This window comes from Thermobia domestica, chromosome 15 (assembly GCF_964235325.1).
Source record: "Thermobia domestica chromosome 15, izTheDome1.hap1.1, whole genome shotgun sequence".
Taxonomy (NCBI): Eukaryota; Metazoa; Arthropoda; class Insecta; order Zygentoma; family Lepismatidae; genus Thermobia; species Thermobia domestica.
The window spans coordinates 111,585,336-111,725,012 of record NC_137468.1 but is presented as its reverse complement, the minus strand read 5'-3'; the positions used below and the strand labels follow the sequence as shown (position 1 = coordinate 111,725,012).

Here is a 139,677-nt window from a genome sequence, read left to right as displayed (position 1 = left end):
GTCCTCTCAATCGCAGTCAACAGATGGATGTATGAAGTCTCTCAGGGCCTATTCGCAGCCAATAGTAAAGAATAAGTGTCTCACAGTGTCCAAACGCAGACAAGAGAAGGTGGATAAAGTGACCTGTCCCAGAACAAACTGATGCCTTCTACCTAAACCTGAAACTCGTATTGGCGATTCTTGTTTGTTGCATAGAATTCTCACGTATAGTATCTAAACGTTGACTGTAACGTAGTTTTCAACCGTAACAAAACAAGTTTTTATAAAATAATATCAGCAATAAATTTTCAAATTCTTCAAACAATCCAATATATAATTAATGTATTATAAGTTTTTTCTTCATTTCCAACTTTAGTTACTAATTTGTTGAATATAAAAAGTTTTTCTTGCTCAATTAGTATTTATAAATTATGTATCTTAACAACAACCACAATTTCAAATATATATCTTTAAAAAATCCGAACTTCATTTAATATTCTTTAAATTTTCACCTCATTCACAATATGTATACAAGGCTTTGATAAAGACTCATTTTATTTATGCTAATTGATATAACAATTACTAACATATAAATTTATAACATTCACATTAAAATTCAAACAATACAAATACTACAAGATATCACAAATTTCGAGCGTAAGTGGCTTTCTAATCTCTGTGACATATGATGCTCCGCTCTCCTCCCTATCTGACATCAACAATATTTCTTGTCCAAAACTTAGAGACAATAGAAAGACCAATCCACTTATTACGGTACTTAATGACTTAATAATCTTATCCTGGAGGAAAGACTTAGTATGCGATTTAATGAGTATGGTGTTATGTTAGTATTGCAGTTTATCCAGTGTATTTCCAATGGAGTTGATAGCGGGTGTCCTAAAAGCGATTCTCCTTTCATTGATTTCAGTACAGCGTGTTTGCATATGTTAAGATTATATTGCACCTCTCACAAAGACTTTGACCACTCGCTTTGTTTTTTCGAAAAATAAGTATGAAGGAAATTTTTCAATGTTTTCATCAATCTTTCAGTAATGTTTGCTTCTTCAGCATGATAACAGCTGGTATGGTTAATACCCGATCTGAAAACAAACGACTTTTAAATGTTGAAAAATAAATATGAAGGATTGTTTGTAGGTAAAGACTCCGGAGATCCAAGCCTACAGAAGATGCCGTGTGTCTTGCTACTGATAGTTTGAGAATTAAGCTTGTGTACCTTCTACAGAAACCCATAACGTGAGGCGTTATGTACACCAAATAGAATGTACTCCCATGCGCAAAAAAATTGCGCGTATACAGTAACTGAAGATTTTTGGTATTTATTCCATTTTCCTTACGTTTATAGGTAAAATTCAGTTATTAGTATGTGGAGATAATAGAAAGCAATCCATCTAAGGAGATATTTCCAGAAAATATAATAAAATAATAAAAATATAAGCAAAAAACAAAATTATGCTCGGTTTTGTGTATACTGGCAACGATGATTTCTAGGGATTTTTTCAGTAGCAGAGCATGATTGCGGAGGGAATTCAGTAGGGGAGTCGAGGAGTTGGATCAAGGAACTGGATAGTGGACTAAAATGTTGCATTTATTGGTTAAAACCTGGTGTGTAGATTGCCTGCCAAATATAAATTAGCTTCTGTAACTAAGATGTCGTACGAAAATATAGAATTAAACAGAAAAACTCTTATCTTAAGGTTCGAAGCGATACAGACCATGGTTATGAAGATTATTTCTTTAAAAAAAAAAAAAAAAGAGCCACCACCACGTAACCTCCGTGGTTAGGTGATTTTGACACCACATCGAATCCCATCCCATCCCATCCCATTTTGTTTTCACAAAACATTATAGGAAGTGTATAATTTTGATGTTAATAAGAACCGAAACAATATAATAAGGAAATAATTTATTGATAGTATCCTTTAATCGACGTATTTATTCTGTATTAGAATACGTGTACTATTGGAAACAGTTATTGTTTTCAGTTTATAGTCTTGTATGTTACTTCCCGTTCTTGAACAGTAGACAACTCACTTCGGGTTTGTGTGTCTGGAACAGGAAAAAGAACATACGCGACCTTGACAGCCTATCCAGTCTTATCCCTTGTTACATCGACCTGATGTTAAATTATCGTTTATGTGTGTGTGTGCTTGTGTTTTTTGCTTTTTAGAGTATTGACTTTCTCTATCTCTTTTTTTCATATCCACAAGTGCAAGAATGCTTTCGTTGAACGTAACTAAATTATACAGATCTATGTATGCGGAACACGAATATTTCCAAAAGATAGCATGAATATGAAAGATAATCATACCATATTTCTACATTATATAGTAGCGTGAAAAACTGATATTAAAATGATATAACAAACAGGCATAAGCTTTTTTCTAGCATGGCAACACAATTAATTTTGGGAATTACAAATTATCACCTTACGTGTCGTTGTATTCCTATTCTTTTTCACGTTCAAGCGACGAAAGAAGAAATTGTAGTAATAGTGATAAAAATCGAATTCGAGATTTCAATGACTTCAAGTTTCACGTCCCCACATATCGAAAAAGTTATTTTGATGTCTGTCCATCTGTTCGTTTGTCGGTTCGTCACGCTTTTACATGCATTCAAATAGAGGCCATACTGTTCGACGTATCTGGACCGAATTCTAGACGAATTTTTTATAACACTTTATCGTTGCGAATTCTATATCCTCCGACACCTAAAAATAAGGGTAGTTTACTTATGAATGATAATTTAAAATAATTAAATTGTTTCAAAAACAGCTGTAAAGATTTTGCTTATTTTTTTTACAAGTATAGTATGAATCATTGCTCTGAAAAAAATACATAAGGTGTAATTTACTGTATGGGATGCGTTTTTTCGAACAATTTTCTCAATCACATTTCATAAATAATTGTATCATTAATAACCTAACAATATGACACAACTCGTTCGTCCTGTAAACATTCAGAAGGGGTAGTTTACTCTTCTCCGACGATTTTCCCATTAACGCCTGACGCAATTTTGTTCACATTTCATAAATAAATGTTACATAAATAACCTAACGATATGGTGTAATTCCATCATCCTAAAAAGCTAGAAGTGGTATATTACTTTTCGGAGCAAGTAATTACCCTACGATTACCCTACGATTTTGTCGAGAATGACTCTGGCAATTTTGTTCGTATTTCATAAATAGCATAACTCGTTTGTCCTGAAAAGATACACAAGGGATATTTTATTCTTCGGGATGACTTTTTTGACGATTTCGCAGAAAGTACTCAGACGCTTTTGCTCATAGTTCACATACAATTATTTCCTTAATAATCTAATATATGGCATATGTTATTTCTAACAGAAATATGACCAATGGGTACTTTACTTTTGGACATAAGTTGCTTTGAACAACGTTTTCCAAAACACATTATTTTATTCACATTTCTCAAATAAATGTTTCAGTAATAGCTGCAGCCTAACACGAGTCAGTTTAAGAAATTCGAGCAAGAAAAATCAGTGCGTTTCATCCGTATCCATTCTTAAATATGGGGGGCGCGGTGGCTCAGTGGTAGCCGGTGGGTGTAGCCGAACGGTCTGAGGCGTTAGGCTGATGATCGTAAGGTGAAGCCCATTGGGGGTTCGAGTCTCTCTGAAGAGCAAGGGTGGAATTTTAACTGTCCTCGATGTTTCTGTGTTCGTGTCCCTGTCGTGTCCAGTAGTCCTGAGAAGTGGTTAAAATAGAAAAAAATAGTCAGGAAGTTTTAAAAAAAAGTGGTAGAGTGTTCATCTCTGGTGCTTGGGGTCCCGGGTTCAATCCCACCCCCCGCCAATTGAACTTTGTGGTGGACAAACACCGTGCTCGTGGGTTTTCTCGGGGTTCTTCCACTTTCTTCATTCCACCATTTCACTCATCTCTCATTATCACCGTCTCCTTTAGCCTAATCGGCATAACCGTGGGACGTAAAACTCAAAGATTTCATTTCATTTTCATTCTTAAATATATTTTTAAATGTTACACCTAATCACAATTTTCCTAACAAAATCGAAACTTCTATTTAAATGTGCCTTGTTGTGGCCAAATGGTTCAAGTGCATTGGTTCTGGATTTGATTCCCGGTGAGAGTTAGTGTATTTTTATACAACGTTAAGGTATAGGTAATAAGTAGGTGCAAAGAGAAAAGTGTTTAAACAAGCTTAACCAAGCTAATGAATAATACAAAGAAATAATACAATATTACGAAATTATAGAAGAAACGTTGTTAATATTAGATATTTGCGTGTGAGATATCCAAACGATGACTGTCAACTCCAAAGGTTAAAAAGTGAAACATCCAATACCAGGTTAATCAGTGGTCTCTAGGTAAAGCTATCCTACTAGGAAGTGATTGAGATACCAAAAAATGTTGTAATCGCTGAGAGACATGTTAGGAGCATACATTGGGTGAGAGACTTTAACTCATGAATAGTCTGCACCTTCTGTTGGTGTATTGAAGTGCGTAGGTGGTGTGTGTTTGGCACATCGGGTTCCTTTGTTGCTAGTTGCAGCTTTCTAGACCGGATGCAGTTATTCCCGGTAGAAAATACAAGAAAATATACATTTCTATTACTATTAAAGCAAATAATTACACTCATTCCCTCAATGTGACACTTGTTTGTTTAACTGTATACAGACAGGTGATCCGTGGAAGAATCGTTCATAATAATAAATAAAATAAACTCGACAAATATTCTTGTAAAAGTTTGCGTCACACTGTTCATTTTGCTGGGCACGCCAGTGTGCCCCGTTATCCGGTTGTGGCACACTGGAATGTAGGGTATGGCTTTCTAATTTTTCCCAACTATTTTAACTGCTTCAATTGAAATGAATTTATAATAATAAGAGAGTGAATTTAATCTTCTTACCCTTCGATTTAGAAATAAGGTCCGCTAGAATTGTATATATAAAAAATAATAATACTCAGTATTTTATAGAGTAGTTTGTTTTATTCGAAATGACATACTTCCTGCAACTGTTTGGGTTGGGATTATTTGAAGTCAAATCTTTAAGTTTTACGACCCACGGTTATACCGGCTAGGCTAAAGGACACGGTGATGAGAAATGAATGCAATGGTGGAATGAAAAAAGTGGGAGAAAACGGGAGAACCCCGAGAAAACCCATGCACATGGTGTTCTCCACCACAAAATTCACTTGGTGCGAGCTGGGGTCGAACCAAGGATCCCATGCACCAAAGGTGAACGCTTTATCACTGAGCTACCGCGGCCCCTCTGAAATTATTTATAGGAGAGAGTGACTACTTTATGAAAACTTGATATCGAACACATTTGTTTAAAAATACCAGCTTTTTGAGAAATATTGCTTAATATTCAGAAAAACCTGTCAATAAAATAATAATAATAATAATAATAATAATAATAATAATAATAATAATAATTATTATTATTATTATTATTATTATTATTATTAATTAGCTTAAATTAAAAACTCTCTGGACCTAGTGCATTGGCACAATTCCACGAATTAAAACGAATGTGTTTACTTCTCATGTAAGTGTAGAAGGACTTAATTACTGTTGCTTTCAATATACGAAGAAAGTGTCCAACTTTCAAATGATATGCTACATAAAATGCCCTATGCAACATAATGTAGTATAGAGTCATCATTTCAGGTTGCCTAAAGAACACTTTCGTTTTAGCAAGAAAGGAAGAAAATAGAAAATACTGAGTTTTAACCTAATAGAAAGTTTGCAGATTTAAGGGAAAATGCACAGAGTTGTTGGATATAAAATGTAGTTCGGATTAATGGAGTAAGACACCGTAAATAGTTTATTGTTTGAAATATACTGGGAGTGACCAAGCCATTACATATAGAAATATCGAAAGAGATACATTAATGGTGTTAGTTGCAAACTGTTTTAGAAATGAAAAATTTAAGGAAATCTCTAAAACTCTTATATCGCAGATCCAAGTTGACTGACTTTTAAGTAAAACTGCTAAATCTGAGTAAAGCAAAAAAAAAAAAAAAAAGTATTAATGACCTGTGTTACAGTTTCAGACATATCATTCTCATATCAAAACTACGATAGAAATAAATTATGAATAAAGGTGAATTCACAGTTCTGGAATACCAACAAATGATTTTGCTAGATGTAAATTTTCGGAAAACTTTTTTTATAAGGCTTTAGATTTATTTTTTGTTTGTTTATTAGCTTCCCCATGCCGTAAACGTCGCCAACTCCTAGTGGCCCACTTGCCGGTAAATGACGATCGTCGATATAGCGACGCGTCGAAGGATTGCCGCTAGTGTGCCACTAGTGGCAGGGTTTCGTCGAGTCAAAGCAGATATCTAGAATCGGGGATATCGGGAAGAAAATATTTGCAACCCATCGCATTGACAGCAGAGGAAGATATCGAACTAACGGATAACGAGGAAGTTGAAACAATAATTAAGAAACTAAAAACTAAAAAAGCTCCAGGATTGGATGGTATAGTAAATGAGATCTACAAAAATAAAAAGGATATTTGGACTCCATATCTAACAAAATTGTTCAACACCCTACTTAAGAAGCAGATATTTCCCTCGTTGTGGAAAGAATCGAAATTGCTAATTTTGTTAAAAAGTCAGGATAAAGATTTAACAGAAGTGAGTTCTTACCGTCCAATCTGCCTTTTGAGAAACATCTCAAAATTATTAGAAAGGATAATAGCAAATAGAATTCGACGAAAGCATAGAAATATCGAAGATGATAGTTTACAATATGGTTTCAGAAAGGGCAAATCTACGGAAGATGCCTTAAATGCATTTGTGTATCAAGTTAAGGAAAGTAGCATGGAAAGAAAATATGCACTAACCCTGTTTTTTGACATAGAGGGAGCGTTTGATAACTTATGGACACCATCTCTCATTGAAAAGTTAAAAGAGCTAAATTTATCACAATATTTAGTAAATATAGTTAGGGATTACTTCTTGAATAGACAGATCATCATCCATGAAAACCTGGGAAATATCAAAGTTACTGCACAAAAGGGATGTCCGCAAGGATCGATCTTAGGACCATTGATGTGGGATTTGGAATACCAGCCGTGTTTAGAAAGGCTAAACCAATTAGAGGAAACTGAACGAGTAATTGCTTTTGCTGATGATTTGGCTGTAATAATCTCAGCAAACTCTCTAGAATAGAATTGGAAAGAAAATCAGCACGAATTATAAACGAATTACTTGATTGGTGTGGAAAGTCTAGGCTAAAAATCTCTGAGAGGAAAACGAAATACATGATTTTTGGAAGTAAATTATTAAGAGGACCAATAATTAAAATAGGCAACAGTAAGATCGAGAGGGTATCAGTATTTAAATATTTAGGGATTATGATAGACGACAAACTGAATTTTGGAGAGCATATTAATTATGTTACTCAAAAGGGTCATAAAGTAACTAATAAACTCATTTCATTGGCTCAAACAAATTATAGGCTACCGAGAAAATTAATTAAGACTTATCAGGAGGTAATCCTAAGCGCCTCGATGAACTATGCTTCCAGCGTATGGGCACATTGATTATTAGAGAATAACTCCTTAAAAGCAAAAATAAATCGCCCACAAAGAAACCTTTTAATTCGGCTCATTGGTGCCTTCAGCACGACACCGCACAGCGCTTTGTGTATTTTGATGGGTTTCAAACCAATGTATTTAACAGTAATCCAGAGAGCGGCAACATATTGGTATAAAAAAGGAAATTTAAATAAGACGAAAGAACTTTTAGGGACCAAAGCACAAAAACTCGATGAAATAGAAAGACAAATTCAACAAAAATGGATACAGGACTGGCAAGTAGACAAAACATCAAGAAGATTATTCACGTTTATTCCAGACGTTGGAACGCGACTCAAATGGAATTACTTCAATCCCAACAAAGGACTAATTCATTTCCTAACAGGACATGGTCCCTTTCCAACCCATCTTTATAGAATCAACAAAAAAGAACATGATATCTGTGAATGTGGAGAACAAAGGACACCTGAACACAGTGTTCTGTGGTGCCCGTTCCTGGAGGAGTACTTGCGAATTCGTGACCAAATTAGACAGAAAGATATAAAAGCTATCTTGGAAGATGAAGAGGATTATAGAATCCTGGCACATGTATCAGAGGAATACTCAAAACTATGCAGAAAACATTTTACATAGAAAACACAAACTAAATGAACATAAAATATGGAAAACAGAATGAATGAGGATTCCTCCCTCCTGGACCGAAGGAAACTTCTGGAAGCGCTGAATCTCCGCGCCCCCAGGAAGGAGGTTGACTGACTGACTGATTTTGAGTTTTACGTCCCGTTCAGCAGCGAGGCTATATGAGACGTGGACCTACTGATTAACGTGGAATCCGAACCACATGAGCTCCCGCCGGGAATCGAACCCGGGTCTCCCACGCCAAAGGCGCGTACGCTAACCGCTTAGCCACGGAGGAGCTCTAGGAAGGAGGTTGAGTGATGGTGTGTGAGTGCCTAGAGCATTCTCGGTCTTTGACTGGTAAGGAACTCTGGATGCTCTGGGAGCGTATGTGTGATGCGATGGTGACGGAATGAGTGTTAAATCTAGAGCCGTGGGAATAAATATACACTAATATGAAATAGAAACAATCATATAAAAAATCCCAATTTTGACATGAAGACTCGGAAATAGAGCATCATCTCGAAGCCGCTTCGCAATTCGGTTACGATAGCGTGCGACTTTCGGTCCGTGGGTACGCGGCGGCGGGACACAACTGACCAGGGCCCGCACTAAGTGCTCCGAGTGTGTCCTGGGCCTCATGTCGATACTCACGGTCCGTTTCTGATGTGTAGGATGAACCGAGATCAATGAATAATACAGCTACATCAACAAATACAGCCATAATCAAAATTTTTAAAAAATCAGTGAACCAACTTTATCGATATGACACTTAAATGCATTATAGAAAAGTGGTGTGTTAGTGAAGTGATGTGTAGTGTAGTGTTTAGTGAAGTGATGTGTATATAGTGATTATTAACCACACAGGGGAAACCGTGACACAGGAGAGGAACGCACATACAGGTGAAAATCATTTAGGTGAGAAACCAAGATTAGGAAGAGTATCAGCAGTCAGCAGTAAGCAGACACCGAAGTTATCAGAGTGTGATAACAGGAATTTTTCGTGTTATTTAATAAACTCTTAAAATCAATAAGACGAAAATAGAAAATGTATGTTTTGGAAATATTAAACAAATGTCAACTTACTATTTATGACAATTTAGGTAGTAGCTAGATAGCAATCAAATTTGTTACGTAATACGATAATAAAATTAGGTAGGAATTAGATAGTAATTTAATTCTTGTTTAGTTAGTTAATATTGATTAGATAGCTCAAGTCCTTTTGTTTTTCTTTTCGTTTTTCTTTTTGTTTTTAAAATTTTGTTTTGTTTTATTTGTTGTTCATTGTTGTTGGATGTTGAGTGTTGTGGTCTCGTCCTTCCCACCGTTTTCCTTGTTCCCTGTCTTCTTTCCAATTATTGCAAATAAAGGATGATGAAAAAGGCTAAAGAAAAACAAAATGCGATGATGATAGCCCGTTTCGGTTAAAGTCTTCAGATGCCGAAACTGAAGAGGCAGATCTGAGCATTAAGAAAAAAAGAAAAAAAATCGGGGGTATTGAAGTTACCACCACGTAAGAACGAGGACTTCATTTTGGTCCGCGCTCGTTTGATTTGTCACGGAGAATCGTAAAGGGGCCAACATGAACTATCACCAGTCATGTGCATGCGGTTATTATTATATATTATTTTTCGCTGACGAATTGTTATTATAAGGAGAATACTTGAACTCCGGGGGTCAAGAGTAACTCCTGCCTTTACATCATGAAGTGAAAACTCTTGAGATGGGTGCGTATAATTGTATGAATTTAGTTGGCAACTGTCGCCGATCACTAGCAAGTGAATATGGGAGAACTATGAAAAAAGTAAATAGACGCTTGCCATTTTGTTATAAAATTACATGACAAGTGCATTTGATCTGATTCCAAACAGTTATCTTCAAATATACACGGTTAAAGGAGCACTCTGATTAGAAATATTAATAAGACTTCAACGATTTATCACTCTACAAGCTGTGTCTTCATAGTCGCTTCCGTGGCGAGTTCGGAAGATTACGCAACTAGTAACCCTAAGGTTGATGGTTCACGCCCAGCTCACGGCACTTTTGTTTTATTTTTTAAATAATGTTTTTAGACACCTTGATGCAAAGAAATTACGCATATAGGCGATTTAACGTATTTTAGGGGAATAATTTTGTGGTTCGTTGGCGTCCCGTCGCTTCTCTGCCGGTGGTGGTATAATTTTCAAAATAGAAGTGTTACCAATTTTTGGCTGCGGGACCGCCAATTTTTGGGGACATGTCACTAGTTGCCTATCGGTGGTCCACCGACGCTTACGGCATGGGATTTTCCCCTCACGAGTGAGGCAGATTGTAATCGACAAGAGTGTTTTGGAAAAATGGGAAACATCTTCCGACTTCGACTTCTGAATAATACGTTTAGGATCAAGTCGAATCAAGGCTGCTCCACGGGAAGGTAGAACAAGTGAGGCAATCGTTCCAAGCACTACGCCCGAGAGCTTCCGTCTCATTCAAGACTTAGACTCTTCAGGAAAAGTAACAAGTTTATTACTTGTAATTCATTCTTTGAGTCAAAGTATTTTACAATAAACCATCGTTTTGTAAGATATTTTTACGATTGTATACTATTAATTTCGAAAATTGTACTCATAATATAATTTCCCATCATGGATTTCAAAAAATCAAAGTTGGAACAAAGAAAGATCTTCGATCCACATGTCTCTTCATGTTTGATATGGAAGTCTCATCTTCATTATTGACCCTTAATTTATTTTAGTCCTAGGCAACGCGAATCGACGGGATGGCTCTAAGTGAAAACATTCATTTAGATGGTTAAGTAATCAGGAAATTCCTGCTGTTATTTCACGAAACACAACAGATCTTGAGGGAAAAAAAAAAAAAAACAATTTTGCTTACCAGGGGGAGGGAGTAAATCATCTGCATATGTTTTCTTAACTAGGAAGAAGGCAAGGGCGCCGTTCCTGGGGGGCCGGGCCCGCCCAAAGCTCGTGTAGGCCACCTTTGTATTTATGAATATATAATATTTGGCATAATTTGAGTGTAATTTGTATTAAAATCCTCATATATATATATATATATATATATATATATATATATATATATATATATATATATATATCTTCTGCATTTGAATGCCCCCCCCCCAAATTTACAGAGAAATTGGCGTCCTTGGAAGGTCTAGTGAAATGAATAAAAATGTGATAACGTAATACTTGAATAACTCTATCTAATGGAGGAAAGTAAATTAGTGTTCAACACTTCTTTCAATTTTAAGCATTTCAAAGATTCTCGTAATTTAGTAGCGTCCCGGATTTGCATTTTTGAAGTACGGGAACTTTATCTATACCTTAACGTGGGAATCGGTTTCGGACCATGCACTTAAGCCGCTTTGCCATAGAGGCACATAGGAGTTTTTCTTTCGATTTCCTTAGGAATATTGCGAATGGTATGACTTAAAACAATGTTTAAAAAAGAATACACATCAATACCTAGGAAATATATTCAATTGTTTTTAATTTGTTCTCACGCTACCAAAACAGTACTTACGCTTTTATTTTATTCCAGCCTTTTAATATAAGCATTTCACACTATTGTCTGTTCTAGGATGATACAATTCTAGTTCATGTATATGCTAGCTTTGGAAATACAGTAGAGTTTCGCTTATCCGACATAAACAGGCAGTCAGAACGCTGGATAATATGGATGTGTTAAGAAAAGACCTATTAAAAGTAAAACTTATGATATAATTTTACATATTACGCATCTAATAATAATGTTTTAAAGAACAGTTTTAAATAGGATTAACATTTCTTTTCCGTTCTGTTTTTAATATATTAGAACGATACACTCAATGTCTTCTTGCTATTTTTGTTATGCGATATACGTAGCAGACAGTTTTCTTTAGTTACATTTTTCTCGAAAATATGTTTCATTTTGTTTGTGCTATAATGCAGTTTACAAAGTAAATGTAAAGTAAATGCGGTTTATAAATGAAAAGTAGGAAAAAGTTTAAGAGAAGTACAGAACTGTTGCATTATTATTATTATTATTACTATTATTATTATTATTATTATTATTATTATTATTATTATTATTATTATTATTATTATTATTATTATTATTATTATTATTGATATTTTTAAAACATTAGAATTACGTGCTTACGAGGACGTAATTCTACGTAATTAGAATCATACGTGTTGGGCCCACTCCGAATAGAAAACCTGGATACGTGTCTGCACTGAATGATAGACGTATGAGTCAAGGTGTAGAGGGCGCGCTAGGCGATAGACTCCAGAGCATGAAAAATAGATTAAGACCACAACTTGCAGTTCTTCTTGCCGATTGGTGCTATTTGCAATGATATATCGGATCATACGGTATGTGGAACAAAGGATGGTCGGATAAGCGAGACCATGGTGTATTGGTGTTTCACGCACCTAACCCTGTAAAATGTTTGTATAAACAATTATCTTTCACTCCCTAGCTAAATTTGTGGGTATGATCACACACCTTGCCTCATAAAGTATAGTCTTATAAAGAAAAAATATTTTTTTTAGCTAAAACCTAAAGAAAAGCCAACTTCAATAATTTAGTTTTTTTTTTGTTTTTTTTTAATAATAATGGCAAACTACTTCATTTCATCACGATAAATCACTTTTGGTACTAAGATGTCTTTTTCTGTCCGTATATATCCTTCACGCTTTGTTGGAGACAAAATTGTTCTTTCCCCAAGAAGACAGGATGAGAGAAGCTATACAACAGCATGAACAGAAAACAATAGCTAATAACAAAAGTTCTCTAATCCTGGATAAATACGTCATTACAGCAAAATATCAGTAAGTTTTCCTTATTATATTGCTTCGGTTGTTATTAACATGAAAATTATAATGTTTTGTAAAAAAAAAGAAAAAAAAGAACGGGATGGGATGGGATTCGATGTGGTGTCAAAATAATAAAAGAAACTATAAGTCCGCCACTCTATCCACCTAATCCACCTAACCACTGAGGTTACGTTGTATTGGCTCTTTTTTAAAAAAAATAATCTTCATAGCCATGGTGCGTATTGCTTCGAACCTTAAGATAAGAGTTTTTCTGTTTAATTCTATATTTTCGTACGACATCTTAGTTACAGAAGCTAATTTATATTTGGCAGGCAATCTACTCACTAAGTTTTAACCAATAAATGCAACATTTTAGTCTACTATCCAGTTCCTTGATCCAGCTCCTCGACTCCCCTACTGAATTCCCTCCGCAATCATGCTCTGCTACTGAAAAAATCCCTAGAAATCATCGTTGCCATTGCCAGTATACACAAAACCGAGCATAATTTTGTTTTTTGCTTATATTTTTATTATTTTATTATATTTTTTGGAAATATCTCCTTAGATGAATTGCTTTCTATTATCTCCACATACTTATAACTGAATTTTACCTATAAACGTAAGGAAAAGGGAATAAATACGAAAAATCTTCAGTTACTGTATACGCGCAATTTTTTTTGCGCATGGGAGTACTTATGGCATTTTAATTTCTTATTGGGCTAATTATATCTCAAGAAGTTCTTACACACTCTTAGTACTGAAACTAGAGATTAAGTGCCCTGATTTTTATTGCTCTCATTTGCTTTCTGGCTAATCTCTCATGTCCCCTCGTATTCCTTTAGTTTCTCTACAATAGCATTCCACGTATGCCTTCCTATGTATAAATTTTCTCAACGTTTTATGAGCAACTTTGTGCCCACCAGTGTCCAATCTTTCATCATGGCACTTTGTAAATCAAGCAATATTAATACCTTGAAGGGAAATGTTATTTTTCTACTCTTTTTCAAAAGAATGTTCTTATTTACAATTTAATCCCCAACCTTTTCTCTAGATTCAATCCTTTCCATTATGGTCCCTAATCATTCGTTTTTTTTTTTTTTTTTTTTTTTTGCAATTTTCCTATAGATTCCTTAACTGTAGGCAATTTCCAGGTATTGGTAACTTCTAGATTTCTTCTCGTAATTGCCATTCCTTCAGGTGCACCTACGTCTGATTGAACTCATATGAGCCATAAAGACGTGTCAAAAAATCTCCAAATATATTTTCATCGGTACTTATCTATTTGACTTTAGATGAAAATTGACACAGCACTTCAACAAACGGTACAAGGATACCACCTTAAGAGTACCTCTCAATGTTATATATATATATATATATATATATATATATATATATATATATATATATATATATATATATACACAAATTCCTTTCTTTCTTACTTACCTTCTTACTTCTGCAGAGTTCACTCGCTTATTAGCAAGAGAAATTGACAATAAAAATCAAGTTGACATAATTTATACAGACTTCAGTAAGGCGTTCGATGTTATTAATCACGATACTCTTCTTAGCAAGCTGGTAACATTTAATTTTTCTCATACCTTACGTAAATTTTTACCGTCATATCTCCGTGAACGCAGACATCGTATTCGCTACAAAAATGTAATGACCACTGAATTTTTAGTTCATTCAGGTGTTCCGCAGGGCTCGAACTTAGGACCTTTGCTGTTCCTCTTATATATTAATGATTTACGTGAAGTAATAAAGTCACAAAATGTGTTATGTGCAGACGATCTAAAAATTTACCGTGTCATACATTCGGAAAGAGACTGCATTGATTTACAGAATGACATCAGTGCACTTCATGAGTGGTGTGAAATTAAGAAGTTACCACTAAACATTGAGAAGTGCAGTGTAATATCTTATACGAGAAAAAGAAATTACATGGAATTTGAGTATCATATTAATTACATACCACTGCAAAGAGTTGACTAAATAACTGATCTTGGCGTATCAATAAGATCAAATCTCCCGTTTGATATTCATCTAAATTGAATTGTAAATGAGGCTTAGAGAAATCTCGGATTTGTAATGAGACTTGGAAGTGAATTCAAGAACACTAATGTTCTTAAAATTCTATATGATGCATATGTACGTACCAAACTGGAATACACGTCCATAACGTGGAATCCTAGTGCACAAAAATATACACACTAATTAGTAGCAATTCAATCAAAATTTGTTCTCTATTTAATATATAAAGACACGGGGATCTATTCTCGATACGAAAAATATCTTGAAGTCTTACCAAGCTATTCAATGCATTCTCTTGAAGCAAGAAGAGCTAATTTCCTTCTGTGTTTTCTGGATAAACTTACACATAATGAGATAGAATTGCCAACATCGCCTATTAGGAGAATGTGCACAATATATAAAAGTGTCCAAATAAAGTGCCCTACAATAGATATGTATAATATTCATATAAAAAATACTTTGACTACATAGTTCAGTATGTAGAACAAATACGTATTATGTAATGTAATCATTTATTAGAGGGCCTACTACTGAACACTGTCAATGATCACTGCCTACTACTGAATACCTGTTGTGTTCAATATACAATAAATAAATAAATAAAATAAATAAATTTTGTACATGTGTTGGACTTCCGGCACGTAGTGCGTCTTCAAGTGTTTCGTCACCTTCCTTAAACTTGTTAAACTACTGCTGCACTGTCCGTGTAATCACGACACCCTCATCAAAGGCCTGGCATATCTTCCGGCCCGCTACAGCGGCGTTTGACCCCAGTTTGAACTCGTACAGCATACACGACCTTATGACGCTCTGTGGAGGTCCCATGTTCACTCTGTCCTTACGCATGTTCCCGGTGTAACTGAACTATCACAACCGGTAGTATGTTGGATATACCCACACCAAAACTTACCTTCACCTTATCTCCATTTGCATTCAACTCATGGTGTGAGGGCAAATTGAACACAGACCTACACAAAAAGTGACAGAACTTTCTTCGTTACCTTGATACTTGGAGACTCAAATCCAAAGGACGTGGTATATCATTACATCTTAACTAATCCTAAACATGTGTCCTGAAGGAAAGTTTACCTAAAGGGTCAGTACTTGGCAAAGGGAAAACATATGTACAGCACGTTGTCATCGGCTTTCAAGTTGCTATTGAACTTTGTATGATACCTACAAAGGCCGGCTATGACCCTTTATCATGCCATCAATAAAAGTCATTCCGATCCCCAAACATTGCAATGATACAAGTCGCATTTTTGTCAACTTCACTTATGTTAGAGTAAATCCTTGTCGGCCCCTTGATTTGCATGTGGTTAGCCCAAAAATATCAAAGCATCAACATTCCTTTCTTCACCTGTTTCAGGTGGAAAGATTTAGAAGAAAGATAACTATAATATAACCTGGTTGAAAGTTAAGACAAATTCCATTGACTACTTCTGATGAACTAGAGAGCTCCAAATATCCACTGGGATCAAAAGTTTGAATGGATTTATTTTTTATCCTAATCGTAACACGAAAAGGTTCTCATTCCAATTATTTGAGAGAGTTGTTTACCCATATCCCAGACTAAAAAAGTAATCTATGTTTCTAGTGAATTAGTAGCTAACGAGGGTCTCCTCAGGAGATTACGAGCACGATGATTCCCAGTAGTGCTAACTAATTCGAATCTAAATTTCATTTAGCAGCAAGGATCCTATCTCGATTTATTAATTGGTCTGAACGGGTTTTAGAGTTCCGCTCAATATCCAGGCTATATGAGAAGTGGATTTGTAGCTTAATAGGATCCGAACTATATTAGCTTCCACCGCGAATAGAACCCACATTTCCTGTGCAGAAGGTGATTACGTTAACCACACAGACACGGGAGAGAGCTCAGGATCTATGTCGAGCAGGGTGGCTGCTGAAGAAGAAATTTAATCAATAATCATAAGTATAACCTATGTTTTCCCCAATATTTATTCTAATCACTAAGTGTGCATATATATTCCATTTTTTTAAAAAGATAAAATGTGCGAGAAATCGAATACCGTTTAAAGTGTGAATTTTTTTGTAGTTCGGGCTTGTGTTTTGCTGTTTTTTTTTCAACAATGGCATTTGACAATAGCTAAGAAGAATGATTAGTGAATAGAAAGGTTTAGGAAACTCGTTAATTAGTTCTGAAAATGTAGGAACATTTTACTTCTATTATAATCTAAGTCTGACTTTGAGGTAGTTGGATCCCGTTTTGCAGCAATGTATCTGCTTCAAAAGATGGTTACAAGGAAAATATATCGAAATACCACATATACCTTGCCATAGATATATTTACTTGGAACAGCATCAAAAACAATTACTGGTTTCTAGAATATTCCCAACAATGTGTTTTCGATAACAAAAAGAAAAGTCGGAAGTCTTATAGATGGCCTTTATCTGTCCGTCCGTCTGTTGCAGTGTTGGGCAAAATCAATTGAAATCAATTGCAATTGATCAATCAATTGAAAGTAATTGCTCTGAAAATCAATTGCAATTGATTTCAATTGCAATTGATTTCAATTTGTAATTGACAATTAATTTCAATTGCAATTGAATTCAATCATAAAATTTGCAATTAAATTTTCGTCAATTGTTAATTGTTAATTGGTCACCAGGCAATTGAAACTTTTAATTGTTAATTGTCAATTGCAAAGGGTGCAATTGAAACATTTAATTGTTAATTGCAATTGACAATTGAAACTTGTAATTGTTAATTGTAATTGTTAATTGCAATTGAAATCAGCAATTAAAACTGAAGATAAGAAGATGTGTGTGTATTGTGTTGTCCACTTGTTACTGTTTTACATATTTCAAATAAGGTACTTATAAGAAATGCTGGATACCTATCATCCCTTCCCCCCCCCCATGGGAAGAAAGCCGGGAAACTAAGTATTTTTTAAAATATATTATGTTTGTGGTTCTATCCCCCTCGAAAGAACTCTATATGCCCGTCATGCATACAATAGGAATGGGTACCAACGAGTTCGAGCGAGTTTTTTTTAAAAACTCGACTCGACTTGAAGCAGACATCTTTGAGCTCGACTTGAGATCTCGGCTCGAAAAATTTCCCCCAACTCGACTCGAATTCGGATCGAGTTTCCAGTCGAGTCGAGCCAATTCGAGCTAAATTCTTTGTGTAGTTCCAAGTACTACTATCTTCAAGTATCCTACATAGACAATATAATTATCAATGATACTACTACTACTACTATAATTAATTATCATTATAACACCGTGTACCTGTATAAACATGGAATATAGGCGGTTTGTATCGGAATACTAAAAATTAGTTGACTGTCGATCTCGGTCGTCAAGAAATCTTCAGGAGGCAAGGACATCGGTCACGAGGTTCTTGGTTTGAGTTCAGGAGGAGCAAGTATTCGGGCTCGAGCCAAAAATTATTAAAAGTTATGGGACTCCAGCCAAACATGTTCAAAACTGCTCGACCCGGGTTTAGGGTTGTCAACAGCTCAAGCGGCTCGCTCACGGCTCATTCACTTATCGAGCCGAACCGAGAAGTGAGCCGAGCCAACAGCTCATCCAACCGAGCCAGCTCGAGCCGATAGCTCACACGAGCCGAGCCGAACCGAGCTGATTGCTTACCCCAACCGAGCCGGTTCGAGCCATCGGCTCAGTTAAGCTGACTCGAATCCAGCCTATGGACTCGTTTCAACGGAGCCGGTTCAAGCCATTGGCTCAATTGAACTCAGTCGATGGGTAATCCCAACCAAGCCAGTTCAAGCTGTAGTACGCTCAGTTGAACCGATCCGAGTCGGTTGACATCACTATTCCGGTTGGGCTTCTACTTTGGCTAAAAAATTGGACCGTGCAGTTCTCAGTCTTGATGGTAAGAATTACAAAAAATGATATGAAATCTTTAGTTTTACGTCCCACGATTATGCTGGTTAGGCTAAAGGAGACGGTGATGATAGGAAATGAATGAAATGAAGAAAGTGGGAGGAAACGGGAGAACCCCGAGAAAATCCACGAGCACGGTGTTTGTCCACCACAAAGTACAAACTGTGCGAGCTGGGATCGAACCAGGGACCTCAAGCACCGAAGGTGAACGCTCTACCACTGACCCACCGCGCCAACTATTAAGAACTACAGTATATACTTATATTGGTGCTCACGGCGTCATTAACTTGTTCCGCCACCAACGAATTTCAAGATACTTTGTTTTGCATCTTTTGTGCGTGTTTTGTGTCGCTTTATGCGCCTATTCCCACATTTTGTGGATCACCGGAAGTGGGTCAAAATGGGCCTACAAATATGGCGGAACAAGTTATTGCTCTTCCGCCACCAATGAATTTCGAGATCGTTTCCTTCACATCGTTTTGTGCCGTTTTGTGCGTCTACTTCCGTTTTGTACGTCGTGGGATGTGGGTTAAAATGAGTCCCCAAGGTGGGACGAAAACGATCAAGAGTTCCGCCACTATTAAATCTCGAGGTTAATTTCACATCGCGTATCCTTTTGTACGTCTATTTCGACGTTTTGTGCGTCACTGGAAGACGGTCAAAATGGGCCTCAAAGGTGGGACGAAAATGGCCCACTGCTCCGCCACTACCGAATTTCGAGGTTCTTCCTTTCGCATCAACTAGTGAATGTTTCGTGCCGTTTCGTGCCCTTATTTCCACGTTTAGTGCGTCACCGGAAGTGGGTCAAAATGGGCTTCCAAGATGGGACGAAAATGACCGAGAATTCCGCTACTTTCGAATTTCGAGGTCGTTAATTTCACATCGCGTACCCTTTTGTGCGCCTATTTCGATGTTTTGTGCGTCACTGGAAGATGGTCAAAATGGGCCTCGAAGGTGGGACGAAAATGACCGACTGCTCCGCCACTACCGAATTTCGAGGTCCTTCCTTTCGTATCGACTACTGAATTTTCGTGGTGCTGTTTCGTGCCCCCATTTCCACGTTTCGTGCGTCGCCAGAAGTGGGTCAAAATGGGCTTCCAAGATAGGACGAAAATGACCCACTGTTCCGCCACTATCGAATTTCGAGGTCGTTAATTTCACATCGCGTACCCTTTTGTGCGCCTATTTCGACGTTTTGTGCGTCACTGGAAGACGGTCAAAATGGGCCTCGAAGGTGGGATGAAAATGACCAAGAGTTCCGCCACTACTGAATTTCGATATCCTTCCTTTGGCATCGACTAGTGGATTTTCCTGCCGTTTCGTGCCCTTATTTCCACGTTTTATGCGTCACCTGAAGTGGGTCAAAATGGGCTTCCAAGATGGGACGAAAATGACCAAGAGTTCCGCTACTATCGAATTTCGAGGTCGTTAATTTCACATTGCATAACCTTTTGTGCGCGTATTTCGACGTTTTGTGCGTCACTGGAAGACGGTCAAAATGGGCCTCGAAGGTGGGACGAAAATGACCCACTGCTCCGCCACTATACCTACCGAATTTCGTGGTCCTTCCTTTCGCGTCGACTAGTGAATGTTTCGTGCCGTTTCGTGCCCTTATTTTTACGTTTTGCGCGTCACCAGAAGTGTGTGAAAATGGACCTCCAAAGTGTGACCAAAATGACCCATTGTTCCGACACTGTCGAATTTCTAGGTCGTTTCTTTCGCATCGTTTAGTGATTATTTTTTAAAAAGTTTTCTGTGCCTACTTCCTCGTCTTGTGCGTCACCGGAAGTGAGTTAAACGGGCCTTTAAAGTGGGAGTTAAATGGCTCACTATTCCGCCACTATCGAATTTCGGGGTTGGTTCTTTCGCATCATTTAGTGTGTATTTTGTACCGTTCTGTTCGCCTACTTCCACGTTTTGAGCATCACCAGAAATGCGTCAAAATGGTCCATCAATGTGTGAGAAAATAGAGCCATTGTTCCGCCACTATCGAATTTGGGGGGTCGTTTCTTTCGCATCGTACAGTGCCAGCTTTGTACCGTTTTGTGCTCCTATTTCCACTTTAGTGCGACAACAAAAATGGGTCAAAATGGCCTACAAGTATAGCGGAATAACTTAATGCTGTTCCGTCACCATCAAATGAGGTCGTTTCCTTCACATTTTTTATACATGATTTGTGTCGCTTTGTGCATCAGTGGGAGAGGTCAAAATGAACCTTGAAAGTGGAATGAATATGTCTTTCTCTGCCATATTTGTAGGTCACCTTTGACCCACTTTCGTTGGCCTACAAAACGTGAAAGTATGCGCAGAAACGGTATAAATATGCACTAAACAATGCGAAAAAAGCGACCTTGAAATTCGATACTGGTGGGAGAGTGGATCAGTTTTCTTCCCACATTGAATGCCCATTTTGACCCACTACCATTGAATCACAAAACGTGGAAATAGGCTTACAAAACGGTAGAAAACACGCACAAGACGATGTGAAGGAAACGACCTCGAAATCGTTCCTGACGGAACAGCATTAACTTGTTCCGCCATATTTGTAGGATAACATTGACCCATTTCCGGTGACGCAGAAAACGAGGAAATAGGCGCACAAAACGACACAAAAATGGAAATTTAGCTTAATTACATGGAAATTTTAAGTTTGTAAGCTTAATTATATGGAAAATTTTATACATTTTTCCTTTACGTTGATTTGGGACTTTTAAATTTAATCATTTTTCCACTGAAAAGTATGTATAATTCAACAAGTTGATTTGATTTTGAGTTGATTTTGGGGTTTAACGTCCCGGTCAGCAGCGAGGCTATATGAGACATGGACCTACTGATTAACGTGGAATCCGAACCACATGAGCTCCCGCCGGGAATCGAACCCAGGTCTTCCACGCCAAAGGCGCGTACGCTAACCGCTTAGCCACGGAGGAGCTCTATAATTCAACAACGAAATAATTATTAGTTATAATTATAATAATTATCTATATAATTGAATTCATTGTAATTTGGTCCATAACAAACACTTTACCATTTCATACTAGCTGTTATGCCCGTTCTTCGAACGGATCAGATAAAATATCAATGTAAACAAACTGAACAACGGGAGAACAATTAAGAAACATTTCTAACATTGGATATATTTTGTGTGAATATATATCCAACAACGTATATGTGTTTTCATTGGGAAGGCCGATGGGGGCTGAATTTGAACGTAAACACTATCGGGGGTGTCACTATACGTCTGAGCAACCCCAATAAATATGGATTCGACACAAATTCTACTACTTTTACATGTCCCGGTGAACCACCCCTCAGACCCCCTTGGTTCGTATTGTGAAAAAATCTCCTCTGGCCCCACCAACCTTCAACCAATACCGCGAAAACTATGAATGTGATACTAACATCTGGCATTTTCTACTACTTTTTACATATGCCGGTAAAAGTCCCTATAATCCTCTGGTTCCAATTTTGAAAAAAAAAACAATGCCTCTGGCCCACAGCCGATGGGGGCTGTATTTGGAAGTCAACGCCTGTGGAAGTATCACCATTCATCTGAGCGACAGCGAAAACTATGGATTTGACACTAATATCGGTCACTTTCCATTATTTTTACATGTCTCGCAATTCCCCACCCCCGGTGACTCCCGGCCCGCATACAATAGTGGCTAAATTTGAAAATCATCGCTAATGAAAGTATCATCATTGATCTCAGCCACCGCGAAAAGTACGGATTTGACATCGGTCATTGTGGATTATTTTTACATGTCTCGTGATCCCCTTTATAATGCCCCCTTTCTTAGCTGATGGGGGCTAAATATGAAAGTAAACGCGGTCTTGAGTTTCACCATTGAGCTCAGCTATCCCGAAAACTATGGATTTGACATTAATATCGGTCATTTTCGATTATTTTTACATGTCTCGGAATTCCCCCCTCTGGTGACCCAAGGCCCGCATACAACGGTAGATGAATTTGGAAGTCATCGCTAATGGTAGTGTCGCCATTGATATGAGCAACCGCGATAACCATGGATTTGACACTAATATCGGTCATTTTGGATTACTTTTACGTTTCGGTATCCCCTTCCCGTTGACCCACGGCCCGCAGCCGAATACGGTGAATTTGGAAGTTAATGCGATCGGAGTTTCACCATTGATCTCAGCGACCGCGAAAACTATGAAATCGACACTGATATCGTTCTACTTTTACATGTCCCGGTAAACGCCCCCCTGAGACCCCCTGGTTCGAATTTTGTTGAAAACGCTTTGCCTTGGTGTGGGACCTGGACCAAAGTATCTTTGACCAAAATTTGGTAACTCTCGGTCGACTTTTCTGGTCCCCAGGCCGGTCCCGATAAACGTCCCCTGGAGACCCCCTAGTAAGGAATTAAAAAAAACTCTTCGTCTTGGTCTGGGGCCTAGACCAAGCTACCCGTGACCAAATTTTGAAAAGTTTCGGTCCACTCGTCTCGTCCACAGGCCGCACAAAGATAGACAGACAGACACACGAACAAACTCTATTTTATTTATATTAGAAAGGTCAGATCCGCCGTTATTGTATTAGTGCGGTGCTTGAGCGATTGACCGTAGAAATTCAAACTCCGATGAGTGATAATTTTATAGGCTTGTTTTATTACAAGTTTAAACTCTTTAGTCAGTAGAGAAGAGGGCGTGAATCATGGGTCAGAGTTGATGACAATGGGTTTTGGTGGGTCTGTGGGTCACAGTGGGTAAGAGTGGTTTATGGTGGGTGGTGGGTCAGAGTGGGTCACGGTGGGTCGTGGGTCACGACGGGTGGTGAGTCAATTGGTCGTGGCTAAAGTTTTCATTGCCCCATGCCCTCTCTGAACTACAGTGTTGAAAATTAATCAGTGAAAATCAATTGCAATTGATCAATCAATTGAAAGTTATTGCTGTGGAAATCAATTGCAATTGAATCAATTGCCAATTAATTTCAATTGCAATTGAATTACAGAATTCAATTGCAATTACTTTCCACTGCAATTACTTTCAATCAATTGATCAATTGCAATTGATTCTCCTTTTTTAATGGCCAACTGCAATTAACAATTAACCATTACTTATTTCAATTGTTAATTGCAATTAACAATTAAATTTACAGATTAATTGTTAATTGTTAATTCAATTGATATTTGCCCAACACTGGTCTGTTGACAGGTATCAGAGAAAAAAAAAGTAAGAGATGTCAAGATATGGTTTCTTGCAATCGATTCAGCGTCCCAAGAATACGCTCCATATTCTCCATTACTCTATTCAAACCGGAAGTGGTTTAAATTAGCCATTTGTGGTTTCACAATGTTTATTGCCACAGATGAAAAGCGGTAACAGATATCGAGAATCTGTTTTCAGAAAACGTATTATGAGCGGGTTAAGTGAAGGTTCCATGATTATCCCGAATAATCTACCATAACCAGGAATGATTCAAATTTAAAATTATTTTCGGTTTCAATACTGATTTCCACAAAGTAAAACCAATAAGAGGTATCGAGATTCGTTTTTTGCAAGTGATTAATTGCCCCAACCTTGTAATGATTCCACCTTCTTTGTTAATTCTATATTTTAACCGGAAGTGGTTCACATTAGCCATATCCAGTTCTATCACTTATCGCAATAGACCAAAAATGGTGATACCGACAAGCGATTTTCTACGATCGATTCAATTTCTCAATTTCTCATCGTCACAACCCTCAGCACTCTAACAAAACCGGAAGTGGCTCTAATTTTCTATTACCTCGGTTCCAATATTGATTTTCATAGAGCAAAACCGGTAAGAGCTATGGAGATGCAGTTTTTTGTAATTGATTTAGTGTCTCAATGATGCGTTCCATCTCCTCCGTTAACCCTCTATTCAAACCGGAAGTGATTCAAATTAACAATTTCCAGTTTCACCCTTTATAACCATAGAACAAGCATGATAATAAATAGCTACAAGCGGTTTTCTGCAAACGATTCAAAATTTAGAGACCATACCATAACAAAATCAGAAGTGGTTCAAATTTTCTAGTACTCCCGGTTTCAATACCAGTTTCCGTAGAGAAAAAAAAACGGTACGAATATCGAAGTGCTGTTTATTACAATCGATTCAGCTTCCCAAGAGTAGGTCTATTTCCTCCCTAAACTATTTACTCAATCCGGAAGTGGTTCAAATTAACTATTTCTGGTTTCCACCTTTATTGCCATAGGACAAAAACAAGGCATAGTGAGTACTGGGCTTTTGATATAAATTCAGTGTCTCAGAAACAAGTTCTATCTTTGATCTTAATCTATTGCAACTAGTAGTTACACTACTGTACTTCAAGTTTGAGTATCAAATTCATATAGTTTGGTTGTCTACTGTAGTTTCACATTGGGAAACGAAGCTCCCTTGTCTTTTACTATAAACTAAGTCTGACTTTCAGATAGTTGTCTCCCGTTTCGCAACAATGTATTTGCTTCCAACAATGGTACAAGGAAAATGTTGAAATTCCACATATACCGGTAGATAACCTTGTTGGGTATGCTACTATAAACAATTACCGCTTTATGGGATAAAATGGGCAAGAAATCAAATCCCATTTAAAATGTAAATTTGTAGTTGTCCAGCGGCGCAAATCTGTCTTCAATACTGGATGGGATGGGTAAGACCGTTTTCATAATCTTTTCTTTCTTTCTTTTTTTAAACGATGTTCAAAATATTTATGAAGTTGAAAAACAATGCTGTGGAGGATCAGGGGAGTAGAGTTGTCTTCAACTTGGGAAGCGGGCAGATTTGAGGCTTATTATGGGGGGACATCAATTTCATCTTACTTTCCTACATTTCTCCCCCAAAAACACATTTCAAATCGGATTATTAGGAGACAATCCTCCCACTTCCAAGATTAGAGGGGACATGTCCCCCTCATCACCCCGGGATTTGCGCAGTGCGTTTTTCAAATGTTTTGCATTAATGGCTTTTTATAATAGCTAGGAAGAATATTTAGTGAATAGAAAGACTTTGGAAACCCGTCAATTAGTCGTTCTGAAAATGTTGAAAACTATTTTTTTTTTTTAGTATAAACTGATTTTGACGTCGAGGTATTTATATGTCGTTTCACAACAATGTACCTGCTTCCAACAACGGTTGCAAGAAAAATGTCGAATTTCCACAAATACAGTTCCCTAGATATCTGGACCTGAAATAATATCAAAAACGATTACTGCTTTCTAGAATAAAATGGGCGAGAAATCGTATCCCGTCTAAAATGTAAATATGTAGTTCAGTCATATAGTTTGCATTGGCAACAATAGCTTTCTGATAATAGCTAGGAAAAGAGTTTAGTGGAAACAAAGTTTTTGAAAATTCATGAATTGCTCGTTCTGAAGATGTTGGAATTTTTTCTTTTATTATAAACTAAATTTGAATTTGAGGTAGTTGCACTCCTTTTTATAACATTGTATTTGCTTCCAACAATGGTTACAAAGAAAATATTGAAATCTTACAAATAGAGTTCTCTAGATATCTTGATTTGGAATACTACTAAAAATAATTATCTCTTTCGAGAATAAAATCGGCGAGAAATCGAATCTTGTTTAAAATGTAAATTTGTAGTTCAGTCTTGTGTTTCGCAATTCTTTTCTAACAATACCTTTTCGATAATGGCTAGGAAGAATGTTTAGTGAAAAGGAAAACTTTGGAAACTCGAGAATTAGTCTTTCTGAAAATGTCGGAAACTTTTTCTTTCATTATTAACTTAAGTCTAAGTTTGAAATCTAGACTTCTGCTCCCAACAATGGTTACATGGAATCATCGAATTTCCACAAATCCAGTTCCCTAGATGTCCTTCTAACGAGTGGCAAAACGAGTTTAGTTGTCTTCTGATCGAGAATAATTGAATTATTTTTGGTTGTTTCCTGAAGAATTGTTGCCTCTTACAATGAGAGGAACAATAATATGGAAAATTTATATATGCCTGCCCATTTTTCTTAGTTACTTTGATTCTATATAACTCTTTGATTTATATTTTTATGGTTATATTTATGTATATCTTTACATACAATAACATAGGTGACGAGGCATCATCTCTTGAGCTAGAATCAAACTATTTGAAGGTCAAAAAAAAAAAAATTAACTTCCAGTAATTATCATACATGCCTTTGCTATCATTAAACATACAAATCTACATTCTACAAAAACGAAGGAACAAAACATTGACTGAAATACAGGACACTACACCAGTAAACATAATCCTCAAATTGAGTGCTTATAGATAAGTATGTAACTTTAAAGTTGAATTCATGAAATATTACTTTCTATTTCAAAAACTTTTAAAATTATTTTCAGGTCTACCTATAATTAATTTATATAAACTTGAAACACGTAGTCGATATTCTGAGTTAAGTTATAAATTTAGAGATATGAAAATAAGTCCAGCAATTATTAAAATCATTATTTCTGGAGTGCAGGTTTTGCTTTGTGTGCTTGATTGATGTGGTCCAATATCCGCAGCGTAGCTTATCACGTGAGCAACGTAACTTTGTTCGTGAACAGAGTGGAATAGATGAGCCATTGGACCTGAAAACATAATAATCATCATCATGTTAACATTGTGCGTTGTATCTGCTTCAACATAATTTTATCTAAATAACTACTATAATAACTCTATGTGAAAGTTTTGTACCTCATTTTACACAATTTCATGTAAATGATTAACAATACTGTGATGCTTATTTTAATGATCATAGTACATTTTACATAAAACTTACTAGATAAGAAATCTTTGTACGTCTGAAGACTTCGTGATATAACGCTTATCTCCTATGCGAAAAGTGCTTTGATTCAATCCCAGGTCATGTAATTTTATAGTGAATAATATCATTTCATGACATGGTTACAAAGGTTAAATCATACGAAAACAATTCATCTTTAATGTATTCTAGTATTCTTTGTAATTAAATTTTTAAAGTATTCTTTGTTGTTTCTTTTAACTGTTGCATGCATTATTTTAAATCTCCATATTGGGTCATGTAGCGAGCAAATGGGCTGAGTCATTTTGGATATCAGGCTTAAAGATACATTCAACTATTTCTGTTCATATCGCTATATGTATAATTTCCCCTGACTATTGATCATTTTAGAAGAGAGAGTTCAGGCTGATTTTCTTGCCCATCATCGTAAAAAATGCATATTTCATTAAGGTCCAATGGATGTACAGAGTATTACCTGCAGGGTGAAATTCTCAAACATGCCATGGACCGAATTTTGAGATATGCTCTGACTTTATGATTGGTCCAAAATAGGCAAACGATAAGGCTTGATAGCAGTGAACACGGAATCCTTTAACGCGATGTCGAAAGTTAAGGATCGTCAGCAGCACGGTCTCTTGTATTCGGGAAAACAAATGCTACGATGTTTTCTTTCACGCTTATAAGTGAGGAAAACGTGAAATATACCGTGACGAAATACATCGCATCACATGTTATTCCGAACACAAAAAACATGGAGCTGCCGGTTCTTAACATTTCCGATTTCCCTCCGAAGCATTGCATGTCCATTGTTGTCAAGGCCTAACTAGTGATGGGTAAATTCCCGGGAAGATATTTTTCGGGAATATTCCCTGGGAATATTCCCGGGAAGATTCCCAAAATGGGAATTTATCCGGGAATTTATGTACAAACAGAAAGAAAATTGCATTCTATTACTATATTGTGATTTCAAAGTGGAATTAATTTTTATATCAAAGCATATTACTACTGTTGTTCACAGAGGATTCTTTAAAATGTATATTCTGAACGGTACTATGTTACTTTATTAACCCTTTATTATATTTAGAGAGTACGCATAAATGTATATTTATTTACAACATGTTATATCAATTAAATATGTGTGAGAAAATTATAAAGTAACAGTTTAAATTTATATGTAAGTGGATTTGCTCAACTTGACTCTATTACTGATATTATAAACATATTAAATTTATAAATGTTCTAAACCAATTAGATTGGGTAAATGCTAGAAAATACATGTCTCACCAATTTAACAACATTTGCGCATACATATTTATAGTCTATAAGAAAAAGTTATATGATTGGTTAGTAACGAATCCATTTTACTCGATTCAAGAGTTTAGTGAATGTCAAGACATTGTGTCCTAATTTGCAGTGGCAGTTTATTTCAAATATTAGTAGGTTGTTCATTATAAAATTAACCAATAACTGATTGTCTGTATGCAATGATTTATATATATATCTGTATCTATATGTAGGTATATCTCATTCGGACGTTATCTATTGCTTGTAAAGCTCAATGACAATAAAATATTCTATTCTATGTTTACAAAATTTGCAAGATACTTACTTATCTTTATATTTTAGCACGTAACATTGCCATACAGGGCCTTTCATTCTCCCTTTTTGTCGAAATTCTATACGTTAATTCACATGTAAAAGAAGTCCGAGTACCTCTTCAGAAATTCGAGTCAGAGAGATGAGACAGACCGACGTCTATTACTAATGGTGGTTCAGGGTTTATTAATAGCACTTCATCTCTATTTCTACATAATTCTAAATTACTTTACAAAATGGTTCCTTTTCATCATTTGTAAATTAGTACTTTGCTAATTTTGGCTGTTCTTTAGCATTGGGGGCCAGCTTTTGCACCTACTTTTTAGCGATATTCCATTCCGATTCGGTTGTTTTATTTTTTCATACGTTAAATTACGTTACCAACATTAAATTGAGACAGCATTGCAGAGCGAGCGTTAGCGAATGTAGGCGGGTTAGAGCCTTCCATGGCACGTTGTTTTATATCCAAATTCTTTATAACCTAGAAGTAAATCATAATATATGTTAAAATAAAGTAATTAGTCATATCGTTTCTATAATTTTGAAGATAAGGTAAAGAAATGGAAATAAATTCCTTCCCGGGAATTTATAGGCCAGGGAAAAAACCCGGGAATATTCCCATTTTTAAATTCCTTCCCACCGGGAATATTCCCACTGCCCATCACTAGTCCTAACTCCTGCCTACTTTAGACCCTCCTTGAAATCAGGGTATATTTGAAAACTCTATTGAGAGCATATCTGAGGATTACACTCTGTAGGTAATACACTGTATACCTATTGAAAATCGATGAAATATGCACCTTTGGATTGTGTATGTGTGGGTTCCTTTATGCTGATAAGGACCACCATCGACAATTTCTGGAATTCGAAATAGAGCCTGTTAAAAATTAGCTTGTTCGCGATTTTGGACAGCTCTAGCTCTAAAATTGTGCACTTTTCGCCATAGTTCCATATGAACTTTTTCTCTTATTTTAGTGTGAGGAATCACCTCTTACAGTTTGTCGTTACAGTTCATTAACATCCTACATATATATATATAGTATGGTGTTTTGCAAAATAAGTGTTACAACTCTTGGGAGGTGAATCCTGCCACTGAGACAAGAAAAAAAGTTCTCTTGAACTTTCGGCTATCGGACATAGTTTCAGATCTACAAGGTGCCGAAAGCGTGAGAAAATGACTTTCGGACGCCAATAGTTCGGAAACTATCCAACGTAAAGAGGGCGGGTAAAAAATTCACTGAAGAAGTCATACCTGCTGTGTTGAATTTTGCATGTTTCACAATCCTACCATGCACGCGCAAGGGATTCCCCAAAGGAACGTAGGGAGTCCCGGATAATGTGCTAAATGAAAGTTGGTCTAAATGGATACGAATTGATGGGGTTTCTACTAGGTAACAATAATTCGTTTGTATTAAGTCGATATCTGGAACAAATACAAAATGGTGGACACATTCATGCTCGTTGCGTGTGGTTGCATAATCGCCAGGTACGGATGATGGGCAACAGTGAAGTTCTGGGTATTAAGTGTTGCCAATTTGTACTCAAATGCTCTAGAAAGACATCTGGAGTGTCGGTAGAGCACAACAGATGGAGCAGGGTGTTTCAAATGTGTGGAACACGTAACGAAAAATGCCCAGAAATGCACTCATACTCAGTAAACGTGAGTTCAAAGCGTCGGAAATGTAAGGATTAGCGTCAAGAACATGAAAGTCAATTCACCAATAATATTCCCTCAAACCGACGCAATATGATGTGCACGATTGCATACCAATAAGGATGCAGCAACTGAGGCCAAGTTGAAATTGTGCAAAGAGACTCACTAAGAAACTGGGTAACCTAAATGAATGTCTCTAGTGGGATCGCATGATCGATATTGAAATGTGGCCAATGTGTGTGTTGATATCGACATGTAGCTAATGGACAAATGTTAACATGTGCCACTACTGCTGGGACACCGTCTCACATGCGAAAACTAGGAAAATAATGTTGTACATTCTGCTATTACATCTGGTGCACTTTTTGGTAGAACGTAACTAGAACAAGATTGTATCAATGTCCCACTTTGTTTGGGACATTGTCCCACAGTCGACACATATGGAAAGAAATCTCTTAATCCATGATTCAAATTGTGATAGAGCGTGAAAATAACAAACTTGTATCATGTCTCACGTCTTCTGGACAAAATACCTCCAGAAATATGTATCTTACACACAGTACACATGCCAAGAGAAAGACGAAAATTAACCAATTTGGCACATGTAACACTACAGCTGGAACACCATACACATGGAAAATAAAACGACATGAGAAATAGGAAGAAACGTCTTAAAGCTCTGATTATTTACAACTGTGCAGTAGGAGTAACAAAATGTAACACACAAGCATGTCGGGAGGATGTACAAGAGCGCTTGCCAAACAAAGTGGGTACTCCTCAAAGAAATGTATGCAGAGAAAGTCAGGCTCCCTCGAGCCTCAGGGCTAGAGCGCTCGCTTTCGCTCGCGTGATCGCAGTTTCCAATCCTACTGGCAACCCACGGCCTCAGACTCAAGACCTGAGTAGTTATTTTCCTATTTTTCCCACGTGGGACGGTGTCCCAGCAGTAGTGGCACATGTTAACATTTCTCCACTAGCTACATATCGATATCAACACACAAATTGTCCGCATTTCAATATCGATTATGTGATCCCACTAGAGACATTCATTTAGTTTACCCAGTTTCTTAGTGAGTCCCCTTGCACAATTTCAACTTATCCTCAGTTGTTGCATCCTTATTGGTATGCAACCGTGCACATGATATTGCGTCGGTTTGAGGGAATATTATTGGTGAATTGACTTTCATGTTATTGACGCTAATCCTTACATTTCCGACGCTTTGAACTCACGTTTACTGAGTATGAGTGCATTTCTGGGCATCTTTCGTTACGTGTTTCCACTAGAGATGCAAAAAAGCCGGCTTTTTTGAATCGATGGTTTTTTTCACATAAAAAGCCGGCTTTTTTGGAAAAAAACCGAGAATTTTGGAAATTTTGGCTTTTTTCATTTTCATGATTTTTCTATCCAAATAGCTTTCTTATAGTATATCCTATAGTTAGATAAGATTTCCACGACCTGAATGCCATATTTAGCTCTGTAATTCACCATCAAGATGGATGGAGCACATATTTTACGAATTAAAGCTAACATGAAGAATGTAGTATTTGAGGGCAATTTTACAGGCTATTTAACTTTATTTTAACTTTTGAGTTATCGACATTTTTTCCTTCCCTAGGTCATTTTAGTTTGTCATCTGTGTTTCATTTCTAAGAGCTTAGTACTCCAGCTTCTAGCACGAAAGTTAAACTTACGATTTTCTATATATCCGTCAAAGCATACGTTTTTCAATATGTCCGTCAAACCGTATTTCCACATTTCTGTTATACTGTAGTTGTGCAATGATTTAGCAATAATTTTTCAGATACAACCTTGAATACCAATTTATACAAATAATTAATAGCGGATTTAGAAAAGTACTTTGGGAGGGGTTTCTCTGATTGTTTCGTTTTCTAAAACGTCCTAATTTTATTTGGGAAGTGCTCGAAGTTTATGAGTACAGGCATAACTAATATTTCGTTTCGTTTATATGTTTAGCAATAATCTTCCGGATACAACCTTGAAGATCATTTTATACTGAGAATCAGTGGCGAATTTTAAAAGAGTGTTTTGGGAGGGGTTTTCTTACTACTAATGTTTAGTTTTTCTAAACATTCGTAATTTTTATTTGACGGGAGCTTAAAGTTTATGAGTAAAGGCATAACTAATAAATATTTCGTTCGTTTTAGACATTCCATAACTTTGGAGAACAGGCTTCAGTCCAAAAGACAGATCCTCTAACCTTCGCAAAACCGTCACTACTGGTAATTAGTAATAATGACGATTTAAAAACAATAAGAAAGGAAGTCGGCCAACTCCTACACTCCTTGTCGGCCAGTACACGCACTATTTCTACATTCTCAGATGGAATGAAGGAAGGCTTTGTCAGAATGGTCGAATGCTGGGTTCAATCCCGGACTTCCCGATAGAAGCGCAAAAGCCAACCACTCAGTCACGTTTGTTGTGCAGTTGTATTTAGCTTAACTTAAATATATTCCGTAGTCTTTTTTTTTTTTTTTTTTTTTTTTTTTTTGAAGTTCCGTAATGATATGTTGAATCCCTCTTGTTAAAAATTCAGAAAACTTGAGGACTGGGTAAACCGTGATGGTGGTCAAGGGCCCCATGTTGTGGTTTCCAAGGAGGGGCAAGTATAAGCGACGTTTCAAAAATAGTTTCAAATTTTGCTGTAACTAATGTAAAAATCCTATTGGATTTTCAATATTCTGAAGTACATTTTCCTCTAGGGGGGCAAGCGCCCTCTTAACCCCCCTGATGGGCGCCCTTGATGGTAGTTATAAAAAACTTGACTGTAGAATTTCAAGAATATACAGAACCAAAAGTTCCAGATGTGCAGCCTTTAATTGTATCATATAAATCTAAGTATTTCTCTTATGTTTTATTTTAATTTTATTTTGTTTCAAAAAGAGGGTATGGAATATTTTGAAGTAAAAATAGTACATACAATTTTGCTAGTTATTTGTGTATTTTTTAAAAGAAGTTTTTACTCTTAGGGTTGGCTTGTTTACACCAGCTGTTTTTTTTAATAACTGGTTTAAACTAAAAAAATTAAAAGAACAAAAATGCGAATCGTGTGAACTTCATGGTGACGTTTCACATGTCAAACCATCTGCATTAGTCTTATTTCCTTTTCACCTTTTAATCAAGGTGTCCCATGTTCAATTCTCGGTTGAACCACAGCCCTTCTTTCACGTGTAAACCAAGTACTCTTTCGGATGTCACTTTAAGCGAAAGTCTTCTCCTTGATAACCTCGGTATTACGTAAGGATGTTAAGCCTAGACATACGAAACGAAACCAAATTATATATTGCTGCATGCCTGTTGTTTTATAAAGAAGCGAAGGTTGCTTAAATATATTGATTAAAATTGGTAAAATTTATCGATTGCCTACTTAGCTTCCAACATTAGCTTGGATTGGACTTTCAATGATATCTACATACTGAATTTGTAATTTAATACCTCAGTTTTAGCGTACTGATTATAATACGTTGACCTTTAAATTTTACCTGCAAATTAAATTTTACAGGATTTTCCCGTTATTGTTTTACATTTAAAAGAATGACGGGATTTTCCCGATGGCTAGGGCGGGAGTTTCTCAATTTAAGAAATTTACTGACCGGACTTCTTTAACCTTATGGGACCTCTTCCAGCATAACCCCGTTGTTGAATAATAACACCAAGGCGAAACAAACTTATTTCTGTGAATATGTAATATAAATACATAAAGCAAAATATCTAAATCAAAAAACCTGGTTTAAACCCCAAAAAAGCCTGGTTTAAACTGCCCCCCAAAAACGGGTTTTTGGCATTTTGAGAAACAACCATGGTTCTTGCCAACTCTGCTTACTTTTGTATATAGGAGGTTAAAATGTCTTTATTATATACATTGGTTAATCCTTTGGAATTCCTAATGTAAAAATGTTGAAGTAAAATTGTTTAAAATATCTTTTCGAAATTCATGGTTTACTTTCGAGGTTTTATATTATTATCGGCATCAACCACTAATTAAATGACTTTCTGGGTTATAGAGAAGCGAAACAAAGTCTGCTTTATCGATTTAAAGCAGAATTTTGAAAAAAGCCCAAAATTTCCCAAGCAAAAAAGCGAAGCAGAAAAAACCGAGTTTTTTTCCAAAAAAAGCCGGTTTTTTTCCGAGCCCTTGCATCTCTAGTTTCCACACATGTGAAACACCCTGCTCCATGTGTTGTGCTCTACCGACACTCCAGATGTCTTTCTAGAGCATTTGAGTACAAATTCGCTACACTTAATACTCAGAACTTGACTGTTGCCCATCATCCGTACCTGGCGATTATGCAACCACACACAACGAGCATGAATGTGTCCACCATTTTGTATTTGTTCCAGATATCGACTTAATACAAACGAATTATTGTTACCTAGTAGAAACCCCATCAATTCATATCCATTTAGACCAACTTTCATTTAGCACATTATCCGGGACTCCCTACGTTCCTTTGGGGAATCCCTTGCGCGTGCATGGTAGGATTGTGAAACATGCAAAATTCAACACAGCAGGTATGACTTCTTCAGTGAATTTTTTACCCGCCCTCTTTACGTTGGATAGTTTCCGAACTATTGGCGTCCGAAAGTCATTTTCTCACGCTTTCGGCACCTTGTAGATCTGAAACTATGTCCGATAGCCGAAAGTTCAAGAGAACTTTTTTTCTTGTCTCAGTGGCAGGATTCACCTCCCAAGAGTTGTAACACTTATTTTGCAACACCCGATATATATATATATATATATATATATATATATATATATATATATATATATATATATATATATATATATATATATAGTATGGTGTTCCTTATACAAAGTAATTTCGTGTTACAACACGCACACCCGTGAAATGTGCTCTACGTGAGCGTGAACACGCGTTAGTGAAATAGCAGCTCCATACGAGAATGTTAACCGGTGCCGACGTGACGACGAAGTCATGAAATGACGTTTCCACATTATAATATAATTTAGACTATCCAACCGTAATAACGGAGAAACCAAAAGAGACAGAGAAACGAAACTTTGCGCGAAGCAACTAGACAAAGAAGGACACCTGCTCGTATATTGACAAACATCACCGAATGTACAATGTTGCCAATCTAAGACAAAGCTATGTTTGTAAAACGAATGACCTAAAATGGATATCATCATTGGAAATAGCAATGAAAATAACGACAAAATAGATGGTAAACGCATACGTTCCCTGCAAATTGATGCAATTGCACAATGAATAAATGTATACATGAGAGTGTCTCTTGTATAAGGTAATTTCGTGTTACGATACGCACACCCACGAAATTTACTCTACATGACCATTAAAACGCATTAGTGAAATAGCAGCTTCATACGAGAACGTTAACCAGGGATAAAAGTGTTAGATTTCATACATCCTGTAACGGTATGATGTAACATCTAAACGAAAAAAAAGTGTGCAACTACGCTCCGCACTGACTTCCTTGAGCTTCTTCGTGGCTAAGCGGTTAACGTACGCGCCTTTGGCGTGGGAGACCAGGGTTGGATTCCCGGCGGGAGTTCATGTAGTCTGAATTCCAAGTTAATCAGTAGGTCCCGTCTCACAGCCTCATTAATGCTCGTGAAAGGATTTCTTATCGTTCAAATCATTTTGAAACACCTGTATTGTGTACCGTAAAGGCTACAAACAAATATTACTGTTAGTGTTCAGTATTTTGTCATATATATTAACACTTGACTTGAAACTAAAATCCTGATTAAAGCAATAAAATGTTTTCCGGATTACTTTATATCTAGGTATATTGTGGCTTTTCTTCAGAAATGGCCGTATAATTTATTCTGCAAAGAAGGGAGTCCTGTACGTCGAACATTTCAGCTTTTCTAAATGAGTTGTTAATGGTGCTTGACTCTGTGTAGTGAGTGAACTTTCGATTAGCAGTTCATATATTCGTTACAGTCAAATTACTATAAATACATTTGTGTTTTTGTGTTCGACAATCCATTCTTGTAAAGTCCTATGGTCAATTCTAAAACATTTGTTGCATTCCTATGGTCACTAGTGTTGCATCTGTTTTTATTCAGCAGTAGAGCCTATAGTGTAGTGAAGTATTGTGCTAACTTTTCTTAAATTATAAAAGTATGTCGTGAAATATACTTTTTTCCTTTTCCCTTCAAATCTTACCAATAGCATAAACAGCAACATCTCCCCCTCCATGAGTTTCTTCATCCTGTGGAACTGCAGCGAGTTGCTGATAGTTAAAGCTTGTAGAATCTTGATCTCGTGGGTCGGGTCTCATCACTGTACTTCCATTTACGTAATATTGGAATCCAGTTCCTGTTGCATACATTAATGTTGTGTATGATTTGTTATCGACCTTCGATGTTTCAGCTAAACCTGTAGTGGATCAATAGTGTATATTAGTTACCAGGGGAAAAATATAATCAGTGGTTGAAATGTGTTGGAAAAGAATATTATCATTTGCATTTGAGTTTACTTTCAAGGTACTAAATTTCATTAGATTTGATTGGGCTCATAAAAAAAAGTGTTATCTGCTACACAATGTTTCTATGTTCTTATTGTACAGGTAATCTGCATTGCAAATGTTAAGAATTGAAATAAATTTAGCTAAACACCACTCTGTTGCTCAGTACTTTAAACTACACACTCATGCATGGCAACTACACATTCCAAGTTTTTGCTGGATAACAACTGACATTATTGGCGAGAGAATAACAATCAGAAGTCTATTAAATTAGCATATCCCATTCATGCAAGCGAATTTTTGAATTCTGTTTTTTGCTATAGCTAGAGCTATTGATTCGGCCGAAGAGCAATTAACTGGACTGAGTACGTTAAAGGAGTCAGTCCATTAATATCTTAATGGATAACGGTAACTTACGTTCGTTCGTTACTCCATACTATTACTCTTAAACACAAGTTATTTTTTAAATTGATTTTTTTTTTATTATTTGCAATACATAGAGCAACTACTTCGACTGAGTATGTTAATGGAGTCAATCCATCAGTGTCTTAACGGGTAACGGTAGACTTGCCAGACTTTTGAAGCTCCAAATTAGGACATTGTTGACGACAATATTTCACCAAAAATTCTCGTGATAAATTCTCAACTTAGAAGACATACGCACAATGAAAATTTCAAAATTCTAATATAAGAGTTAGTCTTACACACCACTCAGAATTCAAACAAATTTACACTGCATAAATATTAGTATTCACAAACACACTATTTTGATTGTAGTACCAAATAATAATAATAATAATAATAATAATAATAATAATAATAATAATAATAATAATAATAATAATAATGCAGCTTATACTTTTCACTTGAATAAACCTTTCTCAAAAAGCACTTATTGTTCTTTATTCTATCAAAGAATTCACTGTAAATCATTGTGAAGTTCATTTTGCAGAGCATTAGTCCTTCCATTTTTGACTTTTCCGTTAAACTTCTCTATAGAAAAAGAGCTGGAAATTTTTAAATAACTTTGCGACTAGAAACAAAATTTCTTCGTCTGACCGGGACTAAACCCAAAACCGGCCGGGACTCTGGGATGACCCTTTAACCCTAGAACGGTCGGGCTGGGTCTGTGAGACCCATCTACTTATATTTTAAATAAAATTTTCAACTTAAAGTTAGTGGTTTGAGTTGTAACTTCCTATACCTTCCTAAAACGACCGATAAGAGACGCTAGCGTTGCAAATCAGTTTGATTTATTGTTAGTTTGCTTTTAATAGAACTCTAAACCTCGCGTGGGTCTGTCAGACCCAGCCCGACCGTTCACGTAAGTTTTTTTTTTTTTTTTTTTTTTTTGCCAGTGTTAAGAATCTTGTAGGAAGTTTACTTTTTTATTAAGACTACCTATTCGACATTTTTTGAGTGTGTATATACGAACAACATTTCAGTTGGTATTTTGAGCAACCTTAGAACATAATCGGACGAGAAACAGTTTCTGCGAGTAAAATTCATAGAATTTTATATGATGATGTAAGTGAACTGGATGATTTTGATTCAGATCCTGATTATGAATTATTTATTGACCTGATAGAAACAGTGAGTGTTGTGAAGAAGAGGATGAGAGTGAAGACTTTTTATCTACTGCCACTGCTAAGAAAACTCCATCCACTCCGCTATTAGATAACAATCTTGCCAACAATAAAAACTAAAAAACTTTACCCTCTGACATTCAGTACGTTTCAACATGGGCGGTCCCTTAGGTTATGTTAAATAAACTTATAAGTTTCTTTTATAATGTTGCTTATCTATAGCAACATGTAACCAAGTATTCCTTTTTATATAATTTTCTAAAAAAGCTCATATAATTTACTAACAAAAATGTGTAAACAATTAGAAATATGTTTCTAAAAATAAGCCAAAACACCAGTTTTGAGCTGAAATGCTTTTTTCTGCTTTAAAAATACTTGTAATTACATAAAAGTATATTTCTATTAAAAAATATTGATTACAAATTAATTATGCAGTTTTTTTTTTTGGGGGGGGGGGGCTCTCAGACCCAGCCCGACCGTTTATGAAACTTTTTTCCGTCCGACCGTTGTAGGGTTAAAGCCAGGACGTATGGCAAGCTTCGTAACGGTGATTTACATTCGTCCGTTGGCTCACACGATCCCTAATGAATAAATGCAAATTTTTTAATTCTATTTTTTTTTTCAATAGACAGTTAGAGTGAATATCTCGCTTGAGTTCGTTAATGGCATTAATCCTCTAACATCTTGATGAGTAACAGCCACATGAACGGAATTATCTCTATCCCATTTCTACTATTGTAGCAAATGTAGTAGAAGTTAAACACCTCGTCGTTAGATGGCAGTAAACATCCTCCAGCGATTGGCATCTACCGGATGAAATTGAAATTTTTAATGCATGATTCTTTGTACTGTCTAGCAGAAGCTATCTTCAATACTTTCGTGTTTCCAAGCGGTTAGTCCTTTTATCAAAAGCTAATGTACTCTATGTGGAGGCTATCCCAGCGACTTTGTCAGCGCTACCTATTGGTCCGAAGAAAATTCTCAGCTGTGTATGTCTAGACAATTGTACGGTTTAAATTTACCGCGAATAACTCCAAAATTTGACAAATGCATCCCTCTGCAGTCTTCATCCTCGGTGGCCCAGTTTATATTTCTTCCAACCTGGAAGAGTGCGTTTACGTCTCTGGTCTTTTTAACATCTTCATGCCCTTTGTATATACACAGCCAAAGTTACAACCCTCTTAAAATTTGACTTGATTCCTGACAAAGATACTTCCTTACAATTGTTCTTTCTTAGGCTTGTGCATTTATACTTGTTATAGGATATATAGGTTTTAATTGACACATTTAAGTTTGGCATTACCCCTCCTTTACACTTGACAAGTTAGCCTACCTCTAAAATTGTTCCCTTTTGTACATTGTAATTTTGACAATTTGTTTGCCTGTAATACTATTACTTGTTCATTTGTTGTTGTTTGTCTCCAAATTCAATTGGTCTTCCCGGCACTCCTCCCATACTGGATTCGAGTACACAGACCCACAGCAAATTTCGCCAGTTTTATTGTTTGTACTATTTTATTAGCATTCGGCGTACGCATATAAGAATGAAAAAGTCTTGAATAAAAATGCAATTCTATTTTTTCATTCAGTGACTTCAAAATTACAGTATTGATAAAATTCTTCAAACAAGCTTTGTTCCGTTGCACCAGCAAATTAATATCAACGGAACAAGTACAGTTTAATGGATACTTTTATTTAAAATGATTCTTAGCTGGTGTTTACAAGAGTGATTATCACAAATATTTAAAGAGAAATTATCACAATATATTTCTATTTTGATTCTGGTACAGATACATGGTTAGTGGTCCACAAAAGATGATTAAATTGTGTTTTGATAATATTTGGGTTCAATTATAAGTAATGAAATGTGAATTATAGATCACAAATGGTACTTGGTATGTTATAGGAGTAGTGTGTAGAAGGCATGCAAGGCTCTATTATTGTAATTTGGATTCGATATGTATCTTGATATTGCATGTATGAAAAAATAACAATTTAGTATTTCATAAACTAAGCATGTAAACACATCAAAACTCAAAACTCGTAGAAAATGTGAAATGTATAAATATTTTGTTTAAAATTTGAGGATTTCATAGCTATTGAAAACCGGCTAGAGTGACGACTACTAAGAAAATTCTGAAATTATTCAGATCAGCTGTCACGAGATTTTCATTGCAGAGTATTTTTCCTTTTTTCAAAAATCATTCAAATACAATTTACTGTGAATGAAAGTTAATCTAATCAATACACATTTTATTTCAGTATTTAGCTAGATAATTTCATTGCATTTTGGAAGTTATTTCCCAAGAATTCGTCAGTATACTTCCAATTATGAGAACTTATGTTCTTTCAATTAGCAATAGCAATAGGGTTCCCAAGCATTCAAAGACAAGCGTGGAATATATCTTCTGAATTATAATTTTGACAGATTGTGATAACTTTGATTGCCATCGATAAGGAATAATAAATATCGATTGTTTAAGTAAAATTTCGTTTTTAGCATTTGTAAAAATATTCCTAACAGCTGCTAAAATGGATACCCAATTTATATGAATTATTACAGTTTGCTGTTATTATCAATACATATACATTTTGCACAGTAAATAGTAAATACAAGTAAGATGTTATCATATTTCAAGATTTAATTTTTAGTTTATGAACGACTCATGTTTAAATGTCCTAGGTGAACACACCCACAAAAAGAAACATCTTAATATAATGAATTTGATATAGTACACTAGCACACGTGTTTATTATACTTCCAAAATTGGATCCAAATTTAAATGAAGTGAAAATGAAATGTGTAAGTTTTCCGTCCCACGGTTTCCGTCCCATCTACGTTAAAGGAGATGGTGATGACGAAAGACGAGTGAAATGATGGAATGAAGAAAGTAGGAGGAAACGGAGAATCACGAGAAAACCCACGCACACGGTGTTTGTCCACCACATAGTTAACTTGGCTTGAACGAGGATCGAACTAGGGACCCCACGCACCAGAGGTGAACGCTCTACCACTGATTCACCAAATTTAGACGTTGAAATATCGAGCTATAGTATAAAGGGTCTTTCCTAGTAAGATAGTGAAATCGGCTCTTAATCCAAATTGGGTTGCTATTGATCCAAAAGGTTACCCTTGACCTAAAACTACCTCAAAAAAATGTTGACCCCTACCCCCTCCCCTTACCGAATTATCGTATCACACATGCTCAAAATTGAATATTTTTTTAAATTTTGGTGGGGGTGGTCGAAAAAATTTGAAAGTTTCACAGATTGTAGATACTATCTAGATGTAAATGGACATTCTTTTCAAAACCATCGATGCGTATTTTCATTTTTTTTGCGTGTTGAAAATTTCAAAAAATTGTAGAAATTTTTTTTGGGGGGGGGACGTCGCTGATTTTTTGGTTGAAAACTTTGTTATACTTTAAATACAACATATATTTTTTGGGAGGGGCATGAAAGTGATGGCAACATTGTCAAAAAGAAATAAAACTAAAAACAAACGTGTTTTTCGCACAGTTTTTCCACCATTTTAGGGCCCTCAAGGTGAGGGCCCCTTCAAACAATCCTTTGCCAGAGTTCATAATTTTCCTTTCTTTTGCGTCCCTTCTGCTTCTGTCGTTTTTCGGCTGCTTCCACTGTGTCCGTTTCGGAATAGAAACACCAAATATATTTCCGTAACAGTATTTCCACTTCAACCAACTTATGCACAACGAAGTTACACACACCTCGCGTCGCCTTCTCGTATCTATCAGTGCTTGCTTCACTGGCTGCACACAGTGGCGCTCTCTACAGCGAGCTGTGAAAACTTCGTTGTGCAAGAGTCGGTTGAAGTGGAAGCACTGTTACGGAGATATATTTGATGTTTCTATTCCGAAATTGACACAATCGAAGCAGCTGAAGAACGACAGAAGCGGAAGGGACGCAAGAGAAATGAAAATTGTGAACTTTGCCAAGAATTGTTTGAAGAGGCTCTCACCTTGAGGGCCCTAAAATGGTGGAAAAACTGTGAGAAAAACACGTTTGTTTTCAGTTTTATTTCTTTTTGACAATGTTGCCATCACTTTCAGGCCCCGAAAAAATATATGTTGTATAAAAAGGGTATAAAAAAATTTTTAACCAAAAAAATCAGCGACGTGCCCTCCCCCCAAAAAAAATTTTCTACAAATTTTTGCAATTTTCAACACGCAAAAAAAAAAATAAAGAAAATACGCATCGATGGTTTTGAAAAAATTGCACATTTATATCTAGATAGTATCTTCAATCTGTAGAACTTACAAAATTTTTCGACCACCCCCACCAAAATTTAAAAATATTCAATTTTGAGCATGTATGATACGATAATTCGGTAAGGGCAGGGGTTAGGGGGTAAAAAATTTTTTGAGGTAGTTTTAGGTCAAGGGTAACCTTTTGGGTCGATAGCGACCCAATTTGGATCAAGGGCCGATTTCACTATCTTAGTAGGAAAGACCCTTTGAAAATTTCTGGAAACTACTTTTTACAATTAAGGTTCGAAATTAAAATTTTAAGTCCAAAAACTCTATCTTGTTTAAAAGTTATTATTTGAAATATTAAAAACATCTATTTATTGGTCTCAGTTTTATTATTATTATTGGAAAGAACTTAGTGTTTTGTTTGTCCAAAGAACTGTCCTACAATTTATGAAATTTTAACTTCACGTAACGTATGTGTAGATAAGATAAAAGAAAACGCTAATATTGAAGACTTATGTAGCGGAATCTTATCTTTACATAGTTGTATATGTGAGCGTTTGAATTTTTACAATCCACGATTCCATAACACTAAATTTTAAGAACTCAATCTCACATGTATAAATTATAAAATTTTTTGGTCAAAAATCCAAAAGCGAAAACGAAGAAATAGTAAGTTTAAATAATTCTCATCCCAACAAATATTAAAAGTTTACTGTATATCTTAGGTCTAATCATCTAGAACTTCTATCCACAGTATAGTAGTTAGCCAATACTAACAAACACTAGTGAACCTATAACAAGTTAAATCACTACAAAATAACAAATCCCTAAAATAGGCTAATACCATCAAAGTGTATTCTAAAGACTTAGTCCGCCAAACCACAAAAGCAATATTCTCATTAAACTTAGTATGCACAGGTCAGTGTTATGCTATATGTAGTATGTCATTCTATTTTTAATCAGTGTCTTTAGTAACATCCATAGTACACAGACACGACATGTTATTCACGACATGTTATTCTAAATAGCATTAAAACGACACTCTTAAAGCTGTGTTTAAATTCACTTGTTCTTCGCATATAACGTGTTAAAACATTACGAATATTCAGCCGATTATGTAAGCTGCGTAAATAGTACAACCTCTCGCATTTGAGTATGCTACATTCCTTTAAAAAGTATCACAAAATGGTGCCTCAGATATTAAAGATTTCTAAATCTAAACTGTTGTTACTTGAAAGTGAAAATTTCGAAACCTAAATTTTATTTTGTTAAATGTTGTAGAAGTAAACAAAATTCAATTTTGTTTTCATGAAAGAGTACTTAAATTCATTTTAATGAAAAATATTAGATGTTTCATGAAGGATTTTAGATTTCGTTTGATAATATAATTTAGATTAAATTTTTAAAGTGCATTTTATAAACTTCTAGAATTTGCTTCATGAACAAAATTAGAATTGGTTTGAGTTTTAAATATTACAATAAAATTACAATAAAGTACAAATTACAAAAATAACTTCTGCAATATTTTAACTATTATAACGATGCATTTTATTGAAATAATTACGATAAGTTTCCAAGATGAAAGTTGAAGAAAAATCACATAACACACACAAATCACTTGAAGTGCAAAAAATCAAAATACTTTTTACCAAACTACGAAAGCAATATTCTCATTGAACTTAGTATTAAATAAATCACATTTTTAAAACATTCGTTATGATGGAAATTTTAAACCTAGTTCGATGATTTTTTAAACAAATGATTTTAAAACTAAATTATTGGAAAATGTTTCTTCGTTACAAAGATTTTAAAAATATTTACATGAAAATTTGTCCAGATGAAAATTTTCAATGTTAATCTTTATTTTGAATCTTGTTTAAATACTGTTAGATATTAGACTAGGTTTTAAGAAGTATTTGATTGACGAAGCTGTTTAAATATATTCGCTTAATAATTAGGAGACTTGGAAAATATTTGGTAAACGAAATTCCGGTTTACAAACTATTCAATTAAATTTTAAAAGTATTCGATTACGACTTACAAACAATTTGATTTCGATCTTAAAATTTTCCAGTTACGCCTAGCAATTTTGCCGAGATAAAATTGAAAATTTGGTGTACGAAAAATTCCAACAAAAATTTTGGAAGCAAAAAACGTGTGTTATGTGTATATTAAGCCAAAGTCGCTGCATCTACTTTTCTCTCTAACATTTATTTATGTTGATTCGAAACTTTTAAAACATGAGTAGATCATAAAACTTTAAAGATCAAATCTTGAAGTATACACACATTTTTGCAAAACTTTTACTATTTTAGGATAAACTGAGTATCTCAAATTTTTATTTACTACCAAACTTTGGAACTTGCAAATAATTTGACCAGACGTCTTTTAGGGTAATGATGTGATATCGACTTCCATAGTTAAGTACTCGCTACTGTCAAATATTTCACGATAACACTTTCATCTCTGTTTCTTCTAATTTCAGTTTTTTAGTCCGATCATATGTAAGCTTTACAAATCTAGATATTATTTCAAATCCAACATTAATCTATATACATTCAAAATCAATGAGTCTAGAAACAAAGTACATAACGTTATATTTTATATTGTCTAAATACAAACGTAAAGAGGTGTTTGTAACGTAATACACGTAGAGATAAGATTTTAGATTATGAGTATGTTACTTTTGTATCATAAAAAGACGACCCGCTCGGGAGAGTAATACTCCCGGAACATTTTTTTTTCACGTGCTACCCTAGCCAGCTGTTTTAAGTTGGTCACAAAATGTATATCATGGGGGTCAAGATGGAACAAAACGAGCCTTGCAGGGCTTCCTACCCGCTCCTAGTACTCTACTACTCCTACTCCTCTTCCTCCTACTCCTGCTACTGCTACTACTACTAATACGAGTACTACTACTACTATTACTACTTATCTGCACAAAAATAAGTAAGTAACGTTTTTGAGCATTATTTTCATTTTATTTTAATGAAAACAGTTTTCTGAAAATTTAAAAACTATAAAAAACTTTCCCTGGGCCGTGTTTGAACCCAACCCAAAAGCGATTTCCATTAGCTAGCACGCTCGGCCACGCAGAAAGTGTTCGATTTCTGCTATATGTATACTACGTGGCAAGAAACGGATAACGCCAACCAATCAGAACCGTATATTTAGTTCCTACTTTCAGGAGTTTTACTCTCCCGAGCTAATCGTTAAAAAGGTCTTTGTTAATAAATCACAGTTTACTTGAAACGTCATTCAGCAATCTTGATCCCATCCATTTTACATTGATGACTTGTTTGTCTTGATGATACAAAGTGTTAACGAGGTAACTGAAAGACCTTATAGTCTAGATAGTGTTGGTCTACTGTCATCCATTTTGCTACTTCATCTGTTCCCGTTTCTTCTTCATACATTTCGTGAGAGGGCAACAGGTTTTCCAGGGTAAGTAGCTGAGGTATTTTTATTAGTAAACAGAGGCTTGCAAAAGTTCTTAAATTCATCATCAGCTACCATTATTATTGCTAAAAGCAGTGTAAACAATTTCTTGGCTTGAAACACATTGTGGGTTTCTTGTAACTGTTCAAAATACTCTAAGTATGATTATATGCAACTAGCTTCACAGTCATTGCAAAAGCAAAAATGTGTGCTATTGGTCTTCAATATGTGGAGCACTACTCCAGAGATAAATGTAAGATTTCCTCCAGATAATACAAATAACTTATCATGATATTCTGCTCTGAATGACTTCAATATTTCTGTGGTGTTAGAAGTTTTGGCTCAATGCCGAAGAAGCCTACAAATTAATGGAAGATTTCTTTCACCATCTGTATTTACATATTATTCTCGTTTTTTCAATAATTGAAAGTTACTTATTATTCTCTTCTACTCTGTCTCTAAAACTTACTATATTTCTTTCTTTAAAAATATGCACTACTTCTGGCGTATTTTCTCTGTTTTGTTCAACAGCTTTTATGTATTGTAGTGCTCTTAAAAATAAACAAGTTACTGCATACTATTGTCACCAATCGTATTTAGTTCTCAATGTCTATGTTTATCATTGGCATTTATTACTGAATTATTCATCCATCATATTGTCATTATTATCTTACGTTTCCAATCTTTCATTGACATCATAATTCTATACATCATTCTACTCTTTTATCTCTATTCACATTTATTACTCATTTACTCATACTTCATTGTATATTTAGTTTTCCATCTTTACAAATCTAAGACCTAAAGTACACAAACCACTTTTCTCTTCAATCGTACAACCACATGGTAATTAATTTAGGTACTAATTATCAACCTAAATTAACCCATTAACATACCCCAACATGTATCCCAACCAATTTAATTTTATAGTTACTATTAAATTGTATTAGTACAGTCTACAATAAATTAGATTTCGTATATTATTTGCTCCCTTAATATACTAACGAATCCCTTTTTAACCTTACATAATTTCATCTGCTCACACACTTCTTCAAATGTTAAATTACAGCTGGATCTACAAAATAATACTATCTTAAAACGCACACAGACACAGCACAATTGAGTCGTTGGATGATAAAGCAGCGTAAGTACCTTTTGGATATTTTGTGATCTTATATACAGAAAACTTCCACAAATATTACAAAGTTCTGTTACAATTCAGTTACTTTGCCAAGGTACCTTGTCAACACATCATTACACATCATTTTGCAATCAAATAAAGTATGGTTTCAATTTCACGGAAATCCACTTGGTCTCATTCCAGGAAAAGTGACTTAGATCGCTTCGCCACCCAACCCCTCAATTATCAACTATAACTACAATTGTTCTTCCCTAATCTAAACAAGAATGCACTGATGTTTACACAAAAGAAGCAGTGTTCTGATAACGTACTCGATTTCAAATTAGCGTTGCAAACTATGGGTCATTCCGAGAATTTCCCAATAGCTTTCATACATACATATCTCCTTCGATTGCAGTCTTTGATCTTCCACATGGAATTCCAAGAAAAGTCTTGCAACTGAAAAACAGACGTAACAAATCGTGAACATTATGAAATGTTTACAAGAGTTATGCAGGCACGTACCTAGAATGTTAGTTCCTCGCGGCGGATATCCACTAATAGTAAGGGTATGTGTATGGTCACTTGTTACAATAATCAAGGTATTTGAGTTGTTGGTCATTTGCACTGCTGTTTCAACAGCTGCATCGAATGCTAATGTTTCATCAAGCGCTCTCCTTGCATATCCTCTGTGATGAGCATCATCGATACGACCACCTTCTACCTGTAACAACAGAAATATGATCCCGAGTAATCTTTAGAATAAAACAATTAATTCCACATTAAATCAAGAATACAGATTAAGTATTTTAGTCTTCTTTTTTCTTTGTTTTAAAAAAAAACTTCGTGATCTGAAGACGAGTTGCAATTGTCCAATTATTTAGCAGAAATTAATGCCAAAAGTTAATTATAACTTAACAATATTTTGAACTTAAATAATCACTACAATGTAAATATTGAATATTAAGGTTAACAATGAATACCTTATGAAAAGTTATAAGCAATAGATGCAGTCACTATTCTTCTTCTTCTACTACTACTACTATATTATTATTATTATTCCAAGACGGTACCTGGAGAACATCGTTGTGCTCTTGCTCCAATCCAATTAATGGGAAACAAAGTCTTATATCTTGCTGTGAGTGCAATAATCGGATCCATGTGAAAAACTACTTAAAATTTAGAAAAGTTGAATATGAAGCATGCATACTGAATGGTATTTCGACATATAGTGCGATAAATCTGTAAGAAGTCATATGAACTGACACCCATAGCTGTCTTTCAGCCAGTGAAACAACAGTTCCAAGGTGAGAGTTCTAAATTTACTTATAATGACTGTTCATCCACTGCTAGTGATGGTCATCACCAGTGAAATTAATTTAGAATACAAGAATAAAAATAAAATTTTCCACTGTACTAAATGTCATTCAATAACAAACCTAGTAAATCTTATGGCCGATAAAACAAATAGGCTTTTACAGGAAGCACAAAGCTTATGTGGTGAAATAGTTGAAGTTAAAAGCAAACAGTATAATTCACACAAATTTATTTAAAATTACTTTGTAAATAAGTCATATGCAAATGTAGTGAAAACCATCCCAAGTGCAACTAGTGACTGGGAGGCAAGCCAAGTCGGAACATAAACAAAAGAGCTTTAGTTCAAAGTCAAGATCAAGACATTACTAATCTAAATTAAGGTTGTAATAAAAAAAGTGAAGGTGGTGATATCGTATCTACGGTTTGTCAGGACAGTGACGCAAGTGGAAGTCATCGTTTTGTGTTGATAAAGGTAGCCAATTCTGCCGTGTGTTTACGCCCGTAGCGCATTTGCGTAAACTCACGTCGTTAGTTTATGCATATAAAAGCACTGTTTATAACACGGCTAGAATCTCAGGTTAAGAACGAAGAAATAATTCTCTTCGTACAAGACAAAATGGAAAAATTAAAAACTAAATTTAACACGTATTCATCTTTCTTTATCTGTAGACGAAAAAGATTACATTACACTTATTAATCCGGAACATTGGCTTACAGGCATTCCCACAACTCGATTTTATGGCTGTTTCGATAGTGACAAAACAGTGCAAGAGAGCATCTAATATAATTATTGTAACGAAATACATGGCGAAGCCGGCAACAATAATAATGAACACTAAATGGCTAACATAATTATTAAAATGTTTGAGATGTGAATGGAAAAACTTGATCATTTCAAATATCACGTAATGCCTTGAATTTAATTTGTATTTCTGAAAGTTGATTCAAAAGTGAGGGTAGATATCTAAGTCATTTAGAATGTGATTATTCAACAGTTAGGAAAGATACAGGGTGCGGCACGTAAAACCGGCCCGTAAAGTGAACACATAAAATGAAATATAATGTATTGAATATGATTAACTACAACACATATATGAAATGTAATGTATTGAATATGACTACTCACCTTCACAGCAGCCTTCACAGCAGGTGCTGAAAGTGTCCTCCGCCCACTTCAACACACATGTGAGCACGATTGAGGAGATTCATATATACCCTTGTCAGTTCTTGTGTTGTAATGCTATTGGTGACATCCTGGTCTTGAGTTCTTCAATTGTGTGGGGATTTGTTTCGTATACTCTTCCCTTTAACAGTCCCCATAAGTAAAAGTCACACGTGTACAAGTCTGGTGACCGAGGAGGCCACAAACCTTTGCTGATTGTCCTCTCTGGTGTAAACATCTCATACACAAGGGACAATGATGCAGCTGATGTGTGGCATGTTGCACCGTCCTGCTGAAAGTAACATAACTGACGCTCCTCTTCGGTCAAGTGTGTATAAAACTCCTCCAGGATTCCCATATACACGTCACTGTTCACTGTCGACTCAAAGAATATGGGCCCAATAACGCGTGTGGCGGAAATGGCACATCAAACACTAATCTTCTCATCATGCAAGGGTACCTGGTGGATTGCGTGTGGATTTTCTGTCGACCAATACCGGTTGTTTTGGGAATTTACGTACCCAGACAGGTGGAACCACGCCTCGTCACTCACGATGAGCATTAGTGGATCCAAGAAACCACTGGCAACATTGCTCAACAGCCATGAACAGAAATGCACCCTCTTCTGCAGGTCAGGCTCCTTCAGTTCTTGCACAACACTTATCCGGTACGGTTTTAACTTCAGTCCCCTTAAAACACGTCTACAACTTCTCTCACTCGCATGAACCTGTTGACTCAATCTCCTGGTTGACTTTCGAGGACTTCTTGTCATTATCTCCTCCACCTGCATCTTTAATTCAGGTGTGCAGACAGATGGTCGTCTGTTCCTGGGAGCATTTTGAACCGATCCTGTACGCCGCCATTTTTCAATCAATTCCTGAATGGTGCTTTTTGCTGGCACAGAACGTCCTGGAAACTTCTCCCGAAACAAATTCTTTGTTTTCACAAAAGATCCAGCGAGAATGAACCCTTCAACAATGGCAACACGCTCGGGTATCGAATACGGCATTATCACACAGTGACACTCACCCGGCTTAACACAACGAGGCCTTTTTCTCAACTGGGACAAGTTTCACTGGCTGCGGCTGCACGTGACTGCTGCAGGTCACGTAAGTCGACCCGACCTCGACACGCCATCTCTTGGTAGGAAGGTAGATTATTTAAGTGTTGCCAAAAACACAATATACCAGAATATTACGACGGGCCGGTTTTACGTGCCGCACCCACCAAACAGGGAAATCAAAGGGAGGTGATATTGTTTTTTAATTAAATAGATCATCAGATACAAAGTGTTAAATCTGGCTCCGCATGATCTCGATATGTTAGGATTAAACTTAAATCACACTGTAAAGACTTAATAATAGGTCGACAATATATACCTCCAAACACTAATGTTAGTGATTTCAGTGCTTATACAGGGTGTTTCAAAACAACACCGACAACGTTTGGGAGGTGATTCCTGACACTAAGATAAGACAAAAAGTACAGACCAACTTGGGTGCACAATGCTTTCTTTCGGAGTTATAGGCTGCCGAAATCATGAAAAATTGAACTTTAAGTATCCATAGCTCCAAAGCTATGGGAGCTTCTGCAGTCGGGTCAAGACTTCACTTAGGAACTACTATGTGCCCTATCCAAATATCCATGTTTCAGAATCCTGCGGTACTTCCGCAACAATTTTTATAGAGGTAGTTGGTAAGTACTTCAATTTATATATCTGTAGCCAAACTCCCTCTATAAAAACTGTTGTGGAAGTACCGCAGGATTTTGAAACATGGATTTTTGGATAGGGCACATAGTAGTTCCTAAGTGAAGTCTTGACCCCATTACGGCAGGTTCCATAGTTTTGGGCCTATGGACCTTTAAAGTTCAATTTTTCATGATTTCGGCAGCTCATAACTCCGAAAGGAAGCATTTGTGCACCCAAGTTGGTCTATACTTTTTGTCTTATCTTGGTATCAGGAATCACCTCCGAAACATTGTCGGTGTTGTTTTGAAACATCCTGTATAAACACACTTGTAATGAACATGACACTTACTGTTAGTATTTAGCAGTAAAACAGTTATGTTAGGCAATTTTAAAGTTTTAAATTTTTAGATCTTTTCCTAACAAATCTAGATGAAATTGTGTTATTTACCAACTTTCCGACTTTAGCAGAGGTTGATAAATGTTATCTACAATTTATTGTTGAAATATCTACTAGTGTAACGACTTCTAATATAATTAGGGACAGTACTTTAAATTATGACTACAAAAGGACCAACTTTACAGCAATTTACCACGATCTGATTAACTTTACAGCTGAAATCTCATGTAATGATGTGAATAAAGTTAGTCTAGTTAGCAAGTATATACAAAAGTTACCATTAGTTTCAAAAGAAGACTTCAAAGAAAAATGGAAGTAAAGTTTCATCATAATGTTTCTGGGTAAACAGAAAGTTACAAAATTTAAGAAAGATGAACAGAAGATAACATAGAATGTACTGAAGAACGAAAATGCTAAAATGATATATAAAATTTTCAAACTGTAGAAAAACGGCAAAAAATTACCTATTAAGCAATTATAATACGAATAACTTTCTGCGATTAGAAACAAACTTGTTTACAAAGCAACAAATATTTTGAAAAAAAAATATCAAAAAGAGAAATATTATTACCAGTAATGGATTATGAAGGAGTAACATATCAGGATATACAGTCATTGTTAAAAGTCTCAGCACACAACTAATTTTTCAAATCCCTCCCCCCCCCCAAAAAAAAAAGAAATACAAGTGTCCATACAAAACTTAGTTTGTATGAATTGTTCTGTAAAATAAACATCACTATTCATATAAAAAAAATCAAAACATACAAGCACGATTCTGATGTTTGCGTTCAATGAAATACCGACCCTTAGCCTTCATAAGAGCTTTACAAATTCCAGGCATTCGTTTGATTAATTTATCCAACTTTTGCGAAGCTATGCGAATTCAGTAGCCCTGAAGAGTCTTGCAAGGACCTTCAGTATTCGTTGGCATCTATTTACGGACTGTCCTGTCAAGTTCATCGTGCAAGATCTCGATATGCAACAAATCGATTGACTATGGCAACTGTCCGAGTTCCTGATGGAATTCCATGTCTCACTTAAACGCTGTGAAACACGGTTTTGTCCATTATATCATTAATTCGAACTATCATTTTGGTAGTCCACAAAGCATCCCTAAATAGTGATAATACCTTCTCCGTGCCTTACTGTAGGTATTACAGGGTCGGAATGACGACGTACAAACTTCTAGCATTGGAAGATTTTGTTTGACCTTTCCTATTGATAATAACAATATGTTTTAGTGCTAAATACTAGATCAACAAATCTGCAGTACGTCAGATCATATTCTTTAGAACACCCAAACATTAAACAATACCTGTATTGAAGTTTACTTACGACCAACAAAAATCCTTTCGAAGATTTCTGTAGAAGTTGAATGGCAACTTTTGTCATTTGAGAAAGAGAGGGTTGTCCTGAACCACTTTTGTCTCTTTGGTATTCATATGCCATGTGTCCATTAGAGAAAATACCTTTTAAAAAATAAGGAACATTCATTGAAATAAATAGGTGAATATTGTCTAAAACTGAAGTCTACTTCACTAAACAATAGAAATCGCTTAAAATTAAAAAATGTGAGTGATAACTAAATATCGGACTCTTTATTTCTAGGTTGTATACTTTCAGATATGATAACATCAGAAATTGATGCAGAATTTTGATAATGAAGATGCAGATTGGGGGTGGATTAGACAGAGTAGAACGAAAACACTAACATGTACATAATAAGTAACTTTGTCATATTTAAAGAAACTACATGTATGGATGCATCATAATATTGTTGCCAGAACGATCTGCTATTAAGCGTTAAGAACTAAAATTAAGTTCTTCAATTTCAGTAAACAAAATAAAGTATTGTAATAACAAGCAATCAAGGACTTACTCAAACATAGACAAACACACAAAAATAATAGGTGTCAAAAAATTGAATGAATTATTATAGGGAAAATGAAGACCTAAGTTGAATCGATAATTTATGAAACAGAGTAACTTCGGGGACAAATTTTTCAGGAGAGAAAAAAAATAGGAAATATGAAGATAGAATGAAATGTTGTTTATTTATATTATAAGAACATTGTCATGTAAATATTTTAAGTCTTAAGTAATTGAGATAAAATTGTTCGTGCTTAGGTGTGGTTGGCAAGATACATTTTGCATGTAATGGAGTCAGAACTGTAAGGTCCTCCTTTCCTTATTAAGATTTATGAATTCTTGAAGTTGATTGTAAAACTTCTTGGTCCTTCTTGACTTCTTAATCATTAAACATTTTAGTCATTTTTATTTCTCACGTTTCTTTTGCATTTTTCTCTTTATGATTTTCAGTTATTGTTTCATTCATATTAATTTCAATTGGAACTTTATTTCTGGCCGAATCCTGCTTGTTGACATTCCTACACCAATATAGGAGATAAGTACAGCTTATAACTCAAACAGTTGCTTCATTGTTTAATTGAGGTTATTACCTATACAATTTTGTCAGTTGTACATAATGTCACATAACTACAAAGCTGTAAGTGCTAAACAGAACCGATAGAACCGTAGAAAGAGCAACGTCGTATCTGCAGTGAACTGAAACTTGACACTATGTTTTCTGACGTGTCAGTGTGTGAGAGTTACGTGATTTCAACCTAAAATGATGCAACTATTATGATGGAATATTTCAGCACTAATAACTCATTTTCTGCAAAAAGTGGAGTTACTTTGTTCCATAAATTACGGAAGGGACCGCAGTGGCTTCGTGGCAGAACGTTCATCTCTGCTGCATGGGGTCCTTGGTTCGATCCCCGGTCACACCAACGAGCTTTTTGATGGACAAACACTGTGTGCGTGGGTTTCTTCGGGGTTCTCCCGTTTCCTCCCACTTTCTTCATTCCACCATTTCATTCATTTCTCATCATCACTCTCCTTTAGCCTAGCCAGCATAACCGTGGGACGTAAAACTCAAAAATTTAATTCATTTCATTTTCATAAATTACCGATTCAGTTAATGTTGCTGAAGCTTCACCCAATGCTCCCACTATGTGGCTGTCTATGTAATACATGAAATATAGTTGTTCTTGAATTAAGGTCTAGTATCTATGACACAAACAAAACATAAAATCCCATAAAATTGTATAAATTATACAGTAATTACACAGTATAAATTATACAGTAATTAAAACAGTATACAAAGGAATACAGACTTCAACTACGAGAAATAATAACTTGGAATACATTAGCAAGAGAGTCATGCAGAGAGTCACAGTCTCATTGCAACCCCTTGGTACACAAAGCTGTCGACAGGCTATTAAAGACAAATTTTCTTGCAATTTAGTCAAAATATTTACTTTCTATTTAATAAGCGCATTCCAAGCTAATGTATGTATCCTATATGCAATACTTAGGAAAAAAGAGATAAAAGTAAACAGATCTCTTGTCATCATCTTCATATATCCTAACTCTTGTTTTATGCTTAAAATTTCGAAGAGTAAATTCTGAGGAAGATAAACAAATTTACAAGGAATTCTGGTTCACATCAAGTTTAGAGGTTAAACGATCATTTTCAATTTTATAAAAATAATATTTTCTTTCATGTTATCTCTGAAATAAAAGAGGTCATATCCTTCTTTGAATTGAATGCGTTAATTCTGCGGTCCTGGGGTAGAGGTTACTCAAAACATGTTATGTTTAATTGAAAACTGTCATTGTAATAGATACTAATATATTAATTGTGATAGATGATGAGTAATTAATTGCCACAAATAATTTCTTATACTGCGAATGCTTTCTGAATTAATCATATGTATAAGCTGCCTTCAAATGCTGTTCACACATGGTTCATTGCACATTTTATTTATTTTGGATATATGTCTTTTTACGTTGGACAAGAGTTTTTGAAGACAATAATGTAATTCATTATGAAAGATATTCAGGTATTTTCTCTTTTAAATTGTCTTCATTTGTCGCAACCTGGGACCTATCGCAAAAAGTGCTGAACACAAGTAAAGAATTTTAACCTCCATGAAAGTTTTTTTTTTTTTTTTTTTTTGATAATGTGTGTATAATTATACTTACGAAGTAATATCATTACATTAAAAGGAATTACGATAACCAAAGCCACAACGTCATCTAATAATATATCCCAATTTCTTATTAATATTGTTTTGTACAAATCACCAAAATATGTGAAATCTTTTGTGATTGTATGGTGATTCCACTTTGGCGCGGAAGACCCGGATTCCATTCCTAGTGGAAGTTCATGTGGTTCGAGTTCGATTAAGCTATAGGATTAAGTCTCATACAACCACAGTGATAAACGGGACGCTAAACTCCAAGTCAACCAACTAATACATGAAATATAGATTATGCACATATAGAGTTTGATGCAAAATCAGATTTCCTTATATAAATATTTTCATTAATTAATTATAATTTAACTTGTTACATAAATATATAACGCATTCTTGTCTAATTCTGCATGTGAAATCTCACATTTCTTATATGTAAAAAGAATCGGCTAGACATTGTTTTATTACTTTGACTTGCCATGAATTTAGTTTCATGTGTTAAATGGATACTAAGGTAGCATTCTGGGGTTTGCTTGAATCAGTGTGTGATATATACGTATGTAGTACACAGTTTTCATTACTGTACGTCTGTTTTAAACTGTTATCTCTATTTCGTAAATTTGAAAAGTCTTTCATGGTCCTTCTTGTGGTATCTCCGAGAAAACAATCTTTTGTAATTTGCCTTGATCTCCCTTCCCTTTCTCCCTTTTACTTAAGATATGGACGGTTGTGGAAAACTATATACGTTGTTTTTAGTACCATTATTTGTTTGAATGCATAACCTTTTCACAGGCAACAGATTTGTAACTCTGCTTAGGGCCTACACTCATTACATGGATTTTCTAGTATCTCATTACATAGATTTTTTTTTTTTTAAAAATAGACATGCCGATATGTTTTTCTCCGAGGGAGAACATACACCTTGTTGGGTTGCATTATATCGAATTGATTTTCTTTAATTAGATGAATTAACTTTTGAAAAAATGTTGCTTGGTGAGGCCGTTTTCGTACCTCATGAAATGAAAAAGAAATCTTTCAATTTTACGTCCCACGGTTATGCCGGTTAGGCTAAAGGAGACGGTGATTATGAGAGATGAGTGAAATGGTGGAATGAAGAAAGTGGTATAACATTTCAACCAAACATAAATAAGATTTTAATATATTTCGGCAATGTTTGAAAAGTTAAGGTAAGTATTATTGTATTGGTAGTTTTTTTTTACGTGTATAACTTTCTTAATGTCTTATTACAACCGAACATAAACAAAAAAATCAAAATAAACTTGTAACAATCATATTTTCTCAGCAATCTCCCGCTTACATACAACTTACACAAGTAATTCTAAATAATAACCAACAAAAACGATGTTTCAAAAATTTTTATTTAATATTGGTTGACAAATTTTAGTGTCAAGAAATATATAATTTTAGTGAGTCAAAAAATTTGAAATTTTAGTGAGTTTGCCACAATCCCTGAGTACAGACTTACCCTTGAGTGTTATTTTAAAACCAAACTTTGAGAAATATGCATCTGAAGCCCATCCTAAAATTAACAAGTCAAATAACGTTACAAACTCTCTAATAGATATAACATTCATAACAAGAGCCTATCTTTCCTAGATTGTTCAGGAAGAGAACAATGCATCACTCTTCCTGGATCCATGTCTCCATTTAGTACCGTCTTATCCGGAGTGCCTCAAGGGAGTGTGCTGGGTCCACTTTTGTTTTTATTGTATACTAACGACTTACTACTTTTGTACGACTTACCTAACATCTTCGCGACATCTTCATCTAATATATTGCTCTTCGCTGATGACTGTAAACTCTTCAGAATCATTAACACTGTAGAAAATGATTCTTCACTACAAGCTGACATAGATATGTTATGTAATTGGTGCTCTATCTGGAATCTATCTCTAAACCCCAATAAATGTACTACAATCTCCTTTTCCTTAGAAAAGAATTCTTCGACAGATATATATAATGTTAACAATGTACCTATCAAACGAGTTTTATCTCAAAAAGATTTAGAAGTTTCTTTGATGAAAAACTCTCCGTTAGAATCATATCGGTTCAATCTCATCCAAAGCTAAGAAAATATTTAGTCCACTCTTTAGATATCTAGAAATACAAAGTTTCCCTGCACTTACGATGCTCTCTAAGGCTTTTATTTCTCCGATCACTGTATGGAACAGGGCAATACCTACTAATCTATGCCGCATTGACTCAGTATTAAACTTCTTTCTTACCATAGATTTAGAATTCATGGCTTATGTAATTACTCGAAACAAGAACTAATGTCTTTAATAAACTTATGTTCCCCTGACAAACGACGCCGCGAAGCTGATTTACTTTACCTGTATAAGATTATCAATAGCAAAATTGATTCTAAATTTTTACTATCGCAGATTACCTTTCGTGTTCCTTGACGGCGAACTTGCTCTCTCAATTTGCTAACTTGTTATGAGACACCTAGTTACCGATTGTAAAGCGCTTCTTTTTCACAGACTAGTGCACGATTGCAATATATTGTCATCAGGATGTAGCACTTTTACCTCTAGGCGAAACTTTAGAACTCAATTCATGAGAACATTGTATATTGAAAGATGGACCTTTTTTCTGTATTTTATCATTTTTGTTTTAGTTTTTTCTTGTGTATTTATGTTGTACAGTTTCAGCTAATTGACGTAGTGCTGTATTAAACTTTGTGAATAAATAAATAATATGAAATACTCATGTTTTCATTTTATTCTTACCCATTACATAATCCGTTTTATTTATTTCAAGATTTTCCAGGTCTGAAGTGGAATTTAGGAGACGATATTTGACATTTCTCTGCTTCTTGTCCTTCTCCCATAGTTCCAAAAGATCTCGACCGTCTTTTCGTCTGCATGCCCATGTGTCTATAGGATCGGAAGAGCTGTTGGTATATTTGGAAGTAAGACACTGTCTACCACCTCCCATTATGACCTGCAGAAAAATATCATATTTAAAAATAGAATTCCTGTTATATAGCTCCTGTCTGAATATGACGAACTAGGTGCTAAATCCTCTATTTATAATTGATATTGAGTCGAGTCGGATGATAATTAGCACTGCTTCAAACAGAATCCTTCAAGATTATTCTAAAGTTACCGAATACATATAAACAAAATAGAGGGTAACCGTTTATACAAAGATTCTGTTACATGTAAAGATGACTTGTATTTCTTTTTCAAGATGTTAGCTTAATACTTAACTAAATTTGATGACAATTTTATTTCCTCTTACTAGCACTGGTTTCCTATCGCCCACTTCGTCACAAAAAAAATTTAAGATGGCCCTTGGATCAAGACCCATGGTTCCTGGTTTGGAGGCTATGCCTCAGGAGTGCATAGGACAATCTCCTCTAAATTTTGGCAGTGGGTACTTTCCTCTAACCCTCAGTTTTGGGGAAGGGTGCATAGGACCACTTTTTAAATTTTGTAAAGTGACAAAACTAAAAATTCTGTATGGCAGTATAAGACCATGGTATGTACGACCTCTGTTAACTTGGGTGATCCATCTCATTCCCTTCTATGTATAAAAATTGTCAAGAGTACATTGATTCATTTCTTTTAAATTGTTGAAGGTATACAATGACCCAACAATTAAATTTGTGAATTGTCAAAAAATAAAAAGTTATAACTATTCTATGAGACTTCAATATTTCCCTGTAAATTGGATGCATTATATTTTTCCTTTCAAGGGTAAAAATTTGCCAAAAATAATATTTGAAAGGGATTCACTCATTACAGAGTAATTTAGAACTGCATTATAGTTCATGGCACATTGAATGTGAGATCTATGGAAGGTAGGAGTGGAAATGCATTTGGATGAGATGATATCTGGTCTATAGTACCACTTTTCAACATTTTGAAACCAAATGACCCCTTGACACAAAGAGCTCAAAATTGAAATGTCGATTTCTTGCAAAACTCTGGTGCTATCAGGAAGGTATAGGGCTGGTACATCATGAAAAAAATATATTTTGCGAAGTAAATAATTATCATGGTAGATGGAGGTCAAATATCAAAATATTTTACAATGGAGTATATGGGAGACTACATGTGACGAATGAATTTTTTTTTTAGATACCTTGGGTTCAGCCTAAGGAGCTGGACTTTGGGCAGCGTGTAAAGCATAAACACAGGCAAATAATAATTACAAACCACGATGGAAATTTTTATAGTTTTCGACTACTGCGCCGGACAAAAAGTGTGAAATGGAATATTGTAGCAGGAACATCCATGTAGCAGGAACATTGTGTGAAATGGAACATCCATGGATATGCGTAGCAGTTGACATAAATTAAAATGAATATTTTCTTCGGGTTCTACTCGTTCACATAAAATGTAACTAATTGACAGCAAACCAAACGAAAAAAAGAGAACATTTCATAATCCGTATGACACATGGGTGAAACTAAATTACACTGACTCCATAAATGCATATAGTTTACACTAACTAAAATTAGTATTTTCTTTGAGGTCTTGTCGTACACATCCGACTAATTGAACTTAAACCAATTAAAAGGAAAACATTGTATAATTCTTATGACACATGGATAAAACAAAATGAGACTGACTGCAAAGATGTGGAACATTTCATACCAACTCGGTATTGTCAAACTCACAAGTCTTTGGTGTCAACACCTGCCTATTGCCAAGTACCATAAAACACAAGCGATATGGAAATAACAAAAAAGAACCCTTGCTCCACTTCGGCACTTACAATACCAACCAGTTATGGATTTTGATCTAACTTGGGTGTTATCAAATTCTACAAAAAGAAAGTAACGTAAAGATTGCACATGTTGGGATTGTATTTTAAACCTCAAAATGTTGAGAGCAGTGTTTCTTCCAGACATGTTTTTGGGAGACACCGCTCCTCCCCTGAGCTCTGAGAGTACCTCCCGGACACTAGCGGATCCAGAAGGGTCGTTTGGGAGGGGGGGGGGAACAGTTCGCTTCCTGGAAGATGATTGTAGTCTCAAGGTGACCAGAATTTTACTTTGCAAGAATCGGACGCATATGAATGAGGGACTGGAGGGGTGTAAACCTGATTCCCAGATTTCATTTTGTGACCCGAATTTGTAAGTTTTTTTCTTTCTTTTAAATGAAAGTAGATTTAAATTGAATACGCACTTTCGTTTCGGAGACATGGCGGTGTCATGATTCACTAGTCATCGCAATATTTGAGATGCACTGTCTTGCACAGTACTTGCATAAAAGAAAATACTGTATTGACGATGGCATTCATTTTAACGAAAGAATGTACAATTTGCTCTAATTATTTACTTTGAATAACAATTACGGAACAACAGTTGAAAAAAAAGACTTGGTCTACGCAAAAATAAATAACAAAAGTATACATACATAAAGAATAACACAAAATGTCAATAAATAACAAAAGACATTATGATATTTCTATGTACATTTCTTAGTAGCTTAAAAAATAATACAATAATTAATTATAAAGTGATGTTTAATAGGATGGCACACAGTGTTCCAGAAAGGCCAAGATATAGGAGAGTAATCTTTATATATTGCTTTCATTTGTGTTTGTATCAAATATAATTCAGCAAATTGAAAATTGAAAAGAAAACAATATAATATTCAAACTGAACTGAAAGGATGTTTAGTGTCTCCGTGAATATTCCCCGTAGTAATGACTGCCCGAACATGAATTTCGTGGCTTTCCCCCGAAATAAGAATGTTATGGTTTTTACCTTAAAAGAACTGGCTGCGCATTCAAGGGCACAGATCAAATACAGGAGAATGAAATGGATACACTTTCTAATACATAATACTAATCATCACTGCATTTAAACCTTGTACTGTACTACTAACAGGAACCCAGAGCGACGGTTTGAAGTTAAATTACAGCAGAAAAATATAAAGAAATGAATTGTGAATATAAATCCTACATAAATATAATATATTGCAGTACTCCTTAACCAAATAAATAACTATGAAGGAAAATGCACAATTTATTCAATAAAATACTGCAAATAATGTAATAACAAAAAAAACAATATTAAACTTTCTTTTATACAAACTCAACAGAAATTTTGTCGAATCTAAAACATGAGTTAAAATTACATATAGAATCACAATATAAGCCATTATAATGTATAACTAGTAAAAAAAAAAAAAAAAAAAAAAAAAAAAAAAAAAAAAAAAAAAAACCTCTGAAAGATTAGCAAAGCCTACAACAAAATGAACGAAAGAAGATTAGAAATGTAAAACCAAAGTGATGTTTCCGTTCATTACTGCACACAAACTATATTTCCTAAAACATACCGACTGGCGATATTATTTGATAATATTATATACTTAAAAAAATGCAAATTAAAATTTAATTTTGAAAAATCCTCACCATTAAACGAAATTACCAATGGAGAATAACTACGTATAACTTGTTTTCCTTTCATCTCAGATATAATATGGACCTCTTTCGGTCTAATGGCTAACACACTTGTCTTTGGTGCGCGTGATCTCGGGTTTGATTCCCAGTGGAGGTACAGTTGAACGAAAAAAGTGGTTCGGATTCCACTATAATCAGTAGGTCCACGTCTCCTTTAGCCGTTCTGATACAAAAGTGGGATGTTAAACAAGCAAATATATGTATAATATATAACTATTTATTAAAAATATAAGATAGTCTATGTACTGGTACCCATTTTTTACGATTGTAGTTGTGCCCTTTTGTTTCAGTTAAAGATTTGAAAAAAGCAATTTCAAAAACTTTTCGACTTCGTTCATCTTTCTTGATTTTGTTTGCGATTCAGATACATCCAAGAAGTTCAACTTTAGACTCATGACTTTTGGGGAATATGTACGAGTTGAATATAATTACGAACAAACACCACAACGGGCGGAAACCACAACGGTCTTAATCACCTTGCAGTCCATCTCTGTGAAACTTACAGCACAATAACCGCATTTCTTTTCCTGTAGCAGATTCTACAGTTAAAAAAAAAAAAATTACTGTCACACCATTCATTACTTGAAAGTTCCACTTTCCGAGATTAAGTATCTTGATTGGTTTTTAAACTTACATTTCTTCGGTTCATAGCAAGTGTAAGTTATGTAGCCCAACATATCACTAGTGACACTTTGGTTACCTAACCACCTCATCAAGTGCCTCAAAGTAATGCATCTTGTAATGTGTATTTTACGGGTTACATAAAGTGAAACTGTTAGACAAGAGAAAACGTATCACACACCAAGAAACAGAGACAAAAACAATTTAGTTTTCGGTATAAATTTTTTGATTTCATTTCGTTCTCCGTTGAGAAACATTATTGTGAGCTCCAGATATTGTATTAGAACCTAACATTCATATTAATGGTAGTTTTAGGTATGATGTTAATTTAGCGGCAGCAAAACTTCATATTCACAACACTATTTCTTTTCTTATTGTTATACTAGTGTCAATTACCTTCTTCGGTGGGTTAAAATAAGAAAAACTAGTAATAGGTTCCGTTAGTCATTCACTTTTTAGTACTACTGCAGCGCTCACTAACCGATAGAAACAGAAAATATAATGAAAAATCAGAAAATAATACGTAATCCATATATAAAAACTAAATATTATTTAGTGGTCTGATTTTGGATTTAAACGGCATCGGAAGTGTCACTGTTCATCTCAGCGACCCCGAAAACAACGGATTCTTTACTAATATCTGTCATTTTCGATCATTTATATTCCCCCCTCCCCTAAGTTGCACCGTCAAAGAGAAATGATAAAAACCATCCTAGGCTTGAACCTCATCTATGTTAAAAATTTGATCGTGATCAATTGAGTGGTTCAAGAGATGTTAAGTCACAAACATATACAACGTGTCAATAACTTTGAAATAGAAAACTTGAGTAATGCGTTTTTAACCGTCTCTCTTTCCAATTTTAACGATTCCAATTAAGCTCCCTCGTGGCTATGTGAATAGCATACGCCCATTTGGCACGGAAGACTCCAGTTCAACTTCAGGGAGAGCTCATGTGATTCGATTCAACGTTAAACTATAGGTTCACGTCTCGTAACCTCGCTGCTAAAAGGGATGCTAAACTCAATTCAAATAAAATAAAATAACCCCAATAAATTCTAGACAGATATAGTAATTGTTCCACATAATCTCCTACATAAAAGGTGACTTTAGCTCATAAAACGTTACTAAGTAACGTTTTAATTTATGCATAAGTTAGAAACGATAATGTTGTTCCACGAAATTACTACACTCCAGAGCAGTTATTGCTAACACTATTAAGCCTTTTACTAAAACATTTTTGTCATTAAACATTACTCTAATAGCTCCAGAAATAAATCATGTTGTCTTAAAAATATAGTAATTAAATTTTGTAGTGCGTGTGTGAGTGCGTTGTGTTATAATGGGAGCAGAAAAGTAGAATATACTATTATTTCTTCATTAAAATCGAAATGTTCAAAAAAGCTCAAAATTTCCCAGGCAAAAAGCTGTGAAAGAAAGTTTTTATTTTTTTATTTTTTTCGATTTCTTCATCTCCAATTCTTAATGATTCCAGTGTAAACTGATTTCACAGACTGCATCCGGAAATAAGTGTAAGTAATTATTAAATGATGTTCTCTATTCACAGCGTTGTAACGAAACTGTGGTTTTAAAACCGAATTAACAACGTAGGACTACTTACCCTAATATCTTTTCCTGGACTATCTTCTACTAACTGTCTAGCAATGTCCTTACAAGTCGTTTTCCATTGCCCCATTTTATCTTCGCATTCCCATTTCCGATTGGGAACATGAGCATACAAAGCACTAGGAGTAGCATGAGTAACACGCGTTGTTGTAACAAATCCTGAAACAATAAACATGCTGCATAATAATAATACAATAATAATCAATAATAATAATACATTGATTATCATGCAATTCAATGTTATTATTGTAATATTACACTAAACTATGAAAACGATTAAAAAAAAAAACACACATTATACTACAATGAATGAGAAGTGAAGTCAAGAGATAATTCTAAGATGCACAATTGAAGTATTCGTTATTGTCCACCGAATAACGTTGTATAGTGTGGCACATTTCAATGAATTGAAGAAAAAACTGTAGTTATCTTTCCAGATTATAGCATTGTTCCGCTTAGAGACAAATTCGCCATCACACTAGTGCCATCACTTGTTTAATGAAGAAACGAAAACGAGTCTTTCAGTAGATACGTATGTGAGTCATGTTCCGTATAACACTTGATGTGACCAGCGAACGAGTGCGGGCGGCCGGTTTTGGAACTAAAATACAAACAGTGTTTCTAACCGGATTACTTGTAATTAATCTATCACAGTTATTCTTGTCCTGTTCGTAATAAACCACTTCACGCATGGCATATGTTCAAGTTAAGACAAACACAGTTTCAAAAGTTATAGAAGTTATTTCCAGAAGACTTTAAGGGACTGAAAAAAAAAGTACATACACCCTCCATATTAATTTGGCAATAACTTGCAAATAAACTAACCTCAGTGTTGTACAAAGAAACACTATGAACTTCGTGGCATTCGAGTGTAAGGAATTTCTACACTTCTTCTATTAACAAAACCTCGAAGTTCATCTTTGTGAATCTAAGTTATACTTTGGCAACTGCGCTTTCATTGTTTAAAGCAAGTTCTGTTGTGTAGTTTTAAGATAAGACGTCTTCGAAATAGATATTAAGTTGGACCATGTAATCTCCGATCGACTGTCTAAGCAGTGTCTTGAGTAACAAAATTCTTTTGCATTGAGATCATTTTCGGATGTGCTGCAAACATCCGGTCAGAGAGAAACTGATAATCTTTCACCGCCACACTCTAACCACCTCCGAAGGAGACTTGAATCCGCCCCTGATTGAGATGGTAGATAAAGATAACTTTCTCTTATAACTAACCTGCCATTATTTAGCATGGTTTGGCAGTTTTAAAAATCCAGTATTTCTGCCATATTTTGAAAATTTTATTTAAAAGAAATATACCCAATATTATATTTGAGGTGATAGAGGAGCGATTAAAGTTTAAAGTGGGGTGCCTGACAATTGAAGATTCCTTATTCTTCCAAGGTATTGAACTCCAGTGAAATTCAGAAAGAAAAATAAGAATGCTCCAAGAGCATTGCCAGAACGAACTTAAAAAGAATGGGGAGATGAAGCGGGAAGGATAATTGTGATTGTTCCTAGATGTAAAAGTAAATCTTTTTATCCGCACCTTCTTCTCTTTCTCGCAAAAATTAGCAAAGTATCTCTCTATGACTTACAGTTCTCGAGATATGGCTGCTTAAATATCTAGAAATTCGAAATGTTTGGCCAATATCTGGGGACTGGTGCCCAGTTGGCCAGTAGACAGTTAATCAGTGGCCACCGGTTACTATTTGGTACCAAAATGTCCACCATCCTCTTAGGTATTGATCAACATCAATATCATCTCTGTGTAACTTACGATTCCCGAGATTTGGCTCCTTAAATCTCGCGAAATCGAAACTATCTTTTGGCCAGTATCATGGGAACGGCAAGTCATAGAGAGATGATATTGCTGTTAAACCCTAATAGAATGTTAAACATTTTCGTACCGATATTAGTTGATGGCCACTACCCAATTGGCCACTGGTTTGGCCAGTAGCCAGTTGGACAGTGGCCACCGGTTAGTGTTTGGTACCAAAATATTTACCATTCTCTTAGGTACTGATCAATATCAATATCATCTCTCTACAACTTATGGTTCCCGATCTATGGCTCCTTAAATATCTAGAAATTGGTCATTTTTGGCCACTATCACGGGAACTATAAGTCACAGAGAGATAATACTGGTGTTAATCAATACCTAAGAGTATGGTAAATATCGTGATACCGGTAATAATTAGTAGCCATTGGCCAAACCAGTGTCCAGTTGGACAGTGGCCACCGGTCACTATTTGATACCAAACTATTTACCATCCTCTTAGGTATTGATCAACATTAATATCATCTCTCTACAACTTATGGTTCCCGATCTATGGCTCCTTAAATATCTAGAAATTGGTCATTTTTTGGCCACTATCACGGAAACGGTAAGTCATAGAGAGATGATATTGGTGTTAATCAAGACCTAAGGGGATGGTAAACATTTTGGTAACGATAATAATTGATGGCCTGGCCAACTGGCCATTCGCCAAACTAGTGACCAGTTGGACAGTGGCAACTGGTTACTATTTGGTACCAAAATATTTACCATCGTTTTAGATATTGATCAACACCAATATGAATTAATTCTACTATCTGTTTTCATACACAATATAATTTTAAAACTTGGGAGCCTAGTGTTATCTTTGTATCTGTAATCACTTGTCGATTAACTTCAGAGGACTGAGTTAACCCGTAAGCACAAGTTGCATATAACTCAAACATATCAGATGTACAGTCTTGTTTAACAAAACCTGCCCCTCTCCGTCCTCTACGCGAAAAGCCCTATAATGTTGTCCACATATGAAATTCAAAGACAAAGGCAATCATCTTTAAACATCTGTATTTTTATTTCAAGTCTAAGTGTGCTAAGTATGGTTGCAAGAGGTTGGGTGTATTTTTTTTTTTTTTTTTTTTTTTTTGCTAATGAACTTAGGTATCTAATATTGGCACTCATCTTTTTCATAATTTCCGGCCAATTGTTTCACCACCGGTATCTTTGAGCAATGAGATAACAATGGAAGAGAAACTTCGTTCCTCAAACTTGATACTTTGAAAAACTTATGCAAGTGGTTTTGTTATTCAAATACATATCTATTCACTCTAATCAGTTTCAGAAGCAGCATTAATTTTATAATAACAACTTGGGGAATTTATTTTCTGTAAAGTCCTTCAGCAACTAACTTTATGCCTAATTAGTGTTCAAAATAATCTTATAAACACGATGAGAAGAGTCTTTACAATTAGAAATCTTTTTAAAAAAATAATAATAATAAAGATTTATTTATTACTTCTATCTCTGCTGCATGAGTACCTGGACTTTATGGTGGACAAAGACCATGAGTGTGGGTGTTTTCAAAGTTGTCTCGTTTTATTCCACTTTCTTCATTCTACAATTATCATCCATCTCATTATTACTGTCTTCTTTAGCCTCTGTGCATAGTCGTGGAACTTAAAACTAAACAAAAAATGTTGTTCTATTTTCAACTTAGAAGCAAGAAAACCATTTTAAGCTAAGTTTCATGGCAATTCTGCCTTTTGCCAGAAAGAGAAACTTGAATATTTAAAATATTGATGGATCATTATGTTAACCCTCAGGCATTTTAAATTAATGGTAGCCGACTATTGGCTAAAAATTAATTAAATTAACACTTAAATTAATTGATAATTTAAATTAATTTAATTAAGCTTAATTAATAATTAAATTATTAGCCGCTATTAAATTAATAATATCTGGACAAAAGATGAAAAAAAGCTTTTTTCTATGACTACTTCTTAGTGCTAAATTTTGTAGCTATATTTGTTTGACGAAGTTACACTTTTTAAAAAATATTTTATTTGGGTCTGAAAATGTATTATGTGAAATTTATAAGTAGAAAATGTATTTAAATAAAAGCATGTTCTCCTATAAAATATAATAATAAAAAAGAATAAGCTTTTAAATCATATATATATATATATATATATATATATATATATATATATATATATATATATATATATATATATATATATATATATATATATATATATATATATATATATTTTAACATTTTGATTATTACATAAACATTCATATTTATTTATTTATTGTGTCTTATAAACGAAAGGCTAAATGACAAATTTAAATATTATGTAACGGGCACACTTGTGTCCCTACAGCTTCATAGAGACTAGTTGAAATGACTGTTCTTTGCACGAGTGGAATACGTTTACGGGAAATATTTGAACTCCTGTCCTTCCCTTAGGATACGCATTTCAATGAAAATGTAATTTTAAAATCCCATAAGATACTGTATTTAATTTTTTGGCATATATTTTATGCTCCTCTAACTCATTGAGATACCTTGTTTAATCAATGTAACATGACAAAAAATTGATGCAGAAGCTATATTCCAAAATCCATTGTAAACGGGTAAGTCCTTTGCTGTATATGATCACAAACAGTAGACAATGTTTATTCAAATGTAGCGAAAATATATAGAAATTGCAATTTTCAGCCCCATAAGACCGAAATTTTGGAAAGTGATGGTTCACGTGTCTGTTTATTTTAATGAAGAGATCATATTTTTATCTTTCCAACTTGAGGATGAGATAGGCCTACTCTATTTACTGCATTAATTTTGAGGCCCATGCCCCTTTAGGATACCCTGTTTAATCAAAGTAGTGATTCAGGCCTAGCTCGAAGTAGACATTATTTATTATGTTTCAAATTTGATTTCAAAATTTGAAGTAATTTTCACGTGATGCGATCACCAACAAAAGACAGCATTGCTTTCAATGCAGAGGAAAAAATAATTTAAAAATGCCTCTTCCCTCTTCAACGTTAATTTTTAAAATTGCTGGGATACTTGTCCGCTTATTTTCAATGAGAAATTTATATGTCGAGTTTCATCTCTCTAACTTCAGGATTATGTGATACAGTATTCTGGGCAAAACATTTGAATAACCTTTTCATTTTTATCTTCTTTAACATACTTATTTTAGAAAATTCCTTTTGTATTCATTGTTCTCTACTAAAAGAAGTTTTCTGACCAAATCTCGCGTTTCTATATAGATTAAAATGTCCTGAATTTTCAATGAATCGTTTTCACTCTTCCATATAATCGTACATATTGTCCCCCTTCCTCCTTGAACAAGTAGAATGTTCGAAACGCTGACAAATTCTTGCACTAAGCATTTTCTGAGTAAATAATGGGAAATTTTATTATAGAAATTGTCCCTTTACAACTTTATAAGCAGGATTTTCGAGGATGCTAAAATTCTTATTTAATTTTTATTTAAGAGTGCATATAACAAATTTCACTTCTCTGAATTGAGTAAAACTCCACGTATGACATTTTGTGATTAAATAAAGGGGAATTTCAATATTACAGAAATATTCACACTTACAATGCACTATCTGTTTTCTGTTGTAAGTAAGTTTCTTAAGTGCTTCATAGAGAAACACGTGTATAATTTGCCCTTCCCTTTGTAAGCGAGAGAATGAAACGCCACTAACCTATTAGGTTTCTAATAGCATAAAACACAATTTTGTTTATTGCCATTGAAAAGTAAGAGGGGATAGAGAGTAATGAAACGCAAAACATCATAGTCCAGTAAAAATTATATACTACTTAGAAGGAAATGTTAAAAAAAAGTAAAAGTTTACAAATATGTACCTACACAGTTATATAACAGTTAGTATACGAAGTGTGTACAGCTGATATACAAATAATACCGAAATCTTACATGAAAACATAGAATACTTAGATAACTAGATATTTCATGTTTACTCAAATATATAATTACCTCCCCCTGGCATACACGTCCTCCTGACTACAGTATTAGTAAAATTTATCTTCTAGCCTTATATAAACCAAGTGTCACTATAGTATCAGTTTGATTTTTTGAGAATCAGGGTTCAGTTTATTGAGATGAAAATTTTTAGGATTCGCGCCTTCTAAGGACTTGGAAATAGGCCTACCATCTCAACCTGGCGATTTTTGCTGAAATGGGAAAACATTCCTGAAGTAAATTTTTAAAACGAGAAACTTGAAATAGGTTATTTTTCTTCATGTAAAAGTAGCTTCGAGTCATTTCCATGAAAGTTTGCATTTTAAAAGGTTAAAGTACTTTATCAAGACTAACCTGTGTGTTTTCCTGCGTCCTGTGCCCATTTGATAATAGAGGGTACTCTGGTGGACTCATTAAGTGAAGTTTTGCAATCATCAAGCTTGGTTTTCGCATCAACACCTGATGTTTCATAGTTTGTTTTCACTCCACAGAACAAAGCAGTAGCCGAACACGCTGAATCAGGAACTTGCTTATCAACACTGTATGTCTATAAAGATAAAGGATTGTTATCGTTTGCTGATAAGAAAATGTTCTTTACATTGATACTACGAAATGAGATAGTAGAAAATAAAGGAATTCCGATTTTATAACCTAAGATTATACAATCAAAATATTCACAAAACACACCAAATGAAAATAGCTAATAGGCCTAGTAACAAATATGTTTTTAGTGATTAATTACTCAGTGCGACCTAATCATTTCTCAACCTAAGCCGTAAGATTTATTGTTATTTTCTCTCTATTCAGTTTTATGTTATGACCAGAGCTGAGACTGGCCTCCAACTGATTATGTGTCGCTTAAAGTTGATCTATGCTCTCTACCAGTACAGCTATATCATTAGCCAAACAAAGCATGTCTATCTACTGTCCATTTATTTCCCCCAAGTCTATCTCTCATCACGTCCAGTGGCCTTTGTATGTATCCGTTGAAAAATCCAGTAGAGTGTAGTAGTAGGGACCCCCGTATGCGCGAATGACTCATCCTCACTCTCTTTTACGACCAGGGTGAAAGGTCAATGACCTGGCCCGGGGTCAATGACCTAGGGGTACCTAGGACCACCCCCTCTAAATTTTGGCAGGGGTACCTTGGCCCACCCCCTAAATTTTGGCAGGGGTACATAGGACCACCCCCCTTAAATTTTGGAAATTGCCAAATCTAAAAATTTGGTATGGTAGCCTAGGACCATAGTATGTACCTCTATCAGTATTGGGGGTCTATGTCGTTCCCTTTTATGGGTAAAAAATTGCCAAAAATTCAAATTTCGGGGGTTTTTGACCTAATTTATCCCCTTGGATGAGGTATTATTATCCTATATAGTTATATGGGCGTATACAGGGGTCCATTACCTTTCATAACATATGGGTATATTAATGCACCCCTTGAAAAATTTGGGAGGGGTACGTTGGCCCACCCCTTAAATTTTGGAAATTGCCCAATTTAAACATTGGGTATTATAGTACAGGACCCTAATATGTATCATGATAAATTTGGGTGGTCCACCTCATTCCCTTCTAGGGGTATAAAATTGCCAAAATATAAACGTAAGCAATACGTTGTACCACGTGTTTGGTCTTTTGGCCCAATTTGTCCTCTTGGATGAGGTCCTATTACCTTATATGGTTATATGGTCATGTATAGGGGTCCATTACCTATCATAAGACATGGGTATATTAATGCACCCCTTGAAAAATTTGGGAGGGGTACTTTGGCCCACCCCTTAAATTTTGGAAATTGACCAATTTCAACATTGGGTATTATAGTATAGGACCCTAATATGCATTATGATAAATTTGGGTGGTCCACCTCATTCCCTTCTAGGGGTACAAAATTGCCAAAATATAAACGTAAGCAATACTTTATATCACGTGTTTGGTTTTCGGCCTAATTTATGTGCTTGGATGAGGTCCTATTACCTTATATAGTTATATGATCATGTATAGGGGTTTATTACCTATCATAAGACATAGGTACATTTGTGCACCCCCGGGAGGGGTACAATGGTCCACCCCTTAAATTTTGGAAATTGACCAATTTAAACATTTGGTATTATAGTACAAGACCCTAATATGTATTATGATAAATTTGGGTGGTCCACCTCGTTCCCTTCTAGGGGTACAAAATTGCCAAAAATATAAACGTAAGCAATACGTTATATCACGTGTTTGGTTTTCGGCCTAATTTATGTGCTTGGATGAGGTCCTATTACCTTATATAGTTATATGATCATGTATAGGGGTTTATTACCTATCATAAGACATAGGTACATTTGTGCACCCCGGGAGGGGTACAATGGTCCACCCCTTAAATTTTGGAAATTGACCAATTTAAACATTTGGTATTATAGTACAAGACCCTAATATGTATTATGATAAATTTGGGTGGTCCACCTCGTTCCCTTCTAGGGGTACAAAATTGCCAAAAATATAAACGTAAGCAATACGTTATACCACGTGTTTGGTTTTTGGTCGATTTTATTCCCTTTGATGAGGTGTTATTACCTTATATGTTTACATGAGCGTATACAGGAGTCTATTACCTTTCATAAGACATGGGTATATTGATGCACCCCTTTAAATTTTGGGAGGGGTACCTTGGCCCAACCCTTTAATTTTGGAAATTGCTTAATTTCAACATGTGGTGTCATAGTACTAGATACTAATATGTATCATGATAAATTTGGGTGGTCCACCTCGTTCCCTTTTAGGGGTACCAAATTGCCAAAATATAAACGTAAGCAATACGTTATACCACGTGTTTGATTTTTGACCTAATTTATCTCCTTGATGAGGGCCTATTACATCATATAGTTATATGGTCATATAGGGGTCCATTCCCTATCATAAGACATAGGTACATTGATGCACCCCGGGAGGGGTACAATGGCCCACCCCTTTAATTTGGAAATTGCTCAATTAAACATTTGGTATTACAGTATAAGACCCTAATATGGATCACTATAAATTTGGGTGGTCCACCTCGTTCCCTTTTAGGGGTACAAAATTGACAAAATATAAACGTAAGCATTACGTTGTACCACGTGTTTGGTTTTTGACCTAATTTATTCCTTTGGATGAGGTCCTATTACCTTATATGGTTATATGGTCATGTATATGGGTCCTCGCTATCATAGTACATGACCTCAATATGTATCATGATAAATTTGGGTGGTCCATCTTGTTCCCTTTCATGGGTAAAAATTGCTAAAATATAAACATAAGCAATATGTTGTACCATGTGTTTGGTTTTTGGCCCAATTTCTTCCCTTTGATGAGGTTTTATTACCTTATATGGTTATATGGTCATGTATATAGGTTCATTTCCTATCATAAGATATGGGTACATTGATGCATCCTTTAAAAATTTGGGAGGGGTATCTTGGCTCATCCACTCGGTTTTAGAAATTGTTTAATATAAGCATTTGGTATCATAGTACAGGTCTCCAATATGTACCACTATAAATTTGGATGGTCCACATCGTTCCCTTTTCATAGGTAAAGAACTACCAAAAATCGAATTTCGGAGGTTATTGACCCCTATTTAGCATGTTATATGGTTTATTACCTTTATATGTTTATGTTCCCTTTTAAATTTGGGAATTATCAAATAACAAAATTCGGTAAACGTTTTCTAAGACCCCATTGTAGATGTTGATGTTCCTCTTATGGCCAAATATTCAAAATGTAAATGTTATTGACCGGCTTTATTATTGAATAAGTACAGGATTTATTACTTTTTTTCATAAGACACAGGTGTATTTGTGTACCAATCTTAAATTTTGGAAGGGGTACATTTCTTATTGTCGTATCAATAATTGGTAATTGTTCATTGGGTAAATCATTACGATCACGTGATCGGTTATTGACCTATGATGGGATTAGGAGTCCAGGACATTGGTACATTGAAACTTTGTAGGATAATTTGAGAATGCGTCATTGGTTTTGATTATTCCCGCCAAATATAAACGTAAGCAAGACGTTGTACCACGTGATTGTCCTTGATGAGGTAGTGTACAGGGATTCATTTCCTTTGTTGTGGTACTTCTTAAGTTTGAGTACACACACACTTCTAGAAAACAGTTGGTTCTAGTCAGGTAAACAATTGACGGACATTATTGACCTTATTGAACATATAATGATATGATTAACTCTAAGACTTAGGTATATCAAGAGAAGTATTCTTTAAATTTGGGAATGGTGATAAACAGAATTTTAACATGAGGTGCGAAATTTGAAACAATACATTGAACTTTAGTCACAGCTCATAGTCTAAGATCATTGGTGGTGATTGATTTGAAATCTGATAGCTAACCTTATTGAATCTTATGACTCATAGACGAAAGGCAATACATGCTACAACAGTTTAAAATTTAATCATAAGGTGATGTAATCTGACACTAGCAAAGTTATTGTGTATGCAATTTGATTGGATGATCACTATCTTTCCTGCAATCTGATTGGTTGATCACTATCTTTCGTGCAATCTGATTGGTTGATGATTTTCAAATCTTTGCTGTATTCAGTTTTAAGTTTAACATTTAAAAATCTTGGTTTCGTTCATCATTTTGCACTCACTGATAAATATGATCAAAACCGTTTATTTGTTAATCGAATAGTTAAAAACCGGTTAAAGTTTGACGGTTAACCGTGAAACGTAAAATTTTTTGCTTGAAACTTTTTGTTTAAAAATTCTTGCTTTCAAATTTTTGTTTGATTTTTTTTGTTTCAAAATTTGGTTTGACATTTTTCGTTTCCAAATTTTTTGTTTCAAAATTTTTTGTTTAAAAATTTTTCGTTTGAAATTTTTTGTTTGAAAATTTTTGTTCGAAAATTTTGTTTAAAATTTTTTGTTTGAAATTTTTTGTTTCAAAAATTTGTTTGAAATTTTTTCGCTTCAAAATTTTGTTTGAATTTTTTTCGTTTGAAATTTTTTGTTTGAATTTTTTTCGTTTCAAAGATTTTTGTTCTAAATTTTTGTTTCAAAGTTTGAGTTGACATTTTTAAAAGTTTGTGCACCTATTAGTAAAGAACCGGAACTGTTTAGAACAAAAACCTTTGACAACATTATGGTGCAATAGTACACGTCAGAACCTGGGGTTGTACTTGAAATGAAAAAAAATTCATTGAAATGGATCATTTTATTACACTCCACATACATCCATACCAGATAGTGGTTCTGGATATTGTCGATACAATGTATTTTGAACTTCTTGCACTAGTTTGTCTTTAGCATATAATTTTAATTCCAATTGAAGTCTTTTAAGGTCTAATGCAATATCAATTGGTGGAAACTCAATGTCCATTTGATCACAAATAAACTGTTTATCAATACAGGTATGCACCCACGAACGCTGTTGACAACCATCACAATATCTAGATACATGTTGTACAATATGCATAACACATTTTTCAAAATAGTACTTTTTCAGGAATATACTTGTTTTGTTACACATTTCCACTGCATGTTTCACACACTGAAATACGCTGATAAATTTGTTCCATTCAGTTTCCGTTAGATACACCATATTGCGAGGGACATGGAATGTACTCTTCTTACGTAACAGCACCATCTTCTCTTCGAGGACTGTACGCAGCACCACTTCATGATTTGAGCCTAATGATTTGACTATGGTCACATTTAGCTCATCATGAAAATAATCGTTCATTTGGTCGATTCGTGCCATTCTTCACAGGTCAGTTGTACACCAAATTGTTCTGCTTTGCCCAATCGAATCACTGGTTCAAATGTTCTAGCACTGATACCAATCATCACATGTTTTGTTTGAAATATATTTATTGGATAATAGCTTGCGAAGATGAACTCTTTATCGTTAGAAGTACACATCTTTCCTCCTGAAAAGCACTTGCTCAAATGATTTCGTGGGATGACACTGTATTTGCTGGTTTATAGTTATTGCTGACGTCATTGGAAAGGAATGTGCTGACGTTTGAATTCATGATTTCATCACAGTTGCTGACGTCATGCCGACCAACCAAATTCATACAACTACGGCTGACGTCATTGGAAAGAAATGTGCTGATTCATGATTTCATCACAATTGCTGTGTACTAAATTCAAGTTGATGACTTCGACCCAAGAATCCTTTGTAACATAAAGATACAGATCCAGTATTTAAGAAACGCAGTAGTTCTTCTTGTTTTGATGCTTCCATGGGTAAATATCTTGCTGGTAAAATTATATTCTTATCATTTTCAAGCTTCACTACGATTCTTAATCCAAACTTTGTAGGGATCATTTGGCTAGCTAAGATTCTATAAGGTACATTCTGTTGTAAATCAGTAATCTTGGTAAATGATTTCATCACATCACGTGTGTTTAGAAACTGCAGACAAGTAGCCATGATGATGTTATCATGAATACTAACTCGAACGATACTTATATATGATGCAAAACTGATGACGTTGCATTATCATGTTCTGACATGTACTATTGCACCACATGTTGCCAGAGGTTTTTGCTCTAAACAGTTCCGGTTCTTTACTAATGAGTGCACAAACTTTTAAAAATGTCAAACCAAACTTTGAAACAAAAATTTAGAACAAAAAATCTTTGAAACAAAATTTTGAAACGAAAAAAATTCAAACGAAAAAAATTCAAACAAAATTTTGAAGCGAAAAAAATTTCAAACAAAATTTTGAAACAAAAAATTTCAAACAAAAAATTTGGAAACGAAAAATTTCAAACAAAAAATTTTAAACAAAATTTTCGAACAAAAATTTTCAAACAAAAAATTTCAAACGAAAAATTTTTAAACAAAAAATTTTGAAACAAAAAATTTGGAAACGAAAAATGTCAAACCAAATTTTGAAACAAAAAAAATCAAACAAAAATTTGAAAGCAAGAATTTTTAAACAAAAAGTTTCAAGCAAAAAATTTTACGTTTCACGGTTAACCGTCAAACTTTAACCGGTTTTTAACTATTCGATTAACAAATAAACGGTTTTGATCATATTTATCAGTGAGTGCAAAATGATGAACGAAACCAAGATTTTTAAATGTTAAACTTAAAACTGAATACAGCAAAGATTTGAAAATCATCAACCAATCAGATTGCACGAAAGATAGTGATCAACCAATCAGATTGCAGGAAAGATAGTGATCATCCAATCAAATTGCATACACAATAACTTTGCTAGTGTCAGATTACATCACCTTATGATTAAATTTTAAACTGTTGTAGCATGTATTGCCTTTCGTCTATGAGTCATAAGATTCAATAAGGTTAGCTATCAGATTTCAAATCAATCACCACCAATGATCTTAGACTATGAGCTGTGACTAAAGTTCAATGTATTGTTTCAAATTTCGCACCTCATGTTAAAATTCTGTTTATCACCATTCCCAAATTTAAAGAATACTTCTCTTGATATACCTAAGTCTTAGAGTTAATCATATCATTATATGTTCAATAAGGTCAATAATGTCCGTCAATTGTTTACCTGACTAGAACCAACTGTTTTCTAGAAGTGTGTGTGTACTCAAACTTAAGAAGTACCACAACAAAGGAAATGAATCCCTGTACACTACCTCATCAAGGACAATCACGTGGTACAACGTCTTGCTTACGTTTATATTTGGCGGGAATAATCAAAACCAATGACGCATTCTCAAATTATCCTACAAAGTTTCAATGTACCAATGTCCTGGACTCCTAATCCCATCATAGGTCAATAACCGATCACGTGATCGTAATGATTTACCCAATGAACAATTACCAATTATTGATACGACAATAAGAAATGTACCCCTTCCAAAATTTAAGATTGGTACACAAATACACCTGTGTCTTATGAAAAAAAGTAATAAATCCTGTACTTATTCAATAATAAAGCCGGTCAATAACATTTACATTTTGAATATTTGGCCATAAGAGGGACACCAATGGGGTCTTAGAAAACGTTTACCGAATTTTGTTATTTGATAATTCCCAAATTTAAAAGGGAACATAAACATATAAAGGTAATAAACCATATAACATGCTAAATAGGGGTCAATAACCTCCGAAATTCGATTTTTGGTAGTTCTTTACCTATGAAAAGGGAACGATGTGGACCATCCAAATTTATAGTGGTACATATTGGAGACCTGTACTATGATACCAAATGCTTATATTAAACAATTTCTAAAACCGAGTGGATGAGCCAAGATACCCCTCCCAAATTTTTAAAGGATGCATCAATGTACCCATATCTTATGATAGGAAATGAACCTATATACATGACCATATAACCATATAAGGTAATAAAACCTCATCAAAGGGAAGAAATTGGGCCAAAAACCAAACACATGGTACAACATATTGCTTATGTTTATATTTTAGCAATTTTTACCCATGAAAGGGAACAAGATGGACCACCCAAATTTATCATGATACATATTGAGGTCATGTACTATGATAGCGAGGACCCATATACATGACCATATAACCATATAAGGTAATAGGACCTCATCCAAAGGAATAAATTAGGTCAAAAACCAAACACGTGGTACAACGTAATGCTTACGTTTATATTTTGTCAATTTTGTACCCCTAAAAGGGAACGAGGTGGACCACCCAAATTTATAGTGATCCATATTAGGGTCTTATACTGTAATACCAAATGTTTAATTGAGCAATTTCCAAATTAAAGGGGTGGGCCATTGTACCCCTCCCGGGGTGCATCAATGTACCTATGTCTTATGATAGGGAATGGACCCCTATATGACCATATAACTATATGATGTAATAGGCCCTCATCAAGGAGATAAATTAGGTCAAAAATCAAACACGTGGTATAACGTATTGCTTACGTTTATATTTTGGCAATTTGGTACCCCTAAAAGGGAACGAGGTGGACCACCCAAATTTATCATGATACATATTAGTATCTAGTACTATGACACCACATGTTGAAATTAAGCAATTTCCAAAATTAAAGGGTTGGGCCAAGGTACCCCTCCCAAAATTTAAAGGGGTGCATCAATATACCCATGTCTTATGAAAGGTAATAGACTCCTGTATACGCTCATGTAAACATATAAGGTAATAACACCTCATCAAAGGGAATAAAATCGACCAAAAACCAAACACGTGGTATAACGTATTGCTTACGTTTATATTTTTGGCAATTTTGTACCCCTAGAAGGGAACGAGGTGGACCACCCAAATTTATCATAATACATATTAGGGTCTTGTACTATAATACCAAATGTTTAAATTGGTCAATTTCCAAAATTTAAGGGGTGGACCATTGTACCCCTCCCGGGGTGCACAAATGTACCTATGTCTTATGATAGGTAATAAACCCCTATACATGATCATATAACTATATAAGGTAATAGGACCTCATCCAAGCACATAAATTAGGCCGAAAACCAAACACGTGATATAACGTATTGCTTACGTTTATATTTTTGGCAATTTTGTACCCCTAGAAGGGAACGAGGTGGACCACCCAAATTTATCATAATACATATTAGGGTCTTGTACTATAATACCAAATGTTTAAATTGGTCAATTTCCAAAATTTAAGGGGTGGACCATTGTACCCCTCCCGGGGGTGCACAAATGTACCTATGTCTTATGATAGGTAATAAACCCCTATACATGATCATATAACTATATAAGGTAATAGGACCTCATCCAAGCACATAAATTAGGCCGAAAACCAAACACGTAAAGTATTGCTTACGTTTATATTTTGGCAATTTTGTACCCCTAGAAGGGAATGAGGTGGACCACCCAAATTTATCATAATGCATATTAGGGTCCTATACTATAATACCCAATGTTGAAATTGGTCAATTTCCAAAATTTAAGGGGTGGGCCAAAGTACCCCTCCCAAATTTTTCAAGGGGTGCATTAATATACCCATGTCTTATGATAGGTAATGGACCCCTATACATGACCATATAACCATATAAGGTAATAGGACCTCATCCAAGAGGACAAATTGGGCCAAAAGACCAAACACGTGGTACAACGTATTGCTTACGTTTATATTTTGGCAATTTTATACCCCTAGAAGGGAATGAGGTGGACCCTATAATACCCAATGTTTAAATTGGGCAATTTCCAAAATTTAAGGGGTGGGCCAACGTACCCCTCCCAAATTTTTCAAGGGGTGCATTAATATACCCATATGTTATGAAAGGTAATGGACCCCTGTATACGCCCATATAACTATATAGGATAATAATACCTCATCCAAGGGGATAAATTAGGTCAAAAACCCCCGAAATTTGAATTTTTGGCAATTTTTTACCCATAAAAGGGAACGACATAGACCCCCAATACTGATAGAGGTACATACTATGGTCCTAGGCTACCATACCAAATTTTTAGATTTGGCAATTTCCAAAATTTAAGGGGGGTGGTCCTATGTACCCCTGCCAAAATTTAGGGGGTGGGCCAAGGTACCCCTGCCAAAATTTAGAGGGGGTGGTCCTAGGTACCCCTAGGTCATTGACCCCGGGCCAGGTCATTGACCTTTCACCCTGGTCGTAAAAGAGAGTGAGGATGAGTCATTCGCGCATACGGGGGTCCCTACTACTAGTGTGCACAGCCTTGTCTTGCTGCTTGTCTATTACTAGCTTCCTCCTAATGGTCGACACGCCTTATAACTGCCATCTCTTCTTTGTACAATTTTTGGATTGTTTTACTGTCCTTGCATTTTACTCCTGTCTCACTTCAGCATTTGGAAAAGGGTGTTCCAATTGACTCAGTCAAAAGCCTTTTCCAGATCTACAAAGATGCCCTGTCCTTTCTTTACCCGTTTCTCGAGGATAAGTCTCAACCTTAACATTGCTTCCATTCTGTCTTGACCTTTCCTGAACCCAAATTGATCCTCTGAAATTATTGCTTCTATTATTTTCTAGATTCTCCGCAGTATAATGGTAGTAATTTTTGATGCGTGAGCTACCAAGCTTCGATATCTGTGATGTTCACACTTGACTGCTGATGATTTCTTGAAGAGGGACTATAATACATTTTTTAAAAAACTGAAGGGAGCTGCCCAGTATAATAGATCTTGCATACAAGGTGGAGCAATTCATCGTATATTTCCGTACCTGTAGCTTTTATTAGTTTAGCTGTATCCTGGACCATAATCGATTCGCAGAGCTTTCTAATTTCTGTAAGTCGTTTCGAGGCCAAGTCAAACTCACCTTTTGTAACACTATCGCCTTTTTCTTCAGGTCAACTTCATCTTCTTCTTCCAGCAACAGTTTGATATTTTGTCCTGCTCAGTATAGTTTTTCGAGGTATTACTTTTACCTTTCTGCAACGTTCTTATTTTTATGCATCAATGATCCATCTTTTTTCTGTTTCGTTGCTCTTTATTCTTCTCGAACCGAAAAAGTTTTTGATAGATTTATATACATTGTTTTCAGTTTACTTTCTCTGATTAACTTATCAACTTCCCTACACTTCTCTTCCATACACTGTTCTTTAGCTTTAATGACTCTTTGTTGATCTCATTCCTAAGTGCGCAATATTTCCTTTTTTCCCTCTTCAGGATTATTTTGTTTAAGTAAGCGTTGTTCCTCTTCCTTAGATTTCCTTAAATTTCATCAGTTATTCATCCTTTCTTTCTTTCTTTGGATTTCTGTCTTCCAGTTACTTTACTCACTGCCTTTAACATATTACTTTTCTGCCTGTTCCTTTGCTCTTCAGTGCCTCCTGAAGTACATTTTATCATATCTGTGTTTGTTTCCTCAGTATGCTTCATCGTTACTTTTCAGTTTTTTTTTTTTTTTTTATTTGAACTTACCTAACACCATCTTGTGGTCACTGTCTATGTCTGGACCTACGAAACTCCTGCAATTCTTGACCTGATTTATATATATATATATATATATATATATATATATATATATATATATATATATATATATATATATATATATATATATATATATATATATATTCTTGTCTAGAATATAATCGATTTGACAACTTCTGTTATCGCCTGAAAATTTCCAAGTATATTTCCTACGTGGATAATGTTGGAACCATGAAATCTACCAGTCTATAGAACCTCTTATCCCTCTAATCCATAGGGATGTACAGCATTCCTATCCCTCATTATGATCAAATTATCTTCGCATTTAATTCCTCCGCTTATTTCGTCAAAGGTCTTTATAATCTATTCGATATTATGGGATGTTGTCGTCAGTTTGGTTAGGCTTCATATCGAGTTTAAGTAGTATTATTTTTCCACAAACTTACGCATATCCGCTGACCCACTGCCCTAGCTTCTTGCTTAGAACCACTCCCAACTCCCTCTGTGTCTGACATCCTTCAGTGGAGGCTGTGTGGATCACTCGGTAGTCGCCACTCCAGAAATCAACATTCTCTGGCCATCTTATATCACTCAATCCCAGAACACCTGTGTCCATCCTTTTCATCTCCAGTTTAAGGTTGAGGTAACTTGCGATTATATAAATATAATGCTCGGATTGATGGTAAAGCATATAAAGCATTGCATTGTTCTAAAGGTAAACGGTAACAACTTTGTTGTTTATATACTGTGTTCATGTTGTTTACTTGTTAAACTACATTACGATTGACATGGAATAAATACTTGTGGATTTTATATAAATAATTACAAACTTATTTACATTTAATAAAGCTCTTGTCTTAACACTAAAAAACAAAGGACGTTCATGTTCAGCATAATCACTGTCCATTTTCAAATAAAAGTAAGCAGTGAACGTAGGAGATCGGCAATTGTTACTTATTAGGAATTAGCATTAGTCACAGAGAGATTATTTTGTATTATAAGTAGATAATAAGCACACCAGCATCACATTTTAGGACTTACGAATATTACTATGTATAGCCTACTACGTATTAGCTTTATTTATTTATTTATTTATTTATTTATTTATTTATTTTGAAAGCAAAATGTGAGGTCAGAACAAGAGGTACAGGTATTAAAGCATCACTCGCATGGTTGTATTGAGAAACGTGACACTGGAAAATCTTAACCTTGCAGGGACTGTTATTCAAAGGTGGAACATACGATTCCGAAGTCCAGGTTCGATTCTCGGTGGAGGTCATATGATTCGGATCCCACGTTAAGCCCTAGGTCCACGCCTCATATAGCCTCGCTACTGAAGAGGACGCTAAGCACCAATGCAACCAGTGCAACGATTCCGAAACGAGATCGTAACTGTTCATCTACGAATCCTAGCTATTCTGTGAGGTACAATATCCCTTTTCAGCCTCAATAGTATATCAAACATGAGCTTACATGTTAGTTACATGTATCATCCAAGCCACACACACTACATTGGGCTTCCAACCCACCGGAGCTCTCACAATGCATATCGAGCTAAAATTAAACCTGATGAAACTCATTCCATTTATTTGGCAGTTCTTTCCCTTTTCCTTCCAAGTTACTGTTAGCATACTCGGTTCGCATAAGTTGAATATAATAAATAATGCCTGAAGATTTTGAGCTCCTGAGAATTTAATATTATTTAGTATATTATACCTCGTATAATATATTTTTAAATTTTATTGTTTAAAAAAAGAATATACAATGTTACACCATTTCAAGAGCAGTACAGTGAAGCCGGGATGAACAACCTGCGTATACCTACTTATGTCATAATTCCTACTCATTTAACAACACTATCTGAGAGTACCCTCCCGGATGAAATCAAATAATACGTCTATAATATAACAATAAATAGAATAATACCAGCAGTGCCCCTTCGAATACTAACTGTGCCTCCTTTCCCCCCCCAAAAAAATATTTTTTTCTGAAAGTCTTTTAAGTAGCAGAGGATGGTGAAAATTTTGGAACAAAACAGTAACTGATGGGCACTGGCCAAATGGCTACGGTTCCCTAGATATTGGCCCAAAAATGTTCAGATTTCGGGAGATGTAGGGAGCCATATATCGGAACCGTAAGTCATACAGAGATGATATTTTGCAATTTTTTAAATTTTGAGCCCTCCGCTTTGAGCATGTATCTTCGTAAAATAGCATATCGTAAAACGTTTTAACGTAACTCTTAAAGAAAATACGTGGAAAAAATTTAGTACTTAAGGAAATTATAAATGGATAGATATATTACAAAAACTTTTAAATGAGTATAATAATAAAGTACATAGAACAATTGGTATAAAATCCTTAGAAGTTAATAGGAAAAATTAATTCTTTTTAAGTTCGTGCTAGCAATGCTCTTGGAGTATTCTCAACTGGTTTATTAGTGAAAAGAATCTAGAACATCCTTACTTTTGATCTAGAATCATATTTGTAGCATTATATTATTACTTTCGAATATTTTTTTTTTAATCTAATAGAATGAAACCGTATCTAAAACTCTAATACTACATTAAATAACCGTTTATTCGGAGGAAAAAAGTGTACATGGTGGAGATTCAAACATGGATCAGTTGATTAGTAGATAAGAACGTTACCCACTACGCCACATACTCACGTACTGCATTCCTGCTATGAACTTTAATCATGAAAGTGATTTTTATGTTTCTGTTGTGTGGAACTTGCCATATAAAGTTTTTTTTTTCCTTTTTCTCTGTTTGTTACACTATTTGTGTCATGCATTGTGTAAACTGTATTTGCAAACGTATATATAGTATTTTGTTATTTTACCAGGATCCATAGCTTGAAAAGTTTTATTAAGTTCAAATTACACTATTAAGCGAACTGATTTTCTCATATCTCCCATTGGTTCAAGGGGCTACATGCACTATCTTACAAAAAACTGCACTTTCTTTTGTGACAGATAATACAATACAATATGAATAAATATGGTCAATTGTGACTTAAAGTAAATAAATAAGTTATATAGTTTATCTTACCTTAAGAAGACCGATGTGTGGAAAATTCTCGAATGACAGTTTTCCATTTTCACCACTTTTGTGGTTCTTCTGCCCTTTGTAGATTCTGGTTGCCGTAATGGTGTTAGGGCCCATTCCGTCGCCAACAAAAAGAATAACATTCTTCGCTATGTTGGTGTTTAGAGTAGTCTTGAGGGCTGTACTAAGTTCTTCTAATCCCAAAGTATACCAATGTTTAGCATCTGAAAAACATAGTATATCAAAAAATAAATAATCGACACTTAAGTACAAAGATGAACACGTATGCGAATGTGATCTACCCTGCTTACGGACGTAAATGAAGTGAAGCACATGAGATGAGGGCAAATCGCGCGTATAGGCAGACTGTATGGCCAGGGTAGGTGGAAGGCGAATCATCTCAATGCTGGGGTGTTCCTCTATCGTCACTATCGTCGGGCTTCATGCATTTCTATTTTCTCATTTAGAAAGAATCAATTTATTGAACTGTAAAGGAGACATAGTTTTCCTGCGCAATTGCAAGAGTAGGTGAAACTGTAAGGGAAAGTGAGGTCGTTAACGATAGGAGTTTGGGGACTTATTGTGGTTATGGAAATGAAAGCTGAAAGAATAAAGCTAGGAGCTGAGGGGAAAATACAAGAATACCTAGCTTCGCAAAGTGCACTGATTTGATTAATGAGTTCGTATAAGTGCTTCGTTTTGTAATTGTCAACAGTTGCTATTCATGTTTGTCTTGTTCTAAATACTAATCTTGAGAGCTCTCGAAAGTCTTATTATCAATATTTTACACCTTGTTTTCAAAATAGGAGGAATGGGGGCATAATGACCCTCCGGGGCAAGATGGTCACTCCGGTATTATAGAGATGTTCCTCTGGTGACAGAGAATTGGTACTACTGCAGAAGCCGCAGTTACTGTGGCACGAAGTTTAGGAAGGAAGACGTCGCTATCTTGAACAGCGTGTAAAATAAGCGGAGAAAACAATTTTCATGGTACATCGATATATGGTATACAGTGAATATTCTATCTGTTGCTGAAAATAGTAATTACTTAAATAAAACATACATTGCCATAACGAACATTTTTCGAACTCGAACTCAAATTTAAATTTAATATTTTAATTTGATTGAACCTGCAAATTAGAATCTTAGATAATTTTGGATCCATTAAGCAGAAGCTCTAGATCAAATATAATATAATTATTTACATAAATTTAACCAACATATATTTTGATAACCTGGTTCGTGATTCGATTCCCGGTGGAAGAGATTAAAATTTGTACGGATTGGCTTACGGAGCTTTAGATTCCACCTTAAACTGTAGTTCTACGTTTCATATAGCATTGGTTCCGTAAAAGTTAAAAATAAACTCCAACAAACAAAAGTAATCCGCCAATTGAGTATTTTGAAGGGTGGGAATCACCACGATTTCTTTATATTCTGATTTTATCCATCTGCCACGCTATGTTCTTTCTCTCATACAGTATATTGCATTTCTTTAATGGGAAGGGAGATGTTTTACGGCACTATAAATTCGGACTGTATATTCTTGAACCTCTAATCCATATCTATCGTCACATCGGCACAGTTAGACAAAGTAGGAAGAGGCATATTTAGAAACCTGTGATTGTCTACCATACTTACATCCATCTATTTTTTTAAATATCATACTTGTCATACAATTACAGTCTATATTTGCAAAGACTACCGTAATTTTGCATAACATGCATCACGCTACTCACAACACAAATTTCATTATCAGCAATAATAGCACTTAACAGCCAACTTTCTCCTATAGACCTGTCACCTAGGGTTCTATAAATGTAAATAAGTTAGATCATCCGTTAAAATGATTACTTCCGCGAAACTCAAATATGCATGTTCTTTTAAGCACACCCGTACATGTATATCCTTGGTAAAAGAATTGTTGAGATGATGTAGTCGGTGAGGCATCTACCTAGCAACCGGGCAATCCGGTTCAACTCTCGATGCAAGTGATATACTCTCCTCTTGATTCTAGTACACATACGATATCATACTTAAGAGTTGTCACACAATTACAACCTCTGTGAAATTCATATCTGAAGGAGGTTAAGGTGACCGAAACATGGTAATGACAACATCACCTTCTCTTAATGCCGATGTCATGGAAGTGTAGTCTTACCTTATACTTTTGTAGATTATGTTGGCCTGTCCAAGGGCGCCGATCCTGGGGGAACACCCCCCCAAGCTCATGTTGCCCCCCTAGTGTATTTATGAATATACAATATTTGGCATTATTTGAATGCAATTTGTCTTAACATCCTCATATATATACCTTCTGCGTCTGAGTGCCCCCCCCAAAAAAAAAATTACAGAAAAATCGGCGCCCTTGGGTCTGTCCCTTCTCGAATGTGGAGAGGATTTTCATGCAAACATCGGTTGTATTCGTTGCTTGCGATTTCTATATGCAACCAACAGAAAGTTATGTTACACGTAGAACCGTCCTTAAACAACTTTCTCAATTGGCTATTCAGCCACAACGCAAGCAAAGAACGCAACGTACGCTTGCATGAAAATCCCTTCGTAAAAGAAACTTCCTTTATCTATATCTGCTGTGAACTACTATTGATTGACACAATATTACAGTATAGAGGAAGGTTACCAAAGAGCACGCACTTAATATTCACCTTGAAAAAGCTCCAAAAATAATGAAGCAAAAATTATATAAATTAAATATAATTTAAATTGAAGGTTAAGCTACATTGTAAGAAATGCAAAACTTTACTACTAAATGTAGATATGGAGATATACGTTAACAAGTGAAAAAACCCAAATGCGTGCTCTTAAGAACCACTGTCCCAAAGAGTGCGTTTCGTGGTCCCTAAAAGCGCGCACTCAACACCTATCATACTTGAAACCCAAATCCCCTTCGTAAGACGAATACTGATCATGTCACCATCGTTCACAATTAATACACTGAATCCAGTCCTCGTCAATTAGTTCTTCATACAATTCGAGACACATTGGGCTTGAAATTTGGTTCATCTCAGCTGGTTTTCTCTGTTGAAGTGGATGGTTCATTGAGATGATGAAAAAGTTTTCTCTTTGACTTAACATTTCCTTTAGTTCGTTTGCTCTGAAGGACCTTGTGAAATGGAGCACTAGTAAAAATTTTAGATCGAAGTTTGGTACGTGCAGTTTGTCGTATTTCTTTTATTTTGGAAGAAGAATGATGTATCTCGGATGAAAAGACGTGTTTGAAGTTGCGGCTTCTGTAAATGTATGACGTTTCCCTTTCTCTATGGTATTGCTATACCATAAAAGGCAATAGCAAACTACCATGGATTCACCATGCCTGGGGATCTTCGGACAGAACAGAAAATCATCATCATTATCATTCTAATTTAATACATTCTGTAAATTGAAAATACTTCTTATAGAAGTTGGTGGTTGAATCGAAGACAAACAATTGCAAATAATTCTACAATCCATTCAAATATTCTGTTACACTCCGCTTTCTTAAACTAACTACAGAGAATAACCATATAGTCTGTATGATGAATGCCGCTACCTACACACACTCTTAATGAAATTACCTCAAGGAGTACGCGCGCGCTCTTTGATAACTCACTAACGCGCACTCTTTGGGAAACAGCAGTCAATTCGAGTAAAATTCATCCAGGTGGCTGCATATGCAAGACCCCCGAAACTAAGCCATGGTAAACAATTCTATCTACATTCATGTTTTCTACCATGCAACAAAGGTACTGTAGTTAGATATTATAACAGAAAAATTTCTTAACTAAGAGTACTAAAATATTACATCAAGAATTGAAAAAAGTTATTTTTATCTGTATTTTCTGTTTGGAGCTGTACGTTAACCTGTTTTCTTTGTATCAACACACACAACGACGCATCAAAGAGCGTAGCAATAATAATTCTGTGTGTTACCACTTCAGCGTAATTGGCGCTGCGCGCTCTTAGGGCGTGCGTACTCTTTGGTAACCCTCCTCTAACCATAAGACTTGTCGAAGACATATTTTCCTTGTCTCATGAATACAGAAATGTCTGTTTGAAGATAAAGTAATAATAATTTAATAAGATTTTTTAAACATTTAATTTGATAGAAGCTAAATTCATAATACTTCAAATTGTCCGACTATAGACAACATAAAATTGTAATTATGCGGAAAGAGTTACCCCTCATGCCAATGATAAAAGAAATTCCATGGTTGGATAAATTTCTAGTTACAATTTTGATAGTCACTCGAGGACGATGAATTCAGTGGATCTATTTTAAACCACATAAACCATTATTATTAAGTGACTTTTCAATATAGTGCCTAGTAGCTTTTATTCAAAACATGAAAAGAACCGAAAGTATGAAGATAAGACTTAATCATGCTTGAAAGTGTTAACATAGGATATTTCGCTTAAGTGACGTAACATGTTTAACTATTTTATAACGCAATATTACCTTCATGGACAGTTGGCGTTTCCTCATTCAAGGCCACGCTCGTGGATAACAACAAACTCACAATTATTGTCCTGAGGATAGTAGCAATTCCAAACGACGTGAACACCATGTTGCTCTGCAGACACTGAAAACAGAACTACACTCACTCACAAACCGTTTAAATTGCCTTGTTTTTGTCTTCTAACCCTCTGAGTCAGTCATTGGTCTTTTTTTTTTTTTTTTTTTTAATCAATAATTTATTTCCATTGTGTCTTCAATTGACTTATCAAGTAAGTTATATGTACTAGAGATTAAAGTCTTCGATCAGGTATGTACTGTATGTACAGTAATCATTCGTTATCTCGAACACTTTCGTATAACATGTGTGGCGAGCTGAGTATTATGCTATACAGGGACTAAGCAGGTTACGTGGTACTTTTTTTTTTTTTTTTTTTACGGATATTTACAAAGAAGAACATAAGCATGAACAATAGGGAGCGAGATGTCTCATTAAATAGCTATCTCTCTCCAGTATTAAATACTGACTACTTGCAATTAGTGTTTCTTTTAAAAATAAATTTCTGGAGGGAAGAAATACGATGTGAAGAATGAGAATTTGAAGAGCGACACCCTTGACGTTATGAGTGTTCCTTTCCGGCATATTTCCGGGCAAAGGGGGAGGTAAAGTTATCCGGAGCAATATTATATATTTCAATTACATATCGCTTTTGCACAGTGCATTTCCTTTAGTAAATAGTGTTTCGGTGTAGCAGCCTCACATTTTGACTCCTTTCTCCGGCCCTGAAAAAAAAAAAAAATCTGGAAGAAACCTTGGTCACTCTGCTATTGCACCCGGAATCCGAACACACCACAACTCGAGCAACTTACAATACGAGCGAACAATTCGAGTAAATTTTGCCTCAGAATAGGAACACTGCTTTGGAATCCCCAACCCCCAACACGCCTTCCATGAGTGTTTTTGTGTACCGTTTTCCCTGCGCACCAAAGCGATTTATTTAGTATTCGGTTCGTTGTCGGAAGTTGGAGAGAACGTGTGAATTTCACTGCTAATTTTGCCTTTGTATCTGTTTTATGTTACTTTTAGACTTCCAAACTATGCTATGCGTAAGTATCGGAAGTCGTATAGAAGGGCTTTGTCCGTCTGTCCGTCTCTGTCGGCAGGTATCAGAGCAAAAACGGCAAGAGATATCGACATGCTGTTTTCTGCAATCGATTCACCGTCCCATGTATAGGTTCCATCTCTTCCGCTAGCTCACTATTCAAATCGAAAGTGTGAGAAATTAGCCATTTCTGGTTTAAACATCTACCGCTATAGAACGGAAACGGTAACAGATAACGTAAGCAGTTTTTGCAAACGATTCTGTGTTTCGAGACATTATATCATAACTATTTACCAGCGGCGCAAATATGTCTTTAACATTAAGGGGGGTGGGGGGGCAGGTAAGACCGGTCCCATAAACTTTTCTTTTAAGCGATGTTCAAATATTTATGAAGTTGAAAAATAATGCTGTGAAGGATCAGGGGAGCAGAATTGCCTTCAATATTGAGAGGCGGGCAGATTTGAGGCTTATTCTGGGGGGATATCAATTTCATCTCACTTTCCTTTGTGGCAATCGGACACAAATCATCAAATTTCTCCCCAAAAAACATATTTCAAATCAGATTATTGGGAAAACACTTCCTCCAGTTCCAAGATCCGAGCGGTTGATCATCCAGTGGCGTAGCTGATACCCCTCAGGGAGGTCGAAGCCCTCGCTCCAAGAGGAATCCCACGGACGAAGGCCGGGACGGAACTGGACTCACAGGACACAAGATGATGCTAGCCCTTACAGCATTCCAGACACAGAAGTCACTTTAGCACGGTAACTCTTCAGCAGATGTGAATGAGAATTAAGTCCACAAGAAAGTCGATGATGGTATTAAGGCAGTTTTCATAAGTGAGCGACGACAGAAGGTCTACAGATATTCGAAGGCTGACTAAGAGAGAGAATTTCTTAATGAGATATTATAATTTGTAGGCTTTTCGAATGACTGGAACGCCGAGTTAGATAAAGAATGAGTTTGTTATTACTGGTTGTCATAATACAGCACAGATGCTTTTTAGAATTAATTCAATTGGTACAGTAGACTCAGAAACGAGAATCAGGATTTAGAAGCGGCAAAGTCTTTGGCATTTGTGTATGTGCTTTCCCTGCATAGTTAATACAGTGTGATATAAGAAGTGATTAAGAGTTCAAGTTAAAGTATCAGAAGTTAAGGTGGATCACCACCCGGATGTAGTACATATTTTAGTTTGTTCCCTTACGCAATGAAACGTTACGTATTATAAATATTTCACTATAAGATAGAGTTATGTTTCAGCTACAACACAAGACACCGATTCATTTGGTTGTGTTGTCTGATATCGAAAAATGTAACAAATAAAATAAAATATTTGATTCGTTTTACAGTGAGCACACAAGATGGCACTTACTGTTAGATCTTACGAGAACTGCTCAGTTTTATGAAATGTTTAAGTATTTTAAAGTAACGATTTTATTACGAAATAGATACATATATTGTTTGACTGTTATTCGTGTTATATTTCACATTTTATTTAAATATTAATTTACATTTAAGGAAATAGATTTTGAGAAGAAATTTGCACAGAACGCCATAATGCGTTGTTGACAAATTTGTACTTTTACTGTGGTGGTCACAATAAGAGAATTCCTGGATTCTAGCGTTGCAGTTCCAGAAGCGGAACTTAGCTATGAATTGCGGTAAGGGTCGAGAACGAATTTCACCAGTAAGTATTCAAGCAGAATTCCATGATTACTTCCTTTATTGACAGTATCTGGCAACGCAGCACTATTCAAGCAGCGTTTAGCATAGCACCGAGAACACCTAGTGATCCACCTTAATTGCCAGAATATTTATGCTTCGTGACGTTTGAAGTAAGTTCTCAAGAAACGATAAAAGTTCTCAGCAAACGTTAAAAGTTCTTAGTAATAGACACACACACACACTGAATGTCGGTAGGTACACTGATGGAGAACGAAGATGAGCGGAGTTCTCCCACTGAGGCGGTGTTATAACACACACCGAGAAGCTGGTAATTTCTTTCTCTCCATGACTATCAACGAAAAGTTAAAGTCGTAGAAAGAAAACGTAGAAGCCTGGAGAGCGTAGGACTGAGTCATAGCCTCAAGAGCTTACTGGAACCCAGTGTTGTCAGATTCAGAATAACATACTTCCCACTCAAAGCCCTGAAATTTCCCAACCGCTTGCAAAATTTCCCGACAAGAAAGTATATCAATCATTAATTAATTTAATTAATAATTAATGCTTCATTAATTAATCATTATATTAATAACTTCAAGTTAAAAGCAAATAACTATCAGGAATCAATCAGAAGTACATCTTTTCCTGCGGGAGGAGAAATCTATCAGTAAGGCTACTATTCTATTTTCTATCTGTAGCTTATTTTGTATAGAGAGAAATATGCATTTTGTGTGTGTTTGTGTGTGCTACTTCCAAGCATATCTTTTCTTCCTACCCCTCACTTCACCCTAACATTCCTTGAATGACAGGCAATAACAAATATAATAAGCAAAGGGCCATAAACCCTCCCTCCCTTCTTTTTTCTCTCAGAAAATGGATATTGGCGCGATTAACAATCAGTTCTATTTTGGTTTGATTTGTAAACTTCTCTTTCTGTTCTGATTCTTTTAACCTTCAAAAACGTTTCCAATCCATGTACCTATATTATTCCATTAAAAAGAGATGAAGACAAGGAGTAAGAAAGGACGACATTAATGAAAGGGAAGAACAGTTGACAAAATTTGCCATTTCCAACCAAAATTTCCCGCATTCCTGCCAATGTTAAGAATTTCCCGTTTTGCGGGAAATTTCCCGCTATCTGATAACACTGCTGGAATCCTCAACAGACGTGGGAATCACGTCATGAAGAGTTAACTTGAATCCCCCTGAAGGACGACGAACGCGAGTTTCGTGCTTCGAAGAGCGGCGAGAAATAATCCCCCACGAAACGAGCTTGCATAGCCGTTTTGTCCGAGAAAGGGTTCCACACGGCCCTAATCGCGGGCGTGGAGTAAGGATTATCTCCTTCCAATATTAGACATTCGTTTGCAAATAGAATCTTGGTCTATTTCGGATTGGGTGTAAATTATCTTAATGAGAGTTGAGGGTGGTAATTCGGGTTTCCACACATGCGCCCAAGAATAACTGGTCTATGACTTTGGCATCATCTGTACAGAAGTTTAAGAGGTGAACTGATATCAGGTACAAAATTGAGTTTTGGCCGGATATTACAAATTATAAAGTGACACACACACTTGCACGTATGAGTCAAACCAATAAATATACAGTGTATAGAATAAACAGGTATATGAGTTTCAAGTGTCACCAGTGGCGACAAAACTTTATGCGTCTAGGGGATGTTACCAGAACACTTGTACTTAAACAGAAACAATAGTAGCATTCAGAAAAGACACAGAGAACATATAGATAAACACAGAGGTTGGATGTATTTTACACGTGCATTCTGAATCATAGGTCAAAAGGTTAGAGTCTCTTTTTCTTCCCCGCCGTTGCACAAGACAAGGGATCGCAACGCAACAACACATAGCTTTGGATTTTAGCTCTAAGTTACACCAAACTGAATTAATGCAAAATAAACAAACAAACATAAGTACCTTTACACTATATCTGAATTAACCGTGTACCAATGGAATAATTAGATGATAATAAAATTTTGATATTGAATTCATGAAAAAGCAAAAAGTAACCTCGAAAAAATTAAAAATATTCGGACCACTACACTATATTCAAACCAGAAGTGGTTGAAATTAGTGATTTTCGGTTTCAACCTTTATCGCATTAGAACAAAAACAGTAAGGGATAGCAAGTATGTCTAACAACCTTTTGATATGGATTCAGCATCCGAGAAAAAGATTCTATCTTTGCACTTAACACTCTATTGCAACTAGTAGTTTTAGATGTACCATTTTAAGTGTGAATTCCTATAGTTGGTAAGCCTACCGTAGCTTCACACTGTGAAGCGAAACTCACTTGTCTTGTATATACAATATATTTGCAATAGTTCTAGGTAAAGACATGCCACATTGACTTGATCCTTTGTCTTCCATTGCAAGCGCTGCTATCGGCTGAAGGAATTCCACTCGCTTTCTCTCGCTTAGCAACAGCTGAACCCTTATTGGCTCACCGCGTGGGTGTGTGAGGGTGTGAGCTTTAGTTCGCATTTTTGCCACGGCTCAAGACATTTTGGCAGCACAATAGTTTATTTTTATTCAAGTATTGTTATTATTTGTTAATATGTTATCTTAAAATTCAGTGTTTTTATTGTTAAAATCATTTGAGTTCGTGGAACACAGGAATGGATTAATCCAGTTAATTCTGTTTTAAAGGGAAAAACTTGTCTTTGAACTCGGACAGAGTTATGGAATAGATTTATTTCGTATTCGAAGATACCACTTTAATTCGTCACTTTTTTGTATAGATTTTTTTAACCCTGTGGGGAGCGGTGGGATAAATCAGTTCATCTTTTGCTCAGTTGCATCAACCGAAAATTGATCTGTGAATAGAGATAAAACAAAAGTTAATCACCGAAGTGAGCGTAATGCGTTACGCGAAAAGTGATTTCAAAATTATTTCAACAAATCATCGGATTAAGATAAATCGTCGAAAACAGGAGATTAATCCATGTTCAATGTTGTTGTAGGATTGCTTGCAGGAGATCAAGTAAATAATTTTGATATTTGTGTGGTTATTTATGTAGTTATGTGGATATGAATTTCGTTATTATGGTATATTTCAGTTGTCCTTACTGCAAGAAAAAGTTATATTTGTACTAATAATAATTTGTCATTACTACCATGAAACAATTAAAGTATAATACTGTATTTGCACTGTTTCATTTCATTGTCTATTTTATTAAGTAATAAAATTTATTTACTACATTTTAATTGAAGAATTTTAGCTTTTAGTGGCCACCTCGTACAGATGGATATAGTGTAAATGGACTATTTGGGCATGGCTATTTATATAACGTATTCGCCTGTGATTCACATATGTCCCTGTGAGGAGACGACGTTTATACAACGGTAAGTTAGTCTCAGCGTTGATTCGGAGACACCAATGCGAGCGAACGATATGGCCACTAGACTAAACGGTTCGGAGAAAAGAGTTCGGGTCAAAACGTTAGGGAAATATACGCGAGAAACATATTCTAATTGTGCCGTTAGTGCGATACAACTCAAAACCATAAATATTGCTGAGTTGTACAAGAGTACTAATTTAAATATGCAGAAATTGAAAGAATAAGTTAATTATTAGGCGAGGGTGGGGCAAGTGAGACACGTTAAGACGAAAGCGTCAATAACGTACAAGTTGTAACCGTTAGAAGCACGAAACCTGTGACAAAGTAAATAGTAGTGTCTGCTGATATCTAATAAGTAATGCAAAGTGACTGCTAATCTATTGTGATTTAATAAGATAAGAAAATAGAAGATATACCTAGTGGGCCAAGGAAGTCCACCAATGTTTATTACACAACAAATAAAAAAGAAAATAGTTATAATGTGACAAAGTGAAATTACATACGAACAACGAATTATTAACATGTCACTGTTACTGACATAAGCATTCCTAACATTAAATGAGCATTTACTGCGTTCTAAATGATGGTAGTTATTATAACCAACAGGGCTACACATAAGGATTAGGCCTATGACTATCATCCCATAGTCTTCATCAGTACAACAAAAAATAAAAATACCCATACACACCTGCCTTTCTCTCCAGAGTAGGGAAGAGAGAAACTAACGGCAATGGTCGCAAACAAAATTATCCATTCCTGGTTCATTGTCAGTACACTCCTCATGCATCCATTGATTGCACTTCACGCATATTATCTACTCGTCCATATTAATGTCGGCGTATTTTTTGTTGCAATACACACAATGTGTTTTCTTCTTCAGCAGCTGCAACTGAAGAAGTGGCACCTTCATAATTTGTACTTTCCTTCTTACGGTTTTGGGCTTGTCATCACGGTTGGAGTTCATCACGGCTATGGAACCTTTCGTTGATTTTACTTGTTTAGATCGTTGCCTGTCTTCCAACATTTTCTTTTATGGATAGTTGATCATTTCAGACCATTCATACTGCATAGATATGCGCTTCCTTCTAGAAGCAATGTCCTTCTTGGTTGGCAAGGGGATATCGCAATAAGGGGAACGTACGAAGTATTCGGTCCTGCAGTAGGCCGATCAGTACCAACAGGCACAGAAGGAATGCCTGCGCTATTTCCCTGATGTTCTTCTTGTAGATTGCTGGTGCTATCATCATCATCTTTTAACGGTGGTGCTTCTCCTGCGTATCCCTAATGCGTACAGCTACATCATTTGACCTCTCTTTTAAAGTCTGTCTCATATCATTCGATGCTTCAAACTCATTGTCCTCAAAAATATTTGGGTTCATAGGAAATATGCCGGCTTCCTCGAACCCGGGAAATATGCCGGCTTCCTCGAACCCATTATGTTCTTAGAAATGAAAACTCGTAGAAGTGCGTTCTTTATAATGGGACCCATATCATATTCACTTACTCTGTTTCCTGCATGCTTCGTCATGGGCGCATGAGGCAGATGGAGGGCAAGTGCGTTCACTCATATTTTCCTGGTCGCACTTGCCCCACCCTGCACTCAGTCTTTCTTTCGTGCCTGCTCACGAGGCTAGGAATTCTGCACTTCTGCCAAACTTCCATGTGACAACTCAACCTTCGTGTTGTCACACATATTGTCTATTACCCATTAAATCATTAACGATCATGGTTATTCTAAACTCTAATATGATGATATGCTTATTTCAAATTGAATGAAAATAGAAATTGACGTGTTCAGATTTCAATTTCGGGCAGACACTTGCACATCGATGTTCACTTGATAAACAACCGTCTCACACTGAATTCTAGCCTCGTCCAAGATATCACAAATCATATCTTACTGGCGATGTAGGGGTGGACGCGCTTGCCCTCCCTGTCGTACTTGCCCCCTCTCCCCTATATGTTCACGCCTTCAATTTATATTACCATCTTATATCACTACATAATTTTGATACATTACGTAAAACTCTATTTTTATATTTTTGGGCCACGGTGGCTCAGTGGTAGAGCGTTCACCTCTGCTGCTAGGGGTCTCAGGTTCAAACCCTGCTCCCGCCAAGTGAACTTTGTGGTGGACAAACACCATGTGCGTGGGTTTTCTCGGGGTTCTCCCGTTTCCTCCCACTTTCTTCATTCCACCATTTCATTCATTACTCATTATCACTGTCTCCTTTAGCCTAACCGGCATAACCGTGGGACGTAAAACTCAAAATTTAATTTCATTTTCTATTTTTATATTTTAATTCACATCACTTTGGATCACTACACAACACATTGAACACTTTAAATTATGAATTGGAATATATATTTGGCATATAAATTTGGTTGACTCTGTCACGGGCTTAAGCAATACTCCAGACTTGTTTTTGTTCCAGACTTGCCAACTCTGGAAAATAAAAAACCGGCACCCCCTCAAAATTCCCTATGACGTAGGTCTATGTGTGAAGTATCTCTGTTCGGATCCATCCATGGGCAGGAAATACTATCGTGAACAAACGTGCATTAGCAGCTGTATTATGCATACATTACATTCACTAGTATGTACACTTATGTCCAAAATTATTGTCACATGTCTATAAATATGTCGTTGCAGGAATATAATTTGATAATGAATTCGCCCGGTATTTCTTATAATGTTAGTATGCGTATAATCGGCAAAGACGTGTATGTGAAAAATTTCATGTCAAAAGAGCTGTAGATAAGAACAATGAAACGAAAATAAAACTTTCTTGTACATTTAGCAACATTTTGTTTTACTCATTCTAATTTTCGTATTTATAATTTTTTCTTATGAAATTTACCACAAATATACATTTCCCGATTGTACACATAGTATCAGTATTAAAAGTACCCTGCAAGATTATTATCAAATTATATTCTTACAAGAAGGCAGTTATAGATATGCGACAATCATTTTGGACATGAGTGTACATTCACTAATTAGCTTAATAGACACATTGTGATAAAAATTGCCACTTCTTCAAAAATATCAAAACAGATGAATAAATATATGAATCCTGAATTTTAGATTTACAAAATGAAATTTACTCTTTAAACTTATACTTGAATTGCAGGAAATTACTTTTAAGTTCTTTTTCACTGTCAATAAATGTATAAAATTCCTTACAACTAAGTTTCAAATTTTCACTAATACAGTTCCTGACACATCTTTATTTAAACAGATGAACAAAATATATTAATCGGTTATAAATGGTGAAAGGTGACAGTTTTGGATTTACAGAATGGAAGTTACTTTTTAAATTTATACTTCGAACTGGATGAAATTGCTTTCAGAAATCGTTTTTCATTCTTAATATACAGGTGGTGATCAGAAAATGGAAACACCTGTAGTTGGCAACACGTCAGATGTATGGGTTGGCAGGGGTGTCGTGGCGTCCGCAAGGCGGACCGCTGGTGGTGGTGTGTTAGGTCGGTCTCCATACTACGTCAGGCGCAGTGGAACAGCAGTGTCCAGTGGCTGCAGCAGACGGAGGTAGTGTAAAATGGGAGACCTCTCAGATTTTCAGAGGGCAAATTGTTGGTGCGCGGTTATGTGGAGTGAGGGTGACGGTAGTGGCTACTGTGTTAGGTGTGTCGCGTGGGACAGTGTCGAAGGTGATGACGGCCTACACAACACACAGGAAGACCACATCGGGGAAGCGGAACAGTGGGCGGAAAAAAATCATGAGTGACAGGTCACGCCGGGTATTAAAGCGCATTGTCACGCAGAACCGTCGTGCCACTGCGGAGCAAGTGACGGAGGAACTCAATCAGCACCTCCTCCACCCTGTTTCGACAATCACAGTCCGCCGCGAATTACATGACATGAACTTACGGGGTCGTGTTGCATGGGCCAAACCGCTCATCAGGGACCATAACGCTTTCGCACGCCGCAAATGGTGCCGCGACCGTGCAACTTGGACCGTTGAGGACTGGAAACGTGTGATATGGTCGGATGAGTCATCCTTCACCCTATTCCCAACCACGGGCCGTGTTTATGTGTGGAGAACGCCCAAAGAGGCTTATTATGATCTGCAGTGTCTCCGCCCAACTGTGAAACATGGCGGCGGCTCGGTGATGCTGTGGGCTGCCATATCATGGTTTTCATTGGGTCCTGTGGTCACACTTAGCGGACGAATCACTGCCAACGATTATGTCGCAATTTTAGGAGACCACTTGCATCCTATGATCCGGATGTTGTTCTCGGACAATGACGCCATCTTCCAGGATGATAATGCACCCATTCACACAGCTGGCGTTGTTGCAGCGTGGTTTGAGGAACATCGGGATGAAGTTCAACACTTCCCCTGGCCCGCCCAATCCCCAGATCTCAACATAATTGAACATCTGTGGTCCGTCTTGGAAACCCGACTCCGGCGACGATTTCCACCTCCATCCTCTCTCACAGAACTGGCCGATGCCCTGCACGAGGAATGGTGTAAAATTCCACTTGTGACCATTCACGACCTCTATGCCTCCATCCCACGTCGCATCAAGGCTGTTCTGAAGGCGATAGGTGGCCCGACACCATATTAATCTGGTAAGTTGCAATTTCATTCAGGTATTTCCATTTTTCTGATCACCATCTGTATGTATAAAATTCTTTACAAGTAAATTTCAAATTTTTCCTGATACATAGTTCGGCTTTAACTAATGATACACTCAAACGATTTCGCTCATCAGTCCATAAAATGTTCATGACACTAAAAACACGTTCTACAGAAGCATTGCTGGGTGGAATTGCAAAAACGCGTTGAATAATTGATTTTATTTGAGGTGAGTTATCTGATGTACATTTTTCTTTGAAATATTTAACCCATTTTTGGGTACTTGTAAGTACGTTGTCGTGAAGAAGGAAAGATTCTGCTGCACTCAATAGACACACGTCCTCGTAAAGGGAATCCTCGTCAAATTCAAGTCCAAGATTATTTGCAATTTGTCTAATTTCCTTTAGACTTAGCAATGACTTGCTTAGATTCAAGTACGAAAAGTAGTTAAAAGGAGAACCCTCAGTCAAACCATTTCTCTAGGTAAGTTACTGCTCGTAAGTACACGTCAAGTGCCTCTCTTTTAAACTTACAAGCTTCTTGTCTGTTCAAATTCCTTAATCCTTTGTGGTGGGCTAAAGTGAACGTGTTGGGCATAGCCAATTTTGAAATAAAAATACTTAAATATTTGCACCACAATGGTGGAGTGCCCTGAATGGACAGTCCCAAGAAGTATTTAAATTAAGTAATTAACAGAAGTTATGTAAATGAATTATATGAATTACTTGTGATTACTTAAAATATTAAAGATATAAAAGAAATATTCGGTAGAGCTTTTTTTAAAAAAATTTAAGTGATTTGAAATATACAAAATACTCTTTAACTCAGGTAATCAGTGGCTTTACTTCAACTCAGATGCTCCATTGAAATGGTCAGATTACAACCATACACCCTTCTCTGTACATGTTCTTGCCATGCTGTAAAAGAAAAACATATGCGAAATTTTGCACATACCTTAATTGATGTCTGGAATCCGTACAAGAAAGACTTCCATGTTATTTTGTCGAATTTTTAATGTTGATAAAATAGATACTCCACTCCTCCACAGAGATCATACAGATTTTAAACACTGATATTCACACACACACAAAAAGAAATTATTTTATATTCACACGAATATTAAATTGAAGTGACCGGTCGATAAAAAATGAATTATTATTAATTTTTTAAATGAAAATTTGGCCATTATATATTTCTGTTCATAGTTCGTGCTCGTATTGTTTTGACGTCTCACTACACTGGCCACATATGACGCACTTTAAATTTTATTTTTCGAATTATATATATATATATATATATATATATATATATATATATATATATATATATATATCACACGGCAAACTACATACGAGAGTTATATGCTAGTATTCATTGTCCTAGCTGCAGATTCAAAACTCAGTCTCTGCATCTATAAAAAAATTCTAACTCTCCTTTTTTTTTTTTTTTTTTTTTTTTTACATCTCGTCCCGCATCATGGTTGCCCGTAAAGCACAGTTAAGTTCTGAGATGACGTTAAGTTCTGAGACAGACTTACTACTGTTGATATTTCAGATCAAGAAAAAAAACTTAATCTCGAGTAACGTCGCAATTCGGCTATTTAAAATGTGCCTATCTCACAAAACAGACCATTGTCACGATGGGTCTTGCACTAACTATTACAGAGGATGACCTCTGTATATCGCGTCTTAACACCAACTAACTTGCTCCTTCCCTGTCAAACAGTTTTCTTTCAGAGGAAACAACACGATTTTCAAAGGCTCGCTCCTGACTTACCCAAAATTCAATGTATAGACCCTTTTCGCGGACCCTAATGGTTTTGTCGCCAAAATGTCTGGGTAGTACACTTTCATGTAATCTTTCATTTATTCTTAAATTATTATTGCTTGTCATCTGTATTGAGTTTGACCACCGGATAGAGGAAATACTAAGCTTTAAAACGATGTATCATACACTTTGTTATTCAAATGTTAAATACTTGTTTCAATATTGTTTTCTCCGGCGTCACTGTACATTTTCTTTGTAAACAACCTTCCTTGCCGAACCCAGTCCACGTGCGTTTGTTTACCTTACCAGAGTACTCTAGCGGTGATCTCTCGCAATCTCCACACACACACTTGTTCTTGGTTTTTCACTTTCTTTTCACAATAATTATCATGAATCAACAATATATTCTATATTACATTGTACCTAATATTCCTCTGATTATATTTACATAGGATTCCAGCAGTGACATTCAATTTAGAATTAATAATCAATAAATATACACATATCGGCTGCTATGACATTCACGGTACTGCGTATCGCTGTCGTCTCAATTACAGCAATGTCAACACCAAGCACAGTAAAGTAATAAGCTTTTGTTTTAAAGTTAAGGTAACAACAAAAAAATCTTTTCTGACCAAAATTACATCTTATCTTACATTTCTACAATTCTAAATATGTAATAATGCTAGGATATGACTGCATTCATAATTTTCAATGGGGAGAAAACCCACTCGCAGGAAGAGCAGGAGCTCTTCACTGTCGAAACCGCGCTTTGAAGAAAAAAAATATAGGCTGGTTTTGCTGTCGGGATCTAACCCAAGCTATCGAAGTTTCTAGTGTGAAAAATGGTCACTTGACGAAAATCTAACGCCTTATTGTTCCCAAGAATTCTAACCCACTTGCTAAAATATCTGAGCAGAAATACACAAAGGTAATGGGATAGGATCTATGTCGCCAGGGCACTATCTGCAGCAACGTTAGCAACTCTGCACACTTCTACGTAACTAAGTTAGAAGTATGATTTAAATATATGACCTAGATAAAATTTCTCTCATACCACAATTCTTTTTTTAACTTTAGATAGCAATCCTGGGTGCACGTACACAGCTTTTAACTGCTACGGAACATTTTTTTCTTTTTCTTTCTTTTTTTTTTAAACTCAATGGAGCTTTTCCAAGTTAAGTTTTCTTTCCTACATATATTTTTATATTCCAAATGACAATGTTTAATTCACCTATTCTATATTCTAATTAACCTAACATTACATATATATATATAGATATATATACATAAAAGTATATATATATATATATATATATATATATATATATATATATATATATATATATATATAGATAGATAGATATAGATAGATAGATAGATAGATAGATAGATAGATATAGATATAGATATATATGCATAATTTCAAGAATACGTGAAAAGAAAAATACTTCTATCCTAAACTAACTTATATACTCTTAATTAACATACAAATATGTAAATTATTCTAATATTATGCAAAAATTTCGCGTGAAATTAACATAAAAATTCTAAATAGAACATAGCTATATGTGTGCCTCCTATACCTTGATTAACTTTAGAACCAAAGAACTCATTTCGATGTCTATTCTTCGAAGAATTTCTTAATTCATTTTATGACAGAATATACATCACAAGCACTAGTGTCAGTCTTTTCTAAAATCAAAATTGTTTTTTGATAGATAGATAGTACATGGTGGAAAAAATACAAATAACATTCTGCCAGTGTTGGCTCATACTCAGAACTTGGACCATCTATTTGATCACCAACAAACTTCCAAATTGCCCTATCACATTCTTCTTCTCCAACTTGTAAAAGTTCACAATATATTTATCAATGTTTGAACATTTCTGCCAATATCATTATATGTGTTAATATATGTGCTAATATGAGTCACAAGTACTCACACTGGGAATTGAAATAAATCTTCCACAATAAAGGCGGAACTCAACATTTTGTGAGAAGGTAACTCATTCCTTCTACGTATGTATTCTATTAGTACTCACTTCTGTACTACCATCAGTTTTTTGTCCTGCTCTTTGAGGGGATGGTGTTCCTATACGTAGTTCGTAGCCATTCCGCTAGGCGTCACCAGTAGCAAAAGCTTGGGGAAAGCAAGACAACTTACTAGGCAGGTTTACTTGCAAGAAGATTCGTCCATGTAATTAAATCCCCACTAATGAGACAACGTAAACAACAGCGCAAAAGAGAAATTATAAGATACGGTCATCAAAGCGACAAGTAGAAGATGGTTCAGTTTCCATTTTGGAGTAATTTTGGAATGAGAAAATTAGACCTTCGTAAAGAAATATAACTAAAACATCTTGCGACCGGAACGAAAGAACTGCTTCCCCCTGAAGGTAAAATGTAAATTGAAACCAGTGTAGTATATATTTTCTGATTATCTCTAATGGAAATGATGAAACATGATGAATTGCATGTTCCTTACTAATCTTTTGTCCTACAATTTTTCGTGAAAGATATTCCTTTGGGGTTTTGGAACCCATATTTGAGGCAATATTAACGTTACCGAACGTCCCGATTTAATCAGGCCAGTCCTTTCTTTTTGTTCTTGTCCCTACCTTTTTTATCAACTGAAGTTGGTACGCGAAAATCTCCCTGTTGTTCCTTAGTTATTTTATTTTACAAAATCATTGTTCTTCCGTCTGCAAAACCTATAAGGTTCCTTGCTAACACGTAGAATTTAAATTATCGCATAGGCTATGCATATTGTGTCCAAAAGCATTAATATTAAAAAAATTAAAAAAAAAATAAAACAGAAATACGATAACTAATTACTGGTGGTGGTAAAAAAAATCAAAGGTAACTAAAAAGCAATAGCAAGTGGTTCTTTATTCATACACCACAACAATATGCATGACCTGTCATCAGAATATAACGCTCATTATCTTAACAAATAGGGTAAATTATTACTCAGGGGCGGACTGGCCCACCCTGCTACCCTGCAAATGCAGGGTGGGCCCCCTCCACCAATTTTAAAAAGATGTGCTCAATTAAACCTACCAGCATCAAAAGTATGGCAGGGTAACTCCCGCAAACTTGTGTTTTGCATAAAAAAAGACGTAAAGTTAAACTTTCATGAACAGATCTTATTGTTCTTCACGTTTATCGACTTGAAAAGGTTCCGTCTATGAGACAATCAGGCCCTAAAACAATTGCGGGGTTTGTGATACAGCAGCTGTTAAAAACGAGCACGTTAACTACTATTTTCTTTTAATATAAGAAACACAGTAGATTTCAGGCTGTTATTGGATTTGGATACCATTGCCTACTCCGGTCCTTTTACAAACCGGCGAGTGGCGATGTTTTAAAGAAACAATAGTTTCGTAGATATTGTTATTGTGCAAAGTTGAGGTGGAGCCGGAACGCTTTTGAACAGCATTGTCCTCAGACCAAGCTTCGGAGAAAGAAATCGGATCAGGCTTCGTTTTTTTTTTTTTTTTTTTTTTTTCAGTGCGGTAAAGCGAAAAGAAATTAGTCGCCACTATCAACGATTATTTTATACAGGGTGTCCAAGAAGTCCTTCCCTGATTACAGAAATTGATAACTCAGGCTAGAAATAAGATAGAAATATGAAACTGGTGTTGAATTGTTTACAAACTATAAATGTTTTGGTCACATCAGTACACTTCCACATGAGCACCCTTGGTAGCACGTAGCACATCTAGGCGATATTCAGAAAAGACTGCCGCACAGCCTCCACCGTGTCTGCTGAGGTTCTTGGTCGACCAGACCTCGGAAGGTCAGCAACCGACCCTGTGTTCTTGAACTTCTCATAGCAGGCTTTAATGCTCTTGACATCAGGTGGAGTCCTCCCAAATGTTGTCTGGGACTGTCTCTGCACCGTGGTTGGTGATCGTGTCTAATGGTACTACAGGACACACTGTGCCTTCTCCTGGTTGGTTGGCATGGCTTCTTGGGCTTCTTACTTACGTACTACAAACCTAAAACAAAAAAAAATTGAGACTTGGTAAAACAGAACAAACCTAACACAGACAAAAACTTTTATAGTTTGTAAACAATTCAACACCAGTTTCATATTTCTATCTTATTTCTAGCCTGAGTTATCAATTTCTGTAATCAGGGAAGGACTTCTCGGACACCCTGTACAAACCTCAAACAATTACTATGAAGTTGCTGCCCTCGGCTCGTGTTTTATTTGTATATTACATCGAAGAGCAATTCCGATAGCAGCAATTCAATTATTGGAACACCAGTTACGTGTCGTTTGTCGTGGAAGACAGATGTGGTTGTGTCAGTATGGATGGTAGGAGTGATTGTAAGATTACTGTAAAGAAAAAATATAAAAGTGCTGCTAAAAAGCAAGAACACAAACGAAGTTGTGATTTATAAAAAGCTGCATCTGACCCAAAACAACATAGGCTATTTGAATCTGTGAAGCCCCAAGAAACAAATGAGCGTGATGTGACTCATTCGAGTACTGCAGGACAGTTGACAGGTATTTTTTTGTTTTTCTGTCTAAAGTGTTTATAAATTATAATGTATACACCACGTCTTTGGATGATTTCAGTTAATTGTAGCTTATCTTTTCTGGCTATTTTTACTTGAAATTACACAACTTTAACAGGCGAACACGAAATTAACTGAACTGTTTGCTGCCGCGTAGTGCTTTCAAACGGGTCAGATCAGGCTTTCATGAGTCAGGGGTCGAGTCAAGCCTGCTTGAGACACGGGTCGGCTCGGATCAACTTTCTTATGCGCCGTTTCGGCTAAATCCTCGGGTCGAGTTGAACGTCGATCCGACCCCACTCATGACCCGAATAGGTTTTAGCCGAAACGACGCATAAGAAAGTTGACCCGAGCCGACCCGTGGCTAGAGCAGCCCTGACCCGACCTGTGACCCAAGGAGGTTCGACTCGAGCCCTGACCTAATGAAGTCTGACCTGACCCGTTTGAGAGCACTTCCTGCCGGCACTGGACTAAGTAAGCGTTGGTGTAACTTCTAACAGTGCTGAACACTTATGCTGTCAGTCAAATCAGTGTGTATATCGTGTAAATGTTAACTTCCTTTTAGTTATTTAAAGTTAATTTAAAATAAAAGTGTAGTAAAATGTAAAAATTATTTGAGTGTGTTTACAATAAAAAATGATAATGCCAATTACGCACTGTATGAGTTACTATTAAAATGTTCTACTTCAGATTTTTTGTAATTAATGTTTTGCTCTTGTATGAATATAAGGGATACTATTTATGGGTTCGAAGATGAAGTTTTATATGTAATACATATGAAGAATGCCAAGTACATTTTTTACATTTTTATACAGTGGGCCCTCATTTCAGTTTAGCAGGGTGGGCCCTATGGTTGCCAGTCCGCCCCTGTTATTACTACAATATATTTTGTGTCGAATCGATCAAATGCTTCATTACCGTTTCACATCTCATTGTTTAATTGACACTTTATAACTCGAACTTCCTGAACCTTGTTGCGGGAGTTACGGCATTCATCACTGCTATGTGTGGTCTCGGGTTGGATCACAAAACAAGTTAGATTCTAAGATCGATAGTTCGCGTAGCATTACATAAGCATATATCCAGTGGCGTAACATACATTAAGCTTATTCCTGAGCTCTCAGCGGTGCAAGTGATCTTTATTCGAGTAAACTAATCGTGCGTTCATTACGTCGAAATTTTATATTGATTGAAAATTACTTGCGAAACATGGACATACATATTATATAAGTATATAGGTAATTCGAGTTCTCTCTCTCTCTCTTGCCAAAACAAGTCATTCTTAACTTTCTAGTTTTCTTTTGTAATAATTTTCGTACTTTCGCTGCAACATGAAGGATTCAATAGTCAAAAATGTTTTGTTTTTTTTTTCCTGTACGACTTTCGTTAAATTTTGAGTCCATTTTTACCCTACCTTACCTAGTAAAAGTTCTGAACTTTAGAAGTAGACAGACTATGCTAAGTTACTTTTTGGTCGAAATTGAGTTAAGAATACTTTTTTAATAGACTATGTTCTTTCTAGTGGTGTAATAATGTGTCTAAAAGCACCCTACTACTTTGTAACTACTTAGTAAAAGTTTGAAAAACAGTAGGTTTTACTTAAGAACCCGTTTTTCGCTTCTCCTGTAAAATTACGAAATTATGACTTGGTTTAGTTTACCTCTGAGGTCCAGATAATAATAAAATCATCACAATCAACATAATCAACCATTATCAATCCACTGCTGGATGAAGGTCTTTTCAAGTCTTCTCCCCAACTACCTATCTTGGGCAATTCTTTTCCAGGTTCTTGATTTCGTCACATCTTCTTGTATGCCGACGTTTCCTAGGCTGTTTTTGTCTCGTGGTATCCAGTCTAGAATTGTTTTCGTCCATCGGTCATAATTTATTCTTGCAATAAATGCAGCACATTTTCAAGCCCATGTTAAAAATTATTTCATTAGTACCAGTCATTGCCAAGTAATTTATTACTATAGGCCCTATATTTGGGCCACAAATAGTTCAAATCCGCTACTTTTGGAGCACAGACACGGTACTTTTTGATCTTCGGATCTGGCAATACTGACTCAATGATTAAAAACAACACAATGTGAGGACCCACCATTTGGTCTAGCGGCTAGCAGGCATGACTTCGGTTCGCGTGGTCCCGAGTTCGATTCCCGGTGGGGGTACAATTGAACGACCGAAGTGGTTCGGATTGCACTATAATCAGTAGCTCCACGTCTCGTTTAGCTGCCCTAGCATAATCGTGTTACGTAAAACTAAAACAAACAAAACCAAAAATCAATACAATGTGTATTGCTAACTGTAAGTCCTTGAATAATTGCATATAGCTATATGGTACGGATCGAGTTTGAGGTGGTCGGTGGTCAAACTAAAACAAGTAAAATGTAATTAGGGTGTAATTAGAATTTTTAATTAAGCACGGTTGGTTTTAAAGTGTACCGGTACCAAGCCTAAGGCTTAGGGGGAACAACTAGTGTTACTGAAAAGTTACTTATCAGTTACATTTAATTTCAGTTACAATTTGCATTTACATGTATTGCTGGGACGTAAACTTTAACATTGTAAGTAGCCCAAAGAGTAGGAAAAACGTCGTGTTTTGAAAACATTCTTTTACCATAAAGCAAATTACGAGTAATTTGAAGATAGTTTGCAGTTTAGCTACGTTATTTGCACTATATTTAGAATAATATTTAGTAATTTATTTAAGTTGGTAACACTGCTTAAAATAATATAACTGCGACTTGTAATTAAATTCACCGAAAACTATAGAAACAAAGAAAAGGAACAATCATTATAAAAACTTAACACAAATGTAATTGCCATTTTAAGCAATATAAAAATCACTACCTATGTGTTTGTGTATCTCTGAAAAGGTTTGAAATAATTGATGTAAATGGCATTATGAACATTTAAGTCTTTTGGAAGCATCTACATGGGACGTGATATTTCAGCACCTTTTCGAACTAAAGAATTTTTTAAAAAATTAAATTTTCCGTTTCTTGTAACTTTATTCCTTCATCCTTTCGAAATACATTATGCCATGACCATAATATTTGACACTAAGATACAATTGATGCGCATTGCACCGTCCATGCCATTTGAGTTATTAGAGATCTCCAAAATGTTGATATAAATAATCTGTATTGTCCTTTGTTACCCTGAATAATGTATATAGTATTGTGGTTTTATTAAGTATCTAAATTAGAAATTTGTAATATCTTACGTAGTGCATTTGAGAAAAAATAACTTTATATCGCGTTGGCAATACTGCTTGTTTATCTAGTGATATTGCAAAGTATCTAGAAAAAATAATTTCACCTTCAATATTTCACACAACATGGTAGAAAATTTCAGCATGTTAAAGATATATATATAGGCACAGATCCATTGGGAGGGCTATAGGGGCTATAGCCCCCGTTGACGCTCAGGTATACACTCGATAAAATGTGCTTCAACCTTACTTTATTTACACTGGATAAAGCGGCAAATTATGGTTTAACCCCTCTCTTGAACATATACTGGATCCACGGCTATATATACACACAGAGAGAGAAAGAGAGAGAGAGAGAGAAGGCTATATACATCAGCAGTGGATTTTGTTTCGGAAGAGGCTTGAGGAATGGGTAAGAAACATATGTATTGTACGTGCAATACGCAAAATGACCACAAATTTATTTTGGGAGGGGCCTGAGCACGATAGCCGCCCCAAAATACGCGACTGTACACCAGTCAACCGTTCCCATATTATCTAGCACAGGAACGAAACAAATTTTAAGTAAAGGCAATTTTAATAGCTATCAATATCAATATTCGAGACGAGACCGAGACTTTCGAGACTAACCTAAGTCTCGTCTCGGTATCGTCTCGATTTATAGAGGTCCGTCTCGGTTATATAAAATCCATCTCGGTCTCGGTATATAAAAGTTTGTCTCGGTCTCGTCTCGAGACGAGACCAAGAGTAGTCTCGGTCTCGGTACCATCCCTTTCGGGACACATTTCGAAACGAGACATACTAAATCTTGTCTCGCTGATAACGTTAAGGTTGTATCAGTTTATAGTGAACAACATCATATCCATGAATTTCGTCAATATTCTCGCGTTTCCTCCTACATTCGCATTCTATCAATCCTTTTCATAATCATTTGCAGAAGCCGTGATCTCTGGAGAATAAAAAAAAAGAATATACTAATCATTAAATATTCAATTACACCAGATGTCACTTTACTTGGACTCTTTAAGTTCCTCGTTAAAGTTACCCCCAATTTTTGGAGTTTTAATTAATACGTTTAAGACAATGAAAAAAAATTAATGTAGAAAGTGAGTCAGATAACATTTACATAATACTACTGAAAACTGTTTCAAAGCCTTTTCTTATAAAAATGAAATTTTGGTGGGCAGTTTATGCTATCATAATTATTGGGTATCCAATTGAATACGCTATACGAAAAGTTTTCTTTAATTTATTTATTCATGTTATCATATAATAAGTGGATTATCATGCGATAAGTGCGTTTTTTTAACATGAAATAATAGACAGGTGAAATACACATGCAAATATTTTACGTGCGAAAACGAGAGTGGAAATGGTGAACATTATCAATACAGCCAAAAGTGACAAAAACAATGAATATCAGTCAAAACAGATAAACATTTTCGTCATTTAATTTGGTAGTAAACACACTGTTATCAATAGACATCGGACATTTTTTGGGCCGCGGTGGCTCCGTGGTAGAGCGTTCACCTCTGGTGCTTGGGGTCCCGGGTTCGATCCCAGTCCCCGCCATGTGAACTTTGTGGTGGACAAACACCGTGTGCGTGGGTTTTCTCGGGTTCTCCCGTTTCCTCCCACTTTCTTCATTCCACCATTTCATTCATTATTCATCATCACCGTCTCCTTTAGCCTAACCGGCATAACCGTGGGACGTAAAACTTAAAGATTTCATTCATTTTTTTTTCTTGTGACCACACTATATCTTAACGAAATTTTGATATCGAATATTATTTCATCTTATAATTATTTATATTGATGTACATGACAGAACGTTATTGAAATAGTCAAAGATTTCATTTCATTTCATCGGACATTTTTTGTCCGATGCATATTTTGTTTGGTTATATGCATCTCTGTTGAATCCGGTGGGGGTTTCTAACAATAATAATACGTGCATGTAAATGCATATTTCAAAGGTTAAAGCATAGCCATATTAAAGCTTAAGAACATATTCAACTTATTGTATAAGTTTTTATTTCAGATGTATGTTTATAACATGGAATAAATCCAGTTTTACTGTGTATTTTCAATGCATTTACATGTCTATGCAACAGAACGGCTTTTTGCATTAGAGGATGGAAGAATGCCTAGTTTATGGAGGACCAATAATGTTAGCAATCGATCAGCAGAGCAAATACACTTACAATTGCCAAAATGTTACGAGCAAAACGATAATGATAAGGACGTGGTAATATTGTGACATCAATTCAGAAACAAGAGACGTGAGGAATGCTGCTCGCAATCAGTAAATGTTTAGCTGTAGTTGATGAAGTTCGTCACGAGCTCCAATCAGTTCCTAGTAAATTCGGGTACTCTGTGGAAAATAAATTGATAGATGTTATTGCAGAAAGTAGGACTACAAACCAACTGAAGCCATGGAAAACTATCTTCCAGGAATGAATTTTAACTTGTCATAAAATGCAGATACTAAACTTACTTTATAAATATTGTCCAATAACATATATTGATGCTGAGGCCACTTTCTTTCTATAAATGTCACAAACTGACACCCAAAAATATAGAAAAAACATCTTGTGATATACTGTAAGGCTAATTACGGGAAGGAGTAAATCCTTAAAAGCGAACACTTTTTTTTTTCAGTGGAAACGTGGACTGTGTGTTGTCGTATCCAGTTAGATGTGTTTGTTTTAATCTCATAATTTGTGTGGAATTTAAAAAGTTAGAAGTATGCAAACTGTAGCTGCCATAAACATTAAATCTGAAGAGAAGTCTCTGAAAGATAAAGTACACTTTCGATGTTATACTTCACCTACAAAGCTTTGTCACATCTTTGCTGCATGTTCGAAAATGTCCTATTTTATTGCAGTTTAGTGTATATTAAGACCATATTTTAACACATTTAACAGCATAGTTGCATGCATATTTAATGAATTTTATGTGTATAAAAATCCGATGTCTAGTTATCAATTCGGTTGTAAAAACACCTTATTTTTGCCGTCAACGTAACAACAATATCTATCAGGAAATATTTTTGTCATCAACGTAACAACTATATCTATCAGGAAATTTTATTTTTGTCATCAACGTAACAACTATATCTATCAGCAAATTTTATTTTTGTCATCAACGACGTAACAACAATATCTATTAGAAAATATTACTTTTGTCATCAACGTAACAACAATATCCATTAGGAAATATTATTTTTGTCATCAACGTAACAACAATATATATTAGGAAATATTATTTGAACTTTCTAGGTTCAAAAATACAGTGTCAAATAACTTCTCGAAAGCAAAAATAATTTAGAAAAACAAGAACAATAACTTATATACGCGTAGAAAGGCCAAACTTTTCAACCAAAGCATCATTCATCAACCAGAGTTTCGAACAGGGATGCAAATAACCACTCACCCACTCGCCCAGGCGAGTGGTTCATTGGTGCGGACGAGAATTTAATACCATATCGAAGGTAAGTAAATGATTTCTATTGTGGGATGTAAGCTAGTAGCTTTTCTTGGGCTAGTAAAACTTTGTTGCTTATTTGCATTCCTGGTTTCGAAGTAACAATGGAGAAGCTTCTGGAAATCAATCGCCATGACATTAATTACAAAATCAGAAAAAAGTATAACTAGCAAGGGACATCACCCATTTGTCCGGCTCCGATTTCAATGATTTTTTTTTTTCATTTTGTATTCATTACTTGTGATGACAGAAATTTTTGCCACGGTGCATGTTTTCTAATTTTCTATAATTTTTAAAGGTTGTGATGTGGTTAATAGAGATTACTGCAAAAGTCCCTTACTAACTCTTTGTAAACGGAGTGTTAATGAAAAAACAGCCATGTAGATACATATAAGGCTTAGGGGAAGTCGTATGGTAGGTATCTTGACCTTGACCGCAGCCATCTTGAAATCCGCCATTTTGAATTAAGGTCAAGTTTTTTAAATGGGAATAGAGTAATATGATACATAATTTCGGACTAGAATTTAATCAGGAAGACAGTGGTGAAGTTAGTTTTAAGATACGCTCATTTGAGAAAAAGTTACAGGCATATTAATTGTTTATACTTACTATGTGCGTAAGTTCCTTACCTCCGCTTCTAACCCCATATTAATGATAATAAGTGGATAAAAGCTTCGGTAATACATATTATGCGTAGGGGGAAGTGATACTGTAAGGGTATCGTTGACGGCCGCCATCTTGAAATCCGCAATTTTGAATTTGGCGTGGGAGACCCGGGTTCGATTCCCGGCGGGACCTCATGTGGTTCGGATTCCACGTTAATCAGTAGGTCCACGTCTCATATAGCCTCGCTGCTGAACGGGACGCTAAACTAAAATCAACTCAACTCAACGCAATTTTGAATTAAAGTGGAGTTTGAAAAATGAAAACCATAGCATGTGACACCTCATTTTAATAGTAAATTTTCCCCAAAAGCCAATGGTGTGTTTATTTTTGTTCTATAGTTAACCAGTATGAATTTAAGACTGCTTCTAATGTCCACCAAACGTCCATTATTCAATCTTTCAAATTGGCAACATTCCTAAATTTCACCGCATGTTTTAAGATTCCAACTGGCACTCTGCAATTGTTACCATGGCTCATGTTCTCTAAGTTTATTACATTTTTTTTAAAAAAGTTGCGATTTGTCAGTTCGTGAATAGTGTTGGGATAAGCATCCAGCAATCTTTCTAAATTTTGAAGACTTGCAGTGTAATTATTTATTTTAACCCAGAGTACATGAGGAACCTATGGACCTATGTGACGTAAAGAAATACAAATGAAGTTATAACAAATTGGTGTTATACGAACACAAATTTATCAGGAAATGTAGCCTACATGTTGAGCAAACGACAAAAAGTTTTTTTTTTTTTTTTTTAATAAATGCAACTTTAAAGGAACAGCAGCAATGATAGAAAATATCAAAGAAACATAATATGACTGTTCCCAACACGCTGTTTGTACCATGAGCAAAGTATGAAAACAGGTAACTTGTTTATAAAGAGGTGTAACTTAATCGAGTTCCCGATCAATACTGATTATAAATCTTACAGAACCATCAACAATAATCGCTAGAAAACGAATGACTTTTTTGTCTGACTAGCTAAAATATTGCCATAGAAAATAAATAAATATGCAATAAACAAATAAATATAAAGCAACACAAAACACCATTGATTTACACAACAATCATATTTCGTTTTCTTTTTTGAAGTGAATTTTCATTTGATTTCTCGTCTCATGTACTATCCATTACAAGCTACGTCTTCGGTATTACCTGAATGCAAAGTTGGAGTTGTTTCGTTGTGCGATGATTTATGTCAGTAAATGAGTTTTTGAAGGACAGGTACAGGAAATAAATAATTACATTGTCTAGGAAATTAATAATTACATGGCAAGTCTTCAAAATTCAGAAAGATTGCTGGATGCTTATCCCAATACCATAGCGCAGCGTTTCCCAACCTTTTTCAACTTGCGGCACACTACGGGTGTAACTTGAATTCTCGCGGCACACCCATAGATATTATTATTATTATTATTATTTGCAAATATAAAATACCATGGTAATTTTTTTCTGTGATTACTGATCTCCTTCTCACAGAGATGAAAGCTCGATCACTGGTTTTTCCCTATGCTAATTCATTATGCATATTTTTTATTCTAATTTTAAAATAGAAAACAATTGCAGTGAAATATAGGAGTCAGATTTTTAAAAATACGCTTTCTTTTTCGAAGCTGTATCCAATCTTTCACTAAGAACGAAGATCACTAAATAACGAACGAACAAACAAATGTCTTGTACTTTTAACTTCGCTGTTTTAACCAAAACCGGTGCATATTATTGCAATCACACAGCTTGCGATGCGTCGAAATCAAAACACATCTGTTGAACAAAGTGTTGTTCTGTCAGTCACTTGCGAATGAGTGTTCTACGAACGTTCACTTGACGCGTATCGTAGAAGCGCTTCCGATTCTGTGTTAGTATGACTCTCAATTGAAGCGTAACATAGTGACTAAACGTAGAAATGTGTACGAGCCGAAATACTGTCTGCTACACAGTAATAGATGTAGAACAGGTATGTCAAACTGATTTCTTATATGGGGCCATTTAAAAATTATTTGAGATGTCAGCGGGCCGCATGTTACGATATTATATATATGGTGTTTGCCTAATGCGTACATAGTTGATGTCAATTTACAGTAAGAAGGCTGTTCGTTTCCTTATTTTAATTTATTTATTTATGCAAAATAAATATTGAGATATAAGCGGGCCGCATTCAGAGGCAATGCGGGCCGCATGCGGCCCGCGGGCCGCGAGTTTGACATGCCTGATGTAGAATAATATATTACAATTACAGTATTTTTTTCCATGGTAGAAATTCATAGTAATGTGAAATACAAAAATATACAATTTTTTATGTCTTGCAATTTGGTTGCTATAGAATTAATCATTTTGTTTCGATTTCCTCGCGGCACACCAGTGGTCCATTCGCGGCACACCAGTGTGCCGCGGCACACCGGTTGGGAAACGCTGCCATAGCGCTTTGAAGAGAAAGTGTGGATTCTCCCGCTCTAGTCCATATAAACTGTCAACCCTCTGTTGTCCCCAAGGTTAGGGTGGCGCTGCGATCGTTTTCAGATTTCACCAGAGCGTAGTTTCCTCCCTGACATGAATGACTTTGCCGATGCTTTGAACACTAAGATCCCTTCCTCTGGACTTTTTTTAAAATTGCTCACACCATAAAACTCTGCAGAACATGTATTTAATCAACAACACAAAGAACACTTTCGCATCTGCAAGAGTCCAAATTCACTAAATGTACATGCTGTATAAGCAAATTACAAAGAATATCTTCAAAAGAAAATAACGGCGCTGTCTTCACTAAATTAAAAGACTGGAAATTCATTTCTAATGTACTCAACTCAAGAAGTCTTTAGCGTGTTATTACAGGCAGAATAGTAGTGACCGCTAACATTGCATCTAATAAAAGCATATAAGGTGACATATTTTTATGATACTTTGGACGGTTTGAATGAAATCAAAGTTGAGGCCATAGTGCTGGGATGTAGGAAGGAACATTCATTCCATGAAACTAATTCCCAAATTGATTTTACATTATATCAAATGCCGTTTCTCTTTTCGCTCAAAGAAAATTCGGAAGGAGTTAGCGTCGTCAAAAATCGCAAAATCATCACTCAAGTTTTCAAAAATTGCTAGTGTCTAATCACTGATCCAAGGCTCAACGAAGAAATCTTGCAGTATAGTTATAGGTAGGCCTATATTTCCTACTTATAATAAAATATTATCTATGTTATCAATTTATTTTTGTAATAAAACTTTCACAAAACACGGAAAGCAATGGGTCCGACATTTTCGTCTGTTTTGGACAGATTTCCGTTTTATACAAATTTGAAGAGCAATATAAAGACACACCGGGACTTTGAAAAGTTTCCGTTAATGACAGATTTCCACTTTGTTGAAGTTGCGGTTTATACAACTTTCATTATATTTTAAAATGTAACTTGGGTTTTGTCTCAATGCCATGTATAAAATATACAAAGACTTTATTAATAGATGGAAAAATATTATATCAAATTTGAGACTTTGGAAATTTGTGGGTGCAGAAGTTCTTTTTCAGTTATTTTTTAAATTTCATGTTTATCTACAAATTACTGCTACACATGTATTAAGTATACAATTTAATACTGAAATCAATTAAATACACGCTACGTTTCTGTAGGTGAATTGACGAACTGTTAAAAAAGAAGAAAAATGTATGAGATTTACATTTATTTCCGTAACGTTTCATACGAAGTGGGATCGTAAAACTACAACAGCGCCTCTCTGTGGTGAACCACTCCAACTAACTGAGTGTTCACACTTTCTCTTCAAAGCGCTATGCCAATACTATTCATGAACTGACAAATTGCAACTCTTAAAAAAATGTAATAAATTTAGAAAACATGAGCCATGGCAACAATTGCAAAGCACCATTTGGAATCTTAAAACATGCGGTGAGAATTAGGAGTGTTGCCAATTTGAAAGATCGAATAATGGACGTTTGCTGGACATTAGAAGAGTCCTAAATTCATACTGGTTAACTATAGAACAAAAATAAACACACCATTTGGCTTTTGGGGAAAATTTACTATTAAAATGAGGTGTCACATGCTATGGTTTTCATTTTTCAAAACTTCACTTTAATTCAAAATTGCGGATTTCAAGATGGCGGCCGTCAACGATACCCTTGTCGTATCACTTCCCTCTAGGCATAATATGTATTACCGAAACCTTTATCCACTTATTATCATTAATACGCGGATTAGAAGCGGAGGTAAGGAACTTACGCACATAGTAAGTGTAAACAATTAATATGCCTGTAACTTTTAACCAAATGAGCGTATCTTAAAACTAACTTCACCACTGTCTTCCTGATTAAATTCTAGTCCGAAATTATGTATCATATTACCCTATTCCCATTTAAAAAACTTGACCTTAATTCAAAATGGCGGATTTCAAGATGGCTGCGGTCAAAGTCAAGATACCTAACATACGACTTTCCCCTAGGCCTTATACGTATCTACATGGTTGCTCTTTTATTAACACTCCGTTTACAAAGAGTAGTAAGGGACTTTTGCAGTAATCTCTATTAACCACATTACAACCTTTAAAAATTATTTAAAAAAAAATAGAAAACATACACCATGGCAAAAATTTCTGTCATCACAAGTAGTGAATACATGTCCTCTATCAGCAAAAAAAAAAAGAAAAAGAAAAAGAAAAGAAAGAAAGAAAGAAGGAAGGAAAGAAAGAAAAAGAAAAGAAAACATTGAAATCGGAGCCGGACAATTGGGTGATGTCCCTTGTAAGTATACGATATAAGTATGACAACTTAGCATTCACATATTTTTGTAGTGTTTCGCATTTGTATGTTTCTCCTTTTGTATTTTGAGTGTTGACTTATATGTTGTTTACATGCAGATCTTAACTCTAACTCTTTCGTCAACCAGAGCTTCCAAGTAACAATGAAAAGTCTCTGGGAAGCAATTAATAGGATATTAATTATACATTTATAAAAAAAAAGAATAACATTGTAAGTATAATTTCATTGTACAGGTAAAGTATGGGAACTTGAATATCCAATTGGCATTCTCACATTAGTATTTTGATTTGAGCATTGACTTACATATAATGGTTTCATTTATCAGGGACGGATCCAAGGGGGGGCGATCGGGGCAAACGTCCCCTCAAAAAAGGAAACTTTCTTATTTTATATATAAATAAAACCCATCCCAGAGTTTGGAGCTCTTAAAAGTAGTTCTAACTAGCAGTATTACAACCCCCCCCCAGAAGTCCCTCCTGGATCCGCCCGTCATTTATGTTCAGAATAGTAACCAACTTCAGTTATGCATATAAAAAAATCTTATGCAATATTATATGATAATACTGTATATTAAAATACGATACTCTGTATTTTCCTGCCTTTTTAAAATTTTTTTACTGTCTTCTTTAAATTATTCATTCAAATTTAGTAAACAGAGACCAGAGATCGATTCAGTACCCAGTCGCACAGAAAATTTGTTCCATGCCATTTGTTCATGAAGGGGCACTCCGAATTAAATTGGAAATTGACAGGCGCCCACCTACAATTTTTTTTTTTTTTTTTTAATGAGAAGGGTCCAAAGTTTGAAGGCTTCAGTACCAATACTACGACATATTATGTCTGTGTAGTGTTAAAGCGGTATTAGTCCGTACCAGTAGAGATGATGAGTAATTGTGAAGTACTATACTCTCAGTAAAAATGATAGAACTTGATTGTTTTCATAGTCATTTCTCTGTTTAATAAATATAGTTTTATTAAGAAAGTACAAAAATGAATGTAGAATTATGATGTTTTTTGGGGGGAGGGTCCGTACCCGGTGGATCCTCCGCGTGGGTCACCCATGGAAAGAGGTCATTTACCATATTTCGCATACAGAAGTGCAGTTTTTTTACTTCCATAAAATGAATCTTAGTCCTAAGTGAAAAAAAAAAATGGAAAGAAATCATTTCTGGGTTTGTTGATAGGGGAGACTTACTTCCCTTTTGTACTAATTGATTGCATTGTAAGAACAAGTGTCGAAGTGAATTTTTCACAATTATTACACTTGAATAACTGAACAGCGAACATTCCAAGAAAGTACGATAAATTGTAGCAATAGAGAGAGGATTATTCAAATTTCGTTTTCGCATGCCCTGGCACTTCGCGAGATGTTTCTTACAACTACAGGAAGTAAGTGACAAGTACCTTGACGTTATTGAAAATCATAATGATATGTAGTACAAGCAATACAGTTGATATTAATATAATTCTACTTATAAACGGCAAACGTCTTAGTGCGTCACACAAACACTACCTACTGCTTGTCACTACCTGTGCTTTGACTTGACAGCATAACGCTAATAGGTGTCGCTAGCGTGCAGGCATGTTAGCCTACTGAATTAAAACTATTTTGACGATTTAATTGTAACTTAAATTGTATTGTTTCACTATTTATTACTAGAACAAGGAGACACCATGTTTAGATTTGAGCATTAATATTTATCTTACCGTATATCTGTTGGTGTACAAAGTTGAAAAAAAAAAAGAATAGAATAGAAGATGAATGTAAGCCATTAGATCTTTCAATTACGCACTATGATTTTCACCTGTAGTGTACACCACCCCGGAGGCTCGGGCGTAACAACTAGTAATAATTAATATCAAAACAACAATCAATATTAAAAATGGTCAATTACTGTTTATTTTAATATTAGTTTTATATATCGTGTTAAGGAAGATGTTATGTCGGGTTTATTACCAGTGATTCTCTGTAATTCACTGAAAACTTTCCCGCAGGCATTGTACACTTCAAAAATGTAGTAACCTTAGAGATTTAAAAATAAAATAAAATAAAACAAAGGGAACAGGAAATTTTAGTTAAAAAATGAATGTAAACGAGTTCACATGCTAAAAGAAAAAAATATTAAAAATCTTGCGAAGAGCAGTGGAAGAAAGCGAGTAATACGTAGAAAGCATTGCAGGAGGCTGGCTGGTAGTAGCGGTAGATACGTTAGTCCTTTGATGTTATGCCGCAGAACAGAGACACTTTTCCGGGCGCGTGTTCTGCCAGGTGGGCAATTTTCTGTCTCCTCCCTGGCTAATCTGATATGTGAAAGGTGAGGGGAGAAAACCTGTGGCGGCGCTTTTGATCTTGGGTAAGGGGCGTGGAAGGACATGCCAATCAAAAACCTTCCACTCGCTTCTCGTAAACTATCAGAAGCCTCATCCACTCACTACAGGTAAAAAAGAAATCATTAAAAAAAGAACCAATTTGTACTCTGTATGTTTATTACTTTTTTTAAATTCTCTTCTTTTCTGAAAAAAAAATAGCTTTAGTTTTTAAGGAAATAAAATAAGAAGACCAAAGAAAGCTTTTTGAGTTCCACTCTGCAAAATTTTGTTATGCTAAAAAAAACTCATAATAAAGTAAAAAAGAGATTAAATTTAAAACAGCCAGCTATTAGTTTTCTTGCTTTCCTTTGTTTCGTAAAAGCAAAAAAACGTAAGAATGTTAATTTACTCATAATGGTAAATTGTTACTAAATCAGGTCGCGTTGTAAGAGCTACACTATGTTGTGTTAATGGATAAAAGAAAAGCGCATTTCGCAAAGGGGAAAAAAGAGGTAACTAAGTTATCTCCTAGATTCCTCGTACGAAGAAATTTGTGCTGTTAGTCGACTTGGTTCTGAGATGTGTGTGATACATCGGTTTCTGTTGTCATTATTTCTAACCGTGTAGACTAGATCTCTCGCTATCACTACATGATAAGTCAAGTAGTTATCACCTCATCTTGCTAATATTGAACGTTTCGGGTTTACTGGGAATCGAATCTGGAATAGCGTGTATCACAACCAAGCATGCGTATCATTTCGCTGCATAGAAGCACTATAATAATAATAATAATAATAATAATAATAATAATAATAATAATAATAATAATAATAATAATAATAATAATAATAATAATAATAATAATAATAATAATAATAATAAATGTTGTTTATAATCCTGTCATGGCTAAATGGTTCTTTCGCGATTGGTACGTTGGTGTTTAGAGTCCAGTTTAAGGTTGAATCCGAACTACCGTGTAAAGCGTTCAAGATTCTCCTACCGGAAATCAGAGCTGCCATCAGGCGCACCAAAGAAGCTCACACTAGCACTATCCACCAGACCAGCTTGAATGCTTGCGGAAGACACGAGTTCGATTATCAATAAGTATATATGTGATTCGGATGTCACGTAAAACTCTGCTGAGGTCAACATCTACTCTAGTCTTTCTAAAAAGGAATGCTCATTTCAATACAACTTTTAGTATTATCGTTTTTTGGTTGTTGGCAATTATACGTTTTCAACGAACTTCGTTACAAGTTCGTTACTGAATTCCCTATGTCTGTGTGTCTGTCTGTCTGTTATTTGCGTATTTTTCAATTTTGAGCATCGATAGAGCATCAAAAACTATCTGAGAAAGTGGTGGAATTTTTCGCGTCACTCTTACTGTTCCCGAGATATTGGCCAAAAATGTTCGGATTTCGGGAGATTTAAGGAGTCATATCTCGGGAAGAGTAAGTCATAGAGCTGATATTTCGCAAATTTTTCAATTTAGAACCCTCCATTTTGAGCATATGTCTTCATAAAACAACATATCGTAGAACGTTTTAACAGAACTCTTAAACAAAATATGTGGAAAAAATTTAGTACTCAAGCAAATTATAAGTGGATAGATATATTACAATAATTGTTTAATGAGTATAATAATAAAGTACATAGAACAGTTGGTATAAAGGTTGTAGAAGTTAATAAGAAAAAATAATTCTTTTTAAGCTCGTTCTGGCAATGCTCTTGGAGTATTCTCAACTGATTTTTCTTAATCTGGCGATCCAATCCCCTTTTAAAGATTTACTACTTACAACGTTTAGGAGTTTACAACCTTTATCAAAGTCACATTGGTAAAAAAAAAAAAAAAAAAAAAAAAAACTATCGCTATAAACTGAGGGGAGCAAACTTATTACGGATGAGACTTTCTCAAATGCCGCCGCTGTTTACTACAAAATTTAGAGAAATAAGTCTTTGTTTCGAACAAATTACTTAATGTGTGTGAGCACATATTTTTTCGAAGTGGTATTATTAAAAAGTTTGGTTTACTCTAACTCCTTTATACTTATTCTGTCCTTGGTGCATTACCACTAAATTTGGCCAGGATGTGTAGGGTTAAAAGCTATGGACAGACCTCGTTAATGAAGGTGATATTCAAACCAGAAGTGGTAGAGATCGACCATTTCTGTTTTTACGTTGATATCTTAGAGCAAAAATTGTAATAGGAATAATCGTTTCTTGAATCAATTAAGTGTCCCAAGAACATGTTTTATCTCCAACTCTCTACTAAAACCGGTAGTGTTACGAACTCAATATTGATCTACCTAGAGTTGAGTTGATTTTGAGTTTAACGTCCCTTTCAGCAGCGAGGCTAAATGAGACGTGGACCTACTGATTAACGTGGAATCCGAACCATATGAGCTCCCGCCGGGAATCGAACCCGGGTCTCCCACGCCAAAGGCGCGTACGCTAACCGCTTAGCCACGAAGGAGCTCTTGATCAACATAGAGTAAACCGATAAGAGATAGCGATAATCGGTTTTTGTAATCAATTTAGCATTCTAAGATTAGGCACCATCTTCTCTCTTAACTCTCTATTTAAAAAGGAAGTAACAGAAATCAACCACTTTCGGTTTTAACATTGATATCTATAGAAATGAAATGGAATCTTTGAGTTTAACGTCCCACGATTATGCCTGTTAGGCTAGACGATGATTAAAGCAAGTGAATGATGATGGAAGAATTGATACAATCAGAAAGTGGAAGGAAACGGAGTACCCCGAGAAAACCCACGAGCACGATGTTGTCCTCTACAAACTTACTTGACCAGGGATCGAATCAGAGACCACACGTACCAAAGGTAAGTGCTCTACCACTGAGCTACCATGTCCCCTTGATATCTATAAAGTGAAAATGGTATTAAGTAGCGAGAAGTTCTTTTCTGCAATCAACTGATCACTCCAAGAAAATATTCCATTTCTACTTTCATCTCTCTACTAAAACCGGAAGTGGTAGAAACCTACTACTACTTCGGGTTTTAGTACTTACTTGGGAACATATGACGGCATACAAACCAAACTCCTTGACGTGGTATACAAATGACATTGCTTCTGGTTTAATAATGTGATTATTGGCAATTTGACCTTTTCTTATGGGGGACAAAGTTTCAAATTGTCAACAAAGTTGAATCCAATGGGACAAGAAAATTATCACTTCTTGAGCACCAAATTTACACTGAGTAAAATGTCACTTTGCAATGGAAAAGGTTATATATACATTATAGTCCTTCTTGACCAAATTCTGGAGCTGCGTCTGCTTATCATTTACATTTGTTTCTATTTACTATATGTTTCATCTTTCCTTTAAAAATCATTAGAAGGAACAACTGCCGAATTATACAATTATTTTCAGTGAAATAATCATGACAGCCATTTTCTAAAAATAAAAAAATGCTCAAAGTGTGTTCACCTTTACCAATAAATTAACCTATCGAAGTTATGCAGGGTGTTAATGAACTATACCGACAAACTGAAACAGATGATTCCTCACATTAAAATAAGAAAAAAGTTCATGTGGGGATGTGAGGAAACGTGCATAATTTTGAGGCTAGAACCATTCAAAAGCATGGGGAAAAAGCATCGCAACACATGTTATTCCAGACATGAAAAACCGTTGGGCTGACAAATTCTAATACTTCGACTTCCTACCGACGCATTCCTTAAAATCTGGACTTGTACACAAACATCAAAGTAAGTAAAATCAAATTAGCATTTAAGAAATAAACTGATATTACATGTGGTATGAAAGTGTGGCGCATAAGAAGCTGTAGGTCCACGTCTCATAATGCCTCACTGCAGGGGCTGATCCAGGAGGGACTTCTGGGGAGCGATGGGTTGTAATACTGCTACTTAGAGCTACTTTTAAGAGCTCCAAACTCTGAGATAGGTTTTATTTATATATAAAATAAGAAAGTTTCCTCTTCTGAGGGGGGGGGGGGCGATCGCCCCGATTTCTTCCCTTGGATCCGCCCCTGCCTCGCTGCTGAAAGGAATACTACAGAGGTGTTCAATTATTAGACTCAACATTCAGTTTCTGAATATTTTACTGTTCTTACAATATTACGTGAGAAAATACATTCGAACTTAGTCCAAATTACTACTTTGCAACTCTGTCCTAATTTCTAGTCACAGCCTTCTCTATGGTACATATATAGAAGGCTGTGTTCTAGTGTGTGTGACATATGTTTTTCAATATCAATAAAATAAATGCGTACGTGACATTCAAATATAATTACTATAAAGTGTGTATATCCAAATTGGAAAGAAAAAATAAAATGGAATACTTACTAGAAAATTATCTCTTACACAAATATTAATATTTCGTATGAAATCCCTTATTCTTTACTAAGTCTTTTATCCTTTGTGGCATCCTATGTACGAGTTTAGCGCATTTTCCCTTCAATTCAGCATCATGATATCACAAATTGTTGATTTCCTCGATCAATTAATGTTTGGTTGTAATGTGCTTCTTCTCTAGCTTTTCCTTCATGAAGCGCCAAAGGTTTTCAATCGGTTCATATCAGGACTAGTGTCCAAGTACGGAAGAACACTAATTTCGTTGTCCTCGAAGAGTTTTGTCACAGCTTTGGCCAGGTGACATGGACTCCATCATGCATAAAGATGAATTGTACATCATCAAATCAGAGTGCAGTCTGGAAAAGCAGTTCTTCTTGAAGAACTTAAAAGTATTGGTCGTGCTTCATTGCCCTCTCTACTATATAGAGTCTCCCAGGCCCGAAGACAGAGATGAAACCCCAGACCATGACTGAATAGGTTGCTTCGCGGTTTATTAAAGACATTCCAACTTGAATTCCTCCCAGGTCGACGTCCCACATATTGTGAACATTCGTCAGACACGAAGACATATGATTCATCACTGAAACACACTATACTCTCCAATCGTTAGAAGTCCAATATTCTAGGCCTCATGCCCATTCAAGGCGCTTCTTTGCCATGATTGGAGTAGACTCTAATTTTTGTTTTCTTTCTTGACCGCGTTATTTTATTCCCTCGGCACAGAGAATCCTTCGAACACTTTCAGGCCAAATATCTGCGCCATACTCAGCCATTTTTATGCTTAAGTCTATTAGAAGTTGCACTTCTGTTTCCCAGAGCCAATGTTTTTAGTTTTCTGATACCTCTTAGCGATAGCTTTGATTTTCGCCCACACTTTCCAACCCTCTTTTGGCTCTTGTTCATTTCAACAGAGATTCGACTTACAGATTTTTGTTCTATCCCAACTCTGCTAGCAATGTGTCACCGTGTATATCTTATTTCCACCAGAAGTATTTTGTTAAATTCCACTTTACGCGGAGAAAGGTCCTTTGCTTTTCTCATTATGCTGCAATTACAGGACTACACAGAATAAAAGATTGATACACGAAACACGTCATGATCATTTTAAACTGGCCCATTCGAACTGTTGAACGCTTTGAATGTCGTTAACTTCTTACGACAGCAACCACAACACTTCAGACTGTAACTTGTTGATAGTAACCACAATAGCTATCTACAACTGAAAAATCACATTCAGAATTTTCCTCCCTCACTAATACCATCTGCTGTTCACCACTTCAACTGTACAGTAAACAAATGAAGGATCCTATATTGGTGGTTTAAATTAAATGTTCTAGAACTCTGAAATTAAGACTTCTACATCAATTTTGCATTTTTCTAGCGTGAGTCTAATAATTTGAACATGTCTGTAAACTCAAATTCAACCAGCCAACCAAAACATTGTCCAAAAGTTTTCCTCCTAACACCCTTTCTGGATTTTTTGAAAGAAGTTAATTACTATAAATTGTAAAAATGTAAATAAAATATTTATCTATGAAATATGAATAACATCACTTAACTCTTTTGTAGAAAATTTGCAAACAGAACTCTTTCTCATCCACGAGAACTCTATGAGAACAGAACTCTTTCCTAAATTTTGTGAAAAAAAATTATTACGCTACATTATTGAGAATTAATGAAATATTTATTTATGAAATAGAGCAAGATTATCTCGTCTATTTTGGATAAATAAAACTCATTCCCGTCAGTATATGCTCTTTCTAGATTTATCCGAGAATAATAACTTATCCAACATATAGGACTAAAAAATTGCAGTGTGTCCAAGAAGTCTTTATAACACGTCTATGGTATTTCTTGCGTAACGAATTGCAAATATCAACGTTTTAATTTACACTGCTATGTTTGTATCAGTACCTCACTAACATAGTAGATTATTTTGTATGAAGCTGTGTTCACCGTAGAAAAACAATCTAGTTTACCGTCCACGGATATGCCCTTTAAGCTAAAAGAATTAGATGGTTGACAAAAGTGAATGATTATTAAAGATTTGTTGGAATGAGAATGTGGGGGGAAACGGGAGACACGATGTTGTACACCATAAACTTACATGATATAGGATCGAACCAGGAACACGTCGCTCCAGAGGTGAGCGCTCTATCACTAAGCCGCAGAATCCTCTGCTCCCCACAAAAGAAAGCACAGTGTGTGGCTGGTTCATCGAAACAAAATCCATTAGTCAAACGCAAAGACATTTGTGGGTTGAATGTGGGATAATTAATCCCATAACCAGAACACTAAGAGTTTAAGGAGATAATATGGGAGCTAACTTTTGTTCATTTGACATACATGTGCATACATACTGACAAACAACAGAATGTTCCGGGGGGCTGAACCTTCCTGGACATCAACTAGCTACGCTAGGGGTAACCTCGCCATTTCGTCTAGGGATGGTACCGAAATCGAGTCAGATGTTCAGAAATTGAGACGAGACCGCGACTTACTCGAGACGATACCGAAACGAGATTAAGCTCAATCTGAAAGTCTTGGTCTTGTCTCAAATATTGACAAAAAATTACTGAAATTGTCTTTACCGAAAGTTCTTGCATTATGAATTTACATATAAGAAAGTGGAAAAAATGCCTTTGGGTGGCTTCAGTCGTAGGCGTATGCACATGAGGAATAGGGTCAAATGACACCTGTGATCACATGGTATCAAAAGTGTTTAGAACACAATGTTAAGTTGTGATTCAACATGTTTAATTCTTTTCCTAGCATTTTAATTTCTCAAAGAGCATGTGGAAAAAATGCCTTTGGGTGGCTTCAGTCGTAGGCGTATGCACATGAGGAATAGGGTCAAATGACACCTGTGATCACATGGTATCAAAAGTGTTTAAAACACAATGTTAAGTTGTGATTCAACATGTTTTATTCTTTTCCTAGCATTTTAATTTCTCAAAGAGCATGTTACCCAAAATATTCCGAAACTTAATTTTGTAAAATATACACACAATATTTCCAGCTCCCAACATTATTTTACACAAAGTTCAGGAATTATCCAGAGAGAAATATATTTGGAATTTCTTGTTGTTTTACAATAATCAGTCGTGTAAGTATTGGTACCAACTTTCCTTTGAAACTGAAGTAAAATAATCATATTGTAGCAGAGTAGGAACAAAAATTTCGGAATGTGATAGGGCAAGATCATGAAAAGAAAAGGAGCATCAAATTAAACCATTTCTAACAACCAGTACTTCACATTAAAAATATGTAACAAACATATTAATGTCTCTTTTAAAAAAATCAAACCTTTTTTCTCTTTCTTTATCTCTAAGCGGACTGTACTTTGAGATATGGACGCGTGGATGCCAAGTGACCTAATCCTAAAATAAAGATTTTCCAGGAGTGAAGTTTAAAATTCAACGTCTCATGAACAATTCATATATCTGTTATGTTGACAACCAAAATTATATCTATGTAGTTTATGATTTTATAATTTACTGTTTACAAAAATATTTTAAAAAACAGATACCCATCTATACAAGTAAACAAAAACATTAGTCCATTTTTTCTTATTTTTGGAGTTTGAACGGTCTATATAATCCCAATATTTGTAGTGAAATTACGGATTCAGTGCGTTATCTTATATGCAGGATTGACTAATACTGATTCACCAGGACGGTAATAAACTATAGTACTGAAGTTGACAATTAAGAGTTTAATTGTATACTTAGACTATATGAAGCAAGATCTATTGCTTAAAGCGGAATGTAGATTACCAGTGAGGTTTTATTCCATGCTTGGTAATTGATATACCCATCGAGAATTGAACCTGTGAACATATAGATAGAAAAAACAAGCATTTAGCCAATTGGCAACAGTGAGGTACGTGACCTACAATAATTCTCAGGTCAAGAATAAAGTAAAAATTTAAAAAATAAAAAAACGACAGACTAAGATGACACTGTTTATATATTGTTAATTTCACACAATTTATTTCGAGACTATCAAGACGAATTCAGACTTCGCTCTTCAAACCAAGACAAACATTTGTAGATCAAGACAAGATCGAGAACGAGACGGCAATTTTCGACTCGCCACGAGACGAGATCGTTATTTGTCAACCGAGATAAGGCCGAAACTACATGACGTCTTGTCTTGTCTTACCTGTGGGGATATTCGGTCGAAAAAGTGTAAAAGCCATCCTGAGTGAGGTTTTCCTGGGCTTTTCCTCATTCACAGTAAGCAAATGCCAGGATGGTACCTAACGTACAGGTCTCAGGCCGCTTCCTTCATTCCTCAATCATTTCTTCCTTTTCTTTTCTCGGATAGTGTGATCGCCGAGGAACGTCATTTCTCATACGTAACGGGCTGACATGGTCATAGATGCCGAATGGCCAGAAATCTAATTTCTAATCCTAATAGGGTCTACCTCTCTTGTCTTGTTTCAATACCGTCCCTAATCTCATCCTAATATCCACCAACAGCACTAGAAGATTTCCTCGCTGGTCCCTTGCCTAGCACGTGCGCGTTTGATGCACATGGTCCCTGATTTCCGCTGGGAGAGCATTAAAAAAATTGAACGCATACTTGTAGTTCCACGTACCATATACCCCTGGTACTGAAAAGGGGACACTAAACTTTAACAAACAAACAATAACAGTAAAAAACCGTGGATACTGGGTCCGTGTTAGATCAAAATAGCAGTGACCGCCGATAAATATTGAATGAAGTTAAATATGACTTACTTTCACGAACCCCGAAGTCCATTCTTTTTGCTGCCAGAGAACCATAATACCCCGAGACCTTTACACGTACATATATTTAATGGTATTATTCTAATTATTTAACAACCGGTTCTGTATTTATCTATCTATATCTGTATATATAGGGAGAGAGAGTAGATGGATAGATAGGTAGATAGATATTACTGTCTTAAGAGACCAAGTGTACAAGGTAGACAAAAGCAAAGTTTTTACTGGATACCACAAGTGACAAGTAGTGACCTACCTAGCATCCTAATACAAGATGGTATCACGAAATTAGGTAGCACTGCAAACATCTTGGAAACGAACTATCCAAAAAGTACTGGGAAGATCTTAATCTAGCAATGGATCCACAATTGTTGATTATGGTATACATGCATTTCAAATATAAATAACCCTCACCAGTACACTCATGTGATCCCAATTTTCATTCTTGATATCTGAACATTTGACATGAAAAAATAAACCTTATACCTTGTTCTGAGATATGTTTAACCATATCATGTTCTGAGATCTGTAAGAATTTCTAAAACCAAAAATAGTTAAACTAAAATTTACTGTTTCTGGGTATAAGTGGATAAAATTTACTGTTATGCCCGCCTATAAAAAACGGTTCAGCGAACTGGAAATATTTTAACAATCGGTTTCTAGCGAACCGGTGCAAATCTGCTAAATAGCACCACTGCCTATATTCATACAAAGTATAACTTTTACGAACACCTGCCTGGATATTTCGCAACAAAAATAATTTGTAGTAGCGATGCTGGATAGACAGGTTGAAGATCACACGTTTGCTTTTGGGATTAAGCACTTTTCATACCCCTGGGCCAATGTCCATCAGGCCAGGCTCTACCATCACTGGCTCGCAGCTCCGAATAAGTGTCTTGGCCAGGCCGGAGCATATAACTGTCTTACAAGGTTAAAAAAGTGTTTCCCACTAGTGAGGTGTTATGTCAAAAAGATTGCAACAAATATTTTGTATGTTTTCATTTATTTCCAAGAGTAATTTTATGAGTAAAATGATTGTGCACTACTTTCTCAATTCTCAAAATCTGCAAGAGCTCATTCGTTAGCGTACATGTCTTTGGCTCGAGAGACCCGGTTTTGATTCCCGGTGGGGCTCATTGGTTCGGACCCGACGTTAAGCTGTAGAGGACGCTAAATTAACTCTACTCAACCAACCAACCAAATCAAAATCTGCAACGTGTATAGTGGAGTGGTCTGAGACGCTGGCTGGCGAGTGCAAGACGAAGTCGCGAGTTCGAGTTCCGTTTGCTAGAGAAGAGGTGTTTGTATAACCTGATATTATGTTGTCTACTATTGTTGTTATCATTTCTGATTTTCGAGTATACTCTACAGTTTCCTCATGGTTACTTTGCTAACGCACACGCCTTTGGCAACGGAGACTTCTGGTGGGGTTTGACTCCCAGTGGGAGTTTATGTGGTTCAGATCTAACGTTAAGCTGAAAAAATAGCTGCAGATCTTATAACCTTTTACCTCTCACATAGCCTTGTTCCTGAAAAGAACGTTTAACGAACGAACAACCAACTCCCTTACTCTCCAAATCATAAATATAATGGGTGCCGGTGCGATGTGGTTTGAGGAACATCTGTATGTTATTGAACACTTCTTCTAACTTGCCCACTTCCTGAACCTGAACATAATTGAACAACTTGCTCCACTGTGGAGACATGAATCTGACACAGACATCCTGTCGCACTAATCTGAATGATGCATTGCACGCGAAATGGTGTAATATTACACTTCTTACCATTCACAATCTCTATGACTCCATTTCACGTTGCCTCGTAAGACCTGTTCTGAGAACATTTTCAGCTGGTAAGTAGCAGTTTTTAAAGATATTTCCATTAAAGTGGTAAGTCGGTGCATATTGTGTAATGACTTACGTATCTTTAAACTTCAATAATCGAATCAGCATATGAAAAAAAAAAAGTGGTGACAGTTTTTTTTTTTTTTTTTTTTAAGAAAACGAGAAAATTAGTTTTGAATTCTGTAGGGGTAGATAAATATCCTTTGTAAAAATGAAATATGTGACATATTTCCTTCTGGGTGAAAGAGGTGTTAAAGGTTCTATGGAGGATGCACAAAAGGTGACATGTGCAACACATATCTCCTTTATCCAGTTCGTAGGTTGGTAGACCTGAATCACGTGGTTTTGTTTCACAGTTTCTTATCAGTACGTAGCCGTGTAACTATGAAGATGGTTCATTGTTAATGAATTCTTCATTTATTCTTGCCTGTCGATTGTGAACACTATGTCATCTAGCGAGGAGGAAGCTACAATGTATTGCAAGAATTGTAAAAATAACAGTGAAAACTATAGAAGAAATGTTATTAAGAAGAAGTGCAAGGTGAAAGACGAAGAACATGTTGCCAAGTTTGCAGGGACGGCGCCAGGAACGCTTGATGGGGTGGGCGGAAAGAGGCGGACCTAGTAACTGGGTGGACGGACAATGAAAATGAGAACTGGGCAATGTAGACATTTTTTGACAATGATTAATTTCAATTTTTGTACTCTTTAGTTAGCTAAGGCTCAGACCGAAATAGGGGAGGAACAAGGATGTGGAAAACAGTTGTTTTGGCCTTATAGAAGGTGCAATTCCAGCATTCGCCTGGTGGGACTGAAGAAATGCAGGTAGTAGGATGGGCTGCGGAAGTTCGTGGCTATATGCTCGACCTACCGAATTCCGCGTGGCAGACACACTACCTCTATGAAATTCAAGACAGCTTTACCTCCTCTCCCTCCAAGAATGTACATGAATGCATAGAAATAAAAGAAGGTTCAAACAATACAGATTAACAGATAATACTCTATTTTTCGTTAACATAAAATACTCAATAAGTAGGTAAAGTAAAACAAGGAAAAAGTAGGCTACTGGAAACATTTTTATCTTTGAAGGATTTATTACAAAAAAGCAAGAAACAAAAGATATAAATCGGTATCTTCAGAAGCAATGCTGTCGTCTTCGCTCTTTCCAGCATCTAGTTCATTTTCACTTTCTTCGAAATCGAACATTTCAAATTGCGAATCCTGTCATATGTATTTGTATTTTTTTCTCTCTCTCTCTTTCTATTGAAGAAGGACTATCACTAACGTCAACGGATTGAAAATCGCGCTTCTTTGAACACGAGGAAGACATTGAACCTGAGAAGAGATCGCTGATAAGATTTTCGACATAGGCTATTAGCTGAACAAGCACCGACCACAGAGACTTCTGAACGCAACAGAAATCAACTCAACAATGCTATAATAAGGGTTTTTACAAATCTGTTTAATGCCACACGGGTAAGACATGCGGTATATTGCTGTAAACAATTGCAAGTTGTAACCCTTTTATAAGAAGCTATAGCACCGACACAAAGCACTACTCTCCTCCCTTTCTTTCTGAAATTAGACAATAGACAATACTGGCCAGTCCTGTCCATTATTTAGTCCGCTTTTTAAAAAGCACCTTCTTTTTTCACTGCAGCACATACAAACACTGGCGTTTCAATAGGTGTGCTAAACTTTAATTCATTAATCACGACTTTTGGCATATTATATTACAAGTATCTGTCTTAAAATCATTGTTCATTGCAGAGTTAAACAGAGTCCTAGAACCTATTACATTACAATCGAAAGTAATACCTATTGCTTTTGAAGTACAGGATATCACCTTCAGTGCCGGATTTACGTTTAAGCTAAACAAGCTATAGCTTAGGGCCCCGTTCTCTTGGGGGCCCCAAAAAATTTAAACAAAAAATGGATGTAATGTCACTTCCAAATAATAATAAAAAGCAAATAAGATAAAATGGACATACAAATACCAGGGACGAATCCCGGGGGCCATCGCCACACCCCCCAGAAGAGGAAACTTTCTTATTTTATATATAAATAGAACCCATCCGAGAGCTCTTAAAAGTAGCTCTAAGTAGCAGTATTACGACCTATACCGCCCCCCCTCAGAAGTCCGTCCTGGACCCGCCCCTGACAATAACGTTGTTCTGTACTGTTATCTATTAAGCTCTCATGAAGCAAGTAATAGGGCCCTGTTTTCCAACCCACCTGCAATGGGATTTATGTTGCCCAGCCCCGCTTATAATATAGAACCCTCGTTTCCAGCTCCGCTTGTAATGGGGACCTTGTTTCAGAGCCCCATTTGTAATGAGAACCCTGTTTTACAGCCGTAACACTTAGCTACTTTAATAAGACTTCACAGCATAAGTGATACAGTATCTTGTATGCGGATAGAACTCTAGTGCTACTTTTCACGTACTATTTGGAATTCGACAACAAATTAAGTCTGGTAACAGTGGATGCATAAAAAGAAAGCATGAAACGACAAGCTTGCGAAATAATAGTAAAATATAAAGGAATTACAGCCCTATGCGGCAATAATCTTATATCGCGAAATTATAGATATTTTGCTGTACGTAAGTATGAAAAGTAGTGTGCAGAAGTATTTTCATAACTTTCAGAACTTGGCACTGATTTTCATAGTGATCTATAGAGTTGAGTTGATTTTGAGTTTAACGTGCCTTTCAGCAGCGAGGCTATATGAGACGGGATCTACTGATTAACGTAGAATCCAAACCACATGAGCTCCTGCCGGAAATCGAACCTGGGTCTCCCACGCCAAAGGTGCGTACGCTAACCGCTTAGTCACGGAAGAGCTCATATAGTGATCTATAGAGTGCACTAATGGATCACTAAAGGCAGGGGCGGATCCAGGGGGCAATCGCCCCCGGAATTGAATATTTTTTATTTTAAAAATAAAACCTATCCTAAGAATTTTCACTTTTGTATTATAAGCGTAAAATAAAACCTATTGACTTCGAACGTTGCCCCCCGAAACATTCAGAATGGATCCGCCCCTGACAAAAGGAAAGAATAGGAGCACGAATCATAGTGATTTCATCAATTCGTTCTAATCATATGAGTCGTTCGTTTGTATATATTACCAGTATTTTATGTATTGTTACGTTCAGAACTGCCCGAATTTACCTTGTGTAAATTAGTATGCAGCAGGCTGATTGCATTAGATTATCGGCACTAGTTACTACATAGCAAGGCAAAGTATAATACCAACATCTTTTCACGTCGCAGTAAAAAGATGCTACCTACATTTATAGGTCTTATAATAATTTTATTGCAACAGTTAGTTTTTTCAACGATATTTTTATGATTTTCAGCCAGAGACGTATCTAACCAGGGGCCGGAGAGGTCCAAGCCCCCGGTTTTTTGAATGACAAAAATAATTGAAGCCATTACATACATATTTCGAAAGTTTATAGTAAACTCACGATATATCTATCATAATCTGGGTTTTAGTTGCCCCTCCTCCAGTTTTAACCTTCTAGATTCGCCTCTGCTTCCAGCGAATTTGTGTCTAAGTTTATTACAGCTTGTGTAATCTTCGAGGCTTGCTTGCATTCCATATTGAGTTACTCTAGTAACCTAACCTGGAAAAAGCTCACACGATTAGTTGAGCTTCAGGCAGTAATTACTAACGCTGGATGATATTCAAACTGTATTTACTTACATCGGATCCCTAGAAACATTTCAAACTTTACCCAACTGAATAGAAACAACTTGAAATGAGAAATGATGCGGCCTCCACATATTATAGAAGCATGGCGTGGAGCGTTGATCATAGTTGGTGCAAAAAGAAAACAGAGAAGATGGGCAAGGGGCTTTATTGGGACCAAATTAAACTATCGCTTATTTTACAAATTTTACAGTTTTTCTGTAATGTCTTCAGAACAGTAAACGAAATATATATACGAAAACGTATTTAGATATGTATTAGGTCCATAAATTACCATATAGCATATATTCAAACAAAAAAAGGCGAAATTTTGTCGCTGAAAAAGAAAGCTAGAAATGTAAAGAGTCCCATTATTTTCAATAGCTTAAGGCCCCATCAAACCTAAATCCAGCACTGGTCATCTTCATTATTCTACTTCTGTTGGGGTGGGCGGTCGCCCACCCCCGCCCACCCTTAACGCCGTCCCTGCAAGTTTGAGAATTGTGATTTCGTAGACACAATCGCTTAATTCAATCAATTGGACAATAAAGACATGAAGGATTTGTATTCACAATGGCTGATCGAGACCAGAGAGATTATTCGCAGGAGAAAGATACAGTGACGCAACAGTTTCTAGTAAAATCAAAGGGGAATTCATACGTGGTGTACAGTATGAAAGTGAGAGTGGTAATGTATACAGGTATATAAAAAATATTCGTGATTTTGCATGGAATTATTCGTAAAAGACTGGACAGGATTTGCGATCTGTTATCGAAAGGTTTATCTCCAAAAGATCAATGGGGTGAGGGGAAGTCGAGTGTTAATGTTTTGATAGTTCAGAGTGCAATTACACTCTTTCTTGAGTGAACTGGAAGTGAAGGAGTCGCATTATGTAGAGGAGCCCAAAAGATACCTAGACACTAGATTAAATGTTAAAATATTGTTTGAAAGATTTCCATCACATAGTCCTGACATCAAACTATCATATGACTTCTTTTTTAAATATTGTAACGAGAACTTTCGACACGAGGGAAAGACCTGAAATTGATATATTTTGTTTGATATGTGAGAATTGGGTCAGAAATTACAAAACAAGTCTTTATGTGATACAAGTAAGGAGCGGTTCCTACAGAGTTAAGGGTACATAGGCGCCGAATAAAGAAATTTTACTCAACAATGAAGGATGTTACTGCTAAATTACGTGCAATAAGGTCTGATTTCTCAGAAAAATCTTGTTTTATCTTTTGACTACTTGCAAAATCTGGCTCTCTAAATATTCCTGTCCAAGGTATAGTTTATTTACTTCAATTATGGGTGTTCATGTCTATAGGTATAAAGTAGAGTTGTTTGTATATCATGAAGGTACAGGGAAAAAATCTCCTGAGATGTACATTCGTAGTAGATTACATCAAAAGACACAAAACTAATGCTGTTGAAAATCTGATAATCCTCAGTGATGGTTGTGGGGGTCAGAAGAGAAATCACAGCGTGGTGAGAATGCTACTAGCTGTAACCGAACTGGAAATAATCCAGCATATTACATACTCCCCAATACCTGGACATTCCTACCTGTCATGTGATAAGGACTTCGAGTAGATTAAAAGATAGGTTAGACGGGTAGACAGAATTTACACAGTGGAACAATATAATAAGTTAATGCTAAAAATACCAAATATTAATTTGTTTTCTGTCATTCTGTTAACTAGGGAAGATATAAATAGTGGACCAAATATTATAAGAGAACCTGCCTGATGAATCATATGGAAGACATATTTCAAAGAGTGATAACGCATCCTTCCAAGTTAGTAAATTCAATCACCTGTTTTATGATGCGAGTATGAAGGGAAATATTGACATTTGAAATCTATGACTTTTGTAGACTAATGTCTAAATAGACTACTGGAATTTCACATCTCGAAAACGAGACGATGTTTGTCATGTTTCTCATCTTCTCTAGAAATTTAAAATCTATTTCTCGTCTCGTTTCCGAGACGGGAAATTTCGTGGGCAACACTAACTGCATAACATATTGCTCCACAGTGCAACAGAATTCTCGTAAAGGTAATTTAAATATTAGTTGATTCTGTAACCTGTAAGGTATTTTTTTTTCGTCTGATATCAACAAACAAACAAAAAAATCTCTCTCCATCCTTACCTTGAATTATACCATAATGATGTTTTTAAGAATGGCAAAAAATCCTAAAGTTTTTGATCTACAAAGCAACTTATCTTGGTTTTATACTAACCAATTGCGGTCTCCTGTATTACTTTTTTTTTTGGGGGGGGCAGGGTAAATTTGGAAATGGACATCTCTGTGAATATGTACGGAGCATTCCTAAGTGAAAATATGTCTTATGAGAGATTAAATTAGCCATGAAACGCATAGAGTATCATTGAAAAACAAGAGACATTGTTACATGCTCCATCGTTTTCTTTCCCATTAATAGTTTCACCTGAAAAGTTGCATAGGTCTACAACCCGGTGTACTAACAGCTCCAGGGTACATTCGCCACTAACAGAAGCCACTGGTAAGTGCAGGCGCATTTATAAGAGAAAGCGGACATACAAGCATTTGGTCATGGCCCTCACATGCCATAGCAGCCATGATTAAATTTGTTGAAGAGTAACTACAAATAGAATATAACGCAGTAAAATGTCCTTCAAACTGAAAATAAAAAATAACTGCTAACAACGTTGTTTAGTTTTATGCATCAAACTCATAGCATGAAATTTCTAATAGACTCATCATTGTTTTACAATTTGCGAAATAACAGATGAACAAAAATTTTGAAAAATAACAAAAATTTGGAGAACAATTACCTATTTTTTGAAAAGTGCTATGAGGAAAGAGATTTTTCTTAACTGATAACCCTCTTAAAATCTTAATTATTTTTAGTACGTAACGACGCCACAGCTATATATGTGGCTATAGCTACAGCTACAGCTATACATGGAAGTAGAGAGACTAATATAAGCACCCGGACAAAAATTAGTCACCTCCGGGCGAGAGCAAGAATGCATCGGCAAACAGGCACAGATGGCGTATTGGTCGAATCACATGGCAAAACGTGCATACACTGCCTCGAGGCTATCAGAGCGCATTACTGTGGAGTGACACAGAACCGATCGAAGTTGTGTGTGTGCGGCAAGATGGGGATGAGCGCGGACGTGACGAAGTGGCAAAAAGGGGCAGTCGTATTTGGCCGTGCTTATGGCCACACAGTGATGGAAATTGCCGGATTTGTTGGTGTATCGCGGCGGACTGTTCAACGTGTCTACAAGCAGTGGTGTAACACATGTGGCCATGAAACACGACGCCAGAACTGTGGTCGGAAAAAAATCCTCACAGATCGGCCCCGAAGACGGGTTTCCAGGCTTGTGAATCGCAATCGTTTCTGAACCAGCCAGGAATTACTGCAGTCCGTGAATGTAGGCCCAGTCCAACCTGTCAGCGGGAGAACATTGTGACGTAAACTCCATGCAATGAACATATAGAGTTGGGTACCTCGC

At 35.7% G+C, this 139,677-nt stretch overlaps 1 protein-coding gene across 1 annotated transcript; it reads right to left on the bottom strand.

Moving 5' to 3' along the window:
- Window positions 1-26,277: 26,277 nt before the first annotated feature.
- LOC145671204 (alkaline phosphatase, tissue-nonspecific isozyme-like) lies at window positions 26,278-90,233 on the bottom strand. The gene is made up of 9 exons (XM_081740062.1): window positions 90,078-90,233; window positions 85,625-85,845; window positions 71,086-71,278; window positions 64,958-65,121; window positions 59,027-59,240; window positions 53,566-53,699; window positions 48,190-48,388; window positions 37,006-37,218; window positions 26,278-27,408 (listed from the first exon to the last, which is right to left on the bottom strand). The coding sequence occupies exons 1-9, from the start codon at window positions 90,184-90,186 to the stop codon at window positions 27,236-27,238; spliced, it is 1,620 nt and encodes a 539-aa protein (XP_081596188.1). The 5' UTR covers window positions 90,187-90,233; the 3' UTR covers window positions 26,278-27,235.
- Between the last annotated feature and the right edge of the window lie 49,444 nt (window positions 90,234-139,677).

Coding starts and splice junctions, on each gene's coding strand:
- LOC145671204 (XM_081740062.1), bottom strand. CDS start 90,186: ATGGTGTTCACGTCGTTTGGAATTGCTACTATCCTCAGGACAATAATT. Junction 85,846..90,077: donor AACGCCAACTGTCCATGAAG/GTAATATTGCGT, acceptor TATGTTTTTCAG/ATGCTAAACATTGGTATACT. Junction 59,241..64,957: donor GTCCAGGAAAAGATATTAGG/GTAAGTAGTCCT, acceptor ATTTTTCTGCAG/GTCATAATGGGAGGTGGTAG.